Here is a 144,179-nt window from a genome sequence, read left to right on the forward strand (position 1 = left end):
TTGGTAAATTAACATAGTTTTGTAAATTAGACTTTCTAAATTAGATCTAACCCCAAGTGATAGTAGTGATTGGCAGGCTTTAGTACATACTATGGGCAATAAATCCACTACCTCAGCCTACATTTCTAGCAAACACAATCTTTCAGTAATTGTGTCTAAACCTATGTGTAATCTCAGCCTAGAATAATATATTCTCTTTTGTCAAAACACTTGTATCATCTTCCTAATTTCTGTGTCACCGCACAATTAGATGTGATTCGGTTTTCTCGTTCCTTTTGTTTGTTCTATCATTTCTGTGATCAGTCCTTTTTAGGGAATTAACTTTCTGCCAACTAGAACCCGTAACGGATAGTGAGTGTGAGAAAGAGACGGAAGAGAAAAGAGAAATCAGGACAGAGAAACAAAAAGAGAGTTCCAGTCATCCTTCCAACTGCGGTCCGCTGGAGTTATGGTAGAGAAGCTGTGAGATGAATGTACAGGAAGGTACCAAAGTTTGTCGCAGGCACATGGATGTTCCAGAAACTAACTAAAGTATATTATCACATAAGGAGACATCATAATTAGAAACAGAGAATGTTTCTTGGAAATATAATGGAGATAGAAAATAATGGTTTAAATAAATGTAATTGTTTGCAAGCACAAGATTCATCTTTTAATCTCCTACCAGTTGAGACATACAGTATAAGAAATTACTTTCTATGATAGCTGTACTTGTGTTCTATAAGTGAGCTTTGGCTGAATGTGCATTGTGTTGTTGTCATGATGATGTCATGGCCTTGTGGAAATCTATGAAAAATCTCCTTTAGTAGTTATAGTAACAGTTAAATTTAGGAGAACTGTCCTTGACGTTGTCCAACATATTGGCCTTTAATATGAACTATCATATTTTATATTATTTACCATAAAATAATGTAGAAAAGCTTTTTTCCGAGATTTCTGACATAAACACACTGTGTCCTAGAATGTTTCATCGAAACAAGGTGAAAAAGCCCTTTTCAAGCTTGTCAGATGTGTGCTTATGTAAGGTTGCACGAAAAACACCTTTAGGAAGGTGCTAGAGGGCTGAGAGTCGCGGAATCGCATTTTCAGCCCTTGAGATGCACGTTTGTACATGCATGCAGTGATTCACTCAAAACACACGCTGATACCTAAGATTTCATGAAAATGATCATACCACACACAAATCATCAGATTTTCGAGCATTAATCATATTTTTATGATACGGCTTGAAGCCATAGTCTAACCTGACCTTCCTTTTATCTCTAAGATTCTAAAATAAGGTTTTAGCTCAATAGTTGAGTTGATCCTTGTATGATATACATGAAAACCTTTTGTTGGTATTGAATGTGTATTGGTTAACGTTGTACATGACCGTCTACTGGCCTCTGTTTCCTTGTTTGTATTACCAGAGTTTACTAACACCTTTAATTCTATAAATCATAATATTCATTTAAACAGACTATCATTTATGTAGGGCTCTTTTCAATTAGGGAATGGCTCTTTTCTTGCTCAGGTCTATGTACAAAAGGAATTTGGTGTTCCACAAGGCTTTGTTCTAGGGCCGTTGTTGTTGTTGTTTGTTATATGATCTAGGTGTTATTCATCATAAACATGATGAAGTTGCTTTGGCTTCAGTTCATCTTTGAGAGCCATTTAGATATTTCAGTGTTGTGTTGCATGCTTGCGAAGCCAAGAGAGAACTGCAGTAGTCTTAAATTAAGATGACAAAGAAATGAACAAGTTCCTGAGTGGCCTCTAGGGAAAAGGGAATATTCTGGTCTTGTAAAGGTGAAAACTATGCCTGAGTCAGATTACTGATAAGAGATCATCTTGATTTAGTAGTGAATCTCCAGGGATATATAACTTATTGTGTCAAATTGCAGTACAATGATCCAAGATTATGAAAAGAACATGTTTCTCATCAGTTGAGACCTGTCTTGTCTTCATTGAGAACCAGGAAAAGGAGGCTTTTTGGGGACAATGTGTCCTAAACGTCTTTGCAGTTTGTCTCTCATGGGTGTTTGGAGAATGCTACCATTGTTGCTTGTGTCTGTGAACTTTTAAATGTTCTTATATGAGATGGCACTAGCTAAAATGAATACACTTTGCATGCTTGTATATATTTATTTAAAAAAGACATTTTATATTGTAGTTAAAAAAATGTTCTAGTTTTGATTGCCAAATGCAGTACCCAGGTTGTAATTAAAACTGTAAGAGCTAACATAATTTGTAAGGGGTTTCTAGAAACAGTGAACAAACCATGCAGTAGGGCAGATGCACTTTATATGACTAGGACAAACTTACATAAGTCCTTAGCTCTGTGTTGTTCTATGTAGCTTTGTGTTGTTCTATGTAGCACAATGGTCCCGGAGAAACGCTGTCTCTCTATGTACTGTTTCAGCTATATATGGTTGAAATGACGATAAAACCTTCTTGACTTGGCATTAACATCAAATTAATATTAAAGCTGACACAGAGAAAGTTTCTTGTTAGGAGAGAAATATAATGGAGAGAGAAATAATAATTCTGGAAGCTGAGCAAACATTATTTTGCATGATACAAAAACTCTTTAGTGGGTTACCATTGTACCAGTGTCTCTAAAGTATAAGATGCTAATTCTTTAAGAATTGTAGTTTTTGGTGATTGTTGTGGCCAAAAATACTTTTTTTTTTTTTTTTAAATTTGCACTGTACCTTGCAGAGATGTTTATGCTTTTTCTCTCACAGCTACTTAAATTGGTGAAAATGCAAGCATAGGATTCTTCTTTTAAACTCCTACCAGTAAAGACACTTATGTAAAGACTTTCAGCTGTCTGTGAGCTCCTTTGTATATCATAGAGTTTGCTTGATATTGTATTAATTTCTGCAAAAAAAAATAAAATAAAAATAAATCACAAAAACCTGCAGGGACTGATGTGTACCTTTACAGAACTTACAGTAGCTTTAAAACTTTCTACACTCTCAGACAAAAATGTACTGTACTTAACTGTACCATTGACACTCCAGAAAGTATATACGTAGTGGACCGTTATAACTTATTTAAAACATATTTATGGTACATAGTTATATTCTAAGACTATTGCCAGACCATAAATACAGTAAGTTAAAATGAACAGAAAACTCAAAATTAAACTGAAATGAAGCTAGATACTACATTGACTTTTCAAGATGAAAGCTCCAATTAGGCTACAAAAGATAAGTCTTTATGGCTTTCAACCCGGTGAAAGCAATGGTACAATTTAGTATCAGTTTTCTGACAGCACAAGTGTATAAAAACTACATCCGTATATACAGTACGTTAAGCTGCACCAACAATACCATATCAAATGACACAAAGTTCCACATTCATCTATTTTTTTCTTACTATGCATTCACACATTGGCACACACATTAGCCATTATCATTGTACGCATAAATAGACCAGCACTTTCCGAGAGCCGAGCATGAAACTAGAGATGCTCTGGTACCAGTGAAGGGCTGGCTTTCAGCTGTCCCTCTTTCTTCTTTTTGTCCTTTCCTTGCTCCTCTTCATTCTTTGCACTGACAGTGGTAGAGACCAGGTGTCCAGGCATGCATTAGTAAATAATAGTGATGCCTTTTTTAGGCCTTATATAAACTGCAGGAGAAAAGTCAAATACGTATATCCTCGGAGATGAAAGACCCTGTATCTCTGCAGCTGGACACTGTTTTTTCCCCCTCCTTTTCTTGCATGAGGTTCCTATGTGTAACTCCAACTGGTGGAAAACTGTCCCGTGAGTTACCAGCAATCTGAAATCGCAGGACAAAATCTACTAAGTTTTATGGTGATAAAACTTGTGGGGATTATATTATTTGTCTTGTGAGGGCAAGAAAAAGCCTGCAATTTTCTAAGGTATGTTTCTCATCTTAACGATCTTGTCATACATATTTTTTATGTGTTTGTCAGAAAGCTGGAATCAGCTCTTTAGATTCACCAAAAATGGACATTCAACAAACCGCTGTGTGATTTCTGAAGCTTAAATTAGCTAGTAATGGAAAGTTTTGTGTTCTGTAGGGAAACTTTTATTTATTGAATTTTATTGCATCATCCTTTGTTTTCCTACACTTTTTTAAAAATATATAAGACTTCCTATTTGTTATCTTGGTTTAATTGATAGTAAGTCAACTCTTATTATTAATGTATTAATGCTGGAAGATGCAAGGATGAAGCGTTAGGAATTTATAAATTCCAACAAAATTCCCAAAATCTCGACGTGCAGAAAAACAGAGAGCAAGAGCAAGGGGCAGACAAAGACTTTCTCTTTTTTTAGTAAAAAAAAAAAAAAAAAAAAAAATCTTTTTTATTTGTGACTGGTTTTAATGACCAATTTTTGTGCACCTGAGATCTTTCAGCTCAGAGTTAGTAAGAAGAGGAAAGGAAAGGGAGGGGAAGCATGAGCGACACAAAAGGCAACATTATTCCCCTGCGGATCCATGAATGGCGTATTGAAAAACATAACACTGGAGACTAGATTATTTTTCATGCTTTATAACTAGAGTGTTTGTCCTCTGGCTTAGAGTGCTCTGTGAGAGCAACGTTTAAACATGGGGATAATTAGTGCATGGCAGTGTTAAAAAATCAGCAGGCCCTAATTGCAGGGAAAAGAGGCCATATGACTGGATTTTACAAGCAGCTTAAAATGTCCACAGCCAAGCAGCATTGCAGAGAAGAGTGAGATTTACCAGGAGGAAGTAGGAAAGGGAGAGGGGTTTTGATGAAAGATGCAAACACACCATTAAGCGAAAAGTACACTATCATTTGCTGTTTCTGATCTTGGAGTCATTAGGATTTTGCATTTCCGTTGAAAGTATTGAATGCATCCGATTTAGTTCTTCAGCTAATCACCTAGCACTTTATGAGCTGGTCACTCAGTAGCTAAGTTCGAATCACAGGAGAAACAAATTTAGCTAAGGAGGAGCTTTGGTGAACTGGTTAAGAAGAACGTGAAGCCAGGGCATGGTCAGGCTCTGCTTTGTGAATGGATAGACAAATAAGAATTGTGTAACAGCAGGATAAGAGGATGTCAATGTCAAATTGCTTTATACAAAAAATTGCAGTATTTTTGGGCAAGAATACAATAAACATGTGTCAACACACTTGCCTATGACTGCATGGGTTTTCAGGTTGCTAAGAGATAACTCAATTGGAACCATTGTTATTCATAATTAAATATACAGTATGTATAGCACCTCGTGCTTAGTTTCTCCAGTTCAGGTGGTGACTTGAATGTTGAATGTTCAAATTTGGCTAAGAAGGAGCTTTGGTGAACTGGTTAAGAAGAATGTGGAAGAGGGGGCGTGGCCTAGTGCTGTGATTGGAGGGCTAGTGCTGTGATTGGAGGGCGGAGCCAATTGAAGTGAGTGGTAAGGATCACACGCCCCTGTCGAATTGTATTAATGACTGTTCTCTGTTGCAGTTAGCCGTGGCAGGGATAAAAGAGGGAGAACTGAGAGCTGAGTGAGAAAGACGGACACACAGAGCGGTGTGTGTGTGTGTGTGTGTTTGTGAGTCTTGCATTGTGATCTTAAAGGCTCCCAAAACTTCCTAAAACCCTCTACAATGAATTACTAGAAAAAGTTGTTTTTAATTTACAAGTCTAGTAGTGTTTTTATTATTTTAGTGCTTTGTTGGTCTTGGAATTGTACAGCTTGCTGCAGCACGAATTCCTTTTACTCCTTTATTTCACTTTTGTGGCCTTATTATCTACATCTCAGTAGTGGTGAATCTGGAGCCTATTCCAGGAACAGTGGGAATGAGGCAGGAATGCACTCTGGAGACGATGCCTGTCCATTCAAAATCTCATTCACAAATTTAGGGATGCCAATTTACCATTTTTGCGAGGTGGAAGGAAACCAGATAACCCAGAGAAAGCCAATGCAGAGCAGGCAGAACGCCGCAGAGACAGTAAACCAGGCTCAATTACAAAGTGTGAACATTGGAGAAATCTGTTGCCACCGTGTGACCGATTTCTTTAAATGTAGCATGTTATCAACATGGTGAGCTATGGTGATTTTTTACCGCCTTTATTTCTTTTCTTTCTTTCTTTCTTTTTTTTTAATTTTATGGATGTAAAAAAAAAAGTACCCTTGACTGACACCTCACTAGTGGTCCAGTAAAATAACTATGAAACAAAAGCATAAAAACAAATCAATAAATTAACAAATATCTTAAAGTTCCAGTGAGCATGTATCTGATGTCTCACAGTCTTTTGTGTAGCCTTTTCTGGTTTCTTTGAGCCACCACACCCCCGCCCTCGTATTATTCCCCTCTGATTACCTCCGTCACTGGACAGAGGGAGACGAGAGGCGCCCGGCTGGTGTCATCAGCTGCCTAAGCATTCTGGAGAGCCCCAGTGAAAGATTCACAGGAAACAGTCCTTAGGTCCCAGAAACAGGCAGCAGAAACAGCTTTTTGTGCCATCGGCCCCGGAATGTCCACTATCTGCTTGGGCCCAATATCAAATTCTCTACTCATCCTGGGATCCTGTGCCCCAGCCTGCCGCTTGCTCACATTCCATTGGAAGGTCAGGAGGGATTTAGGAAAAACAAAACGGAAAATAAAAAGAAAGAAAAAAAGTCACAGGAATTGATCTTTAGCATGACTGATAGACATCAGTGTTACAGCATGTCAGTGTCATGTCAGTGCTTCGAGAAATGCATGCTTTATTGTAAAATTTGTAGCATTTTGCATAAGCATACAATAAACATAAATGCACACTGTTTTCTATGAGTGCATGAATTTTCAGCCTGAAAACTAATAAACCCTATTAACCCTACTGTAGATGTGGAGATATGAATACTTCTTAAAAATGTATGGAGAATCTATTCAAACAAAAACTATCTATTCAAACAATTTTTTCCCTTTTTCTGTTGAAATGGTCCAACAGAACCTCTCTCAGCATTAAGTCTAATCGATCTTTGGACATTCTTTCATCCATTATTTTATTGTTCATTTAGTTATTCAGTACAAAGTAAATACCCTCGAATTCACTCTGGGGTGTCATTTTCTTTTAATTAGCATAAATATAAGATGCAGTATGTAGTATGTAGTTTTGCCACCTCACAGTTACAGGGTCCTGGGTTTGATCCGGAGCTCGGCTTACTAACTGTGGAGAGTTTTGCATGACGGTGAATGCGTTTATGGATTCGCAATATTGTTTTGGTTAAACAGCCTTGTTTATCAAATTGCTATTTACGTCAAGATGCAGAATACTATTGACACAACCGCTGTCCAATCAGAACAGAGAAAGCAAAGCTGAAGACAAGTAAATTTCCAGACACTGTAGACTCACTAATGTCTTTTGACATCTGTGTGACTACCAATCTGACTGTGACTACAGTACCAATGTGTGTGTGAATGTGTGTTTGTGTGTCCATATGTATATATACAGGTATCTTGGTGGCTCCTTCCTCAGACTGCCATGCGAGACCAGGGTGTGCTCAATAGTGTGTGCAGCCGCTGGAAAGCATCCACGTGTGTCCTCGTCTCTTTCCTGGCGTCACTGCTCCTGCTGGCCTTTAACATGCGCCTACCACTCGGTGAATACACAGGATGTGTGTGTGTGTGTGTGTGTGTGTGTGTCATCCTTATCAAAACAGAACTGAGAAGGGACGGATCAATTCACTACAATTATGTTATTAAAAAGGCAGACAAACAGTTGTGTGCTTAGTATTAAGCCCGCCTGAAGCAGGCTGAAGGCTGAAGGCTGAAGCTGGAGATTGGAAATATCCTCAATATCCTTTACAGACCCTGAAGAGCTTAAACCTTCATCTGGATCTTTAGTATTATTGTTGTTCTCTACTCCAGAGTATGTCTCTCTGGAAGGTACTGTAAATGTACCTGTAGATAAATATATAGATCATCATCAATATCTTAAAATGAGTTGAAACTCAAACAAAGGTGCTTAGATGCATGCAGAAGCAAAATGGATCTCTCTAGACTTGTTAATTAATGTTGAAGACGTGCGCGTGTGTGTGTGTGTGTGTGTGTGTGTGTGGTGTGAATTCAAATATTGTCCCTTGAAAGTATATTAGAGTTTCTACACTGAGTTTATTGGCTTTGACTAATATGGTTCAGTTTGCTGTGCATTTTTTCTCCTGCAGATCACAAAGTGACGAGACGATCAGTTTTAAGTAAGTAATTCTTATCTATTACTATTCGATTGACATTACAAGACTTAACTCATATTGCACAGTTGTACTATATTAGATATTTCAATAAAGTAAGCGATTCTTGTTCATAGTACCCTAGGTTTAATCAAGGATTTCATTTTTATTAGTAAAAGTAGCACTGACCAATAAACTGACCTAAATGGCCTAAGGCTGACCTCAGGAAGATTTCTGATGGTGCTTTTGTACGGCACAGAAATTAAACACCAAGGACAGAGTGTCTGTTGGGTGAGACGTGAATGTCTCGTCCTTGAACGACATCATGAAAACAAGATCTTAAATATAGCCAACCAGTGTTGATTGAAATGAGTCACATAAGGGAGATGAGTCAAAGCCAGAGATCCTCATGACTGTGGCACAGAATATTGTAAGAATATAATCTAAACATTTAAATACTTTCCACAGTAGGTAATCATGTACCAGATACCACAAGTTTTACAACCACACTGTCCAAAAAAATGTAAAATAAGTTCATATCTTATATACAGCTCTATTAGTAGTTAGCTTTAGATGTTATCAATACTTTAATTATCTTTTTGAATGAAACCATTTAAAGAGTTTAAGTGGCTTATAACTTAGAACGATAATTATAAGTTATTGCGCTTCACAGACGTATATATTTTTATATAATCATACGTTGGTGATGTCATGGTGTACATCGCTATGTATAAAGTATACGTCTACTCTGTACTGTGTCTAGCTACTAAAACAGACTGAGCTAAATTGGCTTCCTGTTTCATTAGGTCTAAAATTACAGGAAAATAGATATAGTAGATAGTGAACTGTAACTATGGAGGGCCAAGAACCTCCTTTCAACAAATAATTTGACTAAAATTTCTCTCTCTCTCTCTCTCTCTCTCTCTCTCTCTCTCTCTCTCTCTCTCTCTCTCTCTCAGGCAATAACAACAGGACAGTCTACACCCAGAACCTATGTGAGCCTATTCTCACACTAATTTCCTCTTCTCTAATGCACTTACTTCAGGCAAAGAACACATCTATTAAAAATCTATTAGAGCCCCACCACACACACACACACACACACACACACACAAACACACACAAACACACTCAAAATCAAAGGAAGGCAGAGAAAGATTGGGAGGAAGGATCACATAAAGATCCAAGGCGAAAAAAAAACAGGTCACTTCCTCTTGTTCTCAATTTACATAATCCCCTTTTCCATCACTGTGCCACCTTTCTCTCTCTCTCTCTCTCTCTCTCTCTCTCTCTCTCTCTCTCTCTCCTATCTTATTCATTTCTGGGAGTCATATTTCATCTTTAGCCTTATTTTATGCCTTAAATCAATGAGGATTAGAAGCATTCTTGTGATGAGCTATCATCAGATGCACATAGCTCCTCTCTTATTCCCTCTTGTGTTATTAGGAACAGACAGGAAGGCACTACAGCATTCACTACAGCATAGCATATGGAGGTCAGACATAGACTAATAGAAGACACAACCAAGATTATTTGATTGACGAGCAAGCTGAGGCCACTACCATGTGTGTATCGAGTTTGCATATTCTCACTGACCTTTGACAGTTTCCTCCAGGTTCTCTGGTTTCCTCCCCTAGTCCAAAGACATGCATTGTAGGCTGATTGGGATTTCCAAATTGTCCATAGTGTGTGTGTGATTGTGCCCAGTGATAGACTGCCATCCTGTCCAGGGTGTACCCTGCCTTGTGACCTGAGTCTCCTGATATAGACTCTAGGTTCCCTGTGACCCAGTAGAATAAGTGGATAGGATGGATGGATGGATGGATGGATGGATGGATGGATGGATGGATGGATGGATGGATGGATAAATGAATGGATGGATTGACGGATGGATGGATGGATGGATGGATGGATGGATGGATGGATGGATGGGCAGGTTGTGCTGTTTACTAAAACTCTATCAGGTTAGTTGGTCAGAGTAGAATAACTACAAGAAGGTCAAAGCAGGTAGTAGCTGAAGTAGCTGAAGTTACAGGTAGTAAGGAATATAACCTAATACAATATGTGGTTTTAATTTATTGATTTAAAAATAGACAGAATATCATTTTTGTTATCTTAACAACAGTTCTTCTAAATTCGTGCCTGGTTATCTCACCTAATAATCTCCTTTACTAAACTGTTTAAGTTGGTTAATACAGCATGTACCAAAACACAGGTATGTAGTTACATGAGAGACAAACGTAGGACTGAAGCTAAATTACAACAGAAATTTCATCCTGACGTCTGTAAAAACACTTCCCCCCCTTCAAATCTCCATGTTAGCTTGTTCTTTTTAATAAAATATATTCCAGCACACATTTTTACTGCTCACTGCTTTATTCTCCTGTCCTCCTTGTCCTTCAGTGCGGCTGGTGAACGGCAGGAGCCGGTGTGAGGGCCGTGTTGAGGTTCAGTACAATGGTACATGGGGCACGGTGTGTGATGATGACTGGGACATGGTGGATGCCAATGTGGTTTGCCGACAGCTGGAGTGCGGTCTGGCTGTAGCAGTGGGCACAAGTTCCCGCTTTGGACAGGGCTCTGGGCCAATCCTGCTTGACAATGTTGACTGCAATGGGGGAGAGACAGACCTGAGCCAGTGTGGCAATCAAGGCTGGGGCATCCACAACTGCTACCATTATGAGGATGTGGCTGTGACCTGCAAAGGTAAAGCCGAACAAATAGAAATGTTACTTTTCTATTTTTTAGTTAGAAAAAATAACAAAATTGCAGTCTATTGAGTGAACATCTATCTATCTATCTATCTATCTATCTATCTATCTATCTATCTATCTATCTATCTATCTATCTATCTCTGCAGGTAACACTGTGTTAGGACCTCAAGGACTGTCTGAGGAGCCCAGCACTCTAGCTCGCAGGAACTCTGGTTTATGTAAGCCATTGATAGTTTAAAAACCTTTATGCTGTGATGACATTTTCTTTCGGTGGCACTGTACAGTTTTGTAACAAAAGGCAGAGCAACTGCTTAGTCATATATAATATTCAACATTTCCATATTTGTATAAAAAATAAAATGGAAAAAGCTTCCATTTTTATATTGCCAGGTTGCTACTACTGTATTAAAAATGACTATTATGCATATTAAGATTGTCCATTGTCTAATCAAAGGCTAGGTATTGAAGCCATTTGACCAGTCATTGGAATGACCACCATATTATACAATATATTTACACATTGTCTTGATTTACTTTTATTTGACAAGTTTAGGAATAAACCATTGGCTAAAAAGCTACTTTTTATACTCAGAACACTCAGAACACATATATTCCTTCTGACAGCATTGGACGGGTCAATCCGGTTGGTGGGCGGCTTGGACCAATGTCAGGGCCGGGTGGAAATCTACTACCGGGGCAGCTGGGGAACAGTGTGTGACGATGACTGGGGTTTACGAGACGCGGCTGTGGTTTGCCAGCAGATTGGATGTGGTCCTGTTGTCACCTACACTACCAATGCCTACTTTGGCTATGGCAAAGGTCTCATCCTGCTAGACAACGTACACTGCAGTGGTGCAGAGAGTCAACTGGCCGCATGCTACAGCCTTGGTTGGGGGATACATAACTGCGGTCATCACGAGGACGCTGGAGTCATCTGTACAAGTAAGTTCAAGTATGAGTAACCAAATGTGAATGTTGGATGATTGTGGAAAGTGTGAGTTCAGAACTTCTGCCACTTTGAATTCTCTCCCTCTCTATCTCTCTCTCTATCTCTCTCTCTCTCTCTCTCTCTCTCTCTCTCTGCAGGACTGACCACCACTTCTGCTCCTCCTGTGAACACAGAGACCATAGACAATGCATTCTTACATACTGACATCCCAGCAGGTATAAATAGCATTCATGTATTATCTTTACATGCTCACAAATAGAAAAAATAGAAGAAAAAAAATAGAAAATAGAACGGGGGCATCGAAGCCTTTATTATCACCACATATACATTAAAGCACAGTGGAATTCTTTTCTTCACATAGCTCAACTGAGGAGGTAGAGCTTTCTATGTAAATCTAGCAGAGTGGATTTTAGTGGATTCATTTAAATAACCCATTTCATAGTGTACACACTTACAGATACAGTATGTATATGTATCATACTTTAACAGCTCACAGATTAACACACAGTGCATGAACATTCACACACCAGTAGGACTCGGTTAGATCAGTACGCTTTTGCAGTACCTCTATTAGCTCACAGGTGGGCGATATTTTCCAGAATAGATAAGAGACTGTGATCAATACACCACTTTGAGATGCTTTTTTTGCTTTCTATCTTTGGGATATGTTTTTTTTTTATTTGCTTTCTTCAGGGACGGGAATGACTATTCCAGTTACAAAGACAACACCAACTAATCCAACCACATCCTTTACCACAAAAGGTAACAAATTGCACTGTCACAATATCAGAGTCTTTGACATTTAATTTTAATGTTGCAGAGAAGCGGTGGCCCAGCCTGATCAAAATGGCCGTCAAGGATGACTCAACATTGTTTCATGAAATCTGCAGATATTTAACGATATTTTACTTCCGTCCTGAGGTTTTGCTCAGCCGTATTGCATTTATTACCATAAAGATGACATACTATAGTAAAAGAACAGACAGAATGTTTACTTGACATTTGTCCACTCCTCCATCCAGAGCAGCCCACTGTCCGTGTGGTGAATGGGAACAGCAGCTGTCAGGGCCGTGTGGAGGTTTTATACAAAAACATCTGGGGTACAGTGTGTGATGATGAGTGGGATATGGAGAACGCTCAGGTGGTGTGCAGGCAGCTGGGGTGTGGCCCGGCCATGGCGGCCATCCCGCTGGCTTACTTTGGCTATGGCTCTGGTCCCATTCTGCTTGACAACGTAGACTGTGATGGCAATGAGAGGCTGCTTACTGACTGCTTCAACCTGGGCTGGGGACAACATAACTGTGGACATCATGAAGATGCTGGAGTCATTTGCTTTAGTAAGTGAGAAACTAAATATAGGTGCAGTCCAGACATTAAATACAAAGATGCTGCATTTGAAATGTGAAAAGCAACAATGACCATGAGAGGAAAATTTATACTTCAATTTAAACATAAATAATGTTGAGTAATTGAGGCTACAGTGGGCACAGGCTCACCAAAATGCTCATTTACAGCATTTTGGGAGATATTTATATTTATGTTATTTTAGCAAATGCCCTTATCCAGCAGTTGAGAGTTAAGGGCCTTTCTCAGGGGCCCAGCAGTGGCCGTATTATAGTCTTGGGATTTGAACTCACAAACTTCTGATCAGTAGTCTGACAGCTTAACTTCTGAGCTACCATCTTTTAAATATCCAGTTTCAGCCTAGTGTAGCCACAGATTCCTGTTCTTGGCTGACAGGAGTGGAACCCGATTGGCTCTCTGTTGCCAGAGTCCATCCTCCACAAAGCTCAGTGCATTCTGAGATGTCTTTCTGCTTATTATAGTTGGAAAAAGTGGCTTTATGAGCTAACAAAACAGTCAAAACAGTCTGTCCATTCTGTCATCAACAAGATGCTTCAGCTTGCAGAGCTGCTGCCAATTTTTTGTTTTGTTTTCACATCATTTTGTGTAAAGTACAGAGACTGTTGAGTTTGCCAATCAGAGGAGATCAGCAGTTTCTGAATTATTCAATCTGGACTGTCTGGCACAAACATCCATGATATGGTCATAGTCACTGGGATCACATTTTTTTCTCCATTCTGTTTGATGTGAACATTATCCGAAAAAACACACACAAATGCACTCTAAAGCTAATTTCATGTTTTATCCCTTCCACTCTTTCTCTTTTCCTGTTTTGAAAATATGAACATCCTTATATCTATTTTCAACCCTAACCCACAGCTACACTTTTATACAAACAGTTGCCAACAAGAAAAATACACTGTCCGTATACACAGACGCTTTAATACTACAACCCAGGACAGTGTCAGGAGCACACAATCCATGAGTAATGAAGTAGTGTCCCAAAGCCTGCAGAATACAGAGGCCAGTCATGGAACATCAGCATCAGCTGAGGCCCACAGCAGAAGAAGCTCCAGTCGGTTTAGCCACATGCAGCTGCAAAACCCCAAAATATATCCAAGCATGTGCCTAATATACACATTCACACCAAGCTGAATATAGACGAGAAAGAAAAATAAATGCATATGATGCCTATGAATGCAACAGAATAAGGTTTTAGGCCCATGTGGGAGTAGATGGAAAAATGAAACACTGAAATTTTGCAGGTTTATATTAAGCCTGAGATTATAAGTGATGAGATACATCACTATATACTGTATATATTTTAATACTAGGAGATTATTGAAGCGAGTTACTGGTGTCGTCTAGCTCAGAGACTTGGTCCCTATTTAAATTTGAACTCTCTGAATCAGGTGACAGGTATTTACAACAGAAATATACATTTTTAATAAAATATATGAAAAATATTTTCCTATGCTTATTTTTTTCTGCTCATGTCACTCTGATGGTGCATTTGCTAATAACAACACCTGCTAATGTACAATAATGTTGTCTCGGTTTTAGAGATGGAAAATTCATGATTTCATTAAGTGAATCCACTCTGAACATGCACTCAGACCAGACCAAACTCAAAGCATGCAAGCTGGTTGCATAAGCTTTTCTTTCTCTTTTTTTTTTCTGTTCAGCTTCCCCAGGCTGGGCGGGAACATCGAGAAGCTTTGGGGTGACTGATAGGATCATAACCACTCCCCCACCAGTGGAGGGTAAGGATCGAAACACATTATGTACATTAGGGCAGTTATTCATTTCTGAGCATGTTATTCTGTAACTATATTCGGTAACGGATTATTTAGTGTTTAGTATGTAGGAAAGTTGTGTCAGAAACAGTGAAGGGTTTAAATCTGAATATATATATAGTTATAGTTATAGTTATAATTCTATAACCAGTATTTTTTTTAACATTTATCCATATTGCAAATATCTTTACTCCTATATATTCACTCAAATTATGCATATTAATTAGATTTTGCTTTACTCGTTTTATTTGTTGTTCTACTGCCTTTTGATTTTGGATTTCTTTTCTTTTTTTTTTTTACTCTTATATAAAGCAATTTTGAGTTGCCTCATGCTTTTCTCTCTCAGTGATTGGATGTTTTGATGTAGACCTTTAGATGCATCCTGTTGTGTCTCTTGAGTTAATCTAAAGATTTTACCCCTTTTCTTAAGTAAAAATATTTCCAAATTAATACCTAAAACCTCATAATAATTTTTATATTGTACTAAAGTGCACTAATTGCCTCCAGTTTTTTCCATTTCTGCATTAGGACAAATGCATTTCATGTACTCTCTCTCTCTCTCTGTCTCTCTCTCTCTCTCTCTCTCTCTCTCTCTCTCTCTCTCTCTCTCTCTCTCTCTCTCTCTCTCTCTCTCTCTCTCTCTCTCTCTCTCTCTCTCTCTCTCTCTCTCTCTTTCCTTCTTTGTAGGTGCAATGAGGCTGTCAGGTGGTCCGCACCGTTGTGAGGGCAGAGTAGAGCTGTATCACCGTGGTGCATGGGGCACAGTGTGTGATGATGCCTGGGATCTCCCTGATGCCCAGGTTGTGTGCAGGCTGCTGGGTTGTGGTGATGCTATAGCTGCACGTGTGGAGTCCTTCTATGGAGCGGGCCTTGGCACCATTCTCCTGGACAATGTGAAGTGCACAGGAGCGGAGCTGTCACTCCAGGAATGCTCTCACATACCATGGGATGTGCACAACTGTGACCACTCAGAGGATGCTGGTGTGACATGCTCGCTCACATGACTCCGCCCATCCACAGAAGCCACTCCCATTCCACTCTACCTGAGGTCTATAGAGCGGCAGGGAATGGAGTATGAAGACAACAGGACATGTACATTTTGTAAATATCCACTCACAGTGATATGCTGAAGATATAAAAGGCTCCTGGATGATCTGACACAAAAAGAAATGACAAATTATGCTTATATACAGAAATTGGTCGATTTTTATTTTATTTATGCACTTTATGAATGTATGAATAACAAATACATAGAAACTGTATGTATAAATATGACACCAAGATTAGTTTTTCAACATTTGTTATGTAAAAGTGATTGGTACATGGTGAAAAACCTTTATCCCGTATTTTTTTTCCTAGATACCATATTAAGATATATAGTATGCGAGCATGTTTTGCTAGTCATGCTTGCCATTGCATTGTGGAGCTGCTGGGACTTTCATTATTCACATATAAGTTTTGGCTAAAGACTAATATACTTAAAATACCAATAAATGGGTAATTGGAAAGTTTTTTTATTCTATTAAATATAAAGCTATAAATAAAACACCAAATGTCATCTAAAAAAGATACACTGAAAAATATATGTCTATACATACTCTAGCTAGAATATTTAGATTAACAAAACGATATTCTCAGGTTTAAAGATTGTTAATTGCATTAGTTAAACATGATGTAAAAATATCGCAAACTGAGAGCTTTAGTTTTCACATGACCGTTCTTTACCTTCACTAACACCACTCAAAACTGCCAGAGTAGTTCATATCGACAGATTGGGATATTTTTGTGGGACAGGATGAACATTTTGTGCAAATGTCTAAAATAAACATTTCACTGTGCAAATGTCTTAAGACTTGTTCTGAAAGCATAAATTATTCTTTAAAGCATGTGTGGGCTTTTTTCTTTGTTTTTAGAAGAGACCACTTTCATTGCAGGATGTGATGGTTCCTAGATAAAACCTTTAGTAAGACTTTTAGATGTTTATTCTACAAACTTGGTGCTTAAAGATATTAAAAGTTTCCTCAAATCTTCAATACTAACTTTGTGTGCACGTTTCCATTCCTTCTACCTTTCAGTTAGGTTCATGGCAGTAATGGTTTTGTCAGCTTATAAAGAGGTCCTGATTATGGACATGATTATTGGTCTTGGTGGCATATGAGAGTAAAATTCTGTGCTGGTATTGGATTATATTGAATTTGACATATTCTCTAAAATTTAATGATGTATACAGTATATCCAAAATGTATGACATTGCATGAACAAAGGTGAAGTGAATCGGCTTGGTTGCTAAGAGAATTGTAGTATGGGATCATTATTGGGTATTGGCCAATACTAAATCCAAAACTGCCATTGTAACAATTATGGAAAAGGGAGATAAGTGAATAAAGGAAGGTTGTGGTTAGACTAAAGATTTGGTGACTCATTTATTGGTTTGTATTGTATTGTAATGCATAGCTACTTGCAAGGAAAGCAAAACCAAGAGTGGCCTGTGTTCGATTCTTGGCACAGGCACTTGTCTCGCTAAGCATTAGGCTGCTGAAAACAAATTCTTCTGGATTACTGAGATCCTGCAGCCATTTGGCAGTTTTTATCAGTACAGCAAAAAAAATAAATTAAGCACCTCATCCTCAAAACAGCTGCTCACTGGTACATCATGGTGGGACAAAGAGATGGTGTGGGAGAGACAGACAGATGGAGTGAGAGGCAGGGTGAGAGAAACAGAGGGGAGGGCTACGTGAAGAGAGAGAGAGAGAGAGAGAGAGAGAGAGAGAGAGAGAGAGAGAGAGAGAGAGAGAGAGAGAGAGAGAGAGAGAGAAGGGTGTGGACCAGACAGAGGCAGGAAAGGAGACAGCGGAGATACAGGATCTCCCAGCATTCCCACTTCAGTGCAATACACCAAAATGGACAGCAGGTTAGTTTGGTAGTTGACTGAATGTCACTGCTTCAAACCAGAAATACCTTGACATTTCTTTTATAGCTATAGCATCTATTTGTCCATAGCCACACCCCACATACTATATAGTGCAACAGTTGGGGAGTTTTGCCATCTCATAAACCATGTATGAACACATAGGACTAAACAGTCTGTACCACAGTCTCACAATTCTGTGCACTTGGTGATAAGACTATGGGGATGTAAAAGACCTATAATATACTTTAGAGTTTGTAGGAAACAGTTGAATAGGACAACCATAGGCTTCATCTATGTTTAAAACGTTGCCTACAGTCAGGATTAAAAAAGATTTTATGGCACGGAGTGTAAAAGGACCGTTAAAAGGTTTGCACTACATTTCCCGTGATTCCCAGCTCCTGATTTTAAGCTTAACAACGATTCGCCATACACCGATAGCGCGCAAGCGCACTCGCACATTTATGTAGCGTTACCTCACCAAACAGGACCACGCCCCATTTGTTCAATGATGACGCAATCGGGAGAAAGTGTAAGGGAAGGGGAGGGGCGTCCTGTCGGCACGCGCAGAAAGCACGGAGCAGCTGCAGCGGCGAGAAGGAGCGCGGCGCTTTTCCAAACCGCATCATATTCACTCTTTCCACTCAAGTAACGTCTTCAAACCGAGACATTCGTTTAAAGAGAAAATGGTGGACCGCGAGCAGCTGGTTCAGAAAGCCAGGTTGGCTGAACAGGCTGAGAGATATGACGATATGGCAGCTGCCATGAAATCGGTAAGTTGGAGAACCCGAAATGCTTTGATCATTGCGTGATACGTGATTTAGACCGATGCGTTTTTACGCACAGATCAGGTTCCGCTTTGAGGACTAACAGACGCCTGCGTGCCTCAACATGCAGCTTATTCATCAAACCAGTATCCATAAATGTCGCACTATTGATACCTAATTCATTTTAGAGCAGATTTTCTCATGCGTATTCGAATCTCTTTAAATGGATTGAGTTAAATGGACGTCTCCGCAGTCGCTTTGCCGTTTACAAAACCAGTTCTGCTTCATCCTGAATAGAGAAGAAACATTGAATGTATGCCTATATTATGGGATATATGATCAATAATAATATGGAATAGATACAGAATGATTTGGGGTGGTGTGCCAGTCGTGATCGAGTGCAGTGTGTTTGATTTTGGGGCGGTGCCTTTTGCCACATCCCTGTGCACAACGGACCATAGAAGGACCTGGCTTCAAAAATCATATAGCACAAATGAAAGCCCGTTATAACCGTTCTATATCATGCACCCTTATACCGTGCCTCTATTACAACCTAAGGCATGTCATCTAACTTCAGAAGAAAACGACGAACAAAGAAAAGTGCCAATTTCTTTCTTTTAAGTTCTTCTATTAGACAAACAGGATTACGCACGTGTCAAAATGGAAAGACGGTGAAAGACCGAGGTGTCGCCCTGTGACAGCAGGAAGAACATGTTATAAGCTATATTATAAGAAAAAAATCATAGTAGTGAAGGATGCGGCGTTGCCCAACGTCGCCTTGCTTTGTGTCTGCACAAAGGCGCATAACGAGACATGACCAGGCGCATGAGACGTTTTCATGGCTAGTTCATAAATCACTATGGTGAATGTGGGTGATCTGAAATGTGCAATCATGTCGGTCAAAATGGTTATCTCGACCCACACAGCCCGGTGTAGCGACGACAGCTTCCCCCATAACCCCCCCCCCCCTTCCCAAAGGCGTGTGCAGGTTTTCTCCCACTAGGCGTGTCGCAGCGCGTGCCAAGGTGCAGAGTCCGTACTGCACCATTTCGTGTAATCCATCAACCCTCCAACCCTCACCCCGGAAGCAGAGCATAAATATGTCATATTTGAAATGTACAAAAGAGTTTGCCATGTCTTTCCAATGCCAACCATTCCACACAGAGGCACTAGGTGAACATGCCTAGGGTTGTACTGTTTAATATTATTTTCAATGATCAAACATCGTATTTAAAACATATAATGTTCATGCATGTCGGAGGCTACACCCTTATATAATAAAGGTATATCTTATCTTATAATGTCATCAGCCACCCCATAAGAGCTATAATGGTATGGGCACACAGGTGGCACAGGGTGGAAGCTGTCATGCTTAAAATTTACGTTGCCACAAAAATCACGCCTCTGAGAGGTCAATCACTCTAATGTTCCTGTGCAAACATAATGAATCATTCAGTCATCATTCTAGAGATTTACTGTAATCAGGAAACCACAGAACAGCAGTAGTATGTGCTATTATAATTTAGTGCAGTAATCTATCAGTGGATTATGGGTATGTCGTCATTTATTTTTCACCAAGCAACAAATCAGATTTTCTACAAATGCTAATTAGGTGGTAACCCTTAATGTGCTCTTGAGCTTGTTTTCTGCTGTCTCATCTCTCTAAAAACAGAATATAAAAAATTTGGAGGCAACCTTATATTTAACCGTTACCCAGAGGCAAAAACTCTGACATCATCGTGTTGTAAATAGTCTTAGAATGATTTGTTTCCTTATATTGTCATTCTGTTGGGGTAAAATATTCTGTTTAGTTTAGTGAAACTTTCTAGAACCCTTTGAATATAGAAATCGCAAATGTTGTTTTTTTTTATTATAGACTAGTTAAAATGCTTAATAGGCCATATCAGAGAACGTCGAGGTCGTGTCCCAGGCTGGTGAATCTCTCAGTGCCAGCGCTCTTGAGCGGAAAGTGCATTGGTCTATTAGGAAGCGAACAGGATGGCAAGCCATCCGCTGATGAAAAATGCTCTGTCATGGTTCAATTGTGCCTCGAGGGCGGGAGGCATTGCCCTGTGTCTTATCTTTGCGTTGTGACTAAGTGAACAAAAGGAACATGACAAATAACGCTGCTCTCTGGGGCACGATCTGATATGTTGGGCTGTGGTCAGATGGCTTAGGTACAGATTGATGTCATCTACCTTAACCTTTTAAAGGTTTACAGATCGGAAGATTGATCACTTGAGTGTTAAGTTGTGTTTTTTTTAGATATTCATCTGCTGTCAGTACCACCTACCACCATTTTTCAGAGCATGTAGGAGTATATTAGGACATTTCCATCCTCTGGATGATCATAAGCACCCAATGAACGCAAAATGTCTGAATAAAATGGGAGGTCTGATGACCACTTGATGTTGAATATAGGTTTCAGAGGGAGTTTTGAACTTAGCTCCATCAAAAGGGTTCATTAGGGACATAGAGCCAGGAAGATTTGTCTGAAACCACACCCGCTTTTCCATCCAGAGTCCCTCATTTCTCCCTGACCTGATAAATCATCATAATCCGCTCCCATGGTGACTCAGTAAGATGGCACAATGCTAATCTCAGAGATGTAATAAATGAATCAGAGTGATGGAACAAATAATGACCAAAATGACTACTACTTCTATTACATTTGACTGATGCTTTTACATCTCATTCAGTGTGAATATGTTGAATACGAATCATTTATTCAATACGCTGTAATTGGAGGCAAGAACAGGGCTTTCCAGAAAAGGCATCCATTCAGGTTTTTATTCCTTTATTTGTCTATGCATGACAGGATCTTGTGTGCGCCTTGGTGTGATAGCAGAGCAATTTATTTTTGTGTACCAGAGGTCAATCATATTTATCCAGCAAATTAAAAAATGTTATCTCAGTCACAAATCAAGGTTTTAATGGTTACAGGAAATTACAGTCTCTACCTCTTAGCCATTTAATGAATGGTGAATAATGAATCTGGAAAATTCCCAGAAGTCTTCAGATTGGCAGCTTTAATTGCCTGTCCCCAGCATAGGGACACAGTTTTGAACAGGAAGTATGAATGTAATCAAAGTTCAAGTCTTATTCTGTATTTTAGAATATTTCTTCTTTAGAAGAAAAGCAGACGCGTCTTTGTATTTACTGTAAAGTGCACATAAATAAATTGGGCCAATCCGATCCATCTAAATCAAGGCAAATTTGGGTTAATTACCGTCTCAGAATTCAACATCCAGTCAACAGAAACCGGAGCAACTGACTGTCCTGATGTCATGTTGCCCATAGCAACCCACCATCATATCTCTTTACTCAGTCGAATCCAGGAAAAATATTCTACATTGCTTTTTTAATAGAGTATAAAGTATTTTTGAACTAAATGTGTTTTCTTACTATCCCAACTGCTTTTTTTTTCTAACAGTCATTTTGACACGTATTTTTAGTGTCCCATCCACTACGGAAATGTAAGCACACGTGCATAAACACCACACTAGCCGTGTACCTCTAATGCCATAGACAAACGATGACAGATCATTATAGCACGGAGAGATGAATCAAATAGAGGCATCGAGAAATTTGGTCAGATAACAATCAGATATAATTTGATAACATTTTGGGGAGAAATATTTGATCTTGCAAACAATACACACTGTCATCAGAATGGAACACATTTAGAGGTGTAAATGTAATTTGTCCAATATAGCAGCATCAATCTTGCAGTCCTTGTTTTATTTTATTTTATTTATTTATTTATTTTTAATACAATTTCATATTATTTGAAACAGCCAGAGCAAAACCAAACAAAATTCACTTGCCTTCTAGCAGGTAGCTGTTGATACCGACGTTACAAAGTCTCTGGATCTCGCTAGCATGTTTGTACGTACTGTATAGCTGAAAGAGGAAACAAGATACAAGCAGAATGCATAAAAATACAGACATTGATTGTAATTACAAATATGTTTGATAGCAAAGATAGAGGGCAAAATAGAGAGAGAAGCAAGAGAGAGAGAGAGAGAGAGAGATTGGAAATAAAATAAAAATCTGTCTTCCAACCCAAACAACTACCTTTACCTGTTCATTTCCACTGTATAACAATGGCAAAATTATTTTCTGGTTAATATTTCGACAATTTCAATCAAATCAGATTCCATACCATCCATAATACCGTTATAACCACTAGAGATAAAGCTTTATGAACCTGTTGTTGCCCTGACACTCACTGATTCATGATTCATGACAGCGGATAGGTGGGGAAGAGCTAATTATGGTGATTAATGCTAATCAGTGCTGAAGGAAGCTTTTATTGCCAATCTATCCCTAGTGAGACGTATTATGGATACGTCCTTAAGCTGATATTAAAAAGGCAGCCTGTGGGATTGTATTTTCTTTTTCTTATTGACTTTTTTATTTCTTGCTCATGGGCCTTCAGTGAAGGAGAAATATAGAGACAGGTTTAGCACCCGTAGCAAAAATTTTGTAAATGTCCCATATCATCTATTATACCTTTCTCTAGCAGCAATCATATTCTGCTTGTAAAATCACAGCGATCTACCTAGACAGGATTAATATCAGCCCATCCTTCAGTTATTAGGGAAAAAAGGTGGAAGATTTCTGAGTGTTTGAGGGGGAAAAAGGGAAAAAGTCTCCTGAAGAAGAAGGTGCTGCTCTTTACAAGCTACGCTGCTCCCATTTTCATACAATAGATCATTTCTTTATTCTTATTTCTTTCCTTATCATCAGCTATTTCCTTCTTACTCACCTTGGAGCTTTTAAATCTATTGCTTTTGAATCTATCAAAACATTCAATCGAGGTCCAAAGTCTAACACTTTCTCATTTAACGAGCAAGAGATTAGGAGAGAAAAAAAAAAAAAAATCTCAGAACAACTTGAAAGAGTTCATAGACAGTGCGCTGCTTTATCCGTGCAGTCTGTCGCAACACCGGTTGTGAAACACTGCTGACTATGTGAGTCTGTGCCTCCGGTTTCTGTTCACATTCAACATTTATGCCTTATTTAAAAGAGTGCACTTGCAGCCATTTTATGGCTTATGTTGGAAACAGTCACATGATGACCAAAGCATGTTAGGCTAGTTTACTGGGTGAGATTAAAGACATCGTGCTAATTAAATCTTTCTTTGACGTGTCGGGAGAAAGATATATCTCCATAGATAAAGTTAGCGGGTCGTAGCTAAAAATACCGAAAACGTAATATCCAGTTTTTTTTACTTGATATTCAAAATCATCTTTTACTTAATAAATTGTTTATGTTTTATGAAGTGCTTGAGACAGGCCAGTTGGACTATGCTAAAAATTCCATCACTTATTATAAAAATACAGTGAAGCCTAAGGTCATGCCGGATCTTCTTGTTAAAAATCAGTGAACTTAACTGGTAAGAAACATTCAGCAATAAAACAATAGTCAAGACACTTTTGGTGTCTGACGTTAGCTTCTTAGTTTTCTAGAGACTAAGAATATTGTGTAATAAATTAGCTAATCTTTCTTACCAAAAGTTGTCTTTCTTTCTTACCGAAAACCTTCCTTAGATAACAGCTTCCATTCTTCAATCATGAAGGACGTACTATAATCTATACAAATACACAAAACTTTGTAGTTAAATGCTGTTACATGACAAGGCAGCCTATTTATCCTAACTTTTGTGGATTAAACCAAATGTTGCACACACGTATCCTAGCATGATGGCTAAAGAGCTGGGAGCAAATATACATATTTTTTTGACGGGTTTTGGTTAAGGTAGACATTCGTTCATAGCTCCGGTGCAAACGCTATACATCATTACACATCCTGGCTGATGAAAATAAGCAATTTTGCACAATCGTTGGTTAAATATTGCTTTCTATAACATATTGAAAGGGCTGATGAAGAGCAAATGTCATGCAGTTATAGCTGGTGCAAACTGGTTGATGGAGTAAAGGATAATCTTCTCCAACATGCACAGCTGCTGCTATGAGCAAGCAGGCTAGCTGCAGCCTGGGCTTCGTGCCCAACCCCCACACTGCACACCCACACACTCACTACTGCACTTGTGCCCTGTGCTCTCGTACAAACACACACACAATCACATATGCACCGGCATTTGCAATATCTCACTTTAACACATACCCACACATACAATTACTGCTATTAGTCTTCCTGCACTGTATGGACTTCACACATTTCACTACTGTTACACATAACGTATATACCGTCACCCACACACACACACGCACACACACACACACGCACACACACAGTGCATCGCTGCAAATGCACTGTCAGTGTATCCAGGGCTGCAGCACAGAGAATCTCTGCAGCCAAACAAAGACGATCAGCTTGTTTCTATGGAAACTGAAGAAATGTGTGATATAGTGCGTTATTCTTACATGCTTGCATAGCAGTCTAAATAAAAAAAAGGAGTCATGTGAGTCTAAGGAACAGGAAAGGGTGATGTGGTGTGCCTGCTGTTTTGCCAAGACGCTGTGTCGCTGATTGGGAAAAGTGTAAGACTAATAACAACCTTCAGAATGTCACTGTGGGATTTTGTCCTTTAGGTCATCGAAATAGCATGAAAGCTTGTAATGTAATCAGTATGTCATACTCAGAAATGTGAAATACTGCAGAAGTGCAGAATTGTTGGCACCCTTGAACAGAGTAAAACATTTGCTTAATGAACATAATGAATCAAAATTTTGAAACATAATTAGAATCTCACAACAAAATTATCTCTATATTTTTATACCTCAAGGAAACCGGACATAATCAAAGGCAACAGGGCCTAGAGATTGTTCATATATATATATATATATATATATATATATATATATATATATATATATATATATATATATATAATATGTATATTTCATCTAGATAATCATCAAAAGAAGAATAAAACAGAGAGAAAGCAAAGAGCAACTAGTCATTTGTCCCTTTATGGTGATGAGAGCTTTTATTATTTCTCCATAATAGTTTGGGAAATAATTGATACAGATGAAACACAGCACAGTAACGCCGGCTTAATCCTGACTGACCAAACGTGACCTGCAAGCATCACTTTTGCATCTTTCTGAATCCTCCATCTTAAATGAAACAACATGTACAAGCATACAAATAAACATACAACCAAAATATATCACTTCAGAAACCAACCTGAAGCCAATAAAGTAGCACTGCTAGATCACATTTAGGGGTCATAAGTGAACAAATAGGCATAAGAAGTGAAAATAAAAGTAGGATAATGAGATTTATTTTGATTAATAAGATGTTACTAACAGCTTATCAGTCTGTCTCCTGGAAACAACTCCATAGAAAATATGAATATTCGCAATTCTGCCATATCCTAATTATAGAATACTGTTTATATTATTTGGAGAGTCTCCAGATCTACAAAGAACAAAAAGACATTGTGTCTTTAAACATCTAATGTACAAATCCTAACAGCAGAAGTTATTCAGTAGCATTGATCCGAAAACTCTGAGACAAAACCTGCCCCAATGCCACCACCCGAAAAAAAAGAAAAAGAAACAAAACACAATGAGTCCGTTTATCCCTTCTTTCCCCTTTTCATGTGATTTTATTCTGATCCAGGAACAGTGTGTACTGTGTTCAGTGTATAAGTTCAGATATTTGTCGTTTATATTCCGAGTTTTTCATTAGTCGCCAGAGCAAAAGCGCAGGAGATTACACAGGAGATGAGCCTAATGCTTTAACATTGACTGTACAGCTCAGACGCTGCATCAGGGGTGAACTGAGGTTACTGTGATGTTGGGAGTTGTCCTAAACTCAGGATACTGCAAATAATGAAAGGGAATCCGATGCTGGTTAACATCAAGATAAATTCAAAGCTTAGATTAGTTTTGGTTTTTGAGTTGTATGTGTGTTTGTATGTGTGTTCTTTGTCTGTGCTGATTAGAAGTAACATATGAATGCATTTTAAATATCTCTACAATATTCACCAGTTATTAATAATGAAAGAGCTAAAATGAGCTTTTCCTTGATTTTGAAAAGCAGGAAGAAATGAAACCGTTCCTTTTGAATTCATTGGAGAAAACATGATGGATATTATATATAAAATGTGCATAACTTGTTATAGGATGATGTAAAAGCTGAAACATCGTCTCTCGTCCTTCTGTTTTACAGGTGACCGAGCTAAACGAAGCCCTGTCCAATGAAGAGCGCAACCTGCTCTCGGTGGCCTACAAGAACGTAGTGGGTGCACGGCGCTCGTCATGGCGTGTCGTCTCCAGCATTGAGCAGAAGACTTCAGCCGATGGCAACGAGAAGAAGATTGAGATGGTGCGTGCCTATCGTGAGAAGATCGAGAAGGAGCTAGAAGCTGTTTGCCAGGATGTGCTGAACCTGCTGGACAACTTTTTGATCAAGAACTGCAGCGAGGCACAGCACGAGAGTAAGGTCTTCTACCTGAAGATGAAGGGCGACTACTACCGCTACCTGGCTGAAGTAGCTACCGGGGAGAAGCGTGCCGCCGTAGTCGAGTCGTCCGAGAAGGCATACAGCGAGGCACATGAGATCAGCAAGGAGCACATGCAACCCACGCACCCCATCCGTCTCGGCTTGGCGCTCAACTACTCCGTGTTCTACTACGAGATCCAGAACGCACCCGAGCAGGCATGCCATCTGGCCAAAACGGCTTTCGACGACGCCATCGCCGAGTTGGACACGCTCAACGAGGACTCCTACAAAGACTCAACCCTCATCATGCAGCTGCTGCGAGACAACTTGACACTCTGGACAAGCGACCAGCAGGACGACGAAGGCGGCGAGGGCAACAATTAAAAACAGCAAGGAAGACGGAGAGGCAGAAGAGGTGAAGACCCTCAAGAATTACCCGTTTCCTAGCTGTAACACACAAGAAAACACGCCTGCTCACAAAATAAACGAAAATATAAAAAGAAAAATTTAAGCGTAAGTGAAAACATTTTACGAAAAAGGGGGCCTGGTGGAACGCTGGCAGTCATGTTCACATTACGGTACAAGCGCAAATGTTTTCTTTGATTTTCGGAAAATTAAAAGGATAAATATAATAGTGAGGAAAAAAATCTGAAAAGAAACCTTAAGATTAAGAAGAGAGATGAAAGTTAAAATCAACACAAAGTTTAAAAACACTTCTTCGTCTTCGGTTTACCTCCGCAACATTCGCCAAAACAGTACTTTGAGGAATAACGTCAGAAAGTCAGTAAGTTCAAGATGACTAGGGTTGAGACACACCAACAACACTGGCGTAGGGACTGTTCTTGTAGTGAAACATGTTGTCAAGCTGCTTATTTGTTAAGTGTGTAGTAAGGGTTTAGGAACTGTCAGGGGAAGACATGTTAAAGCTTGAGCAAGAAAAAAAATAGACAAAAAAACAATACATGAAGTAAAAAAAAAAACTTGAATGTCATAGCCTTGCAAAAGTAAGAGTTTGCAAACAGGCTCCTGAGGGTGTGAAAGGATGTTTTTCTTTTTTTTTTTTGTTTCACATATTGGTGGATACTGATGTGCGCTAAACAGTCAGTCAGCCTTTACTTTACAGCCGACATGGCGATTCAGAAACGCTCCGTATATTCCAATTCAAGCATCACTGTGGTTACAGGCTGCAGCTTTGTGATCAAGGAACAGTAGTTTAGGGATAAAGTAACCAAGTCTGGTTGTCTAACCATTAAATACAACACTGTTTCCATTGATAGCTAAAACAAATCGTCGTCCTTTCAGTAAAAAACTCTTCTTATTATCATTATTATTATTATTGATATAGTCTGGATATTATAGGTGTCAAGGGTGACCTGCACTATAAACAAAAAACAGCTTTTATTCAATATCATTACAATGTAGTACCAAAAACCACACTATATTATATATATTTAAATATAATCTAACTTGTAATGATGCTACCCTAAAATACAAACTGTCCTAGAAAAATAATCTAGAAAAAAAATCCCTGCGCTTTAATTCTGAAAACGCGAATACTTTAAAGCAATCCTTAATCACTTGGATCCCTGTCACGATACACTGAATGGAATCAACTGGAACCATTTGCTGTTTTTCCTTTGTCTATGGACTGAAAGTACAGTTAGAGACAGAGCACTGGCAATGTCAAAAACAGGAGATGATCTTAAAGCAGCTTTGAGGTTTGTGGTATTCTTTTATTCCTTTTTTTTATTTTTTTTTATTTACTTTTTTAATTTAAAAAAAATGCACTTGCCTATTATACTGTTTCTCAGTGTAAGATGATTACTGCTCCAATATTCTTGATAATACAATATTGTGCATGCTGGTGATGTATTTATATACAGTAGCTTGACTTTATTAACTTAAAAAAAAAACTGTAGATGTTATGTATTCATAGGAACAAGAAACGACTAGACTTCAATTTGATGATCATTTTCTATTTATTAATTTATATTGGATTGTTTAAATCGATTATGATTTTTTTTCCATTGATTTATTTTTTTTTCTTTTCTTGCTGAAGTAATGCGACACCATTTATGGGTGAACCATAAACTTATGCTATAGTGACATGCAATTCTTGTTTTGGGGTTTTATTATACAAAGACTTGGAAAGACAAAAAAAGACAAAAAAAAAAAAAAAAAAAAAAGGACAGAAACACCACTGTTAGCTTAACACACTCTGTCCGGTGTTTTGTTTTGTGGCTAAAATCAAAGATCACATTGTAAAACTGTTCCTACGATGGCTTTTCCTTTTGTGCTTTTCTCTGTCACATTATACAGTAAGATGTTTAAAAAAAACAAACAAAAAAAAACAGTGTTTATCAGTTCTTCAGAAAACTGCATTTCTGTAAGAAGTTCACTCACGGACCATGATTTCCTCTTTCTGTCTATTTTTTACTTTTATCTGTCTCTCCTGATATCGTAAATGTGAGTCATGTAGCGGATGCACACGAGAAAAATAACAATAATAATAATGATGATAATAAAAATGAATTAAAACATCACACCATCTTTCTAACTACGTTTCAGTGCAGCTGCAGTTGTTCTGTATCCCGGATGAGTCGCATCCTTTTGACCGTTAAGGGAACTGTTTGCATGAATGTGTTGCTGTTACAGGTTGATAGATAGATAAATAAATAAATAAATAAATAAATAAATATAGAAAATGGTGGCACAATGTTAAAAATTGTTATGATAAAAAAATTGGAATGCCGTAATTTAAAGTATAGTATAGTAAAGTATAGTATGGTATAGTATAGTGTATGTGTAGTGTGGTGTAGAAGTGCTGTATAGTATAGTATAGTATAATAAAGCGTAGTATAGTACATTAAAGTATAGTATAGTTTAGTGTGTTGTAGTTAGTGTGATGTGGTACAGTTTAGTTTAGTATAATACAGTATAGTATATTTAATTAAAGTATAGTACTATATAGTGTAGTATATTAAAGTATAGTAATAGTATAGTAAAGTATAGTGTTGTAGTGTGATGTGGTATGGTATAGTATGGTATATTAAAGTAAAGCATAGTACAGAATAGTATATTAAAGTATAGCATAGTTTAGTATAGTGTAGTATAGTAAAGTATAGTAAAGTATAGTATAGATGGAATGAAAGCCACTAAGGAAGAGACATCATGAGACGTGTTCAGGCTGGCCAGCTGTAATTAATGACTTGGAGAGAGGCACACTGTTCAGTTCCCAGTGTCTCATTCTGTGCCGTCCTGTGCCATCTTCCAGGCTGCTAAGAACCTCGTTTGCTGAAGCTGAATGTAATGCCACCATCTGGCTCTACGTTTTTTGCCAAAAGTTTTGGTTTGTGGTTTACTTTCGATTGCAATTGATGTTTTTTTTATAAAATCGTATATGAGAAATATTTTAATAATCTTTAAATCCAGCATCAAAACATCTTATTACATGGAAAATTCATTTACAGCACCGATGACAAGTTTCCGACTAGTGTCTGTAAAAAAATAAAACGATGAGGTCGGAGAAATTAATGAAGAAGAAGAAGTTTATTCCAGCGTAGAAGTGATAAAATACATGAAATACTTCGGGTTCATCGGAGTCAAGAACAACGCAAAACAAATTCTGATCAGAAATTTTATACAGTTTTTCCTCTGTGTAGTTTAAATTGGGTTTCGCATTAAATTTAAATTGAGCGTAAGAACCAAATATCTTCCAAATGGCCGGGTGATAGTATTGTCTAGCCGGATGTATTTAAATTCTAATAATTGTCACGTACACCTTGGCTTGGTATTGTTACAGGTGTATTAACCCAAATGGCCACTTTAACCCTTGTATGGTGTTCGTATTTTTGTTATTCAGCCAGTGATCGTGGGTCTGGTGGACCGCTGCATTTTTGGGTTTTTAATTCAACACAATCAAAAATTTTATGTTAAAATACTCTACAGATGTTTACTTCATCCCAATTACAAGCAATATAAACAGCATACAGTATATAGTTAATATTTGCCCTTTACCTTTATTACATCACATTTTTTAATTAAAGTGCTACTCGTTTTTTGTTGTTTTTTAATAAAATGTATTAAAAAAAATCAAATTTAATCAAGTTATGAGTGGAAAAAATCAACAAATTTACAAGGAAGCAAATTTTTCAAAACTATTGATGTTAATATGGGGATATGGGACCCACAGACTCGAACACCATACAAGGGTTAAGTGGTAATCACAGTCAGGTATACCCTATGCTTAGTGACGGTCCTTGATTAATCAAGGATATTCGTTTAGCGTTCTAAACGTATTGCCTTATGATACTTAAGCCTTTTTAGGAATGAGCCATTTCTGACATGTATCTTAGAGTGGAATCTGGGTGCATACAACCTGTAATTTCTTACATGTCTTAACTGAGATTACGCTCATTATGTCTCTTCAGTGCATGTGTGACTATACGTCACATCTTTGATGTGCACACTATGGCTCAAAGTTTGTGGTCATATGATTATGAACATCCCATTCTAGATGTAGTTCACTGTCTAAAATCTTCATGGAAGGTTTTCCACTAGAGTGTATCTGCGGTGACTTGGGCATTCAGCCACACTATTAGTGAGATCCGGTAGCATGAGGATGTCTGGGGTTCAGTCAGCTTTCAAGTTCATCTCAGAGATGTTCAGGTTGAGGTAGAGTCACTCTAACACACCATGTCTTTATGGAGGTCGTGTTGGAACAGATTGGGGTCTCTTTGTTCCAGGGAAGGCAAACAGCATACAAATACATTCTAAAAAAGTGTGTGCTTCTAACTTTGTGGCAACAGTCTGAGGAAGGATCACATATCGGTGTGTCGGCCAGATGTCCACAAACCTTTGGCCAAACAGTCTATTACTGTATCTATTATTTTAACCACATATACAGTATAAGGAATCAAACTTTTATGCTAATAGTAAATAATCAATGATGGGGTGATGTGATGTTTTCACCCCAAACTTTATTACTTTCCTATAACAGCACATCCCGAATCTTTTTTCCCTCATATTCCACAGCAGTTTTCCTACAATTTAAATTTATACATACTTTTTAACCCTTTCTAGTTACATGGAGCACATTAAACTAGTTCCTTTTATACCACAGTGCTGTTGAAATCTGATTTTGCACAGCTCACACACTCATGAGGTTTCTAAAATGTTATTCGAATTTCTATTATAACTGCACATTCACTGAGATTTATCACTAATAATTAGGATAGGTTATAAATACACAGATTATCCCATGCTGTTCTTTAACAAAGTAAGAGTTATCACTAAGGAAAGGTCTTCAGGACAGACGATGATGACTTTCCAGTTTCTTCTTAATGACAAGCTGCAGGGTTTTTGTTTTGGTATTATTGTCTTTCATATCTTTAATGCAACATTAAACAAACTCATCCTGTCATGTTGCCAAGAACCTACGATTCAGTTCTTTTCTGTCCTGAAGATTTTCCAGTGCGGTTTATTATTACTCTTACTCTAATTTGATTGTGTTGGCTTGTCATACATGTCCCTGTGAATAAATTATTACTAAAGAAATCATCTATTCGAATAAGTTTATACAATCTAAAGGCATTCTGAATGATATGACTGTTTCCCCTAAAATTACGCATGAAAAGCTAGCGATACTTGATGCATTTTAGCTTCAATGGTCAGGCTTCACATTTTTTCAGCTAAGAAGTCATGTAGTATTCTCATTAGAATATTAACTTTAATTCAAGGTGTTAAACCAGAAATATGTATCATCCTCACATGGTGAAGCTTCAGTGAAATATATTCGCTTTTTAAGTTCACACTTGCTTTCAAATTGGTGACTGGTAGCAAATATAATGAGATAGTAAATATGATTTCTTTGATCGCAGCACTGAATATTTATGGTGTAGGTGTGGCAGAGGCAGGCGTCAATCAAGCAGATGACCGTTTCATTGTCAGAAATGATTGATGGGATGAGATGTGATAGGTTTCTAAAGAACATACACCGATTATATTCCGGCTTTGCTCGTCGCAGAAGGTGGTGTTATTCGTGGGTTCGTTTAAAGCAAAAGAAAGCTGAAATGACTTCTAAGTTGTAAAATCTATACCGTTGTGCTGATTCAGAGGCTGAAAAGTGCTCCCTCGGGACGTGCGAGACGACAGAATCTTCCAGTATACAGCCAGCTGAGGTCAAGCATGCAATTTCCCTGTAAGGAAGAGAGTCAGTAGGACAGGTGTAAGCAAATTAGGTTTTCTAACAACAGCATATTTTGAGCCAGTCAAGGAGATGTGTGTGTGTCCTTGAGTGATTAAAGGTAAAATGAATAAAAGAACCAGTGCACCCAATGATGGACTAGATTCATTATAAAGCAATTTAGATAGTTTGCTTCTCTTTATCCTCACCAATCAAAATTGTAATCGAAATTCTAATGGCATTTTTTATTATATCAACTGTATTTTGTATTTAAAAATCTTTAAAAAATGTCACAATGGTGCACAGACTTATCACAGCTATAAATTCCAATATATATATATTATATAATATTTCTTATATAGTAACATTATAACACAAATAAAATATTTTTATTTTGCCAAAATGAAAGTATAATGCTAGCAAAATGCAAGTATAATGCTACTAATTTACCTGCCACAACTCAAGCTACCTTACTCAACATTAGCTCTGTGTCTATGTGTTTGTGTGTGTGTGTGTGTGTGTGTGTGTGTGTGTGTGTGTGTGTGTGTGTGTGTGTGTGTGTGTGTGTGTGTGTGTGTGTGTGTGTGTGTGTGTGTTTGTTTTGTTTTTACATGAACAGAAGATCTGTTTCAGGCCACGAGTCTGTTTAAAAGTCTGTCCGGTTTGCTTCAGTCTTATAACAGTAACCAATAGGAACAGTGCACATGTGGCCACACCATCCAATACACACTCTGTATCTAGGGCTGCAGGGAAGATTTGATATGCTCAATATCTTATCATTACTTAGTTGGCTTGTGCTCAGGTAGATGAGACAGACAGACAGACAGACAGACAGACAGACAGACAGACAGACAGACAGACAGACAGATAGATAGATAGATAGATAGATAGATAGATAGATAGATAGATAGATAGATAGATAGAACTTAATTTAGCTACATCTAGCATCTGAGCATCTGTACCAGATGAGCAAATAGTAGAAAAAAGTGCAGATAAATATGTTGGTATATGTACAATACAATAATTACCGTATGGCAGGTTATTACTGTATGTGCATAAGTATAGTATACTGAAAACGAATGAATGAATGAATGAATGAATGAATGAATGAATGAATAGATGTCTTATCGTATTAAGAAAATTAAATTTCTTGGTAAACAAACATTAATGCAGGAATAAAGCATCAATACTGATTGATACAAAACAAAAATTAGCTTGCTGGTTCCTTTCCAGTGGATGATGAAGTGGATGAGAGGCTGGAATGTGTTCAGTAACCTGTGGACACCAACAAAGTGCTGTTGTACCTGAGAGAAGTGTCACTGAGCTAGTTAGATGATATGTATACCTATTAAACTGACAGCTGAGTGTATGTACATTGTGTCATGCTTAGGGTACACACTGTGAGTGCATGAATAGAAAATCTTCAATGGAGAGGTGCAAAAGCTGTTCAATGGGCCAGACTGAGTGTGTGTGCATCACAACACACACACACACACACACACACACACACAAACACATTGACTGCCAGCCCCAGTGACCAGATGCTCTACATATGCCAGAACTAAAGCTCCATAGGCTGAATAGTTGGATTCTCTCACTGCTCACAGCTTCATGCACAAGCACCTACTCTGTCCTTACATGCAACAATATGATGACTAGGATGGATTATTTCTATAAACTTCAATAACATAATATTGTTTTCTAAAATAAGACTCTGTATGTATACATGCTGCTCATGCAAGTACTAATCAGAAATTATACAGAGCACAATCTTATTATTTAAATCTTATTATACTGCAGTGCTTCTCAATTCTTAAATCTGATTGGCCAGTTTACTTATGGTGTTATTTAATCTAACCAAAAGGATTGCAAGCCAGTGACTTCTGTGCTGGTCCCAAGCCTGGATAAATAGAAAGGGTTGCATCAGAAAAGGCATCCGGCATAAAACCTGCCAAACTTCAACATGCGAATCATCAAGATGTTGGAAATGGAGCTGCCAGGTAAGAGGTCAAGAGGAAGGCCAAAGAGGAGATATATGGATGGTGTTGAAAGAGGACATGAATTTAATTGGTGTGAGAGTAGAGGATGCCGAGGATAGAGTTAGGTGGAAACAGATGATTCGTTGTGATGTCCCCTAACGGGAAAAGCCGAAAGTGAAGAAGAAGAAGAAGAAGAAGAAGAAGAAGAAGAAGACTTTTGGTATAATTTCCATAACAGTAGCGCCGAAACTTGAATACATTTTTTGGGAAGCCGAACCTGTTCACACAACTTGATCACACTTTGATTATGTTCCTATAATAGCATGTCCTATCATGTTTTATCCATTACTGATTCTTTTCAGGTCATAACCACAAGTTCCTAGAGCATACCTGCAATGTGTATGCAGTGGGAAGTGGTGGCAAGGATGAGTGATAGATAGATAGATAGATAGATAGATAGATAGATAGATAGATAGATAGATTGATAGATAGATAGATAGATAGATAGATTTTTTATTTTTTTTGACAGTCCTTACGGAACATAAAATCGTTAGAAGAAAAAAATATACAAATAAATATAAAAGAATATAAACATTACATAAGTGATCTAATAAAATACAATTTATTTGATATAGTAAACAGCTGAAATATTGTACTTAACTTATTGCACATGCGAACAGTAACGTTTACAGTAAAGTAAAGTAACAATAAAAGTTGAATTAATTAATGTTTAAATAACTGAGGTATTGCACATTCAATAATAATGTAGAGTAATATTTATAATAATTAACAATGCATTTACAGCATTTGGTAGACACACGTATCCTGAGTAACTTACATTTATCACATTTATATAGCTGAGCAACTGAAGGTCGAGGGCCTTGCTCAGGGGTCCTGGAATGGCAGCTTGGTGGCCTGGGATTTGAACTCACAGCCTTCTGAGCATTGCTTGAGCTACCATGCTCCCCACATGATTGACTTTATTTTATTTTATATTTTTTACTATATTTAGAATAATTTAAAGAGAAAAAAAATAATAAAATTGATCAGGATAAATTGTATTGAGCATTTTAGTGTGCAGCATGCGTAAAACATTAGTTAAGGAGTTGTTTTACTCCTTTTCTGTCATAGTTGTCCTGAGGGTGTACAGTAGTTATCTTGTCATTTTGTAGCCTAATAATCTGTAAGTCTACTGTACGTCAAGCACTAGAGTAATTAAATGCTATTAATCAGAGTATATGTGAACCTCCACTGCTGTATGTCTAGTGACTTGTTTATCATTTCAACCCATCATAACAAGTCTTCATGCAGTCCCGGGATTCCGATTTCTGTGTCCTGAATAGCAATATTTTGCAAAGCCTCTATGTTGAATACTAGTGATGGAGTGACAGAAATAAGGAGGCATATTTTATTTCTTACATTCAACAGTGAGCCTTCTGAGAGCTGCCCTAATTTATGCCTGACAGCTGGGTGAGTGTGTTTATGGCTCAGCACTTGTCAGCTGGGTAAAAAGCAAAAGACTCAATGGATGAATGGATGTGTGGATGGATGTGTGGATGAATGGATGGATGGATGGGTGAAAGAAGGCCTCAGTAGATGAATAATTTAAATACGCAGAAGAAGAGGGGAAATATGAGTAGTGATTCATGGATTTCTGGCCCTTGAGGAGTTGGAGGGCTCAGACTACAGTTCCTCTATCTTGCAGATAACAAGACTGAACAGGAAGTTATACAAAAATAAATAAATAATAATAATGCGAAAACAGAAAAAAAAAAAATCATACCACTTTGAATAAATCAAAACACGTGGCAAAAAATAATGATACAGTGGATTGGGCATGGATTTTTTTTTTCACCTTAATGTTTATTATTTTTGTTTATTACCTGGCAGCATGTTTTATGCTAATTTGTAGCTTCCAAAAAACAGTATTTGCACTGGGCTGTACAACATTTCCGGTTTGAGCTGAGTGGAGTGAAATTATCCTGCATGGGTTTCCTCCATATTGTCCGATTTCCTCCCACCTCTGAAAAACATCCCAGTTGAGGGATTGGCTACATTAAACTATTCTTATGTATGAAAATATGTGTGTATTGTTTTTTCATGATCTCCCATCCAGTGTGTATTAATAACTTGCACCCAGTGCTCTGAGGATAGGCTCTAAATCCACCAGTTACTGAAAATAAATGAATGAGTGTGTCTGGATTTAGCTTCCAGTATTACAGAAACTGATCAACTCAAGGTGACCTTTGAACCTTGATGCATAATCTGTGTGGTGTTTTTTTTTTTGGCAAACTTAACTTGTAAGTCTGTGTAAAGTCAAAGAAGGTAGTAATAAATGATGAAGCCATTATAAATGTAAATATAAGTGATATCTATCTATCTATCTATCTATCTATCTCTCTCTCTCTCTCTCTCTCTCTCTCTCTCTCTCTCTCTCTCTCTCTCTCTGTATATATAAATAGATATATAGATATATAGATAGATATAGAGATATATATATAGATATATATACAGTATATTGCTCTTCAAACCCAACAGAGACTAATAATATTAATACAAACAAAGTGTCTGACACAATACATTTATGGTTCATAAATCATTAAAATTTTAATGTAAGATTACTTTGTCCTGCTATAACACACACAGAGAGACACACACAGTGCTCATCAGATTTCCACTACTGCCATGGAACATGCCGGAAATGCAGGACATCGTATCCCTTTCTATAAATAGCAGGCTTATGCAGCCAGAGAGAGATAGAAAATGAGTGTACATTAGTGCTGTCGTTATAGCAGAGTGAGTAAAACAGGCACAAACACACACACACACACACACACCCAAACACACATACACAGCAACGTGAACACACGTTTCCACACAGATGCTGCAGTGGCCTTCAATGTGCCCCTAGGCACAAAATACAGCTAATGGATGTAACTTCTAAAGAGAGCACATCCACCGTATAATGTTGAAACACTAAATTTATACATTTGTGCATCTGATGATAAGCTTAAGAATAGAACAAAATGGCACAGCTGCTTCATCCAAGCTTGCGTCTTGACAGCGTTTAACCTGATTCTTCACTAGAAAAAAAATCCTTTAGGGAAAAAAATGCTGTGACATTGGGAATGTTGTAATCCTTACTGTTTTGTTATTGGAATATTGGGAGTAAATCCTTACTGTTTTGTTCAAAAAAAGTTATAATGTAAAGATATTACTGTAGATCTTAGAGATTTCCAGCCATACGTATTTAAGTGTTTAGCTTGTGTAATAGAAGAAATGTCAGCTTGGGCAGGAGTTATTAGTTAGCTAATGAGTTGCAGGAATAAAGATTGTGACTCAACTGTTCTGGCTGTAAACTGAGATCACACCACAGACATTGTAATACTCTGTTAGTCTTGTTGCCACTACCCTACCCTAACAGCAGATGTCACAGTCTCCTGAATACCTCTTCCAGTTACTCCGGTTCAGTTTCCTGGTTTATGGGTATAGAAACTCCTGTATTGTGTGATATATGTGCATCATTATCCATAACTGTCTTGCAAACTGTCTGACTCTTGCCTTGTTTCTTGGAGTTTCCTCTTGATGTAAGGAAGTGGTTGCTGGTACTGTTGGACTATTGATTGGAAGGCTGTGAGTTTGAATCCCAAGATCATCAAGCTTGAGAAAGGCCCTTAACTCTCTATTCCGTAAATGTGAAAAATAGCATTTGAACTGCCCTTTTTCCTGTGTTTGCTGTTGTGTACTGACTACTGCAAGTTCAATTCATTCATTCATTAATTTTCTACTGCTTATCCGAACTACCTCGGGTCACGGGGAGCCTGTGCCTATCTCAGGCGTCATCGGGCATCGAGTGCCAACCCATCGCAGGGCACACACACTCTCATTCACTCACGCACTCACACACTACAGACAATTTTCCAGAGATGCCAATCAACCTACCATGCATGTCTTTGGACCGGGGAGGAAACCGGAGTACCCGGAGGAAACCCCCGAGGCACGGGGAGAACATGCAAACTCCACACACACAAGGCGGAGGTGGGAATTGAACCCCCAACCCTTGAGGTGTGAGGCGAACGTGCTAACCACTAAGCCACCGTGCCCCCCAGTTCAATTCATTTCAGTTTAATTCATTTTTATTTGTATAGGCAATAGTTGCAAACCGACTTTACAGGAAAGGAAAATTTCGAATAAAAATTACACAGTTTCAAATTTTCATTTATATTCATACACAAGCAAGATTCAACAAGAAAAAACTACCTGAGACGATATAACGAAGAATCCAGACTCAAAAGTGAACTCATATGGGTTCCTCTCCATCCTCATCTGGGTGACATAAAACATTTCCAACAATAACTGTATCTAGTTAAATGCAATTGTGTAACCAGAAACTTCTGAGCATCAGTGAAATTTCTGAATATGTTATAGTTTAAACATAAATTCCTACTTCCTATTCCTACAAGACCGGCCGCCGCAACAGCAGTTCAAAGCCAACACCATGGTCTCCAAGCCAGAGGTACTATCCACAGCAGTCCCATGAATCTCCACATAGCCCACGTGTAGCCCTAACCTAAGTGACTGGCAGTGAGCAGCCAGTCTGATTTTAAACATATTTTTGACTGAATTTGATCCCTACCCTTGTACTTCCATTTTAACTGTGAATACACATTTTCCATTCTTTACTCTGTATAACAAAACCAGGAGCCGATCCCTGATAGTGAACCCTGAGTGTGAGCAGGAATGCACAAAAGCAATCATTTAAACAGCTTGAAATCAAAACTCACTGTAGGTCAAATCCTTGATTATGGTAATGATTTATAGTTTTTTCAGTTATCTTCCATTATCAAAAGGCACTGGCTTGACCAATATGATAATAAATGCTATAAATCATATAATAATATGATGTCTTGTTTTATCACTCCATTTCCCCAACCCCAGCTGTAATCAGGTAAAAAATAAAATTCAAGATACTGATTCACTTATACAGACTTCACGTCAAACTACTGTAGAAAGTGCGTTTCAAATTTATGTTGTTTCAGTATCTAGATTTCCCCGTTCACAGCGATCTTCAGTTGACAGATATTATTTGCATAATTTGAAATACAGCATGCAACAATCTAAAGCATTGTTTGATATATAATGACAAGTTAAAGATCAACAACAATAAAGATTGTAGTTAAATGTTTATTGAAAAGTTCAAAGTTCATTCTTCTAAATGATCTTCTGAATTTCTCCCAATAAATCATTATAAGAACATTACAGCTTTAACCACATACAGTTTCTTCTCTTGTGCCAGAGGAAGGAAAATAACTTCTCAGTTGGGGATCAGAGGTGTGTGAGTGGTGTCAAGGCTCTCTCTCTCTCTCTCTCTCTCTCTCTCTCTCTCTCTCTCTCTCTGTAGTGCTATTTGTGTGTTTGTGTGTCAAAGAAACCAACACCCCTCTATTAGCAAGTGTGTAAACTGCTTTCAGATCTCACCAGAAAACCGTAAGTGTGTGTGTTTGAGTATGTCCGTTATTCAAAGGAAGCATATAATTACAGTAGAACTAACATATGGTTGCATTGAACATGGTAATAGTGACTCACACAAGGAAAGACAAACAAAGAGAAAAACAAGAAACATATCAATCCAATGTCATACGCTGAAAAGGCTGCAAATGGAGCATGCGATAAACATGCAAAACAGAATCTTGTGTATCTCAAATGTCATGCTGGAAAGCATTTCTGCTTCTTTTCTTCACTTTTTTCCTCCCTGCTTTTGCACAGCGCTGCTGTCTGTGTTCACAGGGATGGTGATCTCAGAGGACTGGAGGGCGGGTTTGGGTAGCTGTGCCTCTACAGTCAGGAAGCCCTCGGGGGAGAGAGAGGAGGTGATTTTCTCTGCATCGGCTCCAGGGGGCAGTCTGAAGAAAACAAGATTACAAATAGCCGGGATATGTAAGCAGTGGTGTATTAAAACTCTACAGGACAAGAAGTAAGTGTAAAGGAATGATGTTGCTGCTTTGTGTACTTTGTGTCCAGGGTTACAAGATTTTCCCTAAATAACGTTGAAAGGTGTGATGGCACGTTAAGCTTTAGCGGTTTAGGAGCTAGAAGAAGGTTACTCTAAGTGAATCAGGATTTAGGTTTGGTGTAGAAAAAAATATATTAACAACTGATTACATCTTCAGTATTTCTTGTTATATAAATGACAAAAACGCAAATTTTTAGTAATTTAAAAACATTCTTCTGATTTAGCTAGTTTTAAGCATTTATTTTTCAAGAAGCAAAATGATCTGCCAATAGAATTCCATGGCAGTTTTTACCTTCCTAACATTAAGCCATTCAAATAAGAGAGGTCAGTTAGGGATCGACTGATTATTGCTGCTATAGCATGAGTGATAACAGAAACTAATGTTTTATCCACTTTTCATTTCATGTTAATGATTAAGAAATGAATGATATTTAACAGGCATAACACACTTCAGAGTGTGCTGTTATTGAAAAATAATAATCGACTGGGTGGTAATGGATGGCTTGTCTTTATTAGTCTACAATCATGCCATCCAATCATTTATAATTTATCTCTAACAACAACCTTTCCTCAGACATCAACAAATCCCAACAAAAATTTCCAGTCTGATTGCATTAATAATGAATCAGCAGCTAGCGAAGCATTAAGTGGTCTCCAGGGAATTATGTGCTCGAGTAGATCAGATCGATCTCCTTTGTCTAATGCTGATTTCTACTGGATTTTCATCGATGCTTTTAAATTCTATAAAGACTAGAGATGATGTAAAATAAAGGCCACAGTGTCCTTATCTAACACTACTGCTAAATAAGTCTTTAGTTGCATTCATGTCAGTGCATCAGAGCAAAGACAAATCTCTGAAAAAGAGGCAGACTGAGGCTTCCTCTTGATGGCGACAAAGCAGCATGCAGTGTGTTTGTGTGTCTGAGAGAGAGAGAGAGAGAGAGAGAGAGAGAGAGAGAGAGAGAAAGATAGATAGAGAAACAAAGAGGGTAGTTGAGGCACTGAATCGCTATAATCAGAAAGCGGAAGACACTATAGATGTTTTAGACTGACTGATTTCTTTTGCTTTGCTGTAAGCAGCTCTGATTAACCGTTTCATGACATTTACTAGGCTGAGGCTGAGAGAAGGGAGAACAGAGCTGTGGTATGTAGTGGAGAGCAGATGGGTGAAGCTTCTGGAATGTTCTGTACTGAAATAAAGGCTTAGTGGCCAGATGACTGTACTGAATCCCAAAATTTAAGCTCTATTTTCCTCGCTCTATTTTATCAAGTTGTTCAAAATAGCTTATGTAACTGTATTGTTACGTATTGATGCAATGCATTTGAAAAACTTACTGTAAATGGTGTAATGGTGTAAGCAAGACAAGAGTTATGCCTTAGAATCAGTTATCAGTGGCTGTATTCCATTTATTTTACTGTATGATGTATTACTTATGCTTATATGCAAATAATGATCACAGCTTACATATATATATATATATATATATATATATATATATATTAACAAACATAACATTAACTGAAAACAATAACTTTGAGCCTGGTGAAGAGCCTGGTGAAATGTGCAGTTTCTCCCAATAAGCCATGATAAGATCCACAAAGGCAAAATTTGATATAATCAGTGAATAAATAAGGAATAAATCTCTAAATGTTGTGTATTTATATAAAAATAATCAGCAACAGGGTTGTGTAATAGAGCATGATGTTATCACTTTGAAACTGACTATTTTCCAATAACAGCATGTCACAAAGGGTTTTATTCCTCTTATATCTCAACATGTCAATGTTGCCAAGAAACCAGAAAAAGTCTTCTGAAGTCCCTGAAGGCTTTCCAATATAGAAAAGTATTTTGCTCCCATTTTTCGTTAAATTCTTAATCTTTCATCACAGACGTATTTTAGAAGTAAGTATAAGTAGTATTAAATATGTGGCCTTATTTAAGTATGTGAAAGCATGTAGTAGTCTCTGATATTCATTTATATTAGGCACTCCTTAGTTTCACACTTATTATGTCGTATATAAGGACAGTAATAAATTCCTATACTCACGTGTACTTCCTAGTGAAGGATCTAGATATGAAGCCATGTTCATCCTTCCGCTCCTCATGTTTTCCTGTAAAGCAACAGCACAGATATTTCATTTCCCTTCACATTTTCGCTTCGACTTTGGATGAAAGCACAAAGCAGCAAGCACTATGTCTTTCCTGGACCCTAACATTTCTGTGTATTTGCATTCCCAAAAAAGTTTCATCTAACACCTACAGTACAGTACTAGGTTTTTGACAACTAGCCCCTTAATTTAAATTCTTTGTTATGCAGGTCACACATAAAAGGTCTTAGCTACTAGTCTTCTAGGACGTTCTTGATAAAATCAAGCTGTTGTTCATGTGCTGTGGCAACGTGTTTGTCTGTTTTGACAACGACTCCATTAATAGAAGAATCACATAAGCCCCACCGTGGTCCTGATAGACCTGGAGGCTTCTACTGCTTCAGCAGAGCAGCTGGCATTAGCAACCAATGGCATGAATATATCAGAGTTTTTTTTTTATGTAGTCATAAATTCTTGTTCTAGACAAGAATTAACAAAAGTTTGTAATTAAATAATACTGTGTACATTTCCATAATTGTGTATCAGTTACTGTAATGTGGCCACTAATTGTGTAACTAACTAAAAATGGATTAAAAATAATATTGACCCCTCAGCTCGTCACTTTTAAAAACACAGTGTAGATTAAGGATATGTTTAATAGTGTTGTTTTAAATCATGCTATAGATTTAATGTAGAGTTAAACTCTATAAACTCTATATAAAAATTTCAGTCGATCAGAACCACTATCGGCTTCTTATCAAGTTTTTAAGCAAACAATAAACAGCTTAGTTTATGATCCTGCACTGTTACAAGTAAGACCTTCTGTAAACAATGAGCAATAAAAGGAAAGTCTAAGCATTTCCATTTTTGAGCTATTGTCCTACAGTGGGGCGAGTTCAACTCTGGGCTGTGTTCCAAACCCCTCTCCCAAAGGCTAGATTTGGGCGTTGCTCATCCTGAAGCACTGTTGTGTTAACTCTAAGTGATAACTGCTCTCTAGCTCATTACAGAGTGTAAAGGTTTTAAAGGTAATGATAATAATTGAAACTTTAATGGAAAAGATTTACTCTCTCAATCCAATCCAAATGCAATTTATAGTGTTTGTTTCGAAAGTCTGATTAAATGACACTCAAACGTACCAGTGATCTCCACCACACCATCCTTGGTCTTCACTGTGAGCTCCTCAGGAGAAAAATGGTTGACATCCAAGCTCACCTTCCAGCTGTCTTGTGTCTGTTTGATCTCAGACATCCCGCTACTGAGCTGGCGTGTAAAAGCACGGGCATAGGCGGCAGGATGAGGCACCATGGGCGTGGGAATAGTGGGCACAGGCACCTGAGTGCCGTGCATCAAGGAGGGCATCTCAGCACCAATGGAAGGGCGCATATAGCCAGGCCAGTGGCTGCTGGGAAAGATGTGCATCTCCTCTGGTAATGCTGGCATCCCAAATGCCTGGTCAAAGATCCTGCTACCCTGGTACCAGTCACGGAACGGGTCCCAGGATGGAGAACGGAGGAACGTGAAAGGGATTCGCCTCTCGGTCATGGCTGAAGAAGATATTCTGTTGCTGGATGCTTGAAGCTGTGTATCAGAAACTCTTCCAGAAGGTGTTTTCTGTTTGGAAACTGCAGGCTTTTATAATAATCTGGTTACTGCCCACCCTCTTTGGCACGCCCCTTTTTTTTCTCACACACTCTTAAACTTTCGAGCACCAGTCATGTTCCCCCTCCCTCAGCCAAATATTTATAGAACTGACTAGAAGGACTATTCGCGGCGGCCTCAGCAGAATGGAATCCTAAGCAAAGTTTGCCAGCAGTCTTGTACAGCTGACTAGGTGTCTGTTTAACCTCTTCATGTGTGTAATGACATTCACTCACACTCACACATAATCTCTACTCCTGTGTATTAAAGTTTATTTTTTCTAAAAAGTGTAGTAACGGACAAAGATAGATGGATAGACAGGTGGATCGACAGACAGCTGAAATCACACAAACACACACACGCACACACACACACACACCAAAGTCTACAAACAATGACCTCACAAGCAGACACAATTACAAGCTTATTGTTGTAAGGAAAAATTTTTCCCATTATTCTCTGTGACCAAGGACAAATTTGAAAAACATTTTACTTCAGGGAAAACACTTATTAAGATCCTACATTTGTCTAAATAATTGGTTCAGAATTACAGTCAAACTGGTTATATTTTTAATGACTCACAGACACCCAAGAGGCAGCACAATGTTTGAATATGTAATCATTTGGAAAGCAGTTTATTATTTTCTAAGTGTTTTATATATAAGAATATGTACATCATATATTTTACGAGTTAGATGTCATCAAGCCTATCATGTCATTGAGGATATTCTAGAAGCCATTCGAATATTCTAGAAGCTTCTCCAATGTCAGCCCCAATAGAGAAACCAAACAGCTCTCACTATGTACACGGGTGCCCTCTATGGTTTAATGTGAAAACTGCACTATGATGGAGCTTTAATTCTGTGCCAGTTATTCCCACTTACTGTACATACTGAACACTCCATGCAAAATGTATTCTCTCTGTAGTAGAAAATGAGTGACTAGTAGAAAACTACAGGCTTAAAATCTCCCTTACATGAATGATTGCATATTTAAAATCTATTTTAAATGACATCTTCATATATATATATATATATATATATATATATATATATATATATATATATATATTTTTTTTTTTTTTTTTATTTATTTTTTTTCACTAGAATAATTATATTCAAAGATATATATATATATATAGGGGGGCACGGTGGCTTAGTGGTTAGCACGTTCGCCTCACACCTCCAGGGTCGGGGGTTCGATTCCCGCCTCCGCCTTGGGTGTGTGGAGTTTGCATGTTCTCCCCGTGCCTCGGGGGTTTCCTCCGGGTACTCCGGTTTCCTCCCCCGGTCCAAAGACATGCATGGTAGGTTGATTGGCATCTCTGGAAAATTGTCCGTAGTGTGTGATTGCGTGAGTGAATGAGAGTGTGTGTGTGCCCTGCGATGGGTTGGCACTCCGTCCAGGGTGTATCCTGCCTTGATGCCCGATGACGCCTGAGATAGGCACAGGCTCCCCGTGACCCGAGGTAGTTCGGATAAGCGGTAGAAAATGAGTGAGTGAGTGAGAGAGAGAGTGATATATATATATATATATATATATATATATATATATATATATATATATGTATATATATATTCATATATAATTCATATAATATTCATAAATATACAGTATATATTACTATTTATATAGTATATACTTATATACAATTTTTCTCTATATCTATATCATACCTATATCTATAAGACTCAATTATGCCGGAAAATCTAAAGGAGCAGTTTGATCTCTGACAGTGGAGAAAAATGCTAAATAAGTGTCTCGTAACAGAAAATCTATTCATAACCTTTATCACACACTTTTTGTAGAGCATCCACCATAAAGAAATGTTGTTGCTATATAAAAAGTAGCCCATTTACAACATGCCTATTGACTGTTATAGAAAATTTGTGAAATTCTTCCTGATCTATTTTGTGTGTGTGTGTGTGTGTGTTTGTGTCCGTGTGTGTGTGTTTGTGTGTGAAGGTGTGATGCAATCTTCTGCTCACAACATGCTCTAAGGAAAACACTATACACCTTTTTACACACACACACACACACACACATACACACATACACACACACACACACTTTTCTTTTCTGCTGCACCACATTCATGCTGCATTCAGCAGCACTGTGGTTTAAAGAAAGATCAACTTGTATTCATGTTGACCCTCAAATTTACACATTGGGGGCATTAAACTACACTCAAGGTGACATCTTAAACTTAGAAGTAGTGTAATTTCAACTGATATGCCATTAAAAATATTAACACGCTTTAAAGAATGTATTGTACCAAATCGAAAAAAACGAATGCATTGTGGTGGTATCAGTATTATAAATTTACATTATTCACTAGTCCAGTGTTTGTTCTGTGGTGCAAACAGACAGTAAGTAGTCATGAAGCTATTTACAACTACTATAAAATCGCTCGTATGAATCGAACAACCTATAACAGTAGGAGTGTCTATTATAGGCTTTGCTCTTACTAAGATTTAGAGTAACTGTAAGAGGAAAAACAGAGCACGTTTCAGGTTTCCACTGGAATATACTTTATTATTTATTTATTTTTTTGTAGAATAATAACTAGTACACTACATCTACTGACTTCTATACAGTCCCATGATAAGCGCTGTATATTCTTGTTACTGAAGAGGGTATTGATCCACATGAATGAATGATGACTACAAGAACACTGACAAAGGTGTGAGCAAGAGAGGAAAGGAAGACTGTGCGCATGTTTCCCTGATTGCATCATCAACTCATCTGTCAATTTCACTAAAAGTCTAACAGGGATAGAAATATGAGAGTTTTTATGGGGAATCTGAATCTGAATCTGAATTTTAGCTGGTAAATGTTGGATAAAGATTCTTGGATTAAGGTAATGTGCAAAATATGTTAAAAATAAATAAACAAACAAACAAACAAACAAACAAACAAACAAACAAACGGTGATCTCATCATTTGTCAGGAACTACAGAGAATTTGTTGCACTAAAGCTTGGGGTTAAAACAGGAGTAACAGATTTCAGTAATTACCGAAATATACGTCAGACAGGAGGACGTTTTCACTTTATCCTAAAAATCCGATCCAATTCATTTCTTTCTTGATTCATTTTTGATCAGATTTTTTTTTTCTAAATGTTTCAGAATGAATAAATAAGCATGGAATAAATACGTAATAAATAACAAATAAATAAGACAAAATTGGTAAATAAATAATACATAGTTATATATGTACAGTATGATCCAAAAGACTTGTGCATGTGGGACTTTTTGCAGCCTGGATTCAAGGACAGGAACTGACAACAGCAATAATAATAATAATAATAATAATAATAATAATAATAACTGTACAGAACTAATGTGCTAAATTATTCAAAGCTCTAAAAGTGATACAACCATGTATGCAGTACCCACAGCCAAAGAAAGTGGGAAAGTGACTGTAATCATACACTTCTAAAAGATCTCTGCATACAGGTGTATCTGATATGAAAATGGTCAAGAAGACCCAGAGAATAAAGGAGGGGTAGAAGAGAAATTTACAGCTGTGTATGTGTGTGTGTATTTGTGTGAGAAAGTCTCCTCTGCTGCATCATGCTAACGTTTCCACATACAAAGCCTTATGTCGTATAGGTTTGGATATACAGTGCATAGTTTACAGCCAGAGCTTGCAGTTTACACCTTTACACGTCAACATCTCGGTGTAAGTACCGTATAATACATTTTTTTTTTAGAAAAGCACACAATTCTGTTTTCCACTAGCAAAAAAACTTGAGATAAATATCATTAATATTGTTAATATCCGTAATACAGTCTTTGTTTGTTCTCATGTTGGTTTGTTTGTGTGTCAGTCTTTGGGGCTGTAGGGGGGAGAAGAATATTACAGCATGTGTTCACTGTCCATCGAGTCGCCTTCGACCCCTGTTGGATTACATTCATCCCAGCTGGGTGCTCCTTCTTCTTCTTCTTCTTCTTCTTCTTCTTCTACTAACCCCTTTTTGGTTATTTTTGAACTTGGAAGAATTTCAGGCCATAAAAGTGCTTTACTTCTTTTTGTTCTCCCGGCTTTGGGTCTCCGTATTCGATCCTGATTTGTTTGTAACGTCACTTCAGTACACACCTGAATTTCTCACCGATGTTTGACAGGATCCTTTGCGTGTCTTTTTGTTGTGAACTTGTTTTGTGTTTTATTTTCTTCAGTTGGTTCATTTTGGATTTGTATTAACTGTATTATCGGTGTGATATAATCATCATCTGATGTGCAGGAAAAATTTCTGGGGTTCAAGAAAATTTTGATGTTTTGCCATCTTTTCTTATAGAAGATAGAAGAAATCTTCCATTATGTTGCCACAGCTGTCCTGGCTATGGTAATACCTTTTTAGCTATAATAATGACTTGTTTACCACAAATATGAGGAAAGGTCTGAAGCGTCGATTTGTTCATTTCTTTGATTTTCCATCCCTCCTTTAATCTGTCTGTTCCTGTAGCCCACACTTGTCAGAAACCAGGGCTCTCGTAGCTGCTGTGACTGTAGTAGCTGTGTGCCTGACTAGGGCTTCGTGACTGACTGCTGCTTCTGCTCCTGCCTCTGCTCCGACTTTTACTTCTGCTTTTGCTCCGATTTCTGCTCCTGCTTCGACTGTAGCTGCTGTAGCTGTCGTAGCTCCGACTCCGGCTTCGGCTTCGGCTGGAGCTACTGCAGCTGCTCAGAGAACTGGAGGAAGATGGACTAGGCCTGTAGTACGGTATCGGCCTCTTGCGTGCACTACAGACAGCGAGAGAAACATTGTGTGTTAGATTCTTGGTTGATATATAAATTTCCAGTGTTTCTAATACCATAGGCAGGAAGTATATATATATATATATATATATATATATATATATATATATATATATATATATATATATATATATATGCAACTATAATGTAACTACTGCAAATGTGCACTTTTATAGATGGACTACAGAAGTTTCCAGAAAATTAAATATAAAATGTCTGATCTTCTCAGAAAAGCTGGATAAAGGACATAAAATATGTTAGAGCCAGTGATAAAAGCAAGGTGTGGGGTGGTTAATTATCTATTCTTAATATCATAAGGTATAATAATGTAATACATAATGACATAACGTAATGTCTAATATTTTTCCACTTGTTTATTTCCATCTGTATAATCAAACATATGAAATGTGCCATTGATATGAAAGAATCATCTTAATTTTTTGCTAAGGGTGTGCAAACTTTGGAGTCTACAACCTTAAATTGGTATAAACCTTTTTTTAAAATCAAGGTAATGATCTAAATTATTAAGTTTTTGAGAATATTGAGAATTACATACATTATAGCTGCACATATGTTTATGTATTCCTACACAAAGATTAGAAATACTTTTCCATATGTACTTTATTTGGGACAGACACAGAGATTGTGGTTTTAGATGATGCTGTCAGAGGGAACCATAAAGCTGTGATTAGAATAAAACAATTGAGCGGCTGCATGTGTTAATCAGGGTTAATGCAATTGCACCCACCCCCACCCCCCACCCCCCAAATGGAAGTAGTTATTCAAAGAGACAGACAGAAATGCATAATTTGTTAATTTTTTTGCATTTACACACATCATACGCACACACACACACATACTGCAGGTCACCTCGAAGCACCCACACTGCTTGGGTTGCTGCCAAGCAAAGAGCTGTCAACTGGTACAGATACAGATAGATTAAATCCATAATAGAAGTGTGTGAGAAATACTCAAGGTTTATCAAGAGGTTTACTGTATACAGAATGATAATCATTCAAGATGATCATCAATATACCAATTGAAAAGGTTTAACTAAATAAAAAATATTAACAATTACTTTATTTTCAAATTTAAATTTCAAAACCCAGCACCTCTTGACTTCACCTTTATCAGTTAAGCATGTTTTAACGTTAGTATTCATCAGATGCCATCCACCACTGTAGGAGTTTAGATTAGAGAGAGAAAGACAGGGTTAGGATGTTGGTTTTGGTACTGTAATGCAGCTTCACCAGAAAGGTTCACAAGGAGATGAGGCCTAGGAGACTCCTGCTGCTCGGCAACAGTTACCGCGGTAACCCTGCCTCCACATTCCAATGCCCATGGTCTTCTGAACACCTTCATACAGGAGTGAAAGTACAAATTCACTCCTGATTCAGCCGTACTGATGCAGGAACACAGTCAACAAATCTGAGAATGAACATATTGCAGGTGCGTAGGTGATGTTTTACCTGCAACAGTTAGGTAAAGTGTAGACCTTGATAAAAGACTGAGGAAAAATCATTCGACTTATTTGTAGTTGTGTAAATTAATTTAAACACAGTATAGACACCACACCAGAACCATGATATTTTTTATTTTTTTATTTTAGGTGCAGTACCCTGACTGGAATGCCTGCAGTAAACGGACTGGCCACTAGATGTCACTGTATGTGCACGTTATAATACAATCACAGGGTTTTTCATTAGGAAACTCGTACCAGCGATTGTTCTCAAAACATTTAGTTTTAAAAAGTAGTTGGATGACAGAAATCTCTTCGTAGGCCACCTTTAATGAGGTTGAATAAAAAACTATTTAAGCTGAATAATTTTTTTTTTATGATTTCATGTCCAAGAAAGTACTGAGAAGACCTAGGAACCTCTTTACACTTTTACACTCATTACAAACATCAGGATCTATATACTGTGTGTATATATATAATCTATATACACTATTTTCTCACACAACACACACTCCAGTTTTTGCAATGTATATTAAGCAGAAAATCCCTGTTGTTAATTACCAACATAAACTCAATTAGCTACCCAGCTAGGTAAACATTTGACAGGCATGACGGAGTCTCTAGTTTAATTTTACGATTAACACTAAGCTATAATCTAACTTTATGTTTTGTCTTAGGTCTTCTATTTTGACAAACACAAAGTGAATTGTAATACTTCAAATCAAACTGAAATTACTAAACTAGCTAGTTAGCACACTCACAAGCACTAGCTAGTCAGGGAGTCAGCTAAGGTGACTAGCTAACAATGTCTTCGTTGTTTCAATGGAACAAATTATTAAGTGATTATTTCACTGTCAGGACTTGCTCACAAAGATACTTGTAATCATTATTTGATGATTTAGTAGTTGTCAGCTGCTTCTAGTCACTGCTAGCATCGAAATATTATAGTGGCTTTAAAAAATATGGTGTGGCTTAAAACCAAGTTTTTGGAAGCAAGAAAGAATTTAGACAGAAATTCAATCCCTTTGAATCAGTCAATTGAATGAGGTAAAGTAAAGAGGATAAATTCTTAGGGTCACATCACCAAATTAAACAGAAATTACATTCCTGAAATCATCTGAGAAGTGGGATTCATGTCCCCCTGTAGGTTGTTGGAATACATTTGCTATAGTGTAAACAGGAACAGGATGTACCTGGTGATTCTGCGAGCTTCCATAAAGCTGGGTGAGTCTCGCCTCCTCTTACGAATGGGAGAATAACTGCGGGAGCGTCTTCGAGCTCTCTCGGCATCAGAGTAGTGAGGACTGTCCCTCTCCCTGTATGAGCACACAGAAGAGGTTCAAGTGTGTCCACGTTCTCTTCTGTTTTTAAATTCAAAAGTGCTTCTGGCATAGTAGATAATGAACACAGTACATTTACAGAGCAAATTTATCTATTCCTTTTTTTTAATTAAAAAACATGTCTGAGCAGTTGAGGGTTCAGGACCTTGCTCAAGGGACCAATTTGGTTGTTTTGGGATTTGAAATCATAACTTTCCTCTTGGTAGGCCAGCGTTTTAACCACTGTTAACAGAAGTGTAGTACAGCACAGTATAGCTCTTTAAATTTGACTTTTGAATTATACTATATTATGCCTATATATTATATCTTTAATAACAAGGCTACAGGTAGTCCAAAGTGCAGCTGCCAGAGTTCTAACCAGGACAAGAAAATACGATCATATAATCCAAATTATATTCACTGGCTAAGTTTAGAATTGATTACAAACTGCTGCTACTTACGTACAAGGCTCTTAATGGTTTAGCTCCCATGTTTCTAACTAGTCTTCTAACACGTTACAATCCTTCATGCTCTCTGAGATCACAAAACTCAGGACTTGTAGTTTACAAAGTCTACTTAACATGGTAGGGTCGTATTCCTATTTAGCTCCCAAGCTTTGGTATAGACTTCCTGATAGTGTTCGGGGCTCAGACACACTTTCCTAGTGTAAATGTAGATTAAAGACTTATCTCTTTAGTCAGGCGTACACATAATACATCCCATAATCTTGTGCTCTAATACATCTGACATTATCATCTAGTGCTTGCTAATATTATGAACAGCAGCTACGTTAATCCCTCTCCACTGCTTCTCTCTTTCTACCCATCCCGAGGCATGTAGAAATTGCACCAGCTCCGATTGTCTTTCATGCCATGAAGATTTTGGACCTTCACTGAGATGAGGCTAACCATGTGAGGATCCCGAGGCATCTAGAGATTTACCAGCTCCAGTTGGACTCTGCTTCATGAAGTATTCGGACATACTAAGAGGAGACGACAACTCCATATGGTCTTTGAGGGCAACAATCTCCTCAGTTGTTCTGGTTCCTCTCAAGGTTTCTTCCTTTACCATCCAAGGGAGTTTTTCCTTGCCACAGTCGCCTGAGTCACCTCAGACTTACTCATTAGGATAAATACAAATACATTTAAATATATCTAATATTAATCTTGAATGTTTGTATAATATTAATCTTTATATTAATCTTTATATTAACCTTTTGTTTTATGTTTATGTTGAGTAAAGCTGCTTTGAGACAATGTCAAGTGTTAAAAGTGCTATACAAATAAATTTGAATTTGAATTTATACAAACACTTCAATGTGGTAGGATTGTTTTTGAGTTTGTATGGATCGGTCACAGTCAGATCTTAATTTATTAATAATTAATAAAGAACCACCTGAAATGTGACAAACTATTTCAAAATGACTGTGTGTAAGGTGGCCTGTACCTAGAGTTGTTCTGGCGAGTGTGTGGTGACTTGGTCTTGCTTTGCGTGTGCTCTCTTGATTTGGAGCGTGAAGAAGAGCGAGTGCTGCTCCATGAGCTGCTTCGTTGCTGTAGGCTCGATTTGCTCTTTTTGCGGCCTGAAGTACGCCGGTGTGTATTTGGAGATGCTGACACGCTGCGGTGTCGGTTCACGGTTTTACCGTGATGGTGCCTCTTTGAAGTATGAGAGCCTTTCGCTCTGCAAAAGAAATACGATGGAAACAAATTGGTCCAGTCATCTTGATTAAAATGACCTGGTTAAGTGTGTCTTCTACACCAAAGGTCACATCAAATCGTCAATAACTAAGTCTCACTTCTTCACGTGTGCGCCCTTAGCTTTAGGCTGGAGATTGGTTTGGGAGTCAGTGCTATGGGCAGGAGAGTGGCAGCTCCGTCCTGCTCGTTTTCCTGATGTCTCGGAGGACAGCTTGCCACCGCGCTGCTGCCTCTCTTCTCCCTTTCCTGCTTCTACCATCTGAGCATGTGTCTGCTGTCGTCCAGGGCTCCTATATAGGGCGCTGTGGCTCTTTGCTTCCCGTACATTAGGCGACGTCTGCCTCTGCACTTCACCCGGTGAGATAGAAGCCAACGACCGTAGCTTCTGTAGATGTACAATAACCAAACAAGAAAAAAAAAGAAAAAAAGGGTGGAAAAGTGACACAAATACACAGAAATTAGTATCTTTTTCTCTCAGGTGAGTGTGGTGGTACAGTATACTTGCCAAAAAAGGCAAATATCTAAAAGAAAAGAGCTAGGAGTTTTCTTGATATGGCTTATAGACAGTCCTCTATGGTGCAGCGCATGCAATACTTGGCATGCAAAACCATAATGAGCTGGAAATTATAATCCCGAAAGAAAAGAAGAGGAAATAAGGGAAAATATGTGAAACAAATCAAGATCAGGAGAACATAGAGTGAAGAGAGAGCGAAAGAGACCAAAGAGCTGAGTGGAAAAGGAGGACTTTGTCTTTTTTTTTTTTTTTTTTTTAAGAAATGGCTACAAACAGAAAAAAGTGGAAAATAAAAACTAGAACAAAAAAAATCAAGACAACTTGACAGAACATCACAGAAATGGAAGGAACAAAATTAAAGATTCACAATTATAGAGTCACTCGAATTAGAAAACAATTGGTCTTCTATTCAATAGTAAATTTGTGCTTGTGGATTGCTTTTCCTGCAGACAATTGCTGAGAAGTGAACAGCGACCCATTTCCCTTTTTTTTTTTTTTTTTTTTTAATAAAATGGCTACTCTGTTTTAACTCCCTTTTGGTTAACATCCACTTACCAATAAAGTGGTATTCCCTCCTTTAGTAGGTAAGGTATGAAGAGAAGGGAAAAGTGGGGCAACATAAGTGCATCATTAGATTCACAAAATGCAAGAGAAAAAGACACAACACCCTTCCCTGGCAGTGAGCATGAAACAATACATGAAATCAAACTCAAAAAGACACACCAAATAAAATTAAAAAGAAAAAAGTATAAATAAAATAAAATAAATAATCATTTCAGCTTAAAGAAAAGAAATGACAACATGGGCTTGGACACTTTTCAGAATCACTCGCTGTCAAAGTAGCAGATGATTCTGATGATCTGATATACTCATAAGCACTTAGAGTAAAAATAAATCTATCCACAACGAGAATAAAAAAGGAATCTATCATCTGATATTTTAACGATTTTAGTGAACATGCAGCGTTTCAAAATAACATACTGTCAAAATGACTAACTAACACTTTTTAGCTTCATCATACCTGGCCTCTTTTATAGATTCTTGTTTTTATTCTTTTTTATTCATAAATTTTCTGGCTTTTTCCTTCCTGCCACAATATTTAGGAACGTGATCGTTAAAACCTGCTACTTCTGACCTGCCACCCTGTAGCCAGTTCTCATAGCAGTTTCTCTATTTCAATATTTTTTATTTGCAAGGATATGTAACTCCCTTAAAAAAAACGCAATATCTGACCACCGATATTCTGCACTCACATCAATGGCAAGGAGACAAAGTGGCCCGAAGTCATTACTTTGCGACGGAAGCTGGTGAGCTGCACATAATAGGAGGCAGAGTGAGCGCTAGTGACATGAAGTAGGCGAGGAGAATGAGATGAAGTGGGCAGAGAAAATAAAGCTGAGGTTCAGTGTCAATAGGAGGATTATTTTCCTCTGTTGTAAAGACATCATCTGTGGTTTTGGGTTCCTTAGATTTGTTCCTACTTGCAGCACAGTTATGATATACAGTATGCTGGGATGCTTCAGGATTAATTTTATTTATTTTATTTGCGTACCAATGTGTAAATCCGCATATGTTCGTCTATTTAAAGCCAAGATCAACTAATTAAATGGAACGAAATGGCTCAGGTTTGACCCCTGCTTATTTGGAATGAAAACCCGCACCCACACCAGCCCTCAGTGTAGAGATTGGAGGTGGAGGAACTACACGGACGCACATAATACAGAAGCTTCCCTAGAGAATTGACATTTTTAGCAGGAAGGGATCTGTTTCTGGTCACATGGGTGGTTTTGTTACTGTACATTCTGTCACTAGGTTGTGTGGATGTCACTAAACATGGCAGAAAAGATTAGAACGTCTTGAACAATGTTAGTGAAACATCGCAAACAGTGTGAGCAAACAGGACCCTTTATTTTAATGGTAAGTGTGTGTTAAAGTGAAAGATGACAAAAAATCAACTCTGGATCCGTTTTTTTTAGCTAGAAATCAAGCATTTTTCAATATGTTCAATATCTAAAACTTTTAAGACTAACAGTATAATCAACATTCACACACAAGTATATGATCAACTTCTGTCTTTTCGAGCAAAGGTTTCAGGTCTGTAGCTTGAAACATAAAACAAAATGATTAAAAAAAAAAAAAGAAATATAAACGTGTCAAACAATCATAAGACCATAAGTGTACCATATCACCAAGAGACAAAAGGGATGCGGAACAGACATGAATGCATTCTAGTCAAACGAAAGAAGAACAAAGAGACGAGAAATGGACTTAAGGGGAGGTCAGTGTACTGACGACTTCAGCAATAGAGCAAAGCTAAATTTTTAATGTTGGAAAACAAAGCTGAAAACACTGTAAAAATCATAAAGAACATATTACTGAGAAAGAGAAACAGAAAGGAAAAAGAACAATGAAAAGTAATCCGCCAATTTTTTTTTTTTCATCATAGATAAAATGAGAAGAAAGAGAGAGAAACAGTCAAGCTAGGGTGCTTGTCACATTCTCATCTGCATAGAGACCACGTGCGTAGGCAGAACATTACCTACCTTCCATTTCAATCAGAGACACGTATGCAATATTGACAGAACGAGAAAGGAAGAAAAAAGGAGGAGGGGGGGAAAGGAGAAAGGAAAATTCTCCGCAGCGAAATGGGAAAAAGACAATGAGTTCTTTTTAGTATCCCAGCTAATTACTTGGTCCACAAACTCAAAAAGGAGACCAACCCAACCAAAATGTCAGCCAAAATTACTGTACAAAGAATTCAGAACGAAATTTAACCAACTCAACCCCACCCCAAAAACAAGACAAAAAAAAAGGAAACAACAACAGAAATCTACATGAATATCTGTCTTAATCGCTTGGATACATGTACAGCCACGTTAAGGTTAAGAGGATTAGGGCATCTAAATTACAGTGAAAATAAGAAACAGAAATCAAACCCATCGTACAAAATTGATCCTGCGAGAAGGAATGGAGAAGGGAATGAACATGCACACTGTGGTCGATGGTGCAGAAAGCATGTCGGGACGACAGAGAAGAGAGCCACACACACCACGGATGGATAGGAGGAAATGGAGGGGTGTCGAGTGCTAGGATGGAGAACTAAAGTCAGCACACTGAAAAGGGACCCCAGTCACATTTTAGGGATTTGTTTTAGGACCAGGGAATGTGGTCAGGTTGGTCATCTCTCTTTGCTCTCGGCAATTACACACTTTTTCCAAAAAAAAGTATAAGACTTTTTTTTTTTTTTTAAGTATTTGTCATGAACATTCTGGATGTAAAAACTGTATGTGTGTGTATGTGATTTCAAATGGCTTGGGTCCCTTTAGTGAAACACCTTCACTAAAATGCTGCCCTATTTAGTTCCAAGTTTTCCATTTTCTCAAAGACAGACTAAGATTTAGAAAACACCAGAATGAAAACCCTGGTACGTTTGCGAGGTTACTGAAATGTAAAATCAAGTAGTGGTGCAGGAAATTCAGTATTAAGGATGGGTAATGAATCTGCAAAGAATGATTTATTTTTTTAGTTTGTAATATGAAACCTCTCATGTGAAACCATACATTTTCCAACTTTATAGCTATCATCTGCATCTGTACTGCACATGTAATTACCAGAGATGAATTCTGACATTTTCCTGTAGTGAGAAAAGAACATACAACCTGTCGGCTGATATAGAAACTCTATAGGAAGCGTTTCTGGGAATAAATACTTAAATAAATACAATACATAAGTACTTAAACGTATTGTTTAAATTCAAATCCAAATCTGTCAAATTTACTGTTTTTTGTTTGTTTGTTTGTTTAGTTTTTCCAAAGAAAGCTAAAAATACACTTTTTCAGTATTTCTTTTTTCAGTATTTTTTTTTTTTTTTTGATGATTTACTATTTATACATTTTCATTAGTAACATGGAGTGTAATAATAGTACCCGATGTGCAGTCAGGAACTGCTTGCTGGCAGTGACAGTCATAAAAAAATCATCTGAGTGGTACATTTTTAGCTGATTCTAGAGTAACATATAGCAAATTATAATTTATTGCTTAATTTATAATTGAATGCTTTTTAAATTGTCTAATGTTCACAAGAGCAACATTTTCATTGTTGATATCCTTGGAAGTGCTTGAACATGTCTGACCGAGACTAAAAGCAGTGTATTTAATTACTTTATAGCTGTCTGTTTGTAAGGAACTACTGGGACAATTCACTTCCAGACCACTAAAGGGACTGCTGGCAGGTGGATTGTTACAATTTGTTGAGCGTCATGTGATCATGTCATGTGTTATGTCATGTGTTCTTAATTATCTCTAATGCGTTGCCTTATTTATACCCACTATTTTGTGTTTGTCTTGGTTGAGTTGTTGTTTATTGTCGTCTTTGGTTTTGCCAGGATGAGTTTTTGTTTTTAGTCAAGTATTCGTGTATTGTTTTTGTTGTTTCGTTTGTTATGTTCTGTCAGTTTTAGTTAAATAAATAATAAGTTTGCATGCTTTTCAATCCTGCGCTTGGGTTTGATTCGTTGTGATTTCCGAACCGTGACACTATTATTATTATTATTATTATTATTATTATTATTATTATTATTATTATTATTATTATTATTATGTGTAATGTATTAAAATTCAGCATTTAGCCCCATTTAATCTTTTGAAGTCATTCTTCTTCTTTTTTTTTCTTTTTTTTTTTTTTTTTGGGGGGGGGGGCATTAAATTGATTCAGTCAATTGATTCATATTCTTTGGAAAAAGTCAGTTGTGATTATTTTCTTCTTTGGATTATTTGCAGTATTTAAAAAAAAAAATTGCATTTTTCTTTTAGCCAAAAATGAAAGTTATATTTTAAAAAATTTGTGTGAAATCATGTATTTTGTGTGTCAAAAGTTTGTGTGAAATCAGTATTTATGGTACTTTCCTAGTAAATACAGTTAACTGCTGATAAATATATATTAGCTAAGTCTTACATCATTTTTTTCTTAGTGTTATGATTGTAGTCTTGTGCTGTTGACTTGCTTGGTCTAAATGTTTATTCACACAATTCAACATTATTTCATTATTAGTGAATTTGTAGTAAACAGGTTTTGTTATTTTCTCAACAGGGAAACGTTTAAAATTTATGGTCCGCATTACTGACATACACACGGTACAGACACAGCAGATAAAGTTTAGGTTGAAAAACGATGGAATATTCCTTTAACAATGATATCACTTTCAACCAATCGACTGGACATCACGTGTTATCACGTACAGCCGTTTGGCTAAAAGTTTATAAATGCTAGAGTAAAAAAATCACAAGCTTGTGACAGTTTCCTTTAAAAAAAATGTATATTGTTTTCATCTAAAGAAGAGAAGAAACAGTTTAACAGGTAATGCTGCCACCCAGAAGGTAACATGCAGGTCAGAGTGATAGTCCACAAGAAGCAAGTAAAAGAAGCTCAATTTGAAAAAACCAGCTGTCAGGTTTGTAATCAGTCTGGAGGAAAAGGGGTCTACTGTGTTACTCAGAACATGAGCTTTCAAACTGTGTTGACAAGAAGAAACTAATACACGTACCCTGTTAACCTACTTGGTCCCGATCCAAAGCATATGAGTGCTTTTTACACAAACAAGACAGAAAAGTTTGGGAATTTATTTTTTTTTTTTTGTGGAAAGATACCACCTAAATTAAATAAAGGCAGAAATGAAAAGAGGAATGAAGCAAGCAAGTGAAAAGAGAAAGAGACAGCACATAAGACCTTCTCAAAAAAAAAGAATGCATGCAGATCACTAGAAGGAAAATCCAACTACTGTTTCAGGAATAATTAAAGTATACAGTCATGTATTTGGTGGTAGAATTGTGGAAGTTTAGATGCACTGACCATTTTCATACTTGCACCCACAAGATGCTTGCTTGCTTTTGATTTCAGGTTGAGAGAACAATGAAATAAAAATAAAAGAAAGAAATGAAAATCAACGCTAAGCTGTAAACCTCTGAAAATATTAACCAGAAAAAAATGAATGAGTTAAAACAACTACAGACAGTAGATGTCATCAAAACTCATCCAACTGACATTGAGGAATCACAATCCTTGGCCTTGCTGGAAGTGTAAAAACTTTTTCTTTTAAAGGCATTTAATCAGTTCTTGCTAAGATTGTGTCTGAAATGTTAATGTTAACTCTACAACATGGTTGGTGCAAATCTATAAGAGATCAATAACGTTTGTCACATGCAACACTTTTTATGTGTTATGTCTGCTTTTGGGTATTTTACTATTTTTTCTATCAATGATTGAATGTTTACTTCCCTGAATTAAATTGTAAAATACCACACAACAATCCATGTATAACACTATAGTACTTATTGCATTTAAATTAAGGAATGAATTAATTCATTAATGAATTGAATTGATTCAGTGAATTAATTCAGTGAATTGATGTAGTGAATTGATTCAGTGAATTGATTCAGTGAGTTGATTCATATTCTTTGGAAAAGCTAAATATTGAACGAGTCAGTTGGGATTTTTTTCATTTTTTCATTATTAGCAGCCTGTGATGTTTGAATATTTAAAATTGATTAAGTGATTAACTCCTGTTCGAGAAAACCTTACCCAACGAGCACAAAATCCAGCTGGGAATGCAAATAGTCACAAAACGGAGCCAAAGAGGCAAAAGCGAGATACAAAAATTAACAACAAAAAAAAATTAAAAAAGAAAAAAAAACTAAGAGTGAGAACGAACAGTCAGGTCATTAATGGGGCAGTGAGAGACAGAGCAAGAGAAACCATTTTGGGTGAGAGAATTCGAGTGAATGGTGCAGGCGGAGGGCACAGAGGCAAAATAGAGGAGACTACATACATCGCTGCTTTTCTCGCCCTCTAGCTGACTGAGTCCGGAGTGTTTGCCGTTGCGAACTCGCTCGCTGTGGTGGCCATTCTCCAGACCGGGAGATGGAGATGCATTGGGACTAGACCTCTTCTGTCTCTCCATTCTGTACTTCAGGTTGGACCTGTGTAAACAGTGTGAAATACTGTCATTAACGTTGCATTGTGGGCAAAATCAACAGGATAAGAATCTCTGGGTGAAAATAGTCCCAAAGGTCACATGACCTCCAGTGTCATTAAGGACAATAACTTTAATTTATTCCAACTTATACTACATAAATCTGCCAAAGATAACAGTTTGAATTTATGAAATACCGAAATGTCTCTTGTTTAATATGTATAATAAGTAAATTTAAGGTGTTTTGGCTTATATATTCATAAGGAAACCACCCTGACATAGTGAAGGATAAATATTCCCCCACTTCTGAGGTGAAGGTGAAACCAGAAGCAGATGGAGGATGTTAACAGGAGTGTGTGGAATGGTCAGGGGTGCGTGTGTGTATGTGTGTGTGTGTGTGTGTGTGTGTGTGTGTGTGTGTGTGTGTGTGTGTGTGTGTGTGTGTGTGTGTGTGTGTGTGTGTGTGTGTGCATGCGTGCTTGGCATTACCTGCTGGGGGATCTGGAGATGGTGGCTGTGGATGACACAGAGGCGCTGCGCGAGCTGCAGCTTCCTCTGCGCTGTGGCCTCCTGCTGGTACACTCTGCTGGAGATCTGTAATACACACACACACACACACACACACACACACACACACACACACACATACACACAACACACATACAACCAAACCAAAAGTGTGCACAAGCATGAACACAAACACACATGCAAACAGGTACAAATGTGCACAAAGATTCACACAAATATACAAACACACACTTAATCACACAAACTAAAAGTGACAAAGCAATTTCTAAACCTAAGTTCATGTCTTTGGTGTCTCATTGGCCGATATGAATTTTTATTACCTTAGATGTTTTTAATTTTCACTTCTAACGATTGAAATAATTTTTTTCTGAAACAAAACAGGCCAAGTGGAAAAGCAGGCTGTTTGCCTTACAAGACACCTACAATATAATTGCACTAAATATTTAATTTCGGTGGAACTTTAAAGAAAAAACCCAGACTCACTTCTTTCTCAGTTTGCTCTTGTCTTTGTGTTTGCTCTTTGGAGTTCCTGATCTGAAAACGAAATTGGAAATGACAGCAGCTTGATCATGATGAGTGTTGAGCTCCGGGACAGTTCATTTAAAAATCTAAAAAATATATATGGACAAATCGCAAAATGCTCAGATGTACCTGTGTCTCCTCTTCCTCCTGGACCCAGATGTAGACCTAGGACAGAGAGAGAAACAGAGACAGGAATGGAGGAGACTTTGGTTTAGTTTTCATGTAGAGACTTAAATGAGAAAGGAAGAGTTACGAATAAGTTTTTTTATCTTGTGTTGGAACCGAAAAATACTTCTTAGTACCAGACATATAACAGATTACTGACAGATAGATAGATCGAGATGAAGCTGTCAAAGTGACACAGCTATGAGAAAGAATAGCTGAAAGTGTGTGTGTGTGTGTGTGTGTGTGAGAGAGAGAGAGAGAGAGAGAGAGATGATTTATTACAAATTATAGCTACAGTATAAAGACATGTATGGTGTCCAAATGTTGAGAATATATGCAATATTAAAAATCACTCCCACTTTTCTCCAGGAAATGTCTAGTACTGTACTTCACTGTAAATGACTAAAAGGTCACAGAATGCATTACAATGTACACCACAATAACTTATTTTAAATGTGTGCTACAGAAGGTCGTTCTTTGGATGAAATAGAGAGATAGAAAGATAATAGTTTTCGCAAATGTTAATGTTTTGAAATTACTGTATAAAATGTGGGGGCACGGTGGCTTAGTGGTTAGCACGTTCGCCTCACACCTCCAGGGTTGGGGGTTTGATTCCCGCCTCTGCCTTGTGTGTGTGTGGAGTTTGCATGTTCTCCCAGAGTACTCGGAGGTTTCCTCCGGGTACTCTAATTTCCTCCACCGGTCCAAAGACATGCATGGTAGGTTGATTGGCATCTCTGGAAAATTGTCCCTAGTGTGTGATTGTGTGAGTGAATGAGAGTGTGTGTGTGTGTGCTCTGCGATGGGTTGGCACTCCGTCCAGGATGTATCCTGCCTTGATGCCCAAAGACGCCTGAGATAGGCACAGGCTCCCCGTGACCCGAGGTAGTTCGGATAAGCGGTAGAAGATGAATGAATGAATGAATGTATAAAATGATGTTGATGAACATGTTTCTTTCTCAAACAGCTAAAAGTTTATATTTATATCTATATATTTTTTATTTATTTGATCAAATAAATGCAGTCCTCGATTGTTGAATCTTGGACTTGCAGTTGTGCAGTAACAAGGTTGCAATTTTCCACAGATTCCCCCTGATTCTCTCCGCTCCAGGAAGCTACTGTATCTTCTCCTCTCTCCTCGTTTTTTCCTTTGCTTTCTCGGTCCATAATTGATCGAGGGATTTTCAGCGAGATGAGACTACTTGGCATGGTGCAACATGAGCGGCAGAGACAGACTAGAAGTGGGGGATGAGTGGCACAGGGAATGAGGGATGGTAAAAGAAAGGATGGAGGAGTGTAGGTAATTTGCTTAAAGGCTCGTTTTTCTTTGACACTTTGAAGGTCACATGCCATATTTCAAAGAGAGAGAGAGAGAGAGAGAGAGAGAGAGAGAGAGAGAGAGAGAGAGAGAGAGAGAGAGAGAGAGAGAGAGAGAGAGAGAGAGAGAGAGACTACTTCATCTCTCTTTCAAGGCTGATAATTAATGTTTAAGATTAGTATTAAAAAAAGCTTGGTGAAATATAGAAAAATATTATTATATTAACAGATAACAGATAATTATATATAATTAAGGTGTGTGCTGGGATATGGTCTAATGGGAAATTTCTTCAACCCTCAACAGCAATTTTCCTACTTTAAAAAAATGACAAAGATTTTTTTAATCCATTTACGGTGACATTTCAGGTTGCAGAACATCTGTTGGGTTCTGTTTCCACTTACAGTACATTTACCAGCTGTACACTTTTGTTCTTTCAGCAGCCTCTCTTTGTTTCTTTCTCTTGACCTTTTTTTTTTGTTTTTTTTTTTAATGCTGCTTGTCATGTTACAGAGAAACTCCTGAAAGCATAAAAGCTCTCAATCCTAAAGACTTTTTCATGTCAGAACATTTAAAATTACAGCTTTAACCATGACGGTTATAAAGTGCTCACGCTGAAGACTCCTTTCAAAAATATCCCATAAACATCGTCTCAGAGAAACCGTCACCATATAAGTGATATTTCGCAATTCGATCTTAATACATTTAGATTCATTCTTAATAATTTGTTGAATAATAAACATCATACTACGTAGAAGGGGCACATTAATATAATCCGTACAGCCGGAATTACTGTCAGAGCTCCTGTGATAGAAAACTGATCGTCATCACGACCAATCAGAAGCAAGAATTCAACAGCGCTGTGGTATAAAGAAAAATATTTATGAGGTTAGCTAACGGCATGCGTGTTCACGCGAGAGAATGTGAGCTCTGCTGCAAATTATATATTATATTGTAAATAATGTGTCATTTCTAATAAAGTGTTTTGGAATATTTGAATGGTATGACCACACACACACACACACAGACACACCTTTCTCTTTTGTGCTTCTTGCCATTCTTCTTCCTTTTTCCTCTCCGTGTAGGAGATGAGCTGTCAACCCTGTGCATCACATTAGGACAGACAGAAAACACAGGCATGAGGAAAAAGACGGCTCGAATGCACCACCACTTTCCCGACATATATATATATATAAATATATATACATTGCAAATCCCTTTTCAAGTGCCTGTAGTTGTTGCTTCTGCACTGTGTCATCTTATAAAATTTATACATTTCTAAAACACTCACTTGTCACTTGTACCTTTGATGGAACGTCTGTTCGTTCTCTTACTCTTACTGCCAGGCTTTTGATTGCCAATATACGATTCTCTCTCGGTCTTTCTCACCTCTCATGTATTACTGTTATTTTTCTAGTAGTTTATTTTTGCTTCCTTGAAAAAAAGGAACTTGATATCAGACATGAAACATCAATCTGTCACTCACGAAACTGGCTGCATTATAATACAACGCTTCCACAGCTTAAGCTCTAGACTATAGGATTACAGCAATGTTTTAACACCGTAAGTACACCGAAGTATTGACACCCTGAAAATTGTACATGGAAGTGCTAAGTAACCATAGTTTCATATATATAACTATTTCTTTTTCATATTGTTTACTGTTATTTTATTATTTATTATTTGTTTGAATTTTTATGGTGACCTTGAGTGACTTGAAAGGTGCCTATGAATAAAATGTCTTCTTCTTCTTCTTCTTCTTCTTCTTCTTCTTATTATTATTATTATTATTATTATTATTATTATTATTATTATTATTATTATTATGCACGATGAGGGGAACTTGCCACGTGCAAGCACATTCACATTTTCGTCAGGAAATGTCCGTTCTAGTTATTATTAAAATTCTCAGCATCCTCATGTTCTCATCCTCAATTCTCATACATGTTGAAGCCTTTTAAGGAGAGTTTGTGGAAAGATTATTATTATGGTTAAAAATTTAAGCGTATATTAAGAATGATTTTTGTTATACAGGATGCATGAGATTAATACCTGAATAATTCTGTTAATCTGTTAATACCTTCATTTCTGCCTGGGCTTTTTAAAGGGGGCATTCAAGAGCATACAGTAGGTAGATATGATGGTAAACAGTCAAACAGGAAAGGACGTGAAGAACACAGCAGGTCTTTCAAGGAAACTCACCGACTGTGTCTTCTGCCCTTCTTCTTTTTTCTTTTCTTATGTGGAGGAGAAGGTGAGCTGCTGGACTTCCTCTTGGCTCTGAGGAAAAGAATTGATGAAGAAATAAGAAAGAATTCACATACTGCAAAAAGCCATGTTGTTTTTTGAGAATTGTTTTGATTCGTTATTCACAGTACGTGTCAGTATACGGTCCTATACAAACTTTTTTCGGCTACTTGGTAAATATCCAGAATTTTTTCAACGAAAGAATGTAATCAAAAGGAGCAACAGCTAAATGGAAACACAATCATGGAAGGCCAAGGACCTCCTACACTGCTTATATTTCCATCAACCGTAATCACATCTTCTGATTACTAAATACTAACATTTTAAATTCCATAACCATGCCCATGCCTCCATTTTTGCCCCCAGTCTTGTTTTTGCTAGTTCGCCTCTGATTAAAAAGTCTGTATTTTTATTTTCTGGTCTAATCACACACATCTTTCTTTGCTCCCTGCTTTTAGTTTTTGCTCTCAAGTTTTCCTCTTTTGACATTTCAGCTTTTTTATTTTACTTTGCTTTCACCTGACATTTTTGTACTGCTTGTCTCATGCCTTTTTTGCTAATAAGCCGCAGTGTTTATATGAGCCTGCAGTCGTCTCTGCTAGTGTTGTCAAAGCCTGACAATTTGCAAATTCAAAATCTGCATAAACACAGCTGGGAGAAATTCCCACTTTGAGGAAGCAAACACTTGAGGTTGTTAAATAAGTATGTGATTTTTTTCAGTATGCATCTGTGAGCATACTTTATTTTCAAATACGGTTCATAAGAAAACTTCACATTCTGTGTGGTTTTTTTAATGACATTATAAACCTTTTCAGGTGAATAGTAAGCTCTTTTTGAACATAAGATCCACAATGCTGGACTCAGGAGATAAATATTTTACTTTCATATCCTGCAGTTAATAGCGGAGTCTTTTGGGTTCTAGTTTAACATACAATAATACCTGTTTTACGTAGCATTTAGCAAACACTGTTTCCTAGCAATAGCAGAGATTACCACACTATACTATACCACCCTATACTACACTACACTACATTACACCATGCCACACAACACTACAACACCCTGTACTATACTATACTATACTGTACTATACTATATACTATACTATACTACACTATACTTTATTCTATACTATACTATATACTATACTATACTGTACTATACTAAACTATACTACAATATACCTTATACTATACTACACTATACTAAACTATACTACACTATACCTTATACTTTACTATACTAAACTATACTATATTATAATATATAACTATACTGCATTAATACACAACAACACACTATACTATATTAGACTATACTATATAATACTATACTATACTATAATATACTATACTGCACTAACACACTACAGTACACTACAGTACACAACAACACATTGCATTATTCTATACTACATTGTACTATGATATGCTATACTATAATATACTATACAACATTGCATTACACTATACTACACTACACTACACTACACTACTCTATACTATATCATGCCACACTTGGGTATACACTTTAACACCCTATACTATACTATAGCATACTATACTATACTACACTATGCCCCAATGCACTACTACACTACACTACACTACAAACTCTACACTTCACTTGACTATACTATACTATATCATACCATACCATGCCACACTACACTACACTACACTACACTACACTACACTATACTATACTATACTACACTAGACTACACTACAGTATATTATGCTATAATACAAAATACTATACCACACAACTCTACATTATAACAAAAATAGCCATTAAGTTAGCTGCACATGCTATTAGAATCTACTAATGAAGCTAGAACTTGGGAGACAGGAAGGCATCCACAATGATATGAATAACATAACAATAACAAAAAAGTCTGTTTGTGTGGTTTTCGAGATGCTGGGTCAGAAATATGAAACCTAACACCTCTGCCCTCAGGCTTCAGCAAGCTGTTCACGCCTGTGACTTGTTTTGTTTCATCCTGTGGGATTGAAACCTATTGTGAAGCTTTTTTGGCAAGCTTTTAAAAAAACAAATAAACAAATACTCCAGTTCCCAAATAGATAGATAGATAGATAGATAGATAGATAGATAGATAGATAGATAGATAGATAGATAGATAGATAGATAGATAGATAGATAGATAGATAGATAGATAGATAGATAGATAGATAGGTAAACCCCTACACCACACTATATGGCTCAGATAGTACAGCAGAAGATTACACAAAAGGTTAATTCTCATTGTTAGTTTACAATTCAAAAACACTGTACAATGCAGTTTTAAATTTAACAATGGAAGGCCTTGCAATGCCTTTTTTTCTCACCCTTTATTCTTTTTATGAATATACTTTTCTATTTCAGCAAAGCCTAAAACCCTTTTAGGCATTTTTATTATTTCTGCACTTTCCATTCAGGTTTTGTTATGCAAATGTAATATTCCCATGAGACGAACGGGAATCATTTTTCTGCATATCGGGTCTTGATAATAACGCACTGAGATGAATGCTTCCTGATTTTTACTCAATAGCAAGTAGTGAATAGAATAGATGTATATAATCTGCATCTCTCTGCCTCTCTCTCTCTTGCTGTCTCTCTGCCTCTCTCTCTCTCTCTCTCTCTCTCTCTCTCTCTCTCTCTCTCTCTCTCTCTCTCTCTCTCTCTCTCAGGATATGTATACTCAGTGTACATTTTGTGTTACCTATGGTCATCGTGGGTGACCGAATCCCGATCATAGTAGTCTCCATGCCAGTTGTAGTCTTCCTCATAGCCATAAGCGAACCCACTGCCCTCTGCATCCTCTTCAGCACCATGGGGTAAAACTGTCACCCTGGGAATTTATAGATTAGATATTAAAAGTTAGCTGCAGAAATATTTGAAGAAATACTTTTTTTTTAATAACCCTGCAATTGTACAAAGAGTTGAAATTAGAATTCATATTCATCACATGCTCGCATGATCACCTCATGTTCAAATCACTTTACTCTTTATAATGATATGTGAATAAACTTCAATATTAAATTTCATGCTGATGTTTTAGTTTTAAAACTAACAAGCTGGTTGACAAAAATTTCAGCAGCTGTTTTCATAGGCGTTCTTTTTTGCATCTATTTGACAAAATACTACAGCATGGCCAATAAAGGTTAGAAATAAACTGGCATTAGTTTACAGAGACTAGGTTTATATCGTGAACCAGCACAGCATCTGCAGCAGATGTTTGCTTATAGCCAAGAAAAAACACACATTTATTCTCTCTGAATCAAACTTGAAGATGTCTCATCTATTTAGAGTTGAAAATGCTGTGAAACATAATATAACCACCTAAAATGTTCTTATTAAAGCATTAAAAGGTAATGATCTTGTCACCATTCAGTCCTCTAGATGCAGAGAAAGTTTTTCTGTAACTAGATGTCTGATCTATGATATGCTGTTGATTACAAGGTGTTTTGTGCATAATAACTCAAAAATAAAAAATATTTTGTGTCAATATATTCATACACTCTAAGCATATCTTGTAGTGATTATGTATCAAAATCGCTACATATAATATGCAGTGGTTATAATATGCAGTGGTTATAATATGCAGTGTTATATTATAGTGTATTGTACTTTACATTGTGTTGCATTTTGCCCTTATGGCACAAAAACAAAAAAAAAGCTTGTTACGATTTTTTTTAAATTTCTGGGAAGAATTTTTTTTCCACCATTGAAGTAATATTATAATTGAAGCATTATAATTTAATGTGGTTAATTCAAACTCCAGAAATTACTAATATAACACACACACACACACACACACACAAAAGAATGAATAATATCTTATGAATAATCTCAGAGCAGATTTAATACAACTATTAAAACGTATTCATTATCTAAATAATTGAATTATGTTTAGAAAAGTAATCTGTGGATGTTATATTACACTTTTTCTCTGACCTCCTGTTTTCGTAGCTACGCTGTGAATTGGTGAAAGCAGGATCACTGAACTGTCTGAGCATTTACACATGAAATTGGATTAGGAATGAAATCTTGACAATATAAAGGTTTCAAATATCCAGACATATGCATGTTATTAGTAATATCCTGACCTAAAACATCACCGCTCTGTTCCACCCCAGTAATCATGCTGGTATCATCTCTGGGTTTGCTTCATTGGCAATCTGTAGTTGTTGTTTGTCCTTTCTTATAATCAGTAATTGTCACTTTTGCTTTCCCATATGTTTTCCTTGTATAACAAGTGAGATAGTGATGGTTATCAAACAGCTTCTAGTTCACACACACATACACACATACACACACTTGGGATTTGAGCATAAGGAGGATTAGAGAGAACTCTACCATCTGCATACACATCCTGTGTGTGTGTGTGTGTGTGTGTGTGTGTGTGTGTATTCAAATCAGGATACATTAAGCATTTTGCATGCTTGTCCTTTCCTTGTCCTTTCTGCTCCACAGCGTCTTTTTCCTTGAATATACTGGAGTCGTTTTGCACTTTTAGTATTGCAGTTATACACTTGCAAGTCTATGTAGAGCAATTACTACAAGTATAAGTTCCTTTGATGCTAAAACCAGCGAGCCTTCAGAGACGCTCAAGGACTTAACTTGAGGTTTTACTTCTTTAAGAGGTATAACCTTTCTGTCATCTCCCACTTTTCTTTGCTTTACTTCCATTCCGTTTGGATTTGACCAAAAAATCATTCTTAGTACAACAAACACTTCATAGCTACACAATTCATACTGTTATTTTCACTGATTTCTTTACAGAAATACAGAATAACCAGCCTTAAGGTGCTGAATAATTAGCAGGAACTTTAGCATACTCTTTTTTTTTTATTTTTAGTGTATTAGTTTTTACAGATTTAAATGCTTCCTGCCTTTGTGATTCATTTGCCTTGACCTTTACTTCTTAAAACAAGCACTACCAACAACACATATGTCCTCTGGTTATGCGACAAAATCTATCCAGTCACACTAGAGCATGAAGAGTTCATTTTTATAGCAGGTCACCCTGTGGGTGAATGACTTCACATTCATCTCTGTCTGCTTATGATGCCTAAAGCATTCAAAGCAATGAATAATAGGTCCAGTTCAGTTAGCATGAAGCTCTGTGCTTAGCCGTAATACAAAGAAACTGTCTCAATATGCCTCTTTTTTAGCTTTAGATGGATTTCAATATGACGCAACAAGGCTAGTTAAAAGTTAATACTGAGATCTGTCACCACATATATCTCTCATGGGTAACTTTATACTTTCATATATTATAAATTAGGCTGTTGTTCTTCAAAAAAATAACTTTTTCTAAATTTAGCTGTGGATAAGAAGCACAAGCAGCAGAGATACAGCCATGAATCTAAAACAGCAGAGTTATATCCAGCATAAACCTTCTAAAAATAAATTGTACAACCTAAATTTTAAAACCTAAACCTACTGTATTTAAGGATTTGTTCATACATTCAACACCAAGTAAAATTCCCAAGTATTGGAATGCCTTATTAACACATTAATTAAAATTTTCATTACGGATTTGAAAAACGTACATATATATATATACTTGAAAGCAGGCCAGATTACCAGGCCTAGAGAGCACTAGGAAACCCTCGATGAGAGTAGATTTAAAGTTAATGATTATGCCATTATGCTGTAACACACTGTGATTATTAGGTTCTAACTGGTTTTAAATGGAGCGATAAAAGCGGATTAAAAACACATGGATAACTGTAAACTATGTGAACTGTATCAGTGAAAAGAAAATCTAAGGTTTAGAAAATCTAAATCTAAATCTAATGAACTGCAAACCAAAATTAGCCAAAGTAGAGTTAATACGCAGTCACTGCTAGCCATTTAGCCCTGACCTCAACCCCTACTGAACACCTTTGGGATGAATTAGAGCATCAACTGCATGTCAAACATCATCCAGTGACAACTGTGCACAAACTCACTAATGCTAACGCATCCAAACAGCCACATTCCAAAATCTAGTGGAAAGCCTCTTTAAATAAGATTGGATGCTGTTATGGCAGCAGCAAAGAGGGGACAAAGTCTGTATTAATACCCAATACTTCAAGAAATGCAAGAAGGATATTCAAGAAACAAAAAGGGGTGTGATGATCACGTGTCCATATACTCTTGGCCTTTTATATATGTATATTATATGTATATATTATATATATATGTATATATATATATATATATATATATATATATATATATATATATATATATATATATATATATATATATATATATATAGGTTGCACAAATGTCAAATCCACCTAGAGTCCTACCTCGTCAGGAAGAAAACTAAAGTCCTTTCAGCCCAAAAAATTTCTAAATAATTGTCAGATGTCATCTTCATAAGAACGAGCTAAGAGATTTGAAGAACTCTCCTTTTCTGAACCCACAAAATGCCATTTCTAATTTCTAAACCTTGGCACATTTGGCTATAATGCAAGACTGAAATCTACTGTGAAGGTGAATTTGGGATATTTTAACCCAAAAACAATAGAATAATTCAAAACAATACAAAAAACATCTGGATATCATAAACACAATACAAAATTTGGTTTGCATATTTGAAGGAAAAGGGCATGCACTGCATAGAAATAAACCTAAGAAGATACAGGAGCTCGAACTATTCTTCATGCAAAAGGGCTCCAGTTCCTCTATCAAAGTGTGTCCGTATGTGTAATATGTTTAATATGTAAATATTAAAACAAAAACACGATAAAGGCTGAGGAAAGTCTGAGCCTTTATCAAATAGTAACCGAAGGGGTGCCAATAATTTTGAAACATTGATAACTATAATTTCCCTGTATGTTAAGCTCAAAAATTAGCTTATTAATTGTTTTCCTGCTTATATATACATACTTTTTGTCAGCGAACGCGGGATAAAAACGGACCCAAATGCAGGACAGCTTAACAAAAACAGGGATTTAATAAATTAAAGACACAAAACAGGACACAGACAAAACCAGCCATGAAGACAAGAACAGGAGACAATAGGATTCCACGCTGCACAATGCAACGCGGCTCAACTAAATAATACAAATAATCAATAAACATGAGGGACAGGTGTGCAGAGGCGGGGCGGAAAAGACAAGGGCGGGGCAGACACGTGAACATGAAACATAAACAAAAGGCACATGGCCAAAGTCCAGACAGAGTCCTGACACTTTTTCGATATTTAAATCGATATTTACATAATTTTGAAGCTGAATGCATACAATATTGAAGCTGTGGCATTTACTGTAGATAAAAAGAATATGGGATGAGAGAGGGAGAGGATGAGTCTGGGTGGGTGAGTGATGTGATTTTATTAAGCTGCTGTCCCATAGTCACATCTGTAATGTATGGTTGCCCTGGTATCGGCGAGGCCACACTGTGGCATTAACAGAGGGTCATTTTTCACCTGCAAAACAGCAACATCAACACTCTGAGGAGCTCAGGATCCAAGACAGCAAATGAGGAAAAGAAAAGGATTTATAAGAGAGAGAGAGAGAGAGAGAGAGAGAGAGAGAGAGAGAGAGAGAGAGAGAGAGAGAGAGAGAGAGAGCGAGAGAGAAATAACCTAAGATAGCATACGAAAAGCACTCACTTGCAGTAACAGTTCAAATGACAAGAAATGTAAGCATTTGTTGTACTTTTTATCCATTTCTATTTAGATTTAATGTAACAAGACAGCACATGTAATCGCTTACTTTATAGCTCTCTTCAATCTGTGTAGGAAAACATAAAATTACAGCTTCTCCTCTTGATTGTAAAAAATGTCTGACACCGGAGACTCCTTCCAGAAATGTTAAATATAAAGTACGTCTCCTTACAGAAAATGTCATCATATAATATGAAGCCTGCAGCAGGCACTCAGCAAATGAATGCTATTCTAGAATTTTCATCAACACCTTCTGACTGATGAGAATTGAGAATTAAAGAGTGGTGTGTTGTAATAATAAAGAAATATTACACCTTCAATCCTGATATTAGTGATATAATATAATGGATGGCAGGCATCTGAGACTGGCTCAGGCCTCTCAATACTAGTTAGTGGCTTCATTATTTATATAAAGGGTCTGAGGGAGTGTGTGTGTGTGTGTCTCTTTGTGTGTGTGTGTGTGTGTGTGTGTGTGTGTGTTGCCACTGTAGAAGCCACAATTCAATAAGGTCTGAAAGTGACTGATGGCCAAATAGTTGTGTTGTGTCTTTGTGATAATGTGTGCATGTGTGTGTGCATGAGTGTGTGTGTGTGTGTGTGTGTGTGTGTGTGTGTCAGATGGCAGTATCAATTTCATTTCATCTTTCAGCATGAAGCATGGATGGCACCCGACTGGTTCTATGATTAAAGTACACTTAATATTAATGATAGGGTTATTTTTATTGAGGATATATTACTCTCATAGTTATAACGTGTGAGTGAGAGAAAGAGAGAGAGAGAGAGAGAGAGAGAGAGAGACTCACGGTGGTCTCGGATTAGATCCCTCTCTGGTGATGACTCCCTCCTTCTCCATCAACATCTGCCGAAATGTCCCGACCTTCTGCCTGATCTCTTCTTCTGAGTATCTGCAAGTAAAACAGATCAAATGAGTGAAACGTGATAAACAAAGCGTGCACATAGATTCCCAGGTTTCGTAAAGAAATATGAAAGAGTTATGCTGACAGCACAAGGTCTGTCACCTCTTTGTACAATTTCTTCTCTCTCTTTGTCTCTCTCACTCTCTTTCTTACACACACATAATATAAATGCCATAATCTCCATGCTTCTCACTATCCTTCTACTACAGAATAATAAATGACATGGTGTGTGTCAGAACCCGTGACAGGAGTCTAATAACATGACAAGGTACAAGGCCATGACATACATGTATCGTGTCAAGCGCTGTAATAGAGATGTCATACACATACAAAAAGAGGTCACAGGATCATTGTGTGTCAGTCAAACATCATGACAGCGCAATACTGTATGTCAGGAGACCTTCAGCTCTACATCAATCAGTAAGCTCAGATTAGTAATTAGAAGTAACATAGCAGCCATTTTCTTACTGAAGAATGTCTTCAATTCTCGTCGTATTGAAATGGTTCAACTGTTTGCTTAAAAAAAGATTGAGATAATATGTAGTTAGATACAGAATTATTACAGAATAAATGATCAAAATAAGTATAATAAAAAGTGAGGTGACATACAGCTAAGTACGGTGACCCATACTCATAATTCGTTCTCTGCCTTTAACACATCCAAAGTGCACACACACAGCAGTGGACACACACACACCGTGAACACACACCCGAAGCAGTGGGCAAATATTTATGCTGCGGTGCCCGGGGAGCAGTTGGTGGGGTTTGGTGCCTTGCTCAAGGGCACCTCAGTCGTGGTATTGCAGGCCCGAGACTCGAACCCACAACCTTAGGGTTAGGAGTCAAACTCTCTAACCATTAGGCCACGACTTCATAATAAAAAAGTTAATAGCATCTTTTAAAGCCATTTTTTCACTGTCGTTAATTCACATACAAAATGGATTTTTCTTTCTTTCTTTCTTTCTTTCTTTCTTTCTTTCTTTCTTTCTTTCTTTCTATCTTTTCTCCTTTTGTCCCTGGCCTTGGTTTATAATTGGTCTGTTTGCTATTGTGGGCACCTGTTCTTTGTCTTAGTCTGTGCCTTTAATTAGTTTGTGTTTTATACCTTACTGTTTCTTTTGTTTGTCACAAAACTTTGTAAAAAAAAAAAAACACACAGCCTTTTTGCTGATTTCCTGATCTAGACAGTATGGAATATGAGGATCATTATTGGTGTAAGTGTCAATTCAACTATTTATTACTAAAATTGAACACTTTTATACTTGAACTCAATTCCCTTACTAATTCCAGCATGCCTCGGGAAAGTCTTGACATATTCACACAACACTCTGACAGGGTGAAGGCTCTCAAGCTTTCTCTGACCAAGCACTGAGTAACAGCCCATAAATACTATCCAAAAACTCACCGAGAACTCTGACACTCATGGAGCCTGAGTTTAATGAGGCATTGGTGAGGAAGAAGCATTGTGACTAAAAAACAACATACTATCAGTACAAATAATAGGCTTGGTGGTTAGTCTGAACATTAAGGATCTCATGCAAATTCCTTACGCATATCACGATCCGATGGAACGTAAAATATTGCACATCATTTTTTTATTACTTCTTCTTATTTCTTCATATTTTAATTTATTCTGTTTTCACCATAGGTTCTTTAATTTAGTTTATTTATATGCACTATGTAATGATTAGCAGGCCAGATTTTCTATTTAATTTATTTGAATTGTATAGTGTGTAACTGTGTATTTGACGAAATAAATCTTCAATCTCAAATTGAATCTTGAATCTTGAACACATATAACCACATAACCAGAGACCACTTGTATCACCACATTTTTTCCCAAGTAACAAACATGATTATTAAGCAAAAGTGCAGCGATGCTATATAAATGTACAACAAACCTACAATTTTTTCAAACTCCCCATCGTTCAATTTCATCAGCAGGCTGCGTACTAAGATAACTCAGTATCCAGTTTTTACAAGATCGTTCAGTGATTGAACAAAAAAAGCAGGAAACAAATCCATCCGAAGATCAACGTTAGCTGTGCTCTCCTCTTGAACTCCTGATCACAGATGGTAGTGGAATTGTTGGCATTCAAACTCATATTCACTCACAGTGGTTCGACTCAGAGCCAAGTAAACCACATATGAAGGGTGAACGAAGGGTATTTTTATTCCTTCCAATATGCTGGAACACATCGCTGTAGTGTACGTGTTAAACCTGGGTGTGAATACCCACTGTGCCTCGACTGGGTCTATTTTTACATCAGCTAATCATCCAGGAAGGCCAAAGTAAGGAGAACAAATATCTTACAAGAAAAGGATTAGGAAATCAGGTGGCATGATTGAAGAGTGTCCAAGTCATTCTGGTTTGTCTGACCAAATAACTGGAAATCACTGCAATAAAGTCTAGGTCTGGTCTTTTACTTGGCACTTTTAAAGATATGTAAAAACATGGTTTTTTTTGTTTTGTTTTTTTTAAAGATCACTCTCAGAATAAAAAATGAAGTTCTATACAGTGGATTGGATTTTTCTACGTTTTTCCTTAAGTATTTTTTAGATCTCAAAGTTTGATTGAAACAACACTTGTATATACTGTAGCGGTGCCCTAATCCAGGTATCCAACTAACTGTTTCTATGATTCATATAGAAAAATGACCATGAGGTATTTCAGTTTAAAATGTTAAATATAACACATACAGAAAGTCTTCTGACTCCATCATAATTAAACCTCCTACTAGCAGACAGCAGATTAATCTGGGCCTTTCTCCAATAAAATATGAATATCCATCCAAAATAAATCCCTTGTGAGCAAGACATCTGTGTAGCTTAATCTCTAACTAAGGAGGCGACTGTAAGGACAAAGTCAAAGTCATCCATGTAAACATGCAGCTCACGTGCCTCATGTGCTCATGTGCCTGGAATCAGCTGCCAGCCACGACAGAAGGAGGAAAACGTTGCAGGTCAAGCTATTGTCTGATTGGAGATCAGATCACGACCTCGCCACATGGAAAGCACTTCCTGAGATCTGATGTGTCGGGATACAGAGTAAGAATTTATAATGCGCTCAATGTAATTTATTGCTTTCAGATGGCTTCTTATTTTAATAAGCCATTTTTTATTTTATCTCCTACATGATAGCAATACGAACACTGATAAAGGGAAAAGAACTGATTATTCACTCACAATTCGCTCGCCATTTTTTCTGTTACGGAAGACACGTATGCAGCGTTTCATACATCTTACCCAGCTAAATCCATTGTGGATCTGTATGCAACCACATCCCATTTACATTTAATCATCTCCATAATGCTGTTACATAACTTGATTTTTTTTTTTTTTTTTTTTTTTAATCATGCACCTTAAAACCTAAAAGATAAAAAATTACACCTTAAAAATTTGTTTGTGAAACCAAGAGACAATCAGGTTGCAGGCAAGATCTTGAACCTTGGGCCTGAAAAATGTATAAAAAAATATGATACTGAATCCAATTCTACAGAAAAACATTGGCCTTGGTAACACTGGTTGTCTGGACACACCGCAGCATGCGTATCATGGTGTTTAAAGATTCTGTTTCAATATGGTGCAATGGTTAAGTCATAAAGTTATGTAACAACTGGTCAAAGATCAGAAATGAAAAGACACTGTCTACATCTGTCCGGCTCAACGCTAAACAAAATTTTAAAGTAATAAATAAAATAAACGAGTAGCCTATGATTTGTATGTAAGTCTTGCTTTTCCTTGTCGAGAATAAAAATGAACGATGAAATGCTACACAAAGTCTACATGAATAGTAAGGGCAGAGATGTTAGAGAATATGAGAACGATAGCAGTGTATGGATTGATATGTGATGAGAATTGTTATTTGATATTGTTTTGTGTCTGGGGAGAAAATAGAGCAATGAGAAAGAAATCAGTTCATTAAGAGCATGTCATTTCCCTTACACCTCCAGCTACTGCAGCCTGAAAATGATGCTGACAGAGACTGTGTGTGTGTGTGTCAGAGAGTGAGAGTGACAGAGAGAGAGAGAGAGAGAGAGAGAGAGAGAGAGAGAGAGAGAGAGAGAGAGAGGTATGCAAATTAAGAAACCTTCAGCAAAAAAGAGGGAAAGATGTTCTCTCAGTCAAGAAAACCCATAATGATGCAGAAGCCCATTCGCAGTCTGAAATTATTAGATCAGATATTGATCTTCTTTTAATGGTTAATGGAATATAAATGCAATGTAGTCTTGTGTGCTACGTGCTGACATTGAGAGAGGGGTATGCAGATTCGGTAGCTCTGCCTCGTAACTAATGCAGTGAATTGCCAAAATGAATGATTGTTTTGAGTTATATACAGCGTGTGCTTTCACTTCTCATATCAGTTTCTCCAGACTGCTCTTCTAGTAGAGGCTGGGCGATTTTATATTACTGGGGGTGGATGGGGGATTTGATGGACGAATGCAACAATTATCTCAGCTGTTATTTCACTGGCAAAACTTGAGGCATCAAAATGTTCCTAAACTGATTATAGATCATGAGGGTGAGATGGATAGATGGTGAAAGACCATGGTCTCCTTTCCCAAGCTACTGTGATCAGTCAAAATAACTTTTTATTGATATGCAAGACCAATTTCTTAATTTCTTTAATTTCTCGACTATCTAGGTCTTACATAACCTACATATCTACATAAACGTTCCATGATATCCAGTGACATTTTTGACCCATTGTAGATGTTTTTGGTGGTGGACAGAGTTCAGCATGAACAATCTAAACAGTTTCCCACTACACAGCCCCATACACAGCAAGCTGCAATGCACTGTGTGTTCTCACTCCTTTCTATCCTAGCCAGCATGAACTTTTTCAGTAATTTGTGCTAGCTCTTCTGTGGGATCAGATCAGAGGTGCTAGCCTTCACATCCCACCTGAATCAATGAGCATTTGGCCCTCATGACCCTGTCTTCACCATGACCCAGTCATCTTTCCATCACAATTTGTCCACTTTCAAAATCGTTCAGATCCTTGTTAATTTTTCCTTCCAACACGTCAACATTGAGTACTGACTGTTCATCACCTGCTGCCTAATGTTATTTACAAAAAAAAAAAAAACAAGTTAAAAACTTTAACTCGTGAATATCTGATAAACCTTGGCAAAGGTATTGAAATGTCTTCCAACCATAATATGATCACTGGTATCTTCTGCTAATAAGAAAAATAATCTAGATATAAAGCTAATATTTATAGGCATTTTTTGTTGTATTTAAAAAAAATTATTGATGTCTTGTGATATGAAAAATGTGGCTTTATATTGTAACCATAGCAACTCTAACATCCGCTGAGTTACATTACATAAAAGAATACACTTGTGGGTGTGAAGACATCCTCAATAAGCTTCAGAGATCAGACATATTTGCTCAGACATATTCATTATTATAAGTCTATAATAATGCTTATTTTATTGTAGAAGATTAAGCACCTACTCCTGTTCCCATAAGATTCTTGTACACAAAGCAAATGTACAAATTCTTGTACAGAAAGCAATTTCCCAAACTGGCATTCCTGCAGGACAGGATGTGCTCATACAGTGCTCATAAACATGGCAGGGCCCAAATGGCCCCGTTCTGACAATCGGCAGACTTGCGATGTCAAACAGCGGCGTTTTCAATTTAGTTTAGCATGCCTCTTCTGGAAAATGAAATCAGAGCAGCGTGTCCTGTCTGTTTTGTGAAGCTTCCAAGGCCCCTTTACACATTATTTGCTTAGTATAATACAATTTCAGCCTTGTGTCACCTCTCTGAAGTGGGCCAGTACTTACCGGTATCAAGTACTAGCACCTGCATGAAATCAGAAGAATAAATACCCTGTTTATACACCATGAGCTGTAATTTTTTATAATTGCATGAAATAATATATTTCAATACGTTCTAATATCAACAAATACGCAGTGTTTATTCACCAATTTATGGCCAACGCTTGATAACAATGTAGTTCTCTATGTGCTAGCATTATTGTTCAATAATAATGTTGAGCTCATATCTGACACTTTATTAGGAAATAATACACACCAGGTTCTGTATTCATAAAGATTCTAAAAATGATCTCAGAGAGCTCCTAATATAGCTTAAAGATTTCTATCTAGGAATCTTAAGAGTGATTCAGGACCAAACTTAGAGCAATTCTGAGCATGGAAAATACAAAAACCTTTGTCTTTGAGAGGAGGCGGGGCTTAACCCATTACTAGGTATGACAATCTTTCTAAGATTGTGATTGGTTGCCCAATAAGAAAAAATAGGAGAGCTTTAAATATATGTCTGTTATATTAGTATAGTCTATTATAAGCCTTTCGCTTTGTCTCTATGTTAAGATTTTTGAGGTTATATCGTGTAGGGATTACGTTCATGACTGATCTAATTAGAGATGCGCTAACATCCGTATGTTATAAATATAATAAATGTAAATATCTTCGACACAGCACAGATTTCGGCACACAGCTATTGCATTCCTGCTCTGTTTCAGAGATGTTAGCATATCTCTAAATGACTTAGAATATTTAACATATCTGCACTGTATCTGAGATGTTATCTCTTATATGATAGGTCACAAAAATACTGTGATCCCTACATGATCTAACCTGTAGCATCTTATTAACTCACTATCATTTTTAAATATTGAGTACAATACATTTCTTCTCCTTCTTCAACTTTCAGCCATTTTCTCCTCTGATAAAGAAACTCTCAAGCCTCTTAAAAGTCTTCCTCACTACTCCTAAGTCTTTTTGACCTTAAGAGCTCTTTTAAGGTTTAAGATGCTTTTTGAATAACTTTTATCCTTACTAGGTCCCCCATCTTTAATTCTAAGGGGAAACACCCACATTTCTAAGAATTTCTTAGAATTTCGTCATTAAAAGCAAATCTTTACACTAAGAATTTTCATGAATACGCGCCCTGGATTTAAGGTTTGATTTGTTCTGATATGCTTTTCAGCTCAACACTATTTGAATGATCATAGTCATCTCCCCTGACCTCCTTTATCAACTGCTGCTCACTGGATCTTCTTTGTTTTTGACACCAACTTAAATCACAAAAGTCTTATGCTTAAAGAAATATAGCATTCAAAGCATAGATACAATAATAACAAAGGAAAGAAATGAAGACTAGTTCTGATTTCCTTTTAGCCCAGACTGTAAATTCATGTTGTTTATCATTGTCACTCATCAAAATGTCAATGTGATAACGCTTGGTAAAGCACTAATTGGGGAATATTTATTCAAGTTGGCTTCACTGATGTATTCATAACACATCATCTGCACATAGCATTTGATAAGTGCACATGAAAAATCAAAAATAATTTTATGTAATAAATGGCAACAAGGTGGATTATTTTCTTGACAATTGATTTTGCAAAATGCCTTTGGAGGAAAACATTTCTAAAGTAAATAGACTAAAAACATATTGTCCAAACAACACTGTCTGTTTAACATGATTGCTATTTTTTAGTCTTTTCATTCAATGCCATGAGCAGCCTTCAGATAAACTCAGACTTTCGGATGTAGCTGTTACAGTAGCGTAACTAGCTGTTAGTTGTGTGTATATAAAAAGATGTTATATATTAAGTGTGAGAGTGCAATAGCTTAACAGACACACATTTCACACAACATGATTTCACCCAGGATCACAGTAACCAAGGGCAACCATCATGCATTCAGTGCTGCCTGGTCACGAGGGATCCGTTACAACAATACCAGGATTTATCGGTTGTGGTGCAGAGGACCTTTACTACTGCCAGCCAGCATTTGTGTGTGTGTGTGTGTGTGTGTGTGTGTGTGTGTGTGTTAGTGTTGGTTTATCTCTTCTTGCTCAATAAGGCACAGAAAGCAATTCCGAGTGGATCTGATGCAGTTAAAAGGAAAGGAAGTGAGCCTACACTATCTTATCTGTACCTGCTGACAAACAAGCTCTAAATTCCACCTTTTATTAAAAAGCCTGCACTTTATATTCAACAGATATTCAGTGAAACCTGGTTCAACTCTCTCTCTCTCTCTCTCTCTCTCTCTCTCTCTCTCTCCCTCTCTCTCTCTCTCTCTCTCTCTCTCTCTCACACACACACACACACCCACACAAACACACACACCCACGGGTAAAAAAAAAATGTAAATATAGTTTACTAAGATACCTTCATAGTTCATACTGTTCAGTTAAAAATTACTTTCTCTTCCGTTCAAAGAATTAAAGCATTTCAAATTGCAGTTTGATTTTATGAAAGTCAAGTCATCCAGTCATCGAGTAGGAGTAATGACTAGACTTTCTGGATATTTTTGTGAATTTCAACAGATTTTCAGGTCAGATTTATAGTCTACAGTCTTATGCATAATTGTATAGTCTTACATCAATAAAGACAAGATTGCACGTAGCCTTTAGGAGTGTGTGTGTGTGTGTGTGTGTGTGGTGTGTCTGTGTGTGCCAGCCCATGAGATAACAACTACCATCAAGTCCACAAAATGTTCAGCTTCTTGCCTCAAATACTATAATAAAATGATGAATGGAGCAGAATGAAAGACAGAAGCACTGATCAGTTCGCAGTGGCAAAGAAAATAAAAACATTTTTCTTGCCTTAGATAACTACAGCGTCCGTTATACAAGTCCATGTGAATCAGCTGTTACTATGGAAACATTATGTTACAAAGAGTATTCATCCATGCTCATGAAAATGAGATAATCGTAAAAGAATATCTGAAACCTCTCATGAAGTTTTATCCAATTTTCCAATAGCATAAAAAGAAGAAACATAAATACTATTACTAGATAGACTGATGATGGACAGATTGAACATTTCGTTTATATAAATACTTTCCCTTCAACCCAAGAATTCCAGGAGGGGAAAAAAAATCAACAATTTCTATCATGTGTTGTTTGATTGTTGGCTTGATTTTTATGAATGCAAATATCTTACACATACATTATATACCTTTAAATACAGTAGGTTAAAGAGGTTAAAGAGACTTTATTAACGTGACTAACGTTATAATTCACTGAAATGCTACACTGCTGGAAGGTTATATTCATTTGTAAGTGTTAACAATAACAGTTCTTTAGTCCAGTACAGCCACTGTTATGTGATCTTTTTTTTGTGTGTGTATTAAATAATAATGTAATAAAAATCCAAGTATCTATTTTTTCTCTTAATTGATCTTCTCTCCACATCCTCCTCCACCTGACATCATGGCTGATCCTGCTTTGTGTGTGTGTGTGTGTGTGTGTGTTGGGAGGGGCACTAAGTAGACAGACTGCTGAGAGGAGGGGAGTTGCAGACGACTAATTGGCTCCCAGGGTGGAGATGCCATAAAACACATTTGACAATGAATGCCCTCTGGCTGCAGTCACAATGCATATGTTGTGTGTGTGTGTGTGTGTGGTGGTGTTTTGGGAGGACACCTGAGTCTGGAAAAATCTGAATAATGGGGCAAGGATTACATTTGTTTCTGTGTCTGTGTGTTGTGGTGTGGTGAATTGGGAGGAAAACTGAGTAAAAAGTAGGGCAGGGATTAAATTTGTGTGTGTGTGTGTGTGTGTGTGTGTGTAGGAGCGCGCTATGGGGTTATGGGAAGACACCTAAGTCTGGATAAATCCAAATAAGAAGGTCAAGGGTTAAAGTTGTGTGTGTGTTTGTGTGTGTGTGTGTGTGTGTGTGTGTGTGTGTGTGTGTGTGTGTGTGTGTGTGTGTGTGTGTGTGTGTGCGTACGTGCGTGTGTGCGTGTGTGTCTGTTCAAATAGTAACCGGGAGCTTTTTATTTTTATGGTGTGTGGTCTAACACTCTAATCTAGTGATACACACCCTTCCAACCCCCTGTAGCACAAATTTTTTGATATTTTTTGCTAATTTTAACTCCAAGTGCCTGAGGTTTAATTAAAAGGTCTTCACCAATGACATTTACAGGTCTTATTCCCAAACACACTTAGCTCCTGCAAGTAAATCTACTGTATGATAGAGTATGATAGAGCAGAGCACCAGTTCTCTCTGGTAACATTCATTGAACAACCTTCTGCCATTTTACACCACATTCAACTATTAACACTGTTGTGATATGACATCAGCATTAGCATGATTTTTTATTCTATCCATATTTGAGCTTTATACGCCATGTTGCCTGATAGTATATATTAGCAACAAGCCATGTTCCTGTATCACTGTGATGATTTGTCTCAACAGTCTATTTGTCAGCAGACAAACCTGTAAATCCTGTTTGGTTTATTACTTAGTTAAACTTATATACCTGACTAGTTAGCTAGCTAAATTAGCTGTCATATTCTACAGTAGCTAAACAGAAGCCAAAAGTCACGACAGCTAAAAAAATTAGCTAGCCAGCTAGTTAGCAAGTAGTAAAAAAGCTTGAGCTGTCATATTCTCTGCCACTGATTGGATTAGTAGCCAAGTCAGAATAGTTCACATCAATCAAAACTATTTTGTTAATTATTAATAAAAGTTTTGTTTATCACTTTTAAAATGAGCTAACTCATGTAGCTAACTAGTTAACTGTTAAGCTAGTTTACACTAGACAAAAAGATAAAATATGCCACAACACATAAGATTCTCTTTAGCACTAGTGGAATTAGCCTTGATAGCCAGCTACTTAGCAGCTAGTAAACAAGCTTGCACTGTCATATTCTTTATGACAAGAGGAAAGCCATTTGGAATATACCACAACAATAAAAACTATTTTGCTAATTAATAGCAAAGGTTATGCTTAGCACTGTTAGCATTACCCTTGAGTAACTGCTAAATTTGCTTGCACTATTATTTAATACTAGCCAAAATATACTATTACAGACATTTTGTTATCATTATTAGCATTAGCTAACTTAGGTAGTTGGCTAGTTCACTGATCGTGAGCTAGCCCACTCTGTCATATATTTACCGGATAATAATCCTGTCACAATATACCACAGAAAACATTTTGCTACTTATGAAGGATAACGTTTTGTTATTTTTTGCTAATTATGAAGCATAACTACAATTAAAAAAGATTTTACTATTAGTATGTAGTTTTTTAGAAACCCATATGACTTGTTAATTATGTTTGAGACGTTTAATTCAAATCTCAATAGATCAAAAATAGTAAATCTATAAATAATATCAGTCTAAAGACAACTTTAATAAAAGTATGTTCTGTCATGAAAAGCTAATATTTGAATAGTTAGATTAAGTTCATGATTTAATTTTTTTGTGGTTTAAGGGTTCCCTGGCTACCATACACTAGCTAAGTGCTTGATTCGTATGGGGTTTTTTTTCCCAGCCGAGCTCTGTGTTTTCCCCTTCACTGAAACTTCTTAAAGCAACCATCCCCCATGAATTTTTCACTTCAACCACTGATTACAAGGCAATATTCAGGAGCAAAAGCTGCTTTGCGGGGTGCCTGTGTGAACGGGCGCTGGCCCCTTGGCAGATGGTTGTGCTCTCCTCCCTGACATCCTGCTTCCTATCACACTCATCTTTCTGATGGCCAGCACTCCTAATGAGGAACATACCATCTGCTGTTCTAAGAGGGGGTGTTGGGATAGACTACATGGATTAAGTGCATTAAGTAGATCTAGTTTATATAGGGAATATAGGGGGAAGGAAAAAAAGCTTAGATAAACGGCTTTTCAGCAGCTGAAATATTAGCATAGATTTTGAGGGGTTTCAGTGTATGGAATTTAAAAACAGATTTAATTTTGCCAAAATCAATTTGAACATAAATTCAACCCTTAGAAATAGGTTATAATTTTAGTTTTAGAATGTTTTTGCTGAGACAAAAGAACAACATTTCAGCATTTCAGCACCGGTTCAGCATTTTTTCTTTCTTGCTGGTAGATAAATTCCTCTCACAAGGTTAGGCACACAAAGAGCTTCCTAAGAAACACACATCTTCCATGAAACACACAAGTTACTCAGGTTCACATCCCTCCTGAATAATTAGACAAGTCTTGCTACCTGACTTCCTTAAAAGCCCTAGGGACAGCAGGTGTAGTCTGTGAGTGAGTGTGTGTGTGTGTGTGTGTGTGTGTGTGTGTGTGTGTGTGTTCTGTCTTCCTAAAAAACAGCATTACTTTTTCCTCTAGCTACTATATGTCACAATGCATAATAATCCATGTAAATACCGAAAAAGTGTGTGATATCAAAAACATCATATACAAACTTAAGCAAGCAATTTTTCAGAGTTAATGTTAACCCCTAACATGCACAGACATTTTCTCACCCCTGTTCCTCCATCATTTCTTGCAGCTCCATGCATTTCAGCTCCACTCGTCTCTTTCTCTCATGGTCCAAGATTTCACGACGAGCTTTCTTCACAAGCACAGGCTTTGGTGGAGCAGCTTCTTCCTCTTCCGGTTCTTCATCGCCATTGGGGCGTGTGGTGGCACCTGGGGCACCGTTAGCACTCGCCTCAGGAGAGGGCACCCTTGCCCCGTCGTACATGGCCACAGCACTCTGAAAGAGAAAAGACAGAGGAAACAGTGTCACTGACAGGATGTCCTTTACTTACATGTATCTTACCTTAACTTAATCGGAATAATTAGGAGAATATAAAATAGTCATGAAAAATTCATGCTTTAAAATTCTCCTGATGGCAGAAATGGATGCCAGAGTGGTGTTTTTTACTCTTCATATTTAAGTACATTTGCGTTTGGAAACGGCAATTTTGAGGGGATAGTTCAAGCCTATGTTATATTTTAAACCGAATAATCAGAAATTAAATCTTTGTTGTCTCCCTTTACAATTTTTGTTATATAGCTTTAGGGTTTTTTAAGCTGTAGTTAGGCCACAGATTTTCCTAAAACCTGGCAACCCTGTTCGTTCATAATCACTGCATTGCGCTTTCAACATTTATTTCATAGAATTTGAACATTCATTTCTGAAATTAATCCCAGTACATAGTTTCAAACTGTATTGTATGCAGTAGAGCTCATCAAATGCTCAGTATACCCACTAAACCATTCAGATCAATAATTAATTGCTCATGGCCTCTTTGCTTCGTTGCATTTTAGAAGTATGCTTATTGATGTGGACAGAATGACATTAAAAAGTTCTTCATGGTTGAAGGAGGAAAATATTTTAATTAATGAGGAAAGACATATGTGGTTATTATTAACACTTATGAACACAGCATTCCTGGATGAATTTATGCATGTAAACAGCTAGTTGGGCCAGTGGTGGCTCAGGTGGTTAATGCTCTGGGTTGTTGATTGGTGGTTCAAGCTGCCACTGTTGGGCCCTTAACCCTCACTGTTCTAGGGGTGCTGTATCATGGCTAACCCTGTACCCTGACCCCAAAAGTTTGGATAATCAAAGAAAGATTTTGTAACAAATCTCCACCTTTTATCTTTTCTAGTATGTATGTATAAGTTGCTATGTTTCTTTTTATATAAAAAGTTGATCTTAGCAATTGGCATATTGAATTTGTTAAATGATTCACACACTATTAAAGCTATTGTAATTCACCTGCATCCTGCCCAGTATTCTGGATGTGAGTTAGCCAAAGATAAAAGGCATACAGTATGTTCGAACATCTACCTAACATACTGAAAACACAAAAGCAAAATAAACGTGAAATGAAAGAGATTGATCGATAGATGGGTCTATAGTCTCCAGCTCTCTGGGACAGAAGCCAGAACTTGCTCCATTAATGGATACATTTTTCATATTGCAGAATATGTTACCACAGTTTAATCACTGATGCTGTCAAATAGCCTAAAGTCTTTTAATGCACTCGTACGCAATAAATGTCCCTATCTCACAGTGTCAAATTTAACAGATAAGCTTTAATACAAAAATCTCAGTTTGTTATTCAGTTGTACATGCATGGTTAGTTAGATAATGATGCAAATCTGTCTATATTTGAATAGAAAATCAACAGCAATGCGTTTAGATTGTCTTTTGTCAAGCTTTCTTTAGTCCGGGTGTTAAAAGCAAAAGGCAGAAGGGGAGCATTTAGCAAGCAAGCCGTGCATTGTGGGTAAAATCACGAAGCGATGCATAGCCTAACAGGTGGCGCGGCAGCAGGAGGCATCGTCGCAGAATTCATTATCCACTAAATCATCAGCTTCAGAATTAATGTGAATTACGTACATACTCTCGCTCTCTATTCCTCAACAGCTCTCCAGTCATAATAATAATCATTTCTCCACCCACTCCATGTCTCCACATCTGCCTGTCTCCTTCTCTATTAAGAAATCTACAGAGCAAATATTTCAGAAGTCAAAGTTGGTTTGCTTTAGTTTACACAAAAGGTTTTTGAGGTAGATAGACCCAATAAACTTCTTTTATTCCCCTTCCATATCCTCAACCTTCAACATTACCGTTTTTGTGACTGCTGGTCATCGGTCTAAGGTGGTCGTTACCTAAAGCATTTAACCTGTATATACATGATTGAACGCACTGTATCGCTGCCAGTTGATTGGTTGATTAGATCATTTCATGAATGTGCAGAGATATATGTTACTATTAAAGTGCCAATTGAATATGTGTCATCTTAAAGCTGTGAAACACTTAAATCAACGCCTCAGATTCTTATCAGATTAAATGATGAATGACAAACATCTGGTGTGTCTATTGGTTACAAGACAAATCTTTTAAAAGTCTAGTAAAAGTCTTATATTGTACATATACTGTACCGAATGCAACACATTTTGAAATTGCATTTTGAATATATTGGATTAATTCCCTGAGATGTTAATCATGTTCCTAGTTTAATAAGATGCTCTATTTATTTATCATATTTATCTGCTCTCATTTCTGAAATGCTATTTATCTATTCCCTTGTTTGTCTCACTTCAATTTAATACCATCTTGGATATGTTTAATATGGCAATAAAACACTTTAGCCACCAGTGGTGCAGAAAAGAAAGGTAGTATAGTGCTGTGCTGAATTAAAATAAAGTTAGATATTATTAATCTTGCTCCTTTAAATAGGAAGGTTTTATCTAGCACTAAGACATAATATTCATCTGTTAGCAAAAAAGGCTTTTGCTGTATATTATAAAAACAGACAGAGCTTGAGCTATGCTAATCTTTTCACACATATTCATTTATAGCAGATCAGCATATGCGAAATATACCAAGGTGCAAAAAAGAAGTTATTTAAAAATGAATGGAAATCTAGAGTCTGTGTAGAGTCCTGATATCTTAACACCATGTACAGTTCTGCCAAAGCTAGCTTTAATCATTGGCTAATACAGCTAACAATGTCAACATCCAGCATGCCTCAGGATAACAATAAATACTAGGAAGTTATGATTTGTGAAGTCTTAAGCCGTGTATGTGCGCGTGTGTGTAAGTGTCTGCATAAGCAGTAGTAAAGTACAGACAGCTTACTGTAATCTCCCACAGGAGACCCATCCCTCTTTCTGTAATTACACAGACTGCTATGTCAGATACACACTCTTAGTCCCCTGCCATTCCTATCTTATATTATGCTGATGCAGTTCACTCGTTCAAAACAATCCTGATGGAAAAGATTACTGCAGCCTATTAAAGTAACAAAGCTAGAATGTGTATATGGATGCAGTAAAACCACTGTACATGTGTACAAAGGTTTAATAACATATTTATGATAAAACACAATAATCATATAATCGACATTAATTTGGAAAGTAGCCATAAATCATCAAGATTCTATTTAAATAACTAACTAAATTAAAAATAGCTAGGAATTATGAACAGGCCAAGTTAAACTAATGTGTTGAATATGGATTTTAAAAAACTATGATATACAGGGTTTATAATATTCCAAATATATTATTAAGAAAAAAACAAGTGAGATAATTATCTTTATATATGTGAAAATATAGGAATAATTTTATACAACTTGCACAGATTTAGCTAGCTGTTAATTCCAATAACATTAAGCCTAATGAACTCGCTAGCATCCCTATATCTTTATAAGGTTGCTAATGATTAATTATTTGCATATAATAATTAGTTATTTGGGGTGTAACATTCTATCAGTTATGCATCTGATGTAATTGTATTGTTATATGGCTACATAACCATATTATTATAACATTATAACAGTTAAACTGAACTGTTCAGTAGCATTTAAATGACAACAGCACTACAACAATACACCAACTTTAACTGACTTTGGAGCTCGAAATACAATAAAAATGCAGATAAATCAATCAATCATTCATTTCTGGTCATTGACTTTATTTATTCAATAAAATTGTTGAAAATGTATGTATGTATTTTTTAGAATGTTAAACTTGTGCTTGAAGCCATTTTTGATTGATTTTTGAAAATTTTAATTTTCACAAATTACTTAATTACTTAAATACTTCATTTTTAACAAGCCTTGCTAGCTGCTAAACTGAAATTATAGGTGTCACGATGTTTGAAACTTGTTTGAATGTCCATGAGAGCACTTCAGACTGGCGAGCACTGAGACACGCTTCATTTCCTCTCACTCTCAACGTCTGGACCATGCTCATGAGTCATGCTGATCACGGTGCTCCTATGTGCTCCTAAAGTCACTCCTATGATCACTCTCACTTATCAGCGTTCTTCTGAAAACACACATCTTCACCTGATTCAGAGCAAACTTTCAGATTTGTGATAAAAAAAAAGCGCTTGAATGAACTTTTTATGCTAATTTTAATGGTAGCAATAAGGAAGCAATAACATGGAGTAAGCCCACTATTTTTTGCTTACATGACTATATTATGTACATATTCATTCAAATTTCTTCTGAAAAGATTCTTCAGTAGACAACCTGTCAACAGTGTTTATTGGCATGAGAAAATCAAATAGTCACCAAGAGCCTCTCGCTTCACATATCTTTAAAACGATGGGGAAATTACAAATCCACTTACAAGCATCACAGTGCACTTTGAGACATTAGCTAAGAGGATTAAAATATTTAGTGACATGTCCTATATGGAATTTGTCTCAGAAGGAATGGAATAATTACTACGGACTATTTACGTCTTTATTTCTGTTTCAGGTGAGAAAAAATATAATAAACAGCTGATAAAAACAGAAGTGAAACATTTTATTCTTTTTACTTTCAGAAGGAAAAAAAAACAGGCAGAATAGTGATATAAGCACTATAAAGATAAGCTTAGCACTGATTAGACTGAAACAAGTGTTAGGTGGTTACAGGAAGAACAGAAGATCCTGTAACTAAACATGAGTGCACTCCTATTGCCAGGGTAACAAACAATCAAGCTGAGACAATTGGAGTGTGTGATATTTGGACTGTAATTAATAATTATATATAGAAATGTGTTTTCCTGTAACTGGAGTATTACAGCCCATTTTACCTCATATGTGTTTGTTACATTTCAGGAACAGAGTGGGTCAAAATCGTATAAAACTGCATTACAAATCTGATTTCTGATCTACCTGCGTAACAGATGAACTCAGTGAAAAATAAACATAGGAACTCAACCCCTACTGTCCTTTTGCTCACCTGATCTAGCTCTATGTCTTTTTCTCTGTCATTCTCTCACCAGTAATCTCTTAATCTCTAAAAAATATCCAGAGGTTAATCCTTGGCCAGAACCGGAATCTGAGGCCACAGTGTAGACAAGAACATTTTCTCCAATTTCCCAGTTAATATTTTTTACGTAATCTTCAATTTCCTTGATTTTTATCTCATCCTAGAGCAGCAAAAGCCTGAGGGCCTTCTTCCAGGAAGTGGTAGCTTGGTGGACCTTGGATACAAACTCACAACCTTCTGAGTGGTAGTCCAACGCCTTAACCAATTGGCTACCACATTCCCGATTGACACCATTATAGATCATTTAATGTGCTATATAATTAAAGCTTATATTTATTGCTGTTTTTTCTCCATTTTGAGCTCTTCTCAAATACGCTCTTGCAGTAAAGTCTTTTATTAAAACAAAAAAAAAAATATCTTGGCTTTTCCGATCTGCTGTAACCGTTTAGCCTTTCTACCTCTGCCAAATTCCCTTCTTGAAGGTCACATCTAGAATCATCACATTTCGAAAATCACTCTCACACAAAAAAACAGAGAACAGTTTTTCTCTGTTGGCTCTACTCCCGCTAGTGCTCCCAGCCCAGCATGTGCTTCCAGGAGAGGACTGGGTGCTTGAAAGCATTTATTTCCATAGGCCCTGTGAGAGATTGCAGTAAAGGCTGGAATACATTGCTGGCTGTGTTTGCTACAATAGTGAGAAGCTCTTTTAGAGGCAATCTGGGGAGAGCAAGGCTCCAGGAAAAATAGGAGGCTAGCCTGAAATGGAGGCTATATGGAAATATAGGGACATTAGAAAGTTTCAGTGAAGCATGGTGAGGTTATGTTTTGTTTGGTTTATAGCAAACAAAATAGACTAAGAGCAGGTAAAATTAGTGTAATGCCCTCGTTTTGATGGAACCAGAACTAGAGTTGTTGAAAGCCATGTTGAAAAAGCCTCTCTCTCCTCCCAGCACTTTCTTTTCTAAGCACCAAAAAAGAGAAGACAGTAAATCTTTCTTAACATGCCTTGTCTTCCAGGCACAAAATGTCTTCCAGGCACAAAATGAGTGGTCAACGATGGGACATTTGTGTGCATTAGAACTTCAATGAACGTTAATGTGCTAAATTCATGACACATTTGACAAGGATCCATGTGAAGGATTTCATTCGGAAGGCTAGTGATATGGTGATATTATCTGAGATTTTCCTGAACCAAAAAGACAGTGATGTATCAAGGGAATCAGCTCTAGAGTGGAATATGTTCCTCTATTGGAAATCCACTGTAACAGGACCTATGAAAAGGATCTGCAATAAATCTTGCTGGAATACATTAATGTCAGTGGTAGTCATCCTTCCAGAGAGAGATGAGTGAAACAGGAAAGAAGTGAGACAGAGGAATGGATGATGAATTCTCTGTGTGTTCAAGAGAAGTTGTGTTATTGGGATATTGTACAGCACTGAGCTATAGGGATAACACTATGGGCTATTATGCCTGGATCCTATTCCCACTGAAACTAAATTCAGTTCTCTTATTAGTAATGTTCTCAAGATTTAAAAAAAATCTGGTTCTTTATTAGTGGGGTGTAAATAAAGTGATACAAGTTGTGGTTTAGGTGTTCAGGTGTTTATTGTAGAATCATGGCATGTCTAGGGAACTGCAAAACTGGTATTATGGTTCAGTGGAAATGGTAAAATTAGGTAGATGAAGATGGTGGAATTGCTTGAGGAACGTGGCCTTCACAATTTGACATGTAGTGTTTCCTGAGCTGCTTTTCTGCTCAGCATGATTGCAATGATTGGTAATTTTAGTAATCAAAGCCCTCCTGTTAGATCTGCCCACATGTTTTTCATTTTAACACCATTCTGTGTAAACTATAGAGACGCAGTTGTGCGTGAAATTCCCAGGAGCTTAGCCATTTCTTTAAATACTCAAACCATGCCATGGACAAAGACACAGAGAGCACATTTTCTCCTTTCTGATGTTTGATGTGAACATTATTTAAAGCACTAGACTGCTGATAATTAGCCACATGGATAATTGCATGAATGAACAGGTGTCTAATGTCTTCCTAATTCTGTAAATTGTGTATGTTTATGAAAATGTTATCTGGTCAGTCTTCTTTGTTTGATTGCAACTTAAATATATGAAATACATGTATAATACACGGGGGGCACGGTGACTTAGTGGTTAGCACGTTCGCCTCACACCTCCAGGGTTGGGGGTTCGATTCCCGCCTCCGCCTTGTGTGTGTGGAGTTTGCATGTTCTCCCAGTGCCTCGGGGGTTTCCTCTGGGTACTCCGGTTTCCTCCCCCGGTCCAAAGACATGCATGGTAGGTTGATTGACATCTCTGGAAAATTGTCCGTAGTGTGTGATTGCGTGAGTGAATGAGAGTGTGTGTGCCCTGCGATGGGTTGGAACTCCATCCAGGGTGTATCCTGCCTTGATGCCCGATGACGCCTGAGATAGGCACAGGCTCCCCGTGACCCGAGGTAGTTCGGATAAGCGGTAGAAAATGAGTGAGAGAGTGAGAGTGAGTATAATACAATTTTCGTATATCATTGTGTATAAGTAGTAGTAGTAGTAGTAGTAGTAGTAGTAGTAGTATTCACCCCTGTTATAATACTTAATTTCAGGTTTCTATTCAGAAATTGTAATGGTTCTCACAATAAGAACACTTTAGAGTTGTGTATTTAACTCCTTTTCCCCCCAAGTGTAATAAAGTAAGCATAAGGCCTGGTTATTGTGAACTGCATCAAGATCAATGCATTGTTGATTCATAGTCATCACCACCGCTAGCCTGTACATCATGTAGCATGTTAAAAAATGAAAGCATTACATACTTCTGTGCTCATGCTCTTATTAAAGACTACAGATCTGAAGATAATTGTCTCCTCCATATCAACCTATCATTCTTTATCTTTTAGCCCCTTAGGAAACCACTCAAAAAAGCCATCTCACTCCTTCCATCAATTTAATCATCATGTATTAGCTCCAGTTCCCTTGAGCTATTTTTAGACAAAACATCCATTTGGAGGGAATTTCATTGGGGAACAGGTAGCAAACATTCCCGCCCTGAGCATTTCCATCTCTTCTGTGTCAAACACGTGTCAAAAACGTCATTATGAATTTCAATATTTAATTCATGAGCACCTACATTATAGCCCTAGTTTCTATTTGATTTCTTTTCAACCATCAAAATGTCTTTTCTTTGGCAGCTGTGTGATCGTTTGCAAGGGCCAGTTGCTTTTTTCTGACCTTGTTTAAGCTCAGATTGGTTCATTTCACCAAAAGAACAACTAAAACGACTGGGGAGCAAAGCCAAAGCTATTTCAAGCTTTATTGAGCCTCCTGAAAGAAAAGGTAGTGGCCATTTTGCAGGATTAAATCCTCTCTCCTCGTGTGCCTGCTCCGCTTCTTAGGAAATGGACAGAGACCTAAAGTAGGCATTTCTGTGCCAAGAGCTGAAACAGAAATTGGAAAGTGGAGTTGTAAAAGGGAGATTAAACACGTCCTCGTTTCCTCTCTTTCTCTCATCTCACAGATGAAAAGGTTTGGGAAGACACTTTCCCCTGGTTTTTGTTCTTTATTCAGCCTCACTAAGGTACAAAGATGAATGAAGTGTGACCAAAGTACATTCCATTGAAAAAATGTCTAAAGGTACATTTGGGCAGAGAGCAAAATGTGCAGAGATGAAAGTTTCTAGAGGCAGAACCATAAACTCAAGCATAAAGCAAGGGTAAAACTTTATGAACTAGTCTATTCACAGAGAGTTGATGAAGTAGACAGAAGCATTAGACGTAACATTTCTTGGAAGTCTAAAATACTTGACCTGCTGCAGCCAATCACTGCTCCTCTACCAAATGATGGCCAGTCTTTGTAATCATCAGATGGTGTCTGATCATATGGCTCTTGTTGGAGCAGGTTTTCATTTCAACCAAGCAGAAGGCATACCTGAGTCTACTGAAAGCCAAGAAGAACTGATTAAAGAAGTGGAATCCAGTGTAACTCCTGCTTGATAGAAATGTAACCCAAGCTGGCCCTTTGTGGATAAGATTGGACACCCTGGGTGTAAGTGGTAAAACTGTCAGACCTATTGCTAATTTGGCTTTTCGACCAGTTTCTATTTAGGAACTGAGAAATGGCTGTATCAGCAGTGACATACTGTAAGTAGAAGGACACAGCAGGCAGTGAGACATTCAAAATCTGCCAGCGCAGTAGGATTGGTAGAGAACTTACTTTGGTCCAAACTTGTGCTTGCATTACTCCCTGATGTGAGTCTTTTAGAGCAGATCCAATGTCAACCCTGTTTTTTTTTCTCACAAGACCGGACTTGTTTGTCCCCTGTCTCTCTTATGTCTTACCTGTCTCTGGTATATAGATGTTAGTGAATATTCAGAATGAACAGATCATGTGTTCAAAACAAATACAAAAACGAATAAAAGGTACACTTTTGTTTTTTTATTTAATCTTGCCAGAAAGTTTTACAAAGCATCTGGATGAGACTAAAAGTGTGCATCTAGACAAAAATTTCCTCCAGAAGCTTGTAAGCTATCAGATATTTAACTCCTGGGACAATAAAAGATCAATTATATTAACTAACTTGCATGTAATTTGCTGCTGTAATGCTTTTACAGAACTCAACGTACTAACTTCCTGGTCAGTGGTTTAAAAAGTATTTTCAAACATAGAACCAAGTGAATTAGTTGGAAAATCTAACAAGCAGATGAATGGGATTAAAAAAATCCTTCATCCTAATTTTGTGGATGTTGCTATTTTTCTTACAACATAAATAGCCTTAAAAAAATAAATGTCATACAAATAACTAAACACAACTAAATTAATTATTAAATACTATCTCATTTATTAGCTATAGTTCATGGAGATTTGAACACAATAAAGGCTTTGGGAAGATACTGTGCACCACTAAAATACCACTAAAATAAGCTTGTGAGTTCTGAACTGATCAACTTTGTTATGTTATTCCTTTTTTTTACAGACCAAGAAATAGTTTCTAACTTTTAAATGCTGTATTTACTTCATTATCATAAAAACCTGTCACAAATTTTTTTTTTTGTTTTCAGTGTCCACCGAACTCTCCAGAGTGTCTCATTAATTCTGTAAGTACTGAGGCAGAAACTCCGGGTGTAGTAGAGAGCATGTTTGGATCGTCAAGCACACACACCCTCATTCATCACGCACCAACCTTTGCAGTCAGTAGGGCAATATATGGTGACCTAACACATTAATCACACACCTAGGAACACAAATAGGACATATAAAAGGACTTTTGAATATCTGCTTGACGGTGAAGAAATGCCGAGACAAATCCTTTCATCACTTTGCTCTAAAACAAAATAAATAAAGTTAAAGAGGCACTGAGATTAAAGAGAGAGCATTTGCATAAGTATTAGTAATATGTAAGGATTTTTACCTCCTAAATGGACGAAATCCATATTTCATGAAACAGCTTGAATGACTGAGATCCAAACGTCTATCTGTCCACACATTTCACTCAACCCCAATCACTAATCAACTGTTGCCCATCTGTTACCATTCCTGCTCTGGTATTTCTGAATTGCACTCATCTATAAAGTAGTGTTGTAGAAACAAAATTCACTTTCAGGCTGTCAGGTGGTAGACAGAGTATTATGTTAAACTCCTGCTCCCTAACCTAATAACTGAGCTGACACGAACACTGCAGTATTTCAAGATGCTAGCTCAATTTATGCTCAAATCCCTTAGTGAAAAGACAGACGTGAGCTCATAAAACTCATTTATGAACTGGTCTAGGATAAGATCTGACATCTCATATCACTACCTAACCCATTCCATTAATGAAAAAAACACAACACAGATTTGTAATTACCTTTCCGTCATGTAGCTTCCAGTCTAGTATCTCAATCTGCATGCTAGTTCCACAGCCACTAATTTATATACACATTTATACAGAAAGTGCTCAGAATACAACCATCCACATACACACCTCACCTTATCACCCTACCCAAGAACTCATCACTCACTCATTTTCTACCGCTTATCCGACTACCCAAGACCTGTCTACCTGAATTAAATCTATTTCTTTCTTGTTATCAGTCACGACTGCCTATTGTTTTAGCTTAGTCACTGTGATAGTCAGGAGATAATCTGCTGTTCTAGGGTTAAGCGTCTGGATGTGCTGAGAGATTTGAGATTTTGGGGAAGGGAATGTTGATTCTGGATCATAGTGGGGGCAGATAAGTCAGGTTTTTTTTTTTTTTTTTTTTTTTTTTTTTACAAGCTCTCTTTTATTACAACCTCTATACCGTAGTCTCTTGTGAGAAGCAGGAGGATTGGAGAAATATATTGGTCCTGTCCCGTTCACCTGCCTCTTTTGCACAAACATTCATTTTTAAAAGCTAATATATACCAGGATTTACATATCAAAATTGTGTGTGTTTCAAAGATTAAAATATACATGAGACAAGACCCAGCATTTCTTCTTCATAGCATTCCATATGTTTTCTTAGACCAATCAGATATACAAAATAAAAATCCACCTCAACTGACATTATATCGCAGCTATTTCTTCATTGGTCCATAAAGTACATAGATTCAAATAAATCAATAATGTACTAATAACTTCAGTGCAAATGAGTATACTGCTCAAGCTCAAAAACAAAGCATTTACCTGAAACAACAAGTCATGACGAGTCATTGTTTTAGCTCTGCTACACATGTGAGGAAACAGGAAATAGACAGTGCATAATTCGCTTGGGTTTGTATGTCACCCATCTAGGTTGCTACGTTACTCCTGTCTAATCTGAGGCAATGATGAAATACAGTAAAGTGAGAATAGACTATAAAATGGCTGGTTTCTTGGTCTGAAAATAGAATTCAGAAATATTAATGAACCCATGCGTGATAAACAGGGCAATGCAGAAAATTCTCCAGTGGATCAGACTCGAGAAGAGCCAAAATTAGAAAATGAGGGAGATAATAATGAGTTGGAAATTACTTGCAAAGAACATTAAAACAGATATCACTAAAGTATATCTAGATACAGTATTAATTGCACTGGCATGTGTTCCACTCATACTTTAGCTTGTAGGATGTCTAGAAGGATTAAAAAAAATAGGCCATGGTAGATGAAATGCGTATCTAAAAAGAAAAGAGAGCCCCTGAGGATGACTGTGATCATGGTTTGAGTACAATGCAGCACTGAAGTGCTTTTTAAAGCCACTCGTAAAGGCAGCACGTTTACAGCCAGCTCTAATGACACATTATGGCAGCAATTCAGCAATTAACTTTATGTGACTTTACTCATTCCCCATTTCTCTCTTTCTCTTTTTCCTGCCCTCAAACTGCTCACATTTAGAAGATGTAATGAGGTGATAAAAAAGGGAACTTATCAAACTGTAAAATGGCTTGTTGTAAAATCCAATTCTAGTCAGAAAAGAATTGTGATTATATCTGTAGCCTCTATTGTAGAATTTATTTCATCAAAGTTTATGTTAATTCAAGTCCTTAATTATGGAGATACGTTTCCTTATCTAAACATGGACCACACAATGTTTACGGAATTGAATTTCACGTAAACGACCAATGAAATTAATGACATTTTGTCAAATACACAAATCTGTCCAGCCACTCATAGCTGAAAGAAGCCAGAAAATGTTTACACTTCATATGCTTTGAATGCATTGTTATTTATCTATTGAAAGAAGTGCAAAGTATTGTCCTACTAGTCCATAAGAACGTCCATGGCCACTCACCTGGGCCATGTAATGTACAATGAGTCGAAACACATTATATTTGTCATTGTATTGAGGTATATAAGAATAAGCTGACATTTTAATACTTCCTTTTCTTCTACACTTAGAAATTAAGGAAACAAACTGAGATGTTGATGTTACTTAAGGGATTGAATTAATTGTGTGTAGAGATGCGTGTACATGGATGAAGAGAGATGTATCCTGACGTTACAGTTAGTATGTTTGCAAAGAGCTAGCAAGTGCAGCTCGGCTATTCAACAGCGTAAGATGACCAAAATTGAGCAAAATTAAGATTCTTCCTCATAAATGTTTGATCCCTTTTTACCAAGATCAGAATGATTGTATCCCATATAAATGTAGCATATACTGTATAAGGGAGATATGTGTGATCTGATCTTAGTGGAGTATATGAGGGATATTTTCTTCGTGAAAGGGATATGCGATCAGATCATATGTCAAACCAAGAGAAAAGGAAGACATGCAACTATTACAAGTTTACTGTCATAGTGTAGGCATTTCACCACAAATAACAGATGGAAAAGTGATGATAGTAATCTAGAGGTTGGTACGGTGTGTAGCATTGCTGCCTCACAGGAATCCATCATCCCAGATTTATTCTTTCCATGCACCCAACATTCATGGGTTAGGCTTTAGATCCAGCACAACCCTGATCAGAGTAAATGAAGATGAATGGAATGAATAAATAACATTCAAGTATGATTGAGTGAGACAAATGAAGAGAGAAGGATTTTCTAATGTATGATTGAGAGAGCCAGATGGAAAACAGCCAAAGGAGAAGAAGAAGGGCATCATGCAATACGGAATAAAGAATGAGAGAGCAATAGAGTGAGAGAGAGAGAGGGAGGGAGAGAGATGGGGAATGACTGATAAAGAGATCAGTTGACAGGCGGGTGAAAGCCAGTGACAGTTTATTCCCTCCAGTATACTCTCAGTCCCTTGTCTTTCCTGATGCGGAAAACGAACCATATCACTCTTCGTTCTATCGGACTAGATAGGGACATGCTCAGGGACAATGAGAAGAGGAAGGGAGCAGAGTAGGAGCCAAATAAGAAGGAAATCGTCCTCTCTATTAGTCACTGGATGTCAGTGTGACTGGCAAAACCCTGGACACTGAAACTGGAAAAGATTATACAGTCCTTTATTAATTTCCTGCACCTCTCTAAGTGACAGTTGGAGCCTTTGAGCTGACATTTGTCTGTTCATGCATTTGTCAGATAACAAGAACCTCTTTAAACTGTCACAGTATTTCAACATTCAGCAGTTTCCATCATTGTGCATGTGCAAATACATGCATGATAAAATAATAGCTTACATACATAAAAGAAGATTTGCTGTGACCATTTATTATGGTAATATATTTTCTTAACAGTTTCTTACACTGGACCACCACAATTAACGCTGGGTCAACCCTACAAGAAGAACAGCAATAAGCTACATGATCATGTGGGGAAAATGCATGTTTCTAGAAGTGTTCTAGAAATACAGTTAATTTTTTTAGGTATGTCTGATTATTCTAATCAGTGATGCTATTTAAGAAGGAGACATTGGTCTTGGATCAGTAAAAGGACATTGTGGCCACATGGCTCTCTAGAGAGGCATCACTTGCCATTTCACGTTACCAAGCTTGCTGGGTGTTACTTGGGGTGATGGCAGAAATATGGGAGGCATCGCTCAAGGTCTGAGGAGGCAATAAAGTGTAAGGAAAGGAACATTGATACAGAGGAAGAGGTCACCATGGTGACTGGAGCTTCCTGCAAGTCAGAGTGTAAGCTAAAATCTATTCCAGTCTGGAGAAGATTTGTGTGTGTGTGGGGCTGGAGCAAACAGATCATTGGCTATAGACAGTCCACCCAATCAGAAGGTAGAAATCATCCTGGTATTTTGTTATTTTTTTCCCTTTGGCTAAAATGGAAAAAAAAAATGTACTTTGATTGGGTGGGCAGGAACACATTTCCAATTTCTACGATAAAAAATAAATGTTTTGTATAATTATTTAATTGCAATAAAATGTATATTAGAGATATGTTTTTTCTTCAATAGGTTTGATATTATTTTTACATTGCAATTAAAGTAAGCATTAAACGCCATTGTTTTAATGGACCAGAAATGTAGCAATTTAAGCTAAAATCTATTCCAGTCTGGAGAAGATTTGTGTGTGTGTGTGTGTGTGTGTGTGTGTGAGAGAGAGAGAGAGAGAGAGAGAGAGAGAGAGAGAGAGAGAGAGAGAGAGCGCACTAAATGAGATTAAATAGATATAGAGATAGAGATTCTAACTCCTAAGAACCTTTTATCTCACAAAATGCAACAACATTTGATCCAGTTTTCTCTTACACTACATAGTCCCAAACTTAAAACCACAAACAGCCAGACATTGGAGAACAACAGCATTCTCAAAGAAAGGTATTTTATATACACTCATACATTCATCTCCACTATAGTATCTTATACTGCAAAAACAATGTGTTAAAATTGGTTATAAAAATGTCTTTGTGGTCTAATGTGAAATAGCAGAACAACCTAAGACACTGAAAAGGGCAGATTTCATGACGGTCCATCAATCACTAGTCATCCTTCGTAGTGAATGTAGATCCCTTTAAAAGTGTCATAGGGACAATCCATGTGGTTTCTTATCAAGAAAAAGAAGTTGAGCAGAACTAAATTATTAAGGAAAACTACTAGCTGTAGAGAAATGGAGGTTGGATAGAGGGAGAAGAGATTCTGTTTTTGATCCTCTAAGACAAAAATCAAATGTCAAGCTCACTGGTTTTCTTCTTCGTGTTAAACTCACCTACAGCTAGGACTGAAAAATAATAAACCTAACGGCTTAAAATGCCATTCAAGAACCTGAATAAACATTTCTCCCACTATCCTGCATAAGAGATCATAAGAGCTCAGAAGAATGAACCCAGGCCATCAGAGTGACTCTTTGATATGACCATTAAATCATGTGAGATCAAGTCTTCCAGTGGTCCCCACCTTTACCGGTTCTGGAAATCCTGTCATTTAAGGAAGCATCAAACTGCTTGGTTACTAGAACATTTGTCTGTCCTTACATGTGTATTTATTAATAACTTTATGCAACAAAAGGTATTATTTCATTAATATAGTCAAAGATATTCTGTTATACATTTAAAGAATTTTAAAGAAAATTGATTTTTTTTTTTAAATAAATAAATAAATAAATAAATAAATAAATAAAACACCCAGAGAAATGTTAGGGTAAATGTTAGTTAGACTCACTGATACACTCAGGCATGGACACGCACAAATCAGTGTGATAAGCTGTTTTTGCTTCAGTCTGCAGTTTTTTAATGGTTGGCAGTAAGCAGATGCAGCATCTACAACACGCTCTACACTAATGCAGTGTTGGTCAGGAATATACATATCACTGAATGATGTAGAACGAGCTAGAATAAAATAAACACGCCTATATGCTGGGCAAACCAGGTCAAGGTTTTAGAATATACATGTATTTCATTTCTATATATTTTAGATTTAGGAGCCAGAGGCAGCATCAAGCTTTATGTCAATGTCAATAGGTCACACAGTCAATAAGCATCTGGTACGTTTTTGTATTCTTTGCTTAACTCAAATGATACATAATGCAGTGGATTAGCAGTAAGCCTAATGCTGGCTGTAATTAAAAAAAATAATAAATCAATTAATTTTATTGTTAAAGCTTTATATTGTTTCTTTCATGCAATGAAATCAATTGATTCTGTAGTTTTATTAGTTAATTGAAAGCAATTGGGCTGGTACTAATAATAGGTGGGCAATCAGTGGTAGTAAACCCAGCACTTAATCCAATACGTTCAGAAAAGTCAGTACTTAGCTGTGAGCACGTTGAACTGAAAATAGCATGAGGCGAGTGATAAAAAACGATTCTGTACTGTGGGGGCAGGGCTTTCTTTGTGTGGGGCTGGAGCAAACAGATCATTGGCTATAGACAGTCCACCCAATCAGAAGGTAGAAATCATTCTGGTATTTTGTTATTTTTTTCCCTTTGGCTAAAATGGAAAAAAAATGTACTTTGATTGGGTGGGCAGGAACACATTTCCAATTTCTACGATAAAAAATAAATGTTTTGTATAATTATTTAATTGTAATCAAATGTATATTAGAGATATGTTTTTACTTCAATTGGTTTGATATTATTTTTACATTGCAATTAAAGTAAGCATTAAACGGCATTGTTTTAATGGACCAGAAATGTAGCAATTTAACTAATAAACTTCTGATAACTAACTACAGTTCTTTATGTCCTTCTTGAGTGTCCTTCTGTCAAGCCAGCCAGAGGACACTTGGAGTCTCATCCATCACAGTGTTTGTTCCAGTGACACTATCTAGTCCCGTCTGATATAATCTTGAAGATATTTTTTTAAGCTTCCTTGAAGCTCCATTCATCTTCCCATAATGAGATAAATGCGTCTATGCTCAAAATAAAGCCAAGATCAGTGATATCACCTCAACCTACTCTCTTTCCTCTCTCTCTCTCTCTCTCTCTCTCTCTCTCTCTCTCTCTCTCAGTCATTCCTTTTGCTTGACTCACTTATTAGATTGCTGTGTTAGGATGATTCTTCAACATTAGAGGACACACACACACACAATCTGACTGTAATACACACCCACTTGGCCAGACCATCTGTTTCCGGTTCTCTTCCTGGCTGTTGTCCTTTGAGACTCACACACACTCATGAGTGTCATACGCCTACCAGTTATTAACTGCAAACCTTGGATCAGTTTAGTACACAGTATACACTGGAACATAGCTTATAGACTCTTATAGACAGCACTATTTTTGGTCAAGTGAAAGGGTAATTTGCTGGTGTGACACTATATTTATTCCCCCTTTTTTTAGTTGCTGTTTTCAATGCCAGAAACGAAATGTGGACACTGAACATTGCATTTCTGCAACCATTTTTTAAAATAAATTTTAGTGCAACATCTTTGTCCTTTTTTTGGACAATTTAGAGTCTGCTGTCTAACATCAGATTTCTTGTGTAACTGTGGACTGCACAGTGCATCTTAATACAGCACGCACACACAGAGATCACACTCTAAATGTGATGTAAGGTATTGGCATTCAGAAACCAGACAGAGCTCGAAGAATCCTGCTGTGAGAGGCTTTATATTGAGCAGTGTGTTTGTGCGTATGCTTGTTTTTCTGTTGAAAGGTCAGCTCTGCCATAACTGTAGCCGAGCTGTAATTATTTTGTATTTGGGAGAAAGAGCCTAAGAGCTGAAATATGGACTCTGTCTGATGTCATGTTGGTCACACAGAAAACATGAACCCTTATTTATTGTTGTGTAATTAATTATTCACCCTCTACTCCTTCACATTCTCTAGTCGTGATCCACAACTTTTAAACAGACCACTTCAGATGAATATTTGTTGATGTAGGAAAGGATACAGTATCAAGATCATCTCATCAAGACACAATCTGTGCCCCTCATTTCTGTTAGTGCTAGCTTGAGGTAACAACAAAATAAAAAAAATTGGGCTGTGAAATGTTGACGGATTTTGCCAGAATTTTGTCAGAATTTCAAAAGCTCCTTTTTAGCTACTGTATCTTGTCACAATAAAAATGAAAAAGAACTAAATCTCTCAGTGGCTGGGATTCAACACAAATATCTCATATGAATGAGATCTTCATAATTGCTAATTGTAGCTGACTAGCTGTATATAATGTTAGCTAGATGTCAGTGATTTTATTTATTCTATAGACAACTCAAAAATAGCTTTCCCCTGTTATGTAAACCTTTGTGTTTCTGTGGTGAAATAAGAGAGCTGGATAGCTACTAGCAGTACCACAAACACATTTACACACAGTGTGGTAACTTATATGAAATGTTGTTTACACTATTTTTGTAAAACAGCTTTAGGTAAAAGACAGTATAAATAGAAAAATGCCTAAAGGCGTACAAATAATCAACAATACATGAGGGAACATTAGCTAGCTAGCTATTCAGTGTGCTCATTTGGAAAACAACAAAGCTTATCAGCTGAATACAACAACTTGGCTGTGTGTCCACTCACAACTTGGTCTTCTCTATTAATGACAAATTTCACCAGAACATGTTTTAGAGCTCAGCTTCCTGACAGACAATGCTGATATTGTTTGCGTTATAAAAGCAGGTATTATCGATCTTTCCGCTAAGGCAATAACATTAGCATCTAAAATACTGTTCAGTTCAGTTCCACTTTGTGTTCTCATTTTTATCATTCATAATTTGAAATGTTTTGCCCTCTGCCCTCACTTCTGGAGGAGCCGAGAAAGCAGAAGGTGTGAAATTTTCTCATATGTGTCCATTTTCAATCACATCTCTCTCTCCCTCTCTCTCTCTCTCTCTCTCTCTCTTTCTTTCTTTCTTTCTTGCTGAACTAAGGGCAAGCTGAGTGAATACAGATGAGCTCTGGATCGATATTTCTTTCTTTCTTTCTTTCTTCATTTCATTCTTTCTTTCTTTCTTTCTTCTTACAAATTCATCTCTATTTCATTTTGAAACTAGTAAACTTTTTGAATCTGACTCACACATTCACACGAAATACATCATCTTGCACTGTCATTTTAGTATTATTATATTAGAAGTAGTGTTAAATGCAATACAAAATGGATTAAAATCATAACCAGGAAGTCATAACTTATAAAAGGTCAAGCACACATTTTCCCATGTGTCTCCATGACACCGTGCAAGTTGACTAGACAAAACCCTGACCCTCGTTGTGTCCAGTATGCCAGCGGCTGCCTTAAGGGCAACGTGTCTGGCATTTTCTATCCCCTTGCCCATCTCCTGTTTTGCTTTCCTTCCTCCAGAGTGTGTGATTAACCATTCATGCGTTTCTGACTGCAGGCTTTTGTGCTCACTGCATGTGTTCATCCAACCCTACAGAACAATCAGCATCCAAACAAACACTTACTCCCACAGCTCTGTATGTGCCATTAGTCTTTAGTATTGCACTAGCAACCTCTCTACTACTGCTGATGAAAAATCTGAGCTAACTGAAGTGAAGCTAGTGAGGAGGAAAAGCTGACAGCTTGTCTTGTGGGTGTGTTTGTGGGTGTGTGTCTAAAACTGTTCTCCACCATCCTAGAAAATTGGATACAGCTGCAGTTCGGGTGGAGACAAATTGAACAGCTGTAGTGCCTGTAGTGCCTTGCAAGATTGTCACACAATTTGCCTCCACGTATTGTGACGTTCAACACGGCTACTGGAGGCAATAAGGGAAAGTCCCACTACAATAGCTTTTATAAATTGGAAATAGCATAAAGGACAACACACAGGTTTTGATTTGCAAGTGAAACTTTGTATTCAGTGCAACTCTGGTGAATTTTGACCAGTAGCGCAACTGCCTGCAAGCTAGCCCTCTATCTTTCACTAGAGAATCTGGTGGGTTTCATCATTAAACATGACTAAAAATTGTGCCTTTTCACAGAAACGTCCCATGTAACCAACACTGCAAACCAGGAAAACTAGCAACATTTCCACAGAGTGTTGGATATAATGTTTTGCTAGCCATTTTTATTAAACCTTACAAGCCACTATAAAAGTTGCTGCTTACATGTTTAAATTAAACCACTGAGCTAGCAGAGTTTTTTTTTTTTTTGTAAAAGCCTCTGAGACTGGATTGTACAGTACATGCTTGAAGACAAATAAAATCCTCTGACACTGTTCACTCATAATTTCTATGCAAAAAATCTGAGCAACTAAAGTTTGTTGTTTGGAATCAGTTACTTTAATTAACTCAACCAGCCATGATTCTTGTCACTAGATACTTAATGCAATAAAGTTTCCTTTTAATACAGTAACTTGATCTGCATTGTGTTATCAAGTGTGTGTGCCTTTTGGAAAACAGTGTACGGAAAAGGGCAAGAATGCAAAACTGAAAGATTCTGAAGCTTGTAACCAGAAAAGTATGAAACATATCATAGCATCCGAGAGCGAGAATATTCAATATGTAGGGCACAGATTTCAATATGGAGGATCAGCATATAAACATTACATTTTACATAGTTGAATATAAACGATAGAAGATTATCTAATTAAGGAGACTAAATTAGATGCTGTTGATTTTTTCACAAATGATTACTTTGAGTCACTTATCACTTATCTCTCTCTGTAAAATCACTTATTTTACAGAGAGATCTAAACTTAAAATTGCATTTATGACTGAAGATTAATAAAGTTGTCCTTTTTAATACATGTTATATAACCTTTAATTATTTTAGTAATGCAGTCAATGTCACAGAGGCTAACCACTCCTGTAGGCTAGTTTTTTCTCACTAGCTCACCTTGAACGTTTATGTTCCCTCGTGTACCTGTGATGCACTTTCAGATCAGAGAGCCAGAGAAAGGGAACAAAGAGAGATGTGCTTCACTTAGAAACGACGCTGTCAGTGCTGTGAGTCAGTGAGTGCTGAGGCAGCAGGGACACACAGCATGTGATACATCTCCTTCATGTAATTTAGAGGACAAAATACAACTAAGAGCTTGAAAGAACAAAGAGCAATAAATATGAGTTTCTGTGTGAGTGTGTGTGTGTGTGTGTGTGTTTGCACGTTCGCCTCACACCTCCAGGGTCGGGGTTCGATTCCCGCCTCCACCTTGTGTGTGTGGAGTTTGCATGTTCTCCCCGTGCCTTGGGGGTTTCCTCCGGGTACTCCGGTTTCCTCCGGTAGGTTGATTGGCATCTCTGGAAAATTGTCCCTAGTGTATGATTGCGTGAGTGAATGAGTATGTATGCCCTGCGATGGGTTGGCACTCCGTCCAGGGTGAATCCTGCCTTGATGCCCGATGACGCCTGAGATAGGCACAGGCTCCCCATGACCCGAGGTAGTTCGGATAAGCGGTAGAAGATGAATGAATGAATTATGTACCATTTTTGGATGTCAAGGACACAAATAAGTGGACAACTTGTTTGGTTACACAATAACAATTACATAGTATTTATTATCGTCAAGTCTTTTCTTATTTTAAAGAAGATTACAACCTATTACATAAATAGTGATTTTTCTTCTCTCTCAGAAAAAATCTGAGGTGATCAGCAGTTTTTTGCTGTCAGCAGCATGGCAGTGCAGTCTACTAAGGCAATATTATAACTGATGTAATGCATGGTGTATGTGTGTGTATGTGTGTGTGTGTGTGTGTGTGTGTGTGTGTGTGTGTGTGTGTGTGTGTGTAAGAGAGAGAGAGAAATAGGAAGGGAGAGAGAGAGAAAGAGAGACAGAGAGAGAGATAAAGAGAGAGAGAAAGAGAGAGAGAGAGAGAGAGAGATACATAGTGACAGAGAGGGGATGTGATGTTTGCACATACTCAGAGACAAGATGAGCGGGTGAGGGGGTGAATATACATATACTAGGATGGATGGATGGACAGATTAATTGATGGAGAGAACATATTAGAAATTCAGTCTTGTGGGATGGAAATTGTGTGTGTGTGTGTGTGTGTGTGTTTCTGTATATGAGATACCAAAGAGTGGATATGAAATCATCAGGCAATAGAGTTTAGTGTAGCTCAGTGTAGTCATTAACCACTATTAACCACTCAAAATGTGTGTGTGTGTGTGTGTGTGTGTGTGTGTGTGTGTGTGTGTGTGTGTGTGTGTGTGTGTGTGTGCGTTTCTGTCTGTTTGTCTGTTTGTCTGTGTGACTGTATGGCGTTGTTTCTGTGTGTGTGTAATATAATGGCTATTGTTGACTGTTCTTCAGCACAGCAGACATCTGGTCTGGTAACAAAATACTACACACACACACACACACACACACACACACATACACACACACCTGGAAACCCAAGACAGGACAGATCTGCTGATCCTTGTGTGTGCTGTGGTGTAGGCACGCTTTTCTATTATTCAATGGATTCAAACGCTTTCAGACACACACACACACACACACGCACCTCAGTACTGCTTGGCTACCACAAGCTACCACAATTTGCATCATCAAAAGATGACTCTTCTTGTCTAACAGATTGGTCTTATCAATATTTCAATCTATTAGTATCTCTCTCTCTCTCTCTCTCACATTTCCCTTCTGATGTCAGTCCAGACGGACAGAGAGAAAAAGATAAAGGTCAATAAATTTTGTTGCTTGACCTGAAAGCTATATCCTGTATTACATACATTAGAACCAAAAAATAACTTACTGTTTTCCTGTGTTCCCAATCCCTCTATGTCATTTACTTTACAACAAAGATAACAGAATTATGTTTGGTGACATATAAAGTAAAGATTAGGTTGTTGATTTTGGATTGGACTGATGGATTTATTCAGTTTGAGTCATTGGATTGGAATCTGCTTCAATATGTGTCTAAAGATTTTACACCTGGAATTCATACTGTACTGTATGTGAAACTCATGACATGTAAAACAGTTGAGAATGTAAGAGATTGTAGATTAGTCCATAAAATAAGCTAATAAAGCAGAGAAATATATATAAGTAGAAAGAGCTTGTCTGTTTTCGTGTATCTCCGGAACCCCCATGGAATGACTGTCATATTTTGACAACAGCGATTTCATCATCAACCAATTCGAACATCCAGAGAAACATTTGTACTGTATATTTATTGTGTTTTTATACTTAGACTTAGACTCGTGAACTCTCAAGTCATTGCCATGCGTTGCCTGTTCTCTTTTCTTCCTGTAGATGCCTGAACAAGCTTCAAACAGCTTCTCTTCAGTTTCATCATTTAATTCCCCAGGCACCTCACCCTGTCCCTTCAACAAAACCCCTTTCATCTGCTCTTGTTATCCTCCTGCTAGTCACACCAATCCAGCACAGATGTCCTTCAAACATCCACCAAACACACACCCACACACACACACACCACACACGCACACACACGCACACGCACATCTGTTTCAGTATCACATTTAACATTTGACTTCATATCAGTATTTAGCTTTTGAAGGAATCGTTCACCCTCTTTTGTTGTACTACCACAGCGACACTAAATGCTTGAATCTGATTGGTCAGAATGTGTGCATTATTTTCCTATAGCAGTATGGCTCAAAAGAAAAGGATAAAATGGTTAAAATTCATAATAGATAAATAATAATTTAAATAAATAATAATAAATAAATAAAGGTTCATATTAATTTCCTCATTCTGATATGCTACGGGGGGGCACGGGGGCTTAGTGGTTAGCACGTTCGCCTCACACCTCCAGGGTTGGGGGTTCGATTCCCACCTCCACCTTGCGTGTGTGGAGTTTGCATGTTCTCCCCGTGCCTCGGGGGTTTCCTCCGGGTACGCCGGTTTCCTCCCCCGGTCCAAAGACATGCATGGTAGGTTGATTGGCATCTCTGAAAAATTGTCCGTAGTGTGTGATTGCATGAGTGAATGAGAGTGTGTGTGTGTGTGTGTGTGCCCTGCAATGGGTTGGCACTCCGTCCAGAGTGTATCCTGCCTTGATGCCCGATGACGCCTGAGATAGGCACAGGCTCCCCGTGACCCGAGGTAGTTCGGATAAGTGGTAGAAAATGAATGAATGAATGAATGATATGCTACGGTTTCTATAGTAACCGCTCAAACCGCTCATAGGGACGAATGACAGATGAAAATGAATGACAGATTTGCCACATAATCTACACTAACAATAAACAGATTTTTGCAGATCATTGTAGGAATGTCTTAAGGACAGATGAGTTTACGCTTTATGGTTTCTCCTGCAATCAGAATAATCAGAGAGATCTGATCCAGCAAGAGAGAGAAAAAAAGATTATGGCTGGTGAGTAAATGACTTTTTTTTTTACATCTATAACATAAGTGAGAAGAGGAAGTCGTCTCTATCCGATGTCCCACAGCATTAAATCTTACTATAAACCTTTAAAGTGTGAGATATGTTGTTCATTAATGAATTTGTTGGCAAATCACTGTGATATAAGTGTAATAACACACTCAAGACTGTGCTGGCTGTGTGTTAGTCCTTAGCTAGCTTATTAATTAGACTAGTTAGCAAGACAACCAGTAATAGCTTCAAATACATTGTGCTTGTCACTTATACTACATAATATATGTATTTCTTAGTAAAAGAGAGCTAGAAAGTGAAGTTCACATAGTAACCACACTTTTTTTGCACAAATGCACAAAAGTCAGTGCATTTGAGCTGAAACTATCGATTTCCTGTCTTTTTGGCTTTGGAGGAAAAAAAACTTGAAGCTTGTTATTTGGATCAACAATCTGATCCCAACACAAAAAAGACACACTGAGAGTCTGAGAGTGGTGCTGAGATTAGATGTTAGAGAACTGAGGAATACACTCATGGGCCACTTTCCTACTGTATAAAGAACAACATACTCATACCAGGTTCTTGATGGAATGGTTTTTGCAAGGATTTGAAAAAATCCCTTGAAGTTTCAGGTAAATGTTAACATGATCACATCACAAATTTGACGCAGATTAGTCAGCTGTACGTTCCGGGTGTGAATCTTTTGTTGTACTACGTGTGAAGGATATTGAAATATATTAACTGAACCCAGTGCCCATAGACTCATGCTGTTGATGCCAAATTCGGACCCTGCCGTGTGCACACAACATTCCAGATATTAGTCTCTATTTATAACATCTACTCAGCAACGTAATGATATTATTTACCGTATTATATTTTAAGTATTTAAACTCACTCACTCTCACTCACTCATTTTCTACCGCTTATCCGAACTACCTCGGTTCACGGGGAGCCTGTGGAGAACATGCAAACTCCACACACACAAGGTGGAGGCAGGAATCGAACCCCCAACCCTGGAGGTGTGAGGCGAACGTGCTAACCACTAAGCCACCGTGCCCCCTAGTATTTAAACTATATTACAAAATACTGTTTTTTACATGAATTATTAGTATTTATTTTAAATACTTTAACAATCCGTATCAACAGTCACTAAGTTAATTAACCTTAAAGTAGTTAGGTTTAGGGTTAAGTATCTTTCGTATCTTTTCTCACAATTTCTCTAGAGGTTTTATTTAGCATAATGTTTAGAATGAACTGGACACTGAACTAAACATATCTTAACACAAGGTATTAAAGGACTGGGATTACTGAATAAAAAAGATATTCAGATACAAAATATCCCAAACGTACAAAAACTCTGATAGAACATTCAGGGGAAATTAAAAATGTAAGAATATAGCAAGTACATATTATTATTAGCACCCAACTGTTTGGGTGAGAGTCACACACACACACACACACACACACACACACAACTGGAAGTGTTAACACATAACTAACACTTCCCAAATGTACTATGTAAATGTATTAAGTGAAAACTCCTACTCTGTACAAGTCTCTTTGTGTGTGTCTCTGTGTGTGTGTCTGTGTGTGTATGTGTGTTCATAGAAACAGAATGAAGATGACTCACGGTGCCATTACACAATCGAGTATTGACCCACAGGAGAGTCAGAGGCAGCAGAAAGAGACCTACAGACTCGTGTCTATATACACCCACCTTCATACACCATTATACACAATTTGTTTTGTTGTATAACCTTTTACTACACAAATGTTATGTACAACCTGTCCAAAAGTCAACGTGGAAAGTCTTTAACAACCTTCTGTGCTTCGTAAGCTTATCACCGTAAGAACCTTTTTGTACTTCCTTTTTACTTTTTCAACAAATTTGTTTTCTTTATTTAAGTTTATCTGCTAGAATTTTCTTTAGGGATTTCACAGTTACTCAAATACAATCATTTAGCTAAATTTTTAGCTTTAAATCGGCATTTTCTAATCTAAACACTCATCCCAATTTAGTGCTGATATCAAACCCATTTCTGCTCTCTGAGACGACCCAAGTGTTTGTTTAAAACCATCTAAAATTTCAAGGTATTAACTTCAACCACTAAAAGGGGCAGTTGTGGCTCAATCGATTAAAGCTCTGGGTTGTTGTTTGGAATATCAGGGTTAAAGCCCCAGCATGGTTAAGCTGCCCCTGTTGGGCCCTTGAGCAAGGCCCTTAACCCTCATTGCACCAGAGGTTCTGTATCATGGCTGACCCTGTGCTCAGACCCCAACCTCCAGAATTACACTATGCTTTAACGTATATGTAACAAAATAAAGGCTTCAGTGTTTCCAAAATTCTGTGTAAGGTTATCGACAGGGGGAAAAACACACGACTCACACTGAAAGCCAACAGAGCAATAAAATAATTCATTTATTTCTACTGAATGAAAATGTCTGATAAGCCGTTTTCTATTCCACCGTCGGGATGAAACGCTGGGGTACTGATAAAAAGAGGAAAAATGGAGACCAAAAGATTTGCACATTTGATTAAAAATAAATCACTGCAATAAGCAATAATTTAAGTTTTATAGTATGTTTCTTCAGAACTCCATTTAAAGCTGGTGCATTCTTCTTTAATGTGACTACTCAAATGTAGGTATGCCACAGAAACACACACACACACACACGAGATAAGAAAAGTCATGCTCAGGCTGTATGTCACATACATCAAAGACAAACAGCTAATCCAAATCCTCTCTCTCTCTCATCGACCTGCATTAAAACATTAGATACTGTATTAATGAAGGGGATTAATGCTGGAGTGTGTTGTTTGTGTGTTGTTTGTGTGTGTGTGTGTGAGTGTGTGTATGAGCTGCATGTTAAATATGGATGCACACTGATAAGACTGCAGAGGCGTGTTAATTTGGCCACCAGCACATTCTGACAAGGACGTGGCTCACTCTAAGTGCGTGTGTGTGTGTGTGTGTGTGTGTGTGTGTGTGTGTGTATGTAAGAGATATTCAGCGATGCTCAGTGCAGCAGAAAGCAGTGATACACTCTGACAGCAACTCTTACAGTAGCACCCATTCCTGCATCGCATACCTACAGAACAGATCAATCTGAATCCTATCCCTGAGTCGTCCCTCGATCTCTCTCACTCCGCCATCTCTCTGACCTCATTTCCCATCTGTCAATCAAACGCAGCAGAAAAAAAAACACGTTTCACGTTGATTTTAATTGCACGTGTATCAAATGCAAAGATCGTGTCTGCTACCTCATTCACATGAATTTGATCAGCTGCACTGCGTTCAGATCAGATGGATGCTCCGTAAGCAGGCAGCATGTTTATGCAGCATTTTTTCAGCAAGTTGCCAGCTGTCATTCTGGGTGTAGACAATCGCATTATTCTGTAGTTCTCCTGTGGAATATGCTGCGATGGATGGATTCTTTTTGTTTATTCTTAGATTGCGGGATGGATTATAAACAATATCCAACCAAAATTTTATTTTTTCCAAACCAAAAAGTTAATATTGAAATATTAGAATGTATGCTTACTTCATGAGCAGCGAACATATGGGGCAAGATCTTCAGTTAATGTTTATATGTAATCCAGAAAGAAGAACAAATCTCAATGTTCTCAGTGTTAGTGTCATGACAGTGGCATGGCAGGTGAAGAGAGATCAGGCTGGTGACTGTAAGGATAGGTGACTGTAGGGATATGGTAAGTCAAATAAACGCTCTTTACAACCAAGCAGAAATGCATCTCAGGATGGACCTGATGTCCCTTCAGGTGGAGGCTACAGTGGACACCAAAAAAAAAAAGACTGGAAAAATGTTGCTAAGGACCGTTTCAGATGTTCATATCTCTCTCCTGCCTGATTTTCTGTATTATGCTGCAGCCACTTGATAAGCTATTTGGACTATTGCATGAATGCATAGGTGGACATGTTTTCCCATTAAAGTAGATTCATGATTATCAGAGATTTTGAGTCAACATTTTGAGCAATTTGTCAAGTTTTGAATATCCATTGGTTTCATGAAATTTTCAACAAACATGGCTAAGCAAATCTTTGCATTTGTGTTTGTTTAGTAATACAACCTCATAACTTAAGGACCTAGCAACTTACTTGCTATTCAGCTATAGCTATGTAGTTATGTTATTCAGCAAGCCATGGTCTACTTGTGTTTAAAGCAGGCTCTGAGAGAGAGAGAGAGAGAGAGAGAGAGAGAGACAGAGAGAGAGAGAGAGAGAAGCTGCCAGTGGCTGTGAATTGTACTGTTTAGTGTTTAAACACACATTTAGAAGAACTGTTTAAAGGAGGAACATATGCTAGAACACCAGGGCTTCCCTGTTGGTCATTTTTTATTGTCTATTTATTTGTACTGCTGCAGAACACGCACAAACATACAGACAAAGAGAGAGAGAGAGAGAGAGAGAGAGAGAGAGAGAGAGAGAGAGAGAGAGAGAGAGGGAGAGAGAGGAATATCCCCCAGTGGTGATGTGTGTCCTTCAGAGAGCTGAGCGGATCAGAGAACTAGGGCAGGGGGGAGCAGGAAGAGAGAAGGGCTGATTTGCTGAAATGTCGGCTCTGAGAGGAGACAAAAAGGCAACGGAAAATGGAGAAAGAGAGAGGCGAAGAGAGAAAGGGAAAAAATAACAAAGGGAAAGGTGAACAAAAATAACAGCCACTCTGTTACAGTGTCTATTGTGAAAAGTGCTGTCTGAATTAACAACCCCCCCCACCTACACTTCAAATCATACACACACTCACACACAAACACACACACAGACTCACACACACAGACACACACACACATACACACACACACACAAAGCAGCTTGGCTTTAAGCCCTCAGACATAAATATTGGCCTGGTGTCAGTCACTGAGAATGTGTCTGCAAAGTCAAACTCTTTTTTTTATGTGGAGCAGCACTGAGGGAGTTAAATAATACAAGTTTTGTACAAAAGTGCAAATAGTGTCAGATACGCCACACAGTGTGATACTACACAACCATATGACACATTCAGTCATCATCAGGAACAAAAAAGTTACCATCATCTAAATTTCATTTCATTTAGACAATATAAGTAAAACAGTTATAAGCCAGTAAGCACAAATGCGGACATCCGGACCATATGTGACCTGTTCCTGTAACCCGACAGTTATTCTTCAATTGCTTTAAATGAACAAACATGAGATTCGGGACATGCCACACACACAATGGCTCATGTTTACATTGGCTTGTGATCGCCAACCCAGCGACTGCTGCGGGCTCCTGCACAAACAGGACCTCCAGGCAATTACCCATTAAGCTGGAAACTTCACTGGCATGGGCTTTGGTGACAGACAGGACGCCTCACTAACACTGACCTAAAGCCTTACAAAAAGTAATTAGTGCAGGCTGGAAGTTAAATTGCAGGTTTATATTTATGTGCTTGTTGTGTTCTCCTTTCTATATTAACAACTATTTCCTGGCACTTGTATGAGCGGCTAACCCCTAGGAAGGAGTCTCAGTGTCAGTGATTTGTACCAGTCACATGAAACACTATAAGCTACACACTATAAGCTTTAAGAGAATATAACACATAAATGAATGGAACTGATTCACACATGCTCCACAGCATTAAAAATACGCATTTAAAATGACATGAAATATCCTTTAATAATAAATCAAATTTGTTAGTAGTGGAAATTTTATTTGCTGGGCTTTGGGGTGTTAATGCCATCACACAGCACTAAAAAGAGATCTCAATCAATGTAGAGTGAGATATTTACCCACAGTAACATGTTTTAGGTTGTTTTTCTCCCCTACATGTTGTTAGAAGAAACCCTGTAGGAGATCTGGCAGTAGCTACAGTATATAAACAACAGATTGGCATCAATGTTTATCTAATGTGCTATCAGAAATAAATGTACCCAAGAAAATGATGCGCATATAGAAAAACATAAGTCTCCTGCACTTCCCCCAACTTCAACTGAACTGAATACCTTTGGATTAGACTGGAACTCTGACCGCTCCTCAGACTCCTCAGCCGACATCAGTGCCTAATCTTACTAATGCCCCTGTCACCGAAACACAAATCCCTACAGACACACTCTAACATCTAGAGGAAAACCTTCCCAAAAAAAAAAAAAAAGTGGAGCTAATTATAGCAGCAAATACATGTGTCCGCATACTTTTGGCCGTATATTATATATATATATATATATATATATATATCATAATCTCCCTTGTGTTATGTGTGTTTATTTTGTGTCTTGCACCTGGGAACGTGCATTTTTAAAATCATTTGTAAAGTTGAATTTAAAGGCGCATGATGATGATGATACCAAACCAGCGACAAGATACAAGTACGTTATTTTTGAGATTAGTGTCGGTGAGTTTCTGTTAGAGTCTGTTACTGTAATAAAGGGGCAGGTTTAACACAACGGATCGCGCGTGCACAAATGAGCGCAAAACGCGGAGCAAAACACGAGCATCTGCTGCAGGCGGAACTGTCCTTTTAACACCCCGAGCAGGAACATTAATCCCCGTCCTGCTGCTCTGCGACACACTAAACAACCCCCCCCCCCCCCCCCCATACACACCGGGCTCAAAGGACATCCACAGCACAAACAAAGCCACTACCGAGGCTCTACATTTTATCGACGACTTATTTACTTACAAAATAAATGGCTTTAAAACATTGCTTACTATCGACGCGATCACTAAACGATTTAAAAGAATAAAACAAAATAAAAAATAGAACTTACCTGCTCAAGCCTCGAGCTTCGTGAACGGGTTTCTGTTTAAACCCGATCTCTCTCGGTGTTTTTGTGTAGTTTCGGTCGCTGTGTAAGGACCAGGCTTCTCGCTGGTGCTCTGGCCTTGGTGCTGAATGCTGAAGTGCTGGACAGCAGCAGTAAAGCGGCTCCAGTCCCAAACGCTCCGCTGTTGTCTAGGGAGGATTGAGTGGTGCCCCCTAGCAACGTGGAGGTAAACTGTGCTGCGTAATTTTCTTGGTTAAACGCTTGCTACTGTATGTGGAAATAATTTGTCACTGTTTTTCACTCTTGTTTTGTAAGAAATTCAGAAAATTCTTTTATTTGATTTTATACAAATACGTGCCACAAACCGAAACCCGCTGTTAAACGCTATTGGAACTATAAAATCTAGGAAAGATTAATGCCAACAAAAATATAATGACCTATCAACATCTAATAAATAATATAATAAAAAAAAAAAAAAAAAAAAAAAAATAATAAAATAATTAAAAAAAAATAATAATAATAATAATAAAATTTATTTATATAAATAAATGCTCACTCTTTGAACAACCACAATGAACATTCATCATATTTATCATACATCATATTTTATTTAAAATAATAAATAAATAAATAAATAAATAAATAAATGTTTCTTCTGGGGGCACGGTGGCTTAGTGGTTAGCACGTTCGCCTCACACCTCCAGGGTCGGGGTTCGATTCCCGCCTCCACCTTGTGTGTGTGGAGTTTGCATGTTCTCCCCGTGCTTTGGGGGTTTCCTCCGGGTACTCCGGTTTCCTCCCCCGGTCCAAAGACATGCATGGTAGGTTGATTGGCATCTCTGGAAAAATTGTCCCTAGTGTGTGATTGTGTGAGTGAATGAGAGTGTGTGTGTGCCCTGCGATGGGTTGGCACTCCGTCCAGGGTGTATCCTGCCTTGATGCCCGATGACGCCTGAGATAGGCACAGGCTCCCCGTGACCCGAGGTAGTTCGGATAAGCGGTAGAAGATGAATGAATGAATGAATGAATGAATGTTTCTTCTTTGAGCAACCACAATGAACATACATCATCTACAAATCAAATAAAAATGTAATCCTTTTTTGAATTTTCCTATATATATGAATATACACATTGATGGTTTAATTAATCTCTACTGCAGAATAGAAGAGACTGGACAACCTAATCAGGAAGGCCAGCTCAGTCCTGGGGTTCCTCTGGACACTGTACAGGAGGAGGGAGAAAGGAGGATGGTAGCAAAACTATCATCATTGCTGGAGAACGACTCTCACCCCCTGTATGAAAAGGTTTCATCTCTGAGCAGCTCCTTCAGTGACAGACTGTTACATCCTAAGTGTCTGGAGCAGCGATACAGACGGTCTTTTCTCCATGCGGTTATTAGACTTTACAATCAAAGCTGCTCCCAGTGAACCACTCACCATAATGAACAGTGTTATTACTGTTTAACTGCAATAATAAACAATAACAAAGTATTTTAAACATGTGCAATAACAGAAATTTAGAAAGATCTGCAATTTTACTGTTTACTGTGAGGAAATGAATATAATTAGCATATAGTCAGAAGCTGAGTTTATGACACTGAGTTTAACAGTCCATCAATAAATGTAATGGGACATGTTTTATTGCATGGAAAAGTATGTGCCTAAAAAAATAATAATTTTGGCCTTTTCTAGAGGTATGAGATCACATCATTACTGTGGTAAATGTCAAATATTCTCATATACGTTTATTATAAATGCACACACCAATGTTTTATATATTATATACATATTATAATATATATCTGAATAGTTTAAATATTAGTTTACAGTTCAATACTGTATCATATTTCACTATTCTTCACAAATATTCAAACTACTATCATATTATACTACCAAAGGTCTTTATTATAACACAGTTTTGGTGTGAAAAGCAAAACTTGTTATATTTTACTTATGGACGTTTACTAGCTTGCATGATATTTTCAATAGGTAAGAAGTACAGCTTAATTTCTTCTTGTTTTTTCCTGACAGTGATTTATTTTTCTGTCATTGATAAAATGATTGTTCATTTAAGAAGATTCTTCTTGTATCATTTTCATTTGAGCTATTTTTTATTGTGTAACTTGTCTGTGTATTTTAGCAACTTGCTGTTGTGCAATCCAATCATATGGACTGAAAAGATTGCTTTAATAAGCACATTTTATCCAGATTGTTTTTCTGGTGTTTTGGCTCTTTTAAATGTATGTATGTATATTTGCAGATAAAAAAATGTAAACCAGCAATGTAAATGTAAAATTGCAGCAGAGTTTTCTTCACATTGGCTCATGAATATCTAAATAATAATCATTCCACAAAGGCAAACGGTGCTTTATTTTAAAGAGCAACATTATGTCATACATTTGCACCACATTAATAACCTGAGAGCATAAAAGCTTGGTTAAATACAACTGTAACAAACATAACAAGGCACAAAACTTTAGTCCCTCTTAATAGACTAAACATGAATACAAATCCTCTTTCTCATCCCAAATGATCGATAGGAAAACCTGCACTGAATACACAGGAAATCAATTGCAGATTAACAGTTTGCAGTCTAACAAAGAAATATATAAACCTATAAGAAGTTCCTGTTTCAATAATCAGTAATCAAGAACCAGCTAAAAACCTTTGTCACTGATGGCAGTGTATCTTAGTAAGACTTCGCTTTTAAGTTTACTGAAAGCAAGTACACTTTTGACTTTTTTTTTAAAGGAATAGTTGAGAAAGAAATAGAATTTACACAAATTCTATCAAATTGTAGCCAACATGTCAAGTCAATACATATTAAACGTACAAATGCCTTACAAATTATACGCATACAATTTCACGGAACGGAAATCGTTTATATTTAAGACGGATTCTTCTGTGTTCATAAAGCCACTGTTTAGGAACATTTTGCTATAGATGAGATTATTTTACCATGCATCCTAAAAAAATATGATAATCGGTGAACATCAGTCATGACTGACAGATGATATTTTTGTCTGTAAGAATTTGTGTATATTTAATACTCTCCCTAAACGAAGGCAAATATTATTTGGGAAAATCCCCAATCCATTCTCAAATGAACCTGATGGTGACTTTAATAAACTATGTTCTGTGTTTGATTTCTCATAACAAAAGGCAAACTGTAGAGGATAAACCCACAAACTGCAAGTGGCATGTTTTGATTTTTATCTGAATAGTATCGAATGATATATTAATTACTGTACATGATAAATACAAATACGTGCCCATTTCTGACTGTAAAAAAACATACCTCTAGGAAGGCAAATATTAGAAAAGCATCATGTTGGATTTGAGCTTTTGTGCATTCTGACATGCTTTTCTGTTCACTACAGTTGTAAAGATTATTGGTTATTTGAATTACTGTAGTCTTTGTGTCAGCTTGAAATAGCCTGGTCATTTTCCTTTGACCTCACTCATTAAGCAAAAAAATGTAATACACAGTTTGGCATCAACAACTATGCAATTGAAACTCAGATCACTTTTTCCCCGATCTGGTGTAATGAAATTCTTGACCTGTATTGGCATTATTTTATTCTTTGCTCCACTGTCACATTGTTTAGCTGGACACTTGTTCCTAATAAAGTGACTAGTGAGTGTAAATGTATATAGAGGTTGCATGTGCATGCTGGAGGCATTATATCTGTTGTTTGTGTGTCTGCCTAATACCAATCTCTAATAAACATTGAGCATAGCCGTTGGTTGATGCTATCATTGGTATACTGTAGCTATCAATATGTCAGGGAACATGATTGGCTTCAGTCTAGAGAGATATTATTCTGTATATAGTGCCTTTATATTGTCCTTAATTTATGTATTTTTCCTGTTTTTGCACCAACATTCGGTTTGGCAAGACAAACGTACAATTATTTGTCATGTCAATAAAGCATATGAAAACTGAAACAGGAAAATGAGAAAAGAGAGAGAGAGAGAGAGAGAGAGAGAGAGAGAGAGAGAGAGAGAGAGAGAAAGGAAAACACTGTCATTGGCTGAAGTTGTGGCACAGGTGTCTCTGAGTGACTGCCTGAGTTGCCTGCTCAGGAACCAGACTCGGGTCTGTCAAGATGGACGTGGTGGTGCTGAGCAAGCGGAGTGAACTCAAAACAGCTGAGGGAAAAGAAAAGAAAGGAAGACAGACAATTACTAACAATTCTTCTCTGTTTTCATTTTAGCCTCTAGTATTGTGCACTATTTTTCTATCTCTAAAATATTTTTTCTTTCTCCCATCCTGCCACAGTTGTTATTTCCGTGTTCAGAAAAAGACATACTGGGTTGTGACACTTGAACACTTGTTATGTAGTGATATTTTCAAACCTAATCCAGTCCATAATGTTAATGCTGCTCAGTTATAATTATTGTACAGTAATCGCTGCACATCTGGATATTCAAAGATCGATCAGTCTGAATGTTTTTCTGTCTTAAAATCAATCAATTCAGTCTTTTTCCTCAGCTTGTGTAATGTGTTTTTCAGGAAACATTAAAAATGGAGAGCAAACTAAAATTCGACTAAGAAAATCACTCATTAGACACTCAATGGAAAAATGATACAAAAGTTTGGTACTTGGATGAAGCCTTACATGAACCCAGTAGAGTACTGCAGACATAAAAGCTTTTTTTATTAGAAATCATAAATGAAGCTGTCTGCTTGTCTAAATTTAAGTGTGTGCGGTAATTTACCCACATCATTCTTATGTTATGTCATGACACAATACATTGCTCTGATAGTTATATTGTCAAGTTATTGGTAGAAATTAGATTGTAGACTTCCTGTGTATGGTGTACTGAACATATACACATCAATCTGTTGAGAGATAAAGAGAGAGAGAGAAGCTTACTTGGTCTGAGGGCAGGTAGGGAGCAGTGTTGGTCCAGCCAGGTGAGCGTGGTGCGACACATCTCCTCCACACTGGCTGTGGACACCATGACGTTATAGGACTCAAACAGAGGCTCCATAATCACACTGAACTTTGGCACCATGGTTTAGGACAATAAACCATACTGGAAATTAGCCCAAGAGCTAAATCATGTCATTGTCACCTGAATATGTAGTCACACGTTCATACCTACACACAAAGTGGTGGAGAATAAAGGATACAATCCAAAATTTCCAATTCTGGAGAGTCTGGGACCGGACGTATTCTCTAAACCTCTCCCTCATGTGATCAAAGCGTTGGCGAGTGATGGGGACGCCGGTGGCAGGGAGCTGCTGCTGACACACACTGCACAACAAGGAAAACATGTTTGCATTGTGGAATAATAAATAAGCTTAGCACTAGAAAAAGAAATATGACAGGAAAGGGATTTCTCACTTGATGGCAGAGTTGAGTGCTAGAATTTCATCCCGGAGTCTTTGGGCTTCTTCATGGAGCTGCGCTCTCTCCTGCTGCATCTTACTGATGTACTCAGCTGTCTTCTGTAGCGTAGTGGCCTTACTAATCTAAGATACACAGCAGTGTAAGGGGGAAACAATGGCAGGAGTATCGCAAAACTACTCAGTGGGAGTCATTTTTTTATAGCTTTTGGAAATAAATCACGAAAACTAAGATAACCAGCTATTACACACGTGTCTACAGGGCAATGTGAGGATCATACTGATACCTTTCTTTTACACAACGATTCTTTTAAATTATAATGACGAGCATATAAAAAATGTGTAAAATAATAAGTACCTTAATGCTTGGCTGAGAGCTAAGTGTTGTCACCAGACTGTGTAAAGTGTCAAAGCCCAATTTGATGTTAAACCTTCTCTTTTGCTCAGCAGATATGTGTGTGATTCGCCTTGTGTCTGTCTGTAAGAGAAAACATTATGAGGAGCAGTCGCATCATGAGAGTATACCATGTAAGCATGCAAGTGTGTTTGTGTGTGAGTTTACCCTATTGGGCTCTGTCTTGGTTATTCCGGATAAGGTGTGTGATGACTCGGACGTTTTCTCTGGCAGCATCGTTGGAGATGTAGGACCGAAGCCTCCTGAAAAACTTACTGAAATTGAAAAGTATCGGCTATGATCGCGTATGATTTAAAAAAGACAAAGACAAACAAAGACAGCTCAACACAATGGGAGTGATATGAGTGTACCTGTTAAACTTGTCCTCTCTGGTGGCTGGATTTGGACAGGAGAAAGTTTCTCAGTTTTGGGGACGAGAAGTGATGAGATGCAGGAGCCGTGAGAGACGTTGGAATGTACCATCATGGGCAACTGGCACTGCAGTGGCACTTCAGCAGGGGACCAAGGAGGATGCTGGGATACCTGTGAACCTCTTTGGCCCACTGGCATACTGCTGGTAGACTGCTGGTCGCAATAGGAAACACTTTATTAGCAAAATAACTTTTAGGATCTGTAAAAAAAAAAAAAAGAAATGCTGATAGAAGCCGTAGAAAAGCTTATAAAATAGCGTTTTATAAGTTTTTTACTTGTCAACCAACCGTTTTTACTGGTCAACCAAGTACATTAAAACTTGTATAAAATCTGTATTTTATAAGTATAGATTAGGTTATTAACGCCACATACTGCTAAGATGGGAGAAGCTGGTCTATGGCATTTCAGCCCAACAAATGGAGGATCGAAACCCACTGTCGGTTTCCCTATAAGAAATCAAGAAATCAGTGAAACGTCCAGTTTTGAGAATAAACATTGAAAAAAATATATATGATCTCAGTGGCATACTTTCTTGAGAGCTGGAGGACAAGAGCTTGGCCAGGCAGCTAGTCTGTGTGGGTGGAGCCACAGAAACATCTGCAGCCGTCGCCGCTGGAAACCTTCGGCCTCCTCCCATTTTTTGCTTGTGCTTCCCTGTTCCCGAGCCCACAGTCACCTGCTGTGGCACAGAGAAACAGTGTGCCTGGCTAGGCAAAGGTGGAGCCACAGATGCCTGCTGGTAGTCCAGCATGTCTAACATACTGTAGCTTTGTCCCTCTTGGGGATCATGTGCTACGACATTCATGGATCCCGTATGCGTGATGACGGTGGGGGAGGTTACGACGCTACTCCCTGATTGGTTTCCTGAAGCATGTCTGTATTTTAGGCAGGTGTTTGAGTAGATGTAAGGGTTCTCCTGAGACATAGAGGCAGAGGACATATTTGAAGGTCCAGAGACAATGCCAGGGACACTGTAGGACTGTCCGTATGAGCCCATGTTCTGGAGGCTTGCTGGAGAGTGATGGTACTCGCTGTACTGTAAATGGCTCTTGAACTTGGGGTTGGAGGTCATTCTGCTAGTATCAAAGGGCATCTCAGGGGTCAATGGGTGGTGTGGATAGCCATGGCAGGATAAGCCTTCTGCTGAGGAGGACTGAGGCAAGCTCTCAACTGTCATATTGGGCTAGGGATGACAAAATTGCCAGTTACATTGCTGAATATATTTTAGACACCAAGTTTTTGCTGTGTAAATATTCTGAAATGTCATTACCTGTGTAATTTGGGATCCTGTATGTATCAGAGGTGTATTAATCACAGCGGACGTGTGGGCTGAGGGAAATAGTGAGCCGGAGGAACTCTCGAATAATGCAGAGTCAGCATAACCACTCTGTACCGGAGGATGTACACGGTAACTTGCAAAGATGTCTGCAACATCAACAACAACATCATCCAACCTGGAGTCAGTCCTATGTCAACTAACTCACTGCTAACACCAAATAATAATCTAAAGTTCATACAGAACACTGAACATTAACAGACTATAAGTCAACATAATGCAGCATTTGCTCCATATTATACTAAATATATTGAGATTAGGAATGTTTTAAGTTTGGGTGAAGTCACATTTACTGTTATAGTACTTTTGTAGCTTGAGTGAGATCAGCTGGAAATCATTTGGATTAACCATGGAGAAAATGTCAGCAGTCAGAGCTGACCTACAGTGAACCATTGACTCTTCTTCTCTTCCTGTGGTGGCACCCTTAAGATGGCCATTCGTGGTTTACCAAATCCCCTTCAACTTCCACATTTTATTCCAAATGACCCCTGACCTGCACTTAACCCTCAATATATAGTGCAAGCTATAATCAGACAAAAAACGGAAAAACAATCCAATAAATCATTAAAAAACAAATAAAACTAAACACCATGATAAACACTATAGTGTGATTAAACACTCGTTACTTTCCAAGATGTTCAGACGTTAAGACACTCTCCTGAGACACTCTCCTGAGAGATTTTTTGATGAGTAAGTGTCCATACAACAAAATGTGAACTTGTGCACTTCCCTAAAAGTCCTAAGAGTCAATAATTAATCAGTTTTTAAAAATTCAATTGAGATAACAAGAAATATGGCATTATTAATGAACCCTGGAAATTACAGTTAGGTTTGTATTACAATATTTACTGTACATCTACTGTCATACTAGTAATAAAAATTCTAAGAAACAAAAACTAATGAGAAAGCTATGTTACTTCGAAATCAGATTATAAATGTACCGAATGTTTTTTTTTCTTTGTAACTTCAACAGAGAGAAATAACAAGATCTGATGTGGAAATTATTATTTATATGGATTTATACTTGTTACATGACAAAATACAGAAGGAGATTTTCTGTGATTAATTTAAAAAAAATGGTTGGTGGTGAAAAATTGCTGTCCTATGAAAGGAATAAAATTATTCACAATGCTGTTCTAGGTAACTTAATGTAAAAATAGGTCATTTTTTATAATTATAATTATTCAAGTATTTATTTTATTTTTATTTTTTTTAGTGTTCAATCAGGCTGTAAGCAGAATCAAAAATTGCAGTGAGGTTGATTTTATAGAAATGTGTCATGGTTCATTTCCAATCCAAATGTTATCCTTTCAGTAGTCCGTAAACTGAGCCGTTAAATTTTATTAAGCAAAATATTCTGTTTTATCGCTCTTGATTTCAGCCTCCAGTAACAGGACATTTGCAAGAATATACCTATTATTATGTCTGCTTATTGAAACTCAGCTTTTCATAGTTCTCAAAAGTGAAGAATTTGAATCTGGGAATCTTGGCTTTCATTTTTTTCTTGCATATTTTTGCATAAAACTGTCAATGTACTGATTATATTTTAAAGACTAATGGAATCAATTTTAAAAAAAACGATCTAGAAAAAAAATGCTCTATTTTGTCTCGTTATTGTGAATTATAGAACTTGTGCAAATAATTAAATAAATAAATAAATAAATAAATAAATAAATAAAATAAACTTTCACAACTAATAAGGTCCGGATTGCTGTGTCCTCATAGTAAGTTAAAGATCAGTGTAAAAACATTCTGTCATGTAGCAAATACATACTCAAGTAATTTATTTATTTTTTTTACTTTACACAACATCCAACATCTAATGATAACATTTCTGAGGATTTGAATAAAGCGGGTTTGGAATTTTACAGGTAAATGCTCATGTCTGACATGTTACAGGGTGCCAACATTTTAACCAAAATGATCTATTCTGTTGGAGCATGTACTGCAAATGGCATCATTCCTAAATGCATAAAAATGAGAGGAATACATGAATAAATTACCAGGAATGTCCATGAGATCATCCAAGCTGGGCTGAAGTGGAGTCAAACCAGGCTGGATCATATCAGCGTTGCTGGTGTAGGCTGACATGGAAAGGGCATTTATTACAACAGTAACATACACGTGGGTGTGTGTGTGTGTGTGTGTGTGTGTGGATGTGCATATTTGCGCTTTCATTCATTCATACTTCCCTCTTTTGATGGGCTGCGTCTTCCTGAATCAATTTTACAAACTCACATGACTATTTATTAGGAAATGGTGTCATATATTTGTCATATATATATATCATATATAAACTCATCTTTTGAAGCACTTCTAAAGTCAACAATTTGCTTACTGAAGCAAGTGCTTCCGGCTAAGCAACACCTCTGAAAATATGCATGCTGGCTATATAAGCTAGGACACCTGAATGTGTACAAAATAAGCTAGCAGAGATGCCTGCTTTTCCTGATTGATTGAATGATAGTGATCATATAATTAATTTTTTTTTGCTGTTTTGTTTATCAGTGTGGTATTTCCTGTCACTGGAATCTTGAAATGCATTATATTTTCTCATTTGGGGGTTTTCAAATGTTATAACTTTACTTGAAATATGTAGAAAAAAGACACCAGTTTCATATCATTTTATGAATTTGACTACATGACTATATGGACAAAAATGTACAAAATCATCATCATGACTAAATCTATGCAGTAAATTATAAATCTACTCAAAATAATTCTAGACAAGATGCATACTCCCATACATTAAGCATTGAAGCAGAAAGCTCATTGTTTAATGGTAAAGCAAGCATCAAACTAAACACTTAGACCTCTATCTGACCTTAGATTTGTGGCCCTTTGGTACTCACTGTTTTGGTATTTCTCACTCCAAGGGCTTGGCTTCTGGGTCATGGTGAACAGAGTATCTGAGATATCTGACAGAAAGCAGTCCAAGTCAAACATATGCACCTCTTCCTGAGAGGCTTCTGGTTCGGGGTACATCTGATTGGACCATTTCTCCAGGCCAGACCTGCAGATGGGCGTCTGAGGAGCGATAATTAGTCATTAACGCTCCACACCACAAATGAGCACAGATCCTCAACCATGACAGGGCATAAGACAGAACAAGGACAGGAGCTCCTCTTTTGGGCACATCTCTGAGCAACTCAATAAATAAGTGTAAACTTTAATAAAAAATTTTATCGATTCAACAAAAATGATCAGAAAAAAAAATGATGCTGGTATTTTCATAGTCCACACTAAAAAAAGCTAAAACTAAACACTGGTGTTATTACATCATAAAATATAAGAGCCTATCAGATTCCATTATGCAAATGCAAGCCATTAAATTTCTGTATTAAGGTCTCTATTTGCAGTGCCATATTCTCTGCAACAAAAAAGATCAATCTCAAACACACCAGTCACAAAGAGCAACTATTAAAAATCACATTTTTGACAAAAAAATGTATTTCATTGCTTTCTCTGAAATGGCCTCTTTCAGAACAACTGAAATTCTTTTTGCATCTCTCTTTTGTGTACGGTTTTTGATAAGTAATCATTTTCTATGATGATGAGGAGATCAGACAAAAAATCAGACAAACAAATCAGACACTGCTGAAGGACAGCACACTGATGGCCGAGCTCTAGATCTGTGTATCATGACCACCAGAGGGAACCACATATGTAGCGCAGTGATAGAATGTAGACTTACATCAATGCAAAAATGTAAGATTATGGAGTAACATAAAAGGAGTTTAGGGTCTCTCCAATCCCCGGAAACACTTTTTCACTATTTTCATATTGCATATTTTTGCCTTGTATCTATTCTATTGCACCCACCATGAGTCAAACTTGAAGGGTTAATTAGTTAGATTAAAAAATATATCCAAATCAGAGTTACTAGAGTACTCTAAACATACATAGGAGCACAATATGCTACTCACGGCTCAGTGCAGATTCCTGTGTCAAGTTTCCATCCCATTAATGCTTGCTACATTCCCGTTCTTTATCTCAAACCCGGTATACCAGCAACCAGCTCCAACTCCATCCTCGTCTCTTACACACACATACACAGAGACTGAAGCTCATCACTTTTATAGGAGAGCCCAAATTCAGCCGGAAGCACCAACGATTACGTCTCTCCTGACAACACAACTGCCCCCATGCTGTTTTTGTGGCCCACACACAAAAAAATGAGGTAAATTATAGTAATGCTTTGGATATGTGTTTTCCCACAAGGTGAAATTAGGTTTGGGGGTGTGAGTGTGCGTGCATACTCGTGAAGCATTAAAAAGTGCAGTTAAAAACCAATGTGTGAGAGACAGAAAGCCCTTCCAGTATACCCCCCACCACCACCACCACCAACAACCATCACTATTATGTTTTTTATTCGTCTCCATGTGCTGACTCTCAACATGAGCGAAGGCGTATTGGCCCTTTTGTTCCTGACCCACTTCTACCCATCACACACTCACGTGTAGAGAGAGAGAGCGTGAGAGAAGGCCTTACCTCAACTTCCTATATATGGTCACTACACATATAGATAAAGAAATAAACGTTCATGTAAACGGATATACAAATTTCCAAATAGAAAAAGAGACGCTAGATCACTGCAAGTACAATGCAGTAGGTAAACCTTAAACTAGTGCATACTGTTTGATTATATATATATATATATATATATATATATATATATATATATATATATATATATATATATATATGTATATATACATACATATATATACACATATATATATATATATATATATATATATATATATATATATATATATATATATATATATATATATATATATATATATATATATATATGTGTATATATACACATATATATATATATATATATGTAACCTGAATACTACATTCTGGGGACATCTAGGGGACATGTGTGTCATGTGGTAGAAAGTTTTTTTTATACAACTGAAACCCTCAGCAGCTCAGTGATTGTTACTATTTTATGTTACATAGTCATATGACTATGTTCATATGGGCTTATATCTTATAGTGTATATATACTGAGGTTTGTGTGTCTCAAAAAATGCAAAGATCCATAAATTCGAAACGTACACTCAACGCACATTGCTTGTTAGTACTTTGGCCCTGCCTATCATGGTCATATTCACCCAAATGGACAATAAAAACAATTTACATTTACATTTTCCACAAAGTGGGTCACCTTTGATTAAACAGTATTGAAATTGAACCAGCGTATCTCTGAGAAACAGACACAACAGAAAAGGAGATTGGCCTTTTTGTCACCAGGAGCAATCAAGTGACTCGTTTTTCTAACCGATATATGGGCTGCTGTGACGCAAGTGGAGTACAGTGTTTACGTTTTTTCCACGTTTGCCCTCACTTTTCGTTCTCTACAGATCACACACTCTGACTTTTTAACCAGCTGAGCAAAGCAAAGTCTGAACTATTAATAGCTTACTGGAGAAGGGTGCAGAGCCAAACTGTTCTGTTAACCTACTATTACAAATACTGTACAGCAACATAAGGCCATTTATTTATCTGTATAAAGGGACTGACTACCGAATGTCCGAATAACCTACTAGAAGCCATTAATAATGTCTTCAATAATGTCTGACATGACCTTGATCAATAAACCCAGACTTAAATTAAGGACAGAAATCAACTTTCCCAAATCTCCTATACTGTACATACTGTAGAATTTGCGTCTATACAGCCAACCATTTTCTTTAATGCTTATCTTACACAGGGTCACAGGTAACCTGGAACAGAACCCAGGGGACTTGGGGAACAAAAAGGGGAACAAATCACACACAATCAATTTAAAGAAGCTAATCAATGCATTTCTTCAGGCTAGAGCAGGAAACTGGAGAACTTGGAGGAAACCCTCAAAGCACTGGGAGAACATGGAATGGAATGAGGATGGCAGGAATCAATCCTCTAACCCCAGAGGTGCAAGGCAGACTATCAGGACTCAGCCCGGACTTTTTGGCCATGTGCATTTGTTGTCGTTCCTCGTCACGTGTCTGCCCCGCCTTCGTCTGCTCCTCCCTGTCACCACACCTGCTCCTCATTGTGTCATTATTGTCTTTTGTATAAATGTGAGCTGCATTGCCGATGGCAGAGCGGATTCATTAGTTACATTTACCCCTCGTCATGTCTAGTCATTGTTAAGTGTCGTCATTCATTTTGTTTCAGTTATCGTCTTTTCTGTCTTTGTCTTCATCATTTATTAAACCCCTTTCATTTGAAGCTATCCTGCATACGGGTCTGTCTCCTTCCTTCCCTGGTTGTGACACAGACATACTTCTTTGTTCATGTTGAATAATTCTGTATTTCATGTTTATACCCAAGAACCTATAAAAGAACCCACCAAAGAGCAAACTGCAAGTGTCTATAAATGTGCATGAGTATGCAAATTGGAAATTCCTTTCTCTCCTTTTAATCATTAAAAATGTTGGAAGTTTTGCCTCTTTTCAGTTCATTTGGTTTAGTTCACAAATGAATTTCAGCTATTTGCCATGTTTTTTTTTTTTTAACCAGACAAAATTTTGACCTTATGATTGTTCTGCTATGGCAGGAATCGATTCATGAAGTGGATTTCTATATTCTAATTAACAAATTAACATTACTTTGCATTGTATTTTACACACTATTTCAGTCATTCATTCTTTTATTCATTCATCATCAATAAGCAAGGCACTATGAATATAAATAAAGTAAGCATCGCTGCATTCCTGTGATGTCTCTGCTCTATTTAAGTTTTGTTTCATTCCATTTCTACACATTATAAATTTGTTATCTACTCATTATCATACAAACAAACAGCTCAATTATTGAAAAAACGTTAACCATGGAGGCATTTTGATCAAATTAGACATAGATCATAAAGCTACTGCAATTTGCTCTAGGTATCAACAGCACATAGCTAGCCAGCTAGTTATACTGCTAATTAACTGCTAGCTCACACCACTGCTAGGGCTACAAATAAAAGAGTTTTCAGCATCACAGTCTTGGATTTTAAAAGGTTTAATCAACATAAAAGACAAACTAGATTAAATCCACCAAAACAATCAAAATTCTGTTCATGACTAACATAAGCTGTAAATAGCTGGCTAGCTAGCTCAACACTAGTTCAGTGTGTCAGTGTGAGATGCTAACTGCAAAGTGTGTAGTTAATCATCCTAATATTTTGCATATTGTACATGATAGGTTTGGGTCATTGAGCTGATTATGTGAGAACACAAACTGAGCTCAATTTAAGAAGAATCATTTAAAAATCACCAGGGAATGAAATAAAACGGATTCCAGTACAGCAGCTTGAAAATAATTAACGTAATGCAGCTTAATGTCTTACCGTCTGCAGAACAGGGACATGATCTTTGTGTTTCTAAAAGAAAAATAGAGAATAAAGGAACTTTTCGAGTTTATATAAACATATATATTTGCACAAATACATAATCAATGCAATTTTTTCCCTCAGGCCCTCAGGCCAGGTTCTCACCCTCTTCTTGTAGTAAATCCTCCATTTATGATACTCTTTTATCACCACTTCTATCCGTCTCTTCCAGTAGCTGCCCTCCAGTACAATTGCCTGGAATTTAAAATACACAGCCAGCGGTTTAAAGAATTAATGTACGGTTTATTATGAAGTTTTAATTCAGGGATGCAGGGTAGGTAATGCTGTGGAAGATAATTTTAGGTACATAGTGTATCAAAAAATGCAAAGTACCATTCATGTATTTAATGTGAATTACCTCAGGTTTTCGATGGGCGTCTGCTTCAGAGCCCTCCAACGGAGTGACAAACCCGCACACTGGATTTTTCCTTTTTTCCACATCTAAAATATTAACAAATTAAAAATAAAGGATTCTAGCATTTTATTTCTAACTGGGTGCTGAATGATATACTGTATAACATATTTCATTCTCCAAAAAAGAAAAATCTTGCTATACATTATTGTGAATTATAAAAGTGCTGTTAAATTTTCACTTGAGTTATTTTAAGCAGGTCTGACAATAATCTGGTTAATTCATGAATCACAAAATCAAAAAATTACAATTGCTGACAAATTGCTGAGGTATAAGAGAAATAAAATATTTCAGCATGTGCTGTTTTTGGAAACAATCAACCCGGACTTGAATTTTTTTGAAAAACAGCATGTTACTGTATATTCAGACTAGATGAACTCACATTGAATGAACCAAGCTCTCCAGATGCCATTATTCAATCGGATTTTATCCCTCCACAGTAGCTTCAGGCCTTTGAAGGATTTCCACTTAGGAGACACGATCTTTCCACTGTAGACAGAGAGAGAGAGAGAGAGAGAGAGAGAGAGAGAGAGAGAGAGAGAGAGAGAGAGAGAGAGAGAGAGAAAGAGAGATACAAAGCTCTTTAATCATTAGCTCAGTTTTTATTTTATTCTGTCACTGTCACTTGTGCCAGGTCAATCTAGACAGATGTAAAAGCTGCCCTTTTACACATCTTAATCACACAACTGCAATTAAACACCACCTCATCTGCCCACATTTTCTTCACTTTATGCCATCTCCTCATTCTTCCAGTGCATTTAACCCACTAATGGCACAGAGAAGGTGGTTAGTTAAAGACACTCAGAGCTCAGTTCAACCTGTTGCTAGGACTTTATAAAGGACAACGGATGAGGCACATGATGTAGAAACATCATGAGCACACATCTGAGTGTCGGGAATGCTTTCCAGTTCGAAATACTGAGGATAAATGAATTAAAGCCAGAAAGCTCAAGCTAAGTAAACACAGGGCCTGAGAGATCCAGTGTAGCACCTAGAGAACCTCAGAGTGAAAAGCAAGAAACAAGGCGATGCACAAGACAACTGAAAAGCTTTATCTTGGGTGAGGCCACATTAATAAAACTCCAGATAACATGAAGTTGGGTGATATGATTACATGATATTTATGTTGTGAAAAACTCTGTTTTCTGAAACGATCACAGATATTTCCTGTATTTTTATAAAAGTGACTTCAAGTAGATGATTAAAAGTCTATTTTTTATACAAATTAAACTATTTTATATTTTGTTGGCAAACCCAAACCTGATGCTACATTCTGTGTATGATGAAACTCTTTAGCAATCAGGTTGTGTTTTTCATTGAAATCTGAATTCAGTCTATTAAAAAATGCAAAAATACAGGACACTCTATGAGCAGTACTGAGTAAAAATGAAACTTGAATATTAATTATTTATAAAATAATATAGAAATAAAACGTATAACCTATAACACTTATAGTATAACACTTATAATATATAATAACAACAAACACAAAGACGGCAGAAACACGACCATGATAGTGATTGTTGTTCCTGTTGTCATGGTTTATTTTTTTATTTATTTTAGTTTGTTTGATTGTTTATTTGAGTGTTTGTTTGTTTGTTAGTTTGAGTGTTTGAGCACATATAACGGCATATATAGGACAGGGGTGAGTCACTTAAGACAGCACAGTGTGCAGTTTGAATGTCATAACAGTCTTGAGAGACGGCCTGGAGAGAGAGAAAGAAAGCAAGAGAAAGCGAGAGAGACTTTTATCCTAAACCCAGTTACACTATAACCCCTGCCTGATTGTTTCATTGCCAACTGCTGCCAAAGTCCGTCTCCCTCTCTGTGTGTTTTCACTACGTTTCCCATGTCACAGCTGTTTCGAAAATGTTGCTGTGCTTTCACCGGGCTCTTCCGGGTCCAAAGAAACCTTGCATTACAGTTAACCCCCTGTCTGTAGTACCAAACAGTGGGAGACAAGTTAAACAATTCCATGAAGAGCATGTTGAAATACTGCAGTACATTTTACATTGCAGCATTTATCCATTAATCTAGCTGTGAATTTAATAGATCTTGGTCTTACTTCAGGTAAGGGAAAAGTTAGAGACACAGCTTAATTGTAGTAGATTCTGAAGTTAGTTTATTAGTTAACCAAAATAACAAGGTTTCCAGTAAACATAGTGCAGATAAACAAAGCAAAGTCAATTCTAATTCAAAATCCCTTTAATATAACAACTGTATGCAGTACTTGTGCCTATTATGGTATTCTTCACACCTGCACTATCATGCCACACTGCATAAAAAAGTAAGTCTCAAGAGGAATTAATGGTTTATAGTAGATTAATAGCATTAGCTCACATTCTAAAAATCACTAAGAACTAATAAGATAATCTGCAGTACATAATGAATATTACCTTATGACCTTAAGAAACTATAGCAGACCATTTGAAAGGAACAAAGGCAGAAAATTGTAAGAATTCCCTATTTACACATATCTACTCTTACATCTACACGATGTGGGCTGTTGTGCATGGATACCGGACCGTCACATTAATTTGCGGACCTAACTGAAACTGTTTGCAAAGTTGGAAGCACACATTTGTCTAGAATGGATTTGTATGCTGTAGCATTACAATTTCCCTTCAGTCGAACTAAGAGGCCTGAACCTGTTCCAGTATAACAATGGCCCTGTGTGCAAAGCGAGATTCATGAACGCAAGGTGTGATAATATTGGAGAGCCCTAACTCTGACTCAACCCAACTGAACACCTTTGAGAATAACTTCAACGCAGACTGAATAACAGACCTTCTCACCCAAAATTTGTGCCTGATCTCACTAATACACTTATGGCTGAGTGATCACAAATACTCACAGCTACGCTCTGAAATCTAAGGAAAAGCCTTCCCAGAAGAGTGGAGGTTCTTATAATAGTAAAGGGAACTAAATCTGGAATGAGATGTTCAAAACGCTCAAGTGGATGTGATGATCAGGTGTCCATATATCGGTCATAAAGTGTATGTGAGGGGGGAAAAAAAAAATCTATGAAAGTGCAAAAATATTATTTAGAATAACAGTCTTCATTACATTTATACGTCTTCATTACATTTATACATTTATAAGTTATACGTCTTTAAATGATGAGCTTTAGATTTGAAGGTGTAATATTTAATCATATACATATATTTCTGTAAATACTGATTACTACAGACAGGATGCGAAGACTAATTACTAGTTTTAGAGTTAAAAAAACTTCATCATTACATAAAAAGAAAAAAAAACTTGCATAAAAATGTTTACATACTGTATTCATTTCTACAGCATGTTTTGATGATGGCACACTTTTATATGGCTTGTTGCTTGAATGATTGATTGCTGCATTGAAGGTCGTGTTGGTCTTTGACCCATAACCTAAAGATAAAAGATGTTTTGTTTGTTTTTGCATTAGTGCGTTTGCATGTTGTTACCTATAGGCCAGTGTCATGCACTCGAACAGGCGCGTGAGTGTCGGGTCGATGCTCAGTCTGCCGGAGCTGAACGGTCCGAAGCTGTAGGTCTGGCAGCGCGGTTTGTTCACCGTATCGAAGTCGTAATAACTTCTCCTGCTGCGCGGTACGGGATCACTGTGCGGGGATGAAACCATGAAGTGTCCGCTGTGGATCACCTGCGCGCGCCGCGCCGCCTCCGAGCTGGTGCCGGGACCGGCAGATTGCGCGTGAGTCAAACCGTCATCCTGCTCCGAATCTGACTCCGAATCAACGATCTGAGACTCTTTCGTTGGCTCGGAAAACTTCTCCAGCTTTGCCATCCTCGCTTTTGTATGATCTCTTACACAATTGGATATTTCACACAGCCATTAGGAGTTCGGTGCCGTTCGAAGTGACGGGTCTGTAGACAGCGCCACGCCTCGCACGCGCAATAACGCCAGATCGCATGTCGTGTCTCCGAGTCAAAGGTCACAAAATTTGGCCGGAGGATCTTCAGGGAGCTGTTGGGCATGGAAGAGGCTTTCAAAATGGGAGCTTTTAAAAACGAGCGCAAATTGCATAATATTGCATAACGCAAGCCGTAACCTCTGTCCTGGTCAATCAGTTAGACTTTATTGACCTGGTCGCTTTAAAAGGTGCACTGAATCTAAAAACAGTCTTTACAGCATATTAAGTGGGTGTATGCAGCAATCTGAGCGATTTATTAGAACAGACAGACAGACAGACAGACAGACAGAAAGAGATAGATAGACAGACAGACAGAAAGAGATAGATAGATAGATAGATAGACAGACAGACAGACGTAGATAGATAGATAGATAGATAGATAGATAGATAGATAGATAGATAGATAGATAGATAGATAGATAGATAGATAGATAGATAATTATTGTATTATTGTTATTGTTGTTGTTAAAGTATTTTTGATCCTAAAACTAGTTTTTAACTAAAAGACTCTGTTCCAACAACATATCACTGACAAGTAATGAAAATAAACAATATGTAAGATTCCTTTTTGTTTATGGATTAGTGAAATTAATAGTAAGAATTATTTTAATCTTTACATCATATATTTTAATATATTGTACTTTTTGTTAAAAGACATAACTTTCCATTGTGAAGGTAGTCCCTTGTGGGTAATACTAAAGTATAAAATATAATTGTGTAAGAATTAAATGTACATGTTACAATGTGCTGCTATTTGTTTAGCGGCTAATCTCTGATAAGAAATGTAGTTTGGTAATGTACAGTATTTTTAACAATTAATAAACATGTTATGTTTATGTTAAATGTTTATGTATGTATTTATTTGTACGGCTGCTTGATTATTATTTGCATGTTTGTTTGTCAAAGCTTTTCACTTTCGGATGTTAATTCAACACGTAAGAAGAAAAAGATTAAAGGTTAATGAGGGTAATAAGTGCTAATTAAGATTAAGCAATAATCACTGAATCAAACGTGTTACATTAAGAGTTTGTAAATGATTTAAAATGAATAAATGTGTCAACTAAAATCACTGCATGTTTTTTGTATAATGAAAAAAATGTAGCCAATATGTTTTTTTAGCATATTTGGCAAGGGACTTTCAAACGAAATGAAAATAGCTTTGTTGTTATTTAGTTGTTATATAGCATAGTGAAAAACACTACAAAAATAACCAAAGTGGACTACAAATCCCAGGTGTCTACGAGTAACTTCCGGGTTTAAACCATTCAAAAGTCGCTGATTGGTGGAGCAATCTCGAAGACCGGAAGCGGATTCGGACTGGTTTGTTTACAGGCGCACAAGCTAGCTGTATTTTGTGAGCTATGGACGCGGTACAACGGCACAGATCACTTTATAAGGGTAAAACTCCACCATGGAAGGAAACGTACAGAAAGGTAACTTTATTTAATACCTCTGTTTGCTACGTAAAGTAAGGAAACTAATGATGACTGCTAGTTACTAAAGATAAATAGTTAGCTGCTTAGCTACAAGACAGTTGAGTCACTTGAGGATTTTACTTCTGATTTAACAGCAAAGTTTTAATTTTTAAATGAAAAAAAATTCCAAAAAAAGATAAATAAAGAAATGAATTCTGAAAGTTTTGTGCTTTTTATTGTTTTATTTATTACCAATTTAAAGGCAAGTACGTTAAGTTACTGGGAACTAAGTGTTTGTTTCGTCACTTCCGGTTTGCTCTTGATGTTTTGGTTTAAGTGATGCTGTTTGAGTAACAGTTAGTGTTCAATTGAAATGTTCTGACTGCTGTGTTTGTCAGCGTTGTGTGGAAAGGTTGAAGAACAGCCGGTCGAGGTTATTGGAGAAGTACCGTCAGCTTGGAGACACCACAAAGAGCTCTGTGCTCGTCCAGGAAGTGATGGAGATGGAGTGGAGCCTTTTACAATCAGCCAATCAAAGACTGCCTTCGTTGTGGAAGAAAGAGCGACTCAGTGAGGTACAGGGATTTCTGATCAGTCATGTACACCTGAACTTGGTGTAAGTCAAGAAGCTTTTATTGTCATTTCACCCATATAGAGCTGTTGCAGTACACAGTGAAATGAGACAAGGTTTCTCCAGGATCATGGTGCTACATAGAAGAAAGACAGAGCTATAATTACTTAGTTAATTAGTCCTAGATACATAAAGTGCAACTGTGCAACCTGGTGCAGAACAGTGCAGGACAAGACACAACAAGACAGTGCATTACGCAAGAAACAGCACAGTCCAGTGTAAATACTGTTCAGTGTAAATGTTCAAACAGTATTGTGTGTGCTGTCATATTAGAATGAACACATTTGTATTATAGCAGCAGTTAATAAAGGATTGTGCAAAACAGCAAACGAATGAAATGAGACACAGAATGTGCAAAGAGCAAAAAGTGTGAAAAAACAGCACATAAACAGATCGATGGATATATATTGGAAGTGTGTGTATTTGGTGTAGGTCTGTGCAGTCCATACAGTTCAGTGCAGTACAGTGTTGGAATGTACTACATATTTTTTCCTATGCTTGGTTTTACAGATGTACAGAGATCTGCAGGAATATGATGAATTGGCTGTTCTAGAGGAAATCCAACAGGAGCTTGTATCTCAAGGTTGTTTTTCTTACACAAGTTTGTCTGTTCACGTGGTTTTAAGTAAAACATTCCAGTTTTTGTCATCTTGGTGTGTCTAGGTTGCGTCAGTGGTGTGTGTGTGTGTGTGACCGTTCCATTATAAGCAAAGTTTTAAAAGCAGTTATTGAATTCATTCTTTAAATATTAAACATGCATTATTATGCAGGAGAGCACAAATCGTACATTTATTAGCTAGCTCATCATTTGGGTAAAAATTCTCCCATTAATTATATCCAATAGTCCAGACCATAGGAAATAAATAAGCTAGTACATGAATCCCTGAGATGAATGACTTAATGGATCTGTGGTCTTTTGTCATGTTCACTTTCTCACACATGAAGATATTTGAACCTGACTGTGTGTTGTGCTAGCATTAGTGATGCTCTTTGTGATGCAGTGTACTGTATTTCACTGTTTTGCCTATTTTTTTCCTTTGCAAAAAGAGTTTATTTTTCTATTTTTTTTTTTTTTTTTTTTTAAGAACTTTCCATCATTGAGGAATACCACAAAAGTCTACAGTATGAAGAAAAGTATTTGGACTCTGTTGTGGATGGAATGGCGGAAGAAGAAAAGCTCATCTGCCCTGTATGTCATGTGTAAGTGAAAGAACTTCACAAATACATAAGCTCTTCAATGCTTCTTGTGTAGTTTCTAGTATTAATAATGCTGAATTGGCTGATGTTGCTTTCTGTATTACAGGAATAACCTGACTGTGAACAGCCATTTTACATCATGTCTATGTGGCCTGTATATTAACACGGTGGTAAGTCAAAGGAGCACACTGAGATCTCAGTGAACACGTATACACAATGTTACTGTTCCTGCTGGTGCTGTGCGGATTGTGTGCTTTAGGCAACGACGGGACGTTTAACAGTCAGTCAGATCCAGTTTAAATGTTCCTACAGGGAAGAAATATAACTGTGGATGTGCTCCAGCATCTGTTGGAGATGAGAGTCACAGAACATCTGGAAGATTGCTTACAGAACCCCATATTCTCTGTAGCTTCAAACGAGGATGGAGCACCTAACCTGCTGATAAGCTGCAAGGTAACATCACATCTCTAAAGCTACACATTTATTTATTTTAAAGCACAGTTTGTCACTGAATCAGTAACCAATGGTCCAAAAGCCAAGCACGTTGTATTTGGATATTTGGAACAGTTGAATCATATTGCATCATATAAACCAGAATGATTCCTATGTAGTTATTTATTTATTTATTTTTACTGCTGTAAATATAGCTATGTTTGCATCCAAGGATTTCTTTTCTTCACCAAAATAACTTTTTTTTTTTTTTTAAATATTTACCATGCACAAAAACATCAATAAATCTGTCAACATGATCGTTTAACATACTATTGGATGAGCAACTGCTCCCATGAATGGAGAAATCCAATTTAAAACTTGACGCTATATCCAGATTTCTCTAATCTCTGAGGCCATTCCTCAGAAAAACATGAAAAGATTCAGACCTTTGGAACAAATGCTGATTATTAAACATCTCTTATCTTATCTACAGGTGTGTGATTATCTGGCCATTGTCCTGTGAGTGACTCTGCTACAATGGCCACTGTGTGCATTTTAGTGTTTGTATTTTATTTCTGTGAAATAAAGATTATTTAACATTACAATGGGCTGCCATTTATGTTTAGCGGCTAATCTCTGATAAGAAATGTAGTTGTGACAACCTTATGCCTGTAAGCATGCAGTGAGACGGCACTGTGGTGTGTTTTATCCTGAGATGGAGTAGAGGATGTGTCCAGAATGTTACTGAGCCACAGACTAACCTATTGTTTGGAGTGTGGATCATGACCAAGAGCCTTGTGTTAAATTTAGCAAAAGGCTTTTATAAATTCTTCCTGTACTCATAACCCTGAACCGTAAGGCTTTAAATGGGCCTTAAATGGGCCTTAAATATCCTGTACATGATCTAAAGTTGCTTGTAAAAATCAAGGGATCATTCAACATTGATCACAAATGGAAAACAAATTCACAAGTTTTGATTTATGAAATATTCATTTTGAGAACACAAGCGATTGAGGTTTGTAGATGGAATATGAGTTGGTGTTGCCTTTAACACTTAAAGATTACAAGGACATTCAACTTTGCACAGTTATTTTCTTGCACATGACCAAAATTAAACCCAGTTTTGGACTAAATGTTAAGTCCCATAAATTAACAGCTCAACATTTACATTCAAGGCCATATACTACATTTAATATCTCAAAATACAAAATAAAGTATAAAAGTTTTGTACTGGGTCTTTATTTCTGTATATTAGTATTTCCTAGTAGTTGAACAGGGGAAAACTGCACACAATGTAAATCAGTGGCATTTGATAAAACCGTTGAGATCCTCCAGGAACTTGATGTACTCCTGATGCTCCAGTGCTGTGCTCAACTCGACCAGCTCATCTGCAAAGGTGTTGTCAATACCACGATCAGCCAAGAAGTCCACTAAATGGTCATAAAGCGCCTGTAAAGAGCAAAGATTTACAGCTGTGAGCAGAAGACCGACCCATTCTTCCTACAATAACTTTGTCATCTAAATAAAAGTATTATGCCATAAAGGCATGCATTAATGTGGAGCTATTACTTGTGAAAACCCATTCACAAGCATCATTCCTACAGAAATCTCATTTAGAGGCTAACTGTTGTGTCACATGTACATTACAGGACAGTGAATTTCTTCTTAGCATGGGGTCAGAGTGGAATTTCAGCTGTCAGTATTCTAAGGCGATTATTTTTTGTTGTTTTGTTAAACTCAAAATAATGTTGTAATGTAACGGAGTACAAATACTGCCTTACTGTACTTAAGTAGAAATTTCACGTATCTGTACTTTACTTCGCTATTTAAATTTATGCCAACTTTCACTTTTAATCCGTTATATTTCCACTAAGCATCTTCGTTACTCGTTACTACAAAATAAAATCAGAAGAAATGTTGTGTGAGACCGCAATAAGGGAGGTTTGGCGAATCACTGCTCCTAGATTGCATTACACTCCGCACGCTCTACGGAGAAGCACAGGCCCGCGCAGCGTGCACGTAGAGCTGGAGGCTTTATCTATAACGTTAATCGGTGGAAACCCGCAAAGACGGCAACCAAAAGCAGTGAAATTTCGCTATTCTTATTACCAGAGTTGTAGCACAAACAAAATATTAATGCAAACACTCCATTCAATACTAAATAAAAATAACATTTATTGATTTGGTTTTTGTCTTGTGAATATTATTGACTGCATTCATTGGACACAGTGTTTGTAGAGAATGCACACACACATGAACTGATTTGATTCAAGACTGGCATCATTACATCATGCAGAAAACTTTGGTGTCCACTTTTACCATTAAATAATACCATAACTTTTGACTTCTTGTTTTAAATTCTCACTGAGGGCTAAACCCCAAAAGATGAAATCCTAGAACCGCCCCTGCACTTATGCCTACCGAAAATCACTGAAATTTTACTTTTTACTTTTACTTCAAATACTTAAGTACCCTAAATATCAGAAAATTACTTTTGATACTTACAGTATATCAGATACTTTAAGACTTTTACTTGAGTAATATTCTAAAAGGTAACTTTCACTTCTACCAAAGTTTTTTTCTAGTACGATACT

The 144,179-nt window shown here is 37.3% G+C and overlaps 7 protein-coding genes across 9 annotated transcripts in view; 3 read left to right on the forward strand and 4 right to left on the reverse strand.

The window, feature by feature from the left end:
* Positions 1-6,448: 6,448 nt before the first annotated feature.
* LOC132841392 (scavenger receptor cysteine-rich domain-containing group B protein) lies at positions 6,449-16,217 on the forward strand. The gene is made up of 10 exons (XM_060863746.1): positions 6,449-6,541; positions 7,433-7,556; positions 10,527-10,829; positions 10,984-11,055; positions 11,462-11,779; positions 11,924-12,001; positions 12,480-12,548; positions 12,809-13,123; positions 14,816-14,893; positions 15,614-16,217. Exons 1-10 carry the CDS (start codon positions 6,449-6,451, stop codon positions 15,928-15,930), a joined length of 1,767 nt encoding a protein of 588 aa, XP_060719729.1. The 3' UTR covers positions 15,931-16,217.
* Positions 16,218-18,383: 2,166 nt separating this feature from the next.
* Positions 18,384-29,565, forward strand: ywhag1 (3-monooxygenase/tryptophan 5-monooxygenase activation protein, gamma polypeptide 1). Its single transcript, XM_060863001.1, has 2 exons — positions 18,384-18,607; positions 26,750-29,565. Exons 1-2 carry the CDS (start codon positions 18,521-18,523, stop codon positions 27,404-27,406), a joined length of 744 nt encoding a protein of 247 aa, XP_060718984.1. The 5' UTR covers positions 18,384-18,520; the 3' UTR covers positions 27,407-29,565.
* Positions 29,566-40,355: 10,790 nt separating this feature from the next.
* hspb1 (heat shock protein, alpha-crystallin-related, 1) lies at positions 40,356-44,906 on the reverse strand. The gene is made up of 3 exons (XM_060863288.1): positions 44,426-44,906; positions 43,247-43,310; positions 40,356-41,088 (listed from the first exon to the last, which is right to left on the reverse strand). Exons 1-3 carry the CDS (start codon positions 44,829-44,831, stop codon positions 40,923-40,925), a joined length of 636 nt encoding a protein of 211 aa, XP_060719271.1. The 5' UTR covers positions 44,832-44,906; the 3' UTR covers positions 40,356-40,922.
* Positions 44,907-47,529: 2,623 nt separating this feature from the next.
* On the reverse strand, positions 47,530-118,813 carry srrm3 (serine/arginine repetitive matrix 3). The gene is made up of 14 exons (XM_060863610.1): positions 118,693-118,813; positions 87,224-87,456; positions 74,898-74,999; positions 69,148-69,276; positions 66,381-66,458; positions 65,212-65,280; positions 62,828-62,863; positions 62,660-62,710; positions 62,138-62,242; positions 61,505-61,655; positions 54,265-54,551; positions 53,913-54,149; positions 52,341-52,463; positions 47,530-49,673 (listed from the first exon to the last, which is right to left on the reverse strand). Exons 2-14 carry the CDS (start codon positions 87,442-87,444, stop codon positions 49,406-49,408), a joined length of 1,857 nt encoding a protein of 618 aa, XP_060719593.1. The 5' UTR covers positions 87,445-87,456; positions 118,693-118,813; the 3' UTR covers positions 47,530-49,405.
* Positions 118,814-121,039: 2,226 nt separating this feature from the next.
* On the reverse strand, positions 121,040-137,939 carry LOC132840958 (carbohydrate-responsive element-binding protein). Of its 3 annotated transcripts, none has more exons than XM_060863070.1 (17): positions 137,443-137,939; positions 134,379-134,485; positions 133,943-134,025; positions 133,690-133,779; positions 133,543-133,575; positions 129,059-129,233; positions 128,210-128,290; positions 126,141-126,295; positions 125,399-126,053; positions 125,243-125,316; positions 124,810-125,023; positions 124,607-124,701; positions 124,403-124,522; positions 124,043-124,170; positions 123,829-123,952; positions 123,569-123,698; positions 121,040-122,840 (listed from the first exon to the last, which is right to left on the reverse strand). In XM_060863070.1, the coding sequence occupies exons 1-17, from the start codon at positions 137,781-137,783 to the stop codon at positions 122,716-122,718; spliced, it is 2,730 nt and encodes a 909-aa protein (XP_060719053.1). In that variant the 5' UTR covers positions 137,784-137,939; the 3' UTR covers positions 121,040-122,715. The 3 variants fall into 3 exon arrangements, with proteins under 3 accessions (XP_060719053.1, XP_060719052.1, XP_060719051.1); XM_060863069.1 differs by having other exon boundaries at positions 124,607-124,713; positions 124,810-125,020; positions 137,443-137,937; XM_060863068.1 differs by having other exon boundaries at positions 124,607-124,713; positions 137,443-137,937.
* A 1,263-nt stretch (positions 137,940-139,202) lies between these two features.
* rpain (RPA interacting protein) lies at positions 139,203-142,209 on the forward strand. The gene is made up of 7 exons (XM_060862433.1): positions 139,203-139,343; positions 139,724-139,900; positions 140,467-140,539; positions 141,042-141,156; positions 141,260-141,323; positions 141,466-141,606; positions 142,079-142,209. Exons 1-7 carry the CDS (start codon positions 139,272-139,274, stop codon positions 142,106-142,108), a joined length of 672 nt encoding a protein of 223 aa, XP_060718416.1. The 5' UTR covers positions 139,203-139,271; the 3' UTR covers positions 142,109-142,209.
* A 339-nt stretch (positions 142,210-142,548) lies between these two features.
* Positions 142,549-144,179, reverse strand: part of c1qbp (complement component 1, q subcomponent binding protein) — a 5,994-nt gene continuing 4,363 nt past the window's right edge. The window contains exon 6 of the mRNA XM_060862432.1: positions 142,549-143,034. Coding sequence (XP_060718415.1) covers positions 142,885-143,034 — 150 coding nt within the window. The 3' untranslated portion in view covers positions 142,549-142,884. The remainder of the gene's footprint in view (positions 143,035-144,179) is intronic.

Source organism: Tachysurus vachellii, chromosome 26 (genome assembly GCF_030014155.1).
Source record: "Tachysurus vachellii isolate PV-2020 chromosome 26, HZAU_Pvac_v1, whole genome shotgun sequence".
In the NCBI taxonomy this organism is placed as follows: domain Eukaryota; kingdom Metazoa; phylum Chordata; class Actinopteri; order Siluriformes; family Bagridae; genus Tachysurus; species Tachysurus vachellii.

Coding starts and splice junctions, on each gene's coding strand:
- srrm3 (XM_060863610.1), bottom strand. CDS start 87,444: ATGTACGACGGGGCAAGGGTGCCCTCTCCTGAGGCGAGTGCTAACGGT. Junction 54,552..61,504: donor AGGGCGAGAAAAGCAGCGAT/GTATGTAGTCTC, acceptor GTACATCTACAG/AAGCTACGGTCGTTGGCTTC. Junction 54,150..54,264: donor AAGGGCGCACACGTGAAGAA/GTGAGACTTAGT, acceptor TTTCTTTTGCAG/AGCGAAAGGCTCTCATACTT.
- ywhag1 (XM_060863001.1), top strand. CDS start 18,521: ATGGTGGACCGCGAGCAGCTGGTTCAGAAAGCCAGGTTGGCTGAACAG. Junction 18,608..26,749: donor TGGCAGCTGCCATGAAATCG/GTAAGTTGGAGA, acceptor TCTGTTTTACAG/GTGACCGAGCTAAACGAAGC.
- LOC132840958 (XM_060863068.1), bottom strand. CDS start 137,783: ATGGCAAAGCTGGAGAAGTTTTCCGAGCCAACGAAAGAGTCTCAGATC. Junction 129,234..133,542: donor ATGTCCCTGTTCTGCAGACG/GTAAGACATTAA, acceptor ATCGCTCCTCAG/ACGCCCATCTGCAGGTCTGG. Junction 126,054..126,140: donor CAGGATCCCAAATTACACAG/GTAATGACATTT, acceptor TGTCATCCCTAG/CCCAATATGACAGTTGAGAG.
- hspb1 (XM_060863288.1), bottom strand. CDS start 44,831: ATGACCGAGAGGCGAATCCCTTTCACGTTCCTCCGTTCTCCATCCTGG. Junction 43,311..44,425: donor TGGTGTGGTGGAGATCACTG/GTACGTTTGAGT, acceptor GTTGCTTTACAG/GAAAACATGAGGAGCGGAAG. Junction 41,089..43,246: donor TCCTTCACTAGGAAGTACAC/GTGAGTATAGGA, acceptor TGTTTTCTTCAG/ACTGCCCCCTGGAGCCGATG.
- LOC132841392 (XM_060863746.1), top strand. CDS start 6,449: ATGTCCACTATCTGCTTGGGCCCAATATCAAATTCTCTACTCATCCTG. Junction 10,830..10,983: donor TGTGGCTGTGACCTGCAAAG/GTAAAGCCGAAC, acceptor CTATCTCTGCAG/GTAACACTGTGTTAGGACCT. Junction 11,780..11,923: donor CGCTGGAGTCATCTGTACAA/GTAAGTTCAAGT, acceptor CTCTCTCTGCAG/GACTGACCACCACTTCTGCT.
- rpain (XM_060862433.1), top strand. CDS start 139,272: ATGGACGCGGTACAACGGCACAGATCACTTTATAAGGGTAAAACTCCA. Junction 141,157..141,259: donor ATCTGCCCTGTATGTCATGT/GTAAGTGAAAGA, acceptor TCTGTATTACAG/GAATAACCTGACTGTGAACA. Junction 141,324..141,465: donor GCCTGTATATTAACACGGTG/GTAAGTCAAAGG, acceptor ATGTTCCTACAG/GGAAGAAATATAACTGTGGA.